At 45.1% G+C, this 142,576-nt stretch overlaps 1 long non-coding RNA gene across 1 annotated transcript; it reads left to right on the top strand.

Annotated features, from left to right (window-relative positions):
- The first annotated feature begins 21,169 nt into the window (after positions 1-21,169).
- LOC307197443 lies at positions 21,170-120,884 on the top strand. Its single transcript, XR_013831411.1, has 5 exons — positions 21,170-21,408; positions 43,081-43,279; positions 94,656-94,714; positions 100,723-100,886; positions 120,683-120,884. It is a non-coding gene; the product is annotated as an uncharacterized lncRNA (long non-coding RNA).
- The last annotated feature ends 21,692 nt before the right edge of the window (positions 120,885-142,576 follow it).

The following is a 142,576-nucleotide window of genomic DNA, read 5'->3' as shown; positions in this document are numbered from 1 at the left end:
CATTATATCTCATTGTCTTTCAGAGAGGAGGTGATGTGTCATCACCAACTCGATCACTGTGACAATCAGATTAGTCTAATCAGGGCCTATTCTTGTAGCCAAGGTGTGGAGAAGGCCCACCCCAGCCAAACCACATGGGTGAGAATGGGAAAGGGTTGTTTCCCAACAAAATTCAGAGTACTGCTTTTCAGAAGGGTGAGTGGGTATTGACAAACGACAGAGAAGTATTATAAAAATCCCCACTTTACAGCTGAGAAAACTACGATATAGAAGGGCTGAATTACTTGTTCAAAATGATTTTATGGACGTGTGCTTTTGCTTTATTTGATTTTATTAATTAACTAATTTTTGCCTTCATTGTATTTATTTTTTTAAAAAATTTATACAATTTTTAAAGGTTACAGTTCATTCACAGTTATTACAAAATATTGGCTATATTCCTGGTATTGTAAAATACATCCTTGCAGCCTACCTTACACCCAATAGTTCATACCTCCTACTCCCCCATCTACATTCTCTCTCCCCTCCCTCCCCACTGGAACCACGAGTTGTTCTCTATATCTGTGCGTCTGCCTCTTTTTTGTTATATTCACTAGTTTGTAGTATTTTTCAGATTCCACATGTAAGTGATACCATACAGTACTTTTCCTTCTCTGTCTGACTTATTTCCCTTAGCATAATGCCCTCCAAGTCCATCCATGTTGCTGCCAATGGTACCATTTTGTTATTTTCTTACGGCCGAGTACTATTCCACTGTATGTATATATGAGACAGGCTGGGACCTGGGCCCCTCTGCTGCAGTTTTGCACCTGGACATGCCTCTCCTTGAGCAACAAAATACAAAGAAACTGTACAGGACCAAAAATAACTGCATGCATGTGCAGTTGGGGCAAATTCTGGACAAAAGATGCACAGAGACCACAAAACCCAACTGCCACTTTTGAAGAGCCTGGAGCAAAAGCAGGGGGTCGGGAGCAAAAGCAGGGTGCTGAGCATGCCCCCTGCACACAGCACCACCTAAGGGGTGGGCAAAACACCTAAGCCAGCCCTCCGTCCCGACCCCTGGACACACCTCTACCCTCACCCCATATAAGGAACAAGCTCGGGACTTCCCTGGTGGCGCAGTGGTTAAGAATCCACCTGCCAATTCAGGGGACACGAGTTCGAGCCCTGGTCCGGGAAGATCCCGCATGCCGTGGAGCAACTAAGCCCGTGCGCCACAGCTACTGAGCCTGCGCTCTGGAAACTGAGAGCTACAACTACTGAAGCCCATGCGCCTAGAACCCGTACTCCACAACAAGTGAAGCCACTGCAATGAGAAGCCTGTGCACCGCAAAGCTGCAATGAAGGCCCAATGCAGCCAAAAATAAATAAATAAAATAAATAAATTTATTAAAAAAGAAAGAAAGAAAAAAAAAGAAACAAGCTCACCCCGCCTCAGGGAGCGGGGAAGCAAGGGAACATGTCATTGGTTCTCGCTCCCCACTGCTACAGCAGGGGCCCCAATAAAGCCTTGCCTGAATTTCTTGTCTGGCCTCTGATCAATTTCTATTGATTAAGGAGGACAAAAACCCTGGATGGTAACATATATACCACATCTTTTTTATCCATTCATCTGTTAATGGACACTTAGTTTGCTTCTATATCTTGGCAATTGTAAATAATGCTACTATGAACATTGGGGTGCATGTATCTTTTTGAATTAGTGTTTTTGTTTTTTTCGGATATATACTCAGGAGTGGAATTGCTGGGTCATATGGTAACTCTATTTTAAGGAACCTCCATACTGTTCTCCACAGTGGCTGCGCCAATTTACATTCCCACCAACGGTGCACAAGGGTGGCCTTTTCTCCACACCCTCGCCAACATTTGTTGATTTTAAGTTGGCCTTATTCCTAAGCCTGTGCCCTTGATATGACTCTTACTGCCTTCCCATCTGACCCTGCAATGCCCTTCTGTTACGCCATCTAGTTCTTATCCTTTTGTTCCGTCATGTCCTCATTTATAGACCTTGATCCTTTGCCTTATACAAAGTTTTATTGTTAAGCAGTGGAGAACACTACTAGGGAGAATTTATGTTAGGAATCATTTTCTAACCAGGTGTACCACGTAGATGGTCATTTGTAAATTTTCTGAGTGCTTACATTTATTTTTTTATATGATAAAGTATATAGTAAACACACAATGATAATGATTACAACGCTAGCTCTTAGTAGCTAAGAGTTATCTTGTGCCAGGCACTGTAGTAAGTATATCTGAGTTTAATTCTTGAAGCATCTCTGTAACACAACTACTACTATTACACCAGTTAAACTATTAGACAATTAAAGAAACATAGGTACAGAGAGGTTAAACAACTTGCCCAAAGTCACACAGCTAGAATGTGGCAGAGCAGGGTTTCAAACCCAGTCTGTCTGACTCTAGACCGCTGCCTAATTTTGCCTCTTATCACATTAAACTTGTGATTTCGTTGCTATTATTGCTCAGAATAAGGCTTAGGAATAAAAGATTTACAGAAAATAAAAATAAATCTTAGTGCTGGAGCTTGTGCCATGAGAAATACTAGGGAGAGGCATCAAAGAAAGGCACGTAGGTTCAGATTCTCAAATATTTGGAGTGAGAATGATCATTCAGAGCCCTCCATACGGGCGCATGAGTCCCTTTTATAGAGTAGCTGAATCCTTGTGGAATGTGTTCCCAGCTTCCCATGATTCCCACACTCCTAGCTAAGGGCCCTGGTGGGTTTTCTTATGCCTGTAGGGTATTTATGGTAAGTCTGTACTCATTGGTCATCCTGTTTAGACCAAGGCGGTTACCTGACCCAAGATGTGCCAATCAGAGCTCCTTCCCTGATAATTTGGAGTTGAGAGAGAGGAAGTAAAAGGCGCGTGCGCACACACACACGCACACGCACACACACACACTCACATTCACATGCATATTGCCTCATTCTCTTCTAGTAGTTGAACCAGTGACATGCTCCCCTGAGTGCTGTGGTGTGGCCCAAGATGCAGTAGAAGCATCTGGAGTCTGTTTCCAGTTAAAGGGAGAGGCATGAAGCCAGCCTGTAGAGAGAGAGGGAGACGAGGAGTAAAGAAAAGGGACCCCTGGGTCCCTGAGGGCCTCTTTTCCTGTTCTACCCCTTCCACAAGTTCAGCTGCATTCCAATCTTAAGGTTCCTTAAGACTTCCTTAGTCCTTTATAATATACGCTGTCTAAAAAAAACCTCCATCCGATTTCTGTCACTTACAACCCCCTGGCTTGGCGTCAAATGCCCAACTTCTCTGCCCAAAGCTGAGTCAGGTCTATGGGGCAAAGGAATGTTCGGGAGGAATCCCTTCCGAGCAGGCCTTCTCTGTAACCCTCAGACTCAGCTTGAGCTGTGGTTTCAGACGGCAGCCCACAGGAGCCCTTACTACTGGGGCCAGGTGAACCAACGTGGATTTCTTCCCCCAAGGTCAGCAAAACCTAGCACACTGATTTCCCTCTTGTCAGCAGCCAAATTGATCATTTTCTCAGGCTGCCTGAGAAACGCTGATTCCCGAGCCTCAGATGTTCGCAGTGGAAAACTGTCTCTTCTCCTCGATGCCCTGGGGCCTTGTTAAACCTCTCTCTTCAGCTCCAGGAGTCAATGTCCAGTCTCAGGAAGGCCGCATCTCACGATCCATCCAGGGGAGGGAGCAATAATAAAATCCCTGGTGTCACAGTTGGAGTCTCACTGTCTCTCTTTAGGGTGGATGGTTAAAAATTCATGGTTATTTTCAAAGGAGAAAAAAATGCTTAAACTGCTTTCCGACTTGCAAACGTTCCCTTTTTTGATTCAAAATCAAACTTTTGTCTAGACAGGCGAGGGCTTTTTGCTGACATATCTTGCCAGCTCAGAAACCTTGAGGTTTTCCAAATGCAACACCCCCGCCCCTTCCCGGCGGCCAGTCTCCAGCCATGTTCCTTCCAAACACATCCTCTGAGCAGCTCAGAGCAGAGCTAACTGCATGGAAAAGCCCAGGATGGACACTGGCGGTTCTTCCTTTGGCTCAGCCATCTTCCTTAACGAGTTATCTACACTGGCAGCTGCTATGCTAAGTCTCTGGCACAGTCTAGACTTATTGCAGTGTTTGAAGCAGCTATAACAGTCCCCCCATCACCCAACAGCTGCAGCTGTTTCTCCTTCTCCCCTTCTTCTTCCTTCTTGTCTTCTCTTCTATTCCAAGTAATGTGTTCACCGTAGAAAAATGAGAAACTGGATAAGCACGCAGGAGAAAATAAATACCCCATCCTATAATCTTATCCTTCTAAAAATTTTCTCTAAATAGATATACACATGTGTTCCCATATATGACTAAATAAGAATCCCCCAAATTATCCAAAATCCTTGCAGCTTAAGCAACACAAATCTATTGTCTCACAGTTTCTGTGGGTCAAGAATTTGAGAACACCTTGTGTGGGAAGTTGTGGGTCAGCTTCTCTCGTGAAGTTGCAGCTGCAAGTCTCATCTGAAGGCTTGACTGGGGCTGGATGATCTGCTACCAAGATGGCGCACTCACATGGGTGGCAACCTGATGCCAGCTGTTGGCGGGAGACCAGGTGAAATTTGTTTTCATAGGCTGCTTGAATGTCCTCACAATATGGCAGCTGGCTTCTCCCCAAAGTGAGTGATCCAAGGAGGAGCCAAGCAGGAGGGGGAATGACATTTTTGACGTAGTCCCAAAGTCATACTTTATCACTTCCGCCATGTTCTATGGGTCATACAGACCAACCCTGATGCAACGTGAGAGAAAACTACTCAAGGGTGATGAGGCAAGGATATTAGGGGCCATGTTGGTGGTTGGCTACCATTATAAAAATATATAACATCATAGAATATCCATACCTTTTTTCTTTTTACCAAAAAATGGCATTGTAGTCTATATACCAACTTATCAGCCATGTGACTGAGTCACCTTGGAGCAGATGCTCCAGTCCCAGTGAAGGCTTCCAATGCCACTGGAATCCCCAAAATATCTGACTGTGACTTCATGACACATTCTGAACTAGAACTGACCAGCTGAGCCACTCTGATTCCTGACTCCCAGAAACTGTGAGATAATAAACTGTCACTGTGTTAAGCGGCTAAGGTATCTATGACTTGCTGTTTTCTGAATGGGTGTATTATGGTCATCTTTGACGGTAAACAAATATTATTTTATAGCATCTTGTTAGTAGGTCCCTAGGGGGGCAGTTGGAAATGTGTGTTTGTGTGTGAGTGTGTGGAGGGTGATTTTGGTTGTTACCTGAACTGGCAGAAACTCCAAAATTGAGTGGGGGCCAGGTAAGAGAGCAGTGGTAGACATTATTGCTGCCCACCTATATTTCCAGTCTCTTCTTTAGAGTATACGAGGGGGTTACACTTTGCCACCCACCTGAAATTAATTATGAGCCTATGACTTGCTTCTTCTTTTTTTTTTTTTTTTTGCCTCAAAAAGTGACATTTATTCAAAGAAAAAAATGACAAGATGTCCGTCCCTTGACTCCCTTCCCTCCCCCTCCAGTGAAATGTGAGAAAGTGACAGATGTGACTTCCAAGTGGAAGCATTTAATTACCGGTGCTCAGCTTTTTGTTGTTTTAGGCCACTGAGATGAGAGGCATTTTTGTTGCTGTGGCATAACCTAGCTCACCCTGACTAATACAGAGTCCAAGACAGAAGGTGATTCAGGTCTCCTTCAAGGCTGGACCAGGACCCATCTGCTGTCAGAGCCATTCCTTCCTCTTCCCTTGCTCTGCTCTGTGTCTCAGGGGCTTGGCCCTGCAAGCTGTAGTTTGCAGTTTTCCTATCATTTTTGTTTCCACTGGTGGGACTCATGACATATCAGAGGGTGGGAGAAAGGGAGAGGCCAAGATATTTCTTTCCCTTCATTTTTCAGTCAGGCGGCAACTCCAGCAGAAACTACATCTTCTCTTTGTCGTTAACTCCCTCTACGAGGCTCGCCATGCTTCCACCTTCCACCAGGAGACCCCAAGCCTGGGTTGCAGTCATATCACCTCTTCTTTCTGTCCTCTAGCCTAGGGGTGTCGGTCACCCCCTGCCGTTAGTAATCTCTGCTTTCCTCACCATCCCGTTTGGTTTCTCAGATTTTCCATTCTTTGGGTAACCGACTCTCTGCGTTAAAATCTCTTGATTTCAAACACCCAGAGTACCTTCTGTTCCCACAATTGGGCCCTGACTGATACCTGGACTCTGAGCCGGGGCCTATAGAAAGACAGGGGATGCGGCAAAGAGTGATGCAGATATGGGTCTGCCCCATGAGGACCCACACTCTGATGGGGCAGACAGACTCACAGGGCGACTCCTCCAAGAAGGGGCATTACAGAGCCCTGGGGATTCTAATACAGTCTTGGAGGTCTGGAAAGGCTGAGATCTGGAGGGTAAACAGGAGTTAGGCATCTGGGAAGTTTCTGGTATTCCCAAGCCGGGAGGCAGGGGCCAGCCCCTTTGCTGATTACCATTAGTAGCATCAGTTGGCAGGGCATGGTTGGGCCGCCCCCTGCCCTCCCTGTTTCCTGGCACTGGTGCTCATTTGGCTTCCAGCGATTGATTGCCATTTGCACTCAATCTGGGAGATTTGGATCCAACCGCAAACATGTCTGAGCACCTGTTGGCTCTACAGATAAAGTGGCTGTGACTCCAAGAGGGATATCATCATCAGGTTGATTTGGGGCTCTTTTAAGAAAATGCCTGGAGAATCTGGGGAGATTGACCCATCTATCCATCTTCTCTTTCCTTACACGTGTCCTGAACACCTGTTCAGGGCCCAGAACTCTGCCTGGCACTGGCATGGGAGGCAGCCACATAATCAAGTAAAACATTCTTCCTTTTTTGGAAGAACACATAGTCTGATGGGGGAGGAAGCAGCCACAGAGAAAATAATTACGATTTATTTCTCAAAGCACATAAGGAATGAAGAGGAGGGAGTGAATGACTACCTAAGTCATCAGAAAAGGTTTCTCAGAGGAAGTGACATGGAACAGGGTACTGAGGGATGAGTAGGAGTTTGCCAGCTGGAAGAAGATAAAATATTCCAAGCAATGGAAATAGCACATGCAAAAGTATAAAGCTGAGAATAAAATAAATAAGTAAATAAGACATGGTAAACGTGTTATAGTCAGAGACTTGTGAGCTGAAGTGTAGGGTGCTCAAAGTGTAGGGTACATGGTTGGGAGTGTATGAGAAGAGGGAGAGAGGGTATGATAGGGCCAGATGGTAAATGGCCTTAAACAGTGAGCTAAAGAGTTTGGATCTAATTATATTAGGAGATTAGAATAGGGAAGGGCTATATCCAGATCTGTATTTACAAAGACCAATATGGCTGTTAAAGCTTCATTTATTTATTCAAAAAGTATACATTGAGTGCTACCATATGTCAGGCATTCTTGCTAGGTATTAGGAATAGCAGTGAACAAGACAAGCAAGCACCCTATCCTTCTGCAGTTCAATCTAGTGTAGGAGACAATATTATATACAACCTAATTATATATAATATATATATTTATTTCTATAAATAAATACATATAATATTTATTATATTATTATTATATGATGTTATATATAATATATGTAATAATATATTATTATATAATAAATAATATTATTTATCTATCTATCTATCTATCTATCTATATATATATATAGTGGTGCTAAGTGCTATGAAGGAAAAGAAAAAGGCAATGTGATAGTGAGTGCTGAGGGCTATTTAGAGAGTCCATAGCTGGTCTAGGGTGATCTGGGGCCTGGGAGGGTATTCCAGGAAGAAGTTCCTTTGAGACAAAGTTACTGTGTGTGGAAGAACATGGGACTGAATGGGGGACAGACTGGAAGTAATGGGAACTGAGGTGAATATGTAGAGAGGGATGGGGAGGTTTAGGAGACAGGGAAGGTGATACACTCAGGGTCGGACATACCTAGTTTATGCCACCTATCCCAGAGACACACTATGTGTTCATCTAGCCCTAGTGTGTTTTTCTCCTGGACGTACAGCTAGACTACAGTCCCCAATCTCCCTTGTAGTTAAGTGGGATCGGGTGACGAGTTTTGTCCAGTGGGATACGGGCAAGAATGACCTGGGTCCCTTCCAGGCCAGGCCTCTAAAACCTCCCACATAATCTTCCATGCCTTCCCTTTGCTCACCTTTGCTTCCCTTGAGCATCCAGGAGCCAGGTGCTCAAGGTCCAGCAGAGGACTCTGATGCCCGAGAACATGTCTTCTGAACGATGATATCGAGGACCAGATAATACTTTGATGCGGAGGACTGTCCCACATACTGTAGGGTACGTACGAGCATCCCTGGCTTCTACCAATGAGATGCCAGATTTCCCTGCCTCTAGTTTCAGCAACCAGAACCATATCTAGATGCTGCCAGATGTCCCTGTGTGAGAACCACTGTCCTAGAAGATAAGGCACAAGCTGCCGGGGTCCCTGAATGACTGTGTGGGGGCAGAGCTCACCCTGCTGATCCTCACTGGACTGTGACGTGAATGAGAAATAAACCTTCGCTGCGTTAAGCCACAGAGATCTGGGGGTTATTTGTTACAACAGCTTCACCTACCCTGATACGCCATTCCCACCTGGAGTTCAGATAGGTCTGGGCTAGAGTTACAGACTTAGGAGTTATCATCAATCAAAGCTGTGAGAGCACCTGAGATCACCAAGATAGTGAGATGAGAAAGGGCCCTGAATGCTCAGGATTAGGCAATTTTAGGATATGACCAAAGGAGGAGGAGAGATTCTCCAAAGGAGGCTGACGGCAGGAGGTCAGAGGACATCCAGGAGAGAGTGATGCCGTGGATGCTGATGGGAGAAAGATTGGGAGCCCAGCAGGAAGGTGGGTAACAGAAATGGGCTTGGGTTGATGGCTATTAGGTGAATGTTAAATGTAGAGATTTAAGAATCAGGACAAATGAGTACCAATCAACGTGGAAGAAAGCCATCGAAAGGTCAGGTAGCTGGTCCCAGCCTTGACACACTCCTTCGTTCTGGAGGCAAACCACCCCACTCTCTAAGCTTTGTATCTTTTTCCATTAAAGACTATTCTTTCCAACCCTGCAGGATAAACAAAGCAACATCTACATAAGGCTTTAATCTGGCTCCCACCCAACTTCAGCCCAACCCTGGCCCCCAATGAAAGGTGTTGTATAAACAAAAAATACTGTCATTCCAATGTGCTGGATGAGTGTTTGATAGAGATCAGAGGAAGGCCGGGACCCCTAATGGCCACTGCAGTCGGGGTGGGGGGGGGGGGAGGCCTCATTCCATCTTTGTGTTTCAAGAAAAGTTTGTGAAGGGAGCCATGTAACAGAGACTCGCTGGAATGGTTTAAAAAAATGAAGGAAATTCCCCATTTCCTGGTTGTAAGAAAATATGGGTGGGACGAGCCTTAAGCGAGCTGATCATGGTTCGGACTTTGAAGTCAGATGAATGACAATGATCTCCAAGCCAGGAACACAATGTAATGAACTCACCCTGCTTTTCCATGAGAAACAAAACCACTGAAGGCGCCTGGAGTTGGAAAACAAAGGCTCTTAAAGTTGGAAGGCCTTGGGGAGGAAGACTTAGGGGTGCTCTTGAGCTGTGACTAATGGGGAATGAAGATATAGGGCTACTGGACCAAAGTAGGGGACTCATGCTAGATTTTGCAGTGATGTCTCCATAGCTGCTGTTTAATTTAGCCTCGATGGATGGCCTAGTGTGTTTCTGGGCCTGGATCTGGGTCTGTCAATATAGAGATCAAGGAGAAAGTTCACCATCTAATGGGATAGTCAGGACACTTGATTCCTTTATTCTTTCTTTCCTTTCTTCCTTTTCTACAACAATATTTATTGACGTGCCAGGCTCTGGGCAATGGGCTGTGATGGTGAACATGGCAGGCTGGTTCTGCCTTCGCGGAGGCTGAGGCTTACCTGGGAAGACAGAACAGTAAAAGAGCCACATGGTGATGTGTGTTAAGGGCTATGACGGGGAAAGCACAGAGGACATGGGTGCTCACAGTAGAAGCATGGGGGGGGGGGGTGGGGGCAGTGAAAGTTGGGCAATAATAAAGTAGGCAGAAGTCAGGATTGACCCCAGAGAGGAAGTCAGGTTTCAAAGACAGAGGAGGGAATGGTGCTTAAGCTGGGTTTTGAAGGGTGAAGAGGAGCTGCCAGGTAGACAGGATGAGAGAAGGGCATTCCAGGAAGAGGGAACAGCAATGCAAAGGCATGGGGGCTTGAGAGAGTGCCGTTTGTGGCAACTACCGATAACTCAGGACTGCTGGGGAAGGAAGTTCAGGAAACGATGGGAGAGGAGTCCAGTACAACAAACAGGGTCAGATCAAGAAGGGCCTTTTAGACCAAATTGTGAAGTTTGTTCTGAAGGTGATAGGGAGCCATTGAAGGATTGTGAGCAGGGAAGTGATGTGATCAGATATGGGTTTTGGCAAATTGCGCTCTAGCCCCCGAGTAGAGGACAGCCTGGAAGGGTTAGACTAGAGAGATGAGTCTGGAGACAGCATCCCAGACAACTCCGGGGAAAGGCTGTATGGCTGAGGCTTGGGTTAACTGAGTTTCAGTTCTTGCCATTGCACATAAAAATATGCAACCACGAGTCAGGTGGTCAAAGTCACTGCTGGGTGGTTTACTGGTCATCTGGGATTAGAGGGGGGTTGAGAATAAATCTGCTACTCAGTCTCTCTGGTGAGTGATACGGTTTTGTGCACACATGTGCGTGTGAGCCTGGGCGTTTCCGCCTAGAGGCACACGGAGGAGAGACCAACTTCAAAGGTGAAAGTAACCTTGAGGAAGGTCTTACAAACTGCAGCTTCCAAAGGAGGTGGAAGCAAAGCTTATTGGTGAAGAGCATAAGTCTTGATGACAAATAGACCTAACCCTTGTTTATTAATAGTTGTACAACTTTGGGGGAACCCTCTTCCTCTTTCTGAGCCTCAATTTCCCTCATCTGTATAATGGGCATAAAAGTGGCACAAAGTAAGGGCTCATTTGGTATTTCCTGCAAGGGTTAGATATGTGCAGTCTTGGGAAACAAGACTTTGGCTTTTCTTTGAGTTTCTCTTCATTGCCCTTCTCAGTTTTCTTATGTCACCATCATTTTTTTCCCTGTCAGATCTCACTCAAGTTGTCAACCATGCTGGGGCATGTTCTGTTAGAGTGAGGTGTTGAATTCAGTCGGCGCCTTTTCAGTCTGTATCAGCCAAGTTTCTCTAGTGAAATAAACCAATAGGGGGTGTATATGTTTGTGTGTGTGTGTGTGTGTGTGTGTGTGTGTGTGTGTGTATTGAAAGATTTATTTTAAGGCAGTGGCTCACACAGTTGTGGGCACTAGCAAGCCCAGACTTACAGGCTGGAAACTTTTAGGCAGGACTTAATGCTACAGTTTTGATTCAGAATTTACCACAATGTGGTAGAAAGGATATGGAATTTTAAAAAGGAACTGTAAGTCCATGACGAGCTCACAACCCAGCCCAACAGAAATGGGGTCATACGTGTACCAAAGGACACACCCTAGGATGCTTTTAGCTGCAAATGACTTGAAACAACTTAAATACCCACCAACAGCACAATGGATAGATTAATAGTGGTATCACGTCCCAGGGGAATATTAGATAGCAGTGAAAATGAAATGCAGCTCCGTCAACTTGGATAAATCACACACACATAATATAGAGAAAAACTATCCAGACACAGAAGAATAAAGCTCTATGATTCCGTTTATTTAAAGTTCAAACGTACAAGTTAAAACTATGGGGAAGTAGTCAGAATAGGGGCCACCTTTGGGAAGGGATAATGACCAGGAGGGTGGGACTGAGTGAGGCTGTGGGGACACTTGCAGTGTTCTATGCTTCCATCTTGATGGTGGTGACAGGGGTATGTTGATTTTTGTCAAAACTGAGCTGTTTCAATGCTTAAATGCATTCACTTTACTGTTTGCATGTTTCCTTTCGTTTAAAAGTTTAAACGAAGAATAACATTATGTTGGCAAGCAACACACGTCTGGGGAACAGATCTGGCTTCTTCCTGCTCCACTTGTACAGGGGAGGGCATGTCCACTTTACAGACGGGGAAACTGAGGCTTGGGGTGTGGCTGACTTTCTTAGGGGTCACCTCAAAAGCCATCATCAACTGGAGGGCTAAGCGTGCCATTCTAACAGTTTCTGTGTCACCTCACCTGGTGTTTGTTTCAATTCCCGTTTGAATATTTTGTCTATTACAATCTATTTAGAAATACCTGGATGAACCCAAGAAGTTTGATCACCAAATGGATTTTGTATTTTTCCTTCACCTGAGTCAGGGTTTCTTCACCTCATCCCTCTCCACATTTGGCGCTTGGTAATTCTTTGTGGTGGGGACTGGAGGTGTTCAGCAGCATTCCTGGCCTCTTATCACTAGGTGCCTGTCACACCCCCACCCGCAGTAGTGACAAAACTGTCTCCAGATATTGCCAAATGTCCCTGGGGAGGGGGGCAAAATCACCCCCAGGTGAGAGGTACTGACTGAGAGAGTGGGGCTCCTTGAGGGCTTGAACGAGGTTAGATTCATCTCTGTATCTGGCATGCAATAGGTACTCGATAATTGTTAGCTGAATATAAACCAAAAAAGCATGTCTGTGCAAGGTCTGGGCACAGTCTCCAGAAAGTGGGGTGCAGTTGCCTCACAGACCGCCACACACGTGCGTGTGGCCCTTGTCTTGGGTAAGTGATTAAACGTCTCCTTACTTAGGTTCCTCATTTGTAAAGTTGGCATTAGAATGGTGTCTGTTGCTTATCGTTTTTGTGTGTGGGTTGAGGGGATAACTAAGCCCATGCCTCACTGTGTGCGGATTAATCAGGGAAAGCTGTTTTAATTGGGTACCATGTGAGTGAGAGCTGAGTGATCAGGTGAGTTACAAATAAAACTGAAGTTGAGGGGCTTCCCTGGTGGCGCAGTGGTTGAGAGTCCGCCTGCCGATGCAGGGGACGCGGGTTCGTGCCCCGGTCCGGGAAGATCCCACATGCCGCGGAGCGGCTGCGCCCGTGAGCCATGGCCGCTGAGCCTGCGCGTCCGGAGCCTGTGCTCCGCAACGGGAGAGGCCACAGCAGTGAGAGGCCCGCGTACCGCAAAAAAAAAAAAACCCACAAAAAACTGAAGTTGAGATTCTTGCCTCCAAAGAAAAAGATATCAGTCCAATCCAGTGAGACCTTGCCCTTAAAAAGTCGTTGCAAAGGGCTTTTGTGTCATTTTGCTCACTGATGTCCTGAGGGCAGACATTTTTGTCTCACATGGCAGAGGAAGGAATGGAGGTCCAGGAATTTCAGGGAGTCAGTCAGGTCAATTAACTCAGCCTGTCAGTATGTGGTCTCCTTCCTTCTTCTGAACCTTACTGAACACATATAGGAAGACATCAGAGGGGTACCCTGAGCCGTGGCCAGGGAGGAGCCTGTCCCGGGTAGCAGCCAGTGCAACGGTGTGTGGTGGTGGGGTGACATCTGTTCTTCATGCACGCCCAGCACCCACGCTGCCTTCTTCTGGTAATAGCACCCCGATTTTCCCTCCAGATACTATCCCTCCCCACAATTTCATCATCCAAGAAGAATGTTCCAGATTTGGCCAGTCAGCACATTCCATTCCCTGGACCCCAGTGATAGGTTCAGGGATGGTTATGTGACTCAAGACAGTCCAATGGGAACCAACACTCCTTGGATTCTGGTGTGAGTACTGGGGAAGAAGAGCTCTCTTTTTCATTGGAGTTGCTGAACTGGTAAGACATCTGTTGGGAGCTTCTGGTGGGCACCTTGCCACCCTGAGAGATGGGCCTGCCTACAAATGAAGCCAATACACGCAGACCTGAGAGGTGGAGAGGGACTGGCTTAAGCCAATCTGAGTTGGTTTCTGTCTGGACTAGGCAGTATCTGTCTGTTCCCACACCCCCATCAGCACCTCATGGGGTGAGGACAGGAGAGTGAGGATGCTGGGAAAGCGAGTGACAAGGGTTCATTCTAGGTTTTTTTTTTTTTTTTTTTTTTGTGGTACACGGGCTTCTCACTGTTGTGGCCTCTCCCGTTGCGGAGCACAGGCACCGGACGCGCAGGCCCAGCGGCCACGGCTCATGGGCCCAGCCGCTCCACGGCATGTGGGATCTTCCCAGACTTGGGCACGAACCCGTGCTCCCTGCATCGATAGGCGGACTCTCAACCACTATGCCACCAGGGAAGCCCTAGGTTTTTTGACACTGCCTGGTTAGGACACTGGTAAAAATGACCTGAACTCACCAGATACCACTAAACATTAGAAGGTGTATCTCCTACCCCACACCCACATTGTCCTCCAGACCTCAGTTTTTCTTTCCACAAAATGGGTATGCCTGTGCAGTGCAGCCATCCTGGTTGAGCAGCATGTTAATTTCTACTAATTATTTGTCTATATCTGCTCCTGACCTTCAGTCTCCTAACAGTAAGAAGATAGCTAAGGTGTTAGGCACTCGGTATACATTAGGAAACGTGGTAAGCACTTTGCCAACATCAAATACTTCCCTGAATTCTCAGGGCACTTACTCTATGAAGAAGATGCTATGGCTATCCTCATTTTATATATATATGCAGAAACTAGCCTGGGAAGGAAGGGCATGGCCAATTTCACATGGGCTGCTCTGTGGAGGTGAGCCGGGACTAGTCTTAATGAGATCTTGCTTCCAAATTGGCACCGCGTTGCAGATTCCAAAAGGCTTTCCTCTTCTCCTTTGGTCCTCGCCTGATATTTTTGAACTGGTTGTTTATTCTCGTTGGACAGATGTGGAAACTAAAGTCCATCAAGGGGCAGGGAACTTGACCAAGTCTACAGAGAGGAGGAGGACTGTGATGATACATGAAATCCCGTAGGGAGCCCTCCTGTAGGTCACAATTACATACATTTTAGGAGAGGGTGGCGCGATTCTTATCCCCATTTTACAGGTGAGGAAACTGAGGCTTACAGAATGAAGTCACTTTACCCAAGTTACATAGCTAATTATGATGGAGTCGGGGTTTGCATCCAGGCAGTTGGATGTCACAGCCTGTTCTTTTAAGCACTGTCCTATGCCGTCTCTTCAGAAATAGAATCTGAAGCCGGTCTGAGACTGCTAGACCACTCTCTCCCATTATTTTGAGAGAAACGCAGTAAGGGGAGAGCAGAGGGAGAATGTCCTAACTTCTTTGTTCCCCACTTGGCAGCCCCCTCCGGCTCAGGTAAATAGAAGCGATTCCATCATTGTTTGTCCCTAGTCCTAATGACTTTCGTCTTTGTGTCTTCGGAGCCAGACCTCACCCCTGGGAAGCTGGCCTGGGGCCTGAGAGGCACCAGCCGCCTCTGTGAACAATGGCCTTTGTTCTTCACACTTTCCCTATCAAAGCCTCGCAGCAGGGATGGCCTTCAGAGGCGATGAACGCTGTGATAATTCCTGTGCCAGAGCTGGGGAGGGGAGAGCAGGAAAGGAGGGGTCAGGTGTAACTTTGACCCAGTTAAGTCACTCTGGGGTCCGCTGTCATCCTGTGTTGGTGGGAATAAACTCTCTGAATAGCTTTGGGGTGATTAGCTCATCAAGCCTTGTGTGAATTGTTCTCGTGTTATCTTCTGGGGAGTGGCGAGTCTGGAAATGATATTGGTGGACAGGGAATTTCAGTGACAACAACAATAGTAACAGTGATGGTGGTGGTGAGGATGCTCGCTGTGTTTATCGTTCACTTACTGTGTTCCAGGCACTCTAAGTATTGCATATACAGTAGCATTTAATTCTAACAACAACCCTGTAAGGTAAAGCAATTATTATTATGCATATTTTTAGAGGAGGACAAAGGAGAATCTGGGGAGTAAGTAACTTGCCCAAGGTCACTGAGCTGGGCCTGGAACCGAGGTCTAAGTGACTCCAGAGCCCGTGCGCTTAACCACTAGGTTCAAGTGGGCCTTTGTAAGAAAGAACGGAGCAGGGACACGGAGAGCAGGCACACTTGGCTTCTGCTTTTAGCCATCCCTGCAGCCTTGGGCTGGTGGCCTCTAATTGCTGAGCCTCCTTCCTCACCTGTAAAATGGGGAGTCCTGATGCTTGCATACTAGTCAGAGTCTCTGCAAGAAATAGAATCTACCCTGGATCGTTCAAACTGTGAGAGTTTCATCAAGGGGTGACTTAGAGAGGGGTGGCCAGAAGTGAACAAACGAGGGACGCTAAGACTCCCGGAGTCTGGCAACAGTGGGGCGCTGTCACCCTCTGTAGGTTGAAGGAGCAAGGCGTAAGGAAATGAGGTTTCAGGAGCCCAGAGAGGGCTGGGGTGGCGGTGGGTGAGCCAGCTGGTAGGAGCTGCAGTGGGGAGGGGCATAACCCCTGCCAGTGATGTGATCCCGAATTAGAGAGAAAACAGGGAAGAGCCTCTTTCCAGCCTCTTTCCTTTTACCCCTTGACCTTTGGGCACTGCCTCCCATTGGATGATCCCAACCGGAAACCAGAGCACATGGGATACTGGGAAATGTAGTCCATAGGGATAGAGGTCAGGTTCTGGGGCACAGAGCAGGACAGAGAAGGGTGAAGGATAGGGGGAGAGGACAAATGGAGAGTAAGCAAGTCCCACCTTCCAAGGTCCTCATGAAAAGGCAATAAGGTGACTCGTGTCAACACCTGTTCTGTAGGAGAACAAATCCGCAACGAATCCGTTCAGTTTTGTTACAGGATGAGGCATGGTGGTCCTTGTTAGCACTCAAAAGTATTCTCTCTTCACGGGAAGCAAAGCTGTGTCCTGGAAGAGGGTGTGGATTCTGGAGCCAGACGGCTTTTATCCAAATCCTGCTCTCCTGTCTACTAGTTGTATGATCCCAGGGAATTCATTTAAATGCCTTGTGCCTCAGTTTCCTCGTCTGTAACATGAGCAGTACCTACATCTCACAGGGGCTTGGGAAGGATTGAATGAGTTAAACATGGGAAGCTCTTAGAAGAATGTCTGGCCACTGCTCAGTCCTCAATAAATGCTGGCTCTTAGGATATTTCTAGATGCTTACTTTCAAGAAGGGCTGTCAGACAAATCATCTAAGAACAGAGTGATGTGTTTTCTCAGTCTAAGAAGTAGATATTGATTAGGGAGCAGAGACAGGAAGCCTGTTTCAATCAAGTGGGTCCAGGAAGGCCTCTCTGAGGAGGTGACACTTGAGCTGAGACCTGGAAGATGAGTGGGAAGCCTCCGGGCCTGAGGAATAGAGGTCCAGGCAGCAGGAATAGCAGGTGCAAAGGCCCTGAAGCAAAAACAACTTTGGATGTTCAAGGAACGCCAAGAAGACTATTGAGACAGGGGGTGAGATTAGAAGTCAAGATCAGAGAGGTGGCAGGGGCCATGGAGGCCAGAGTAAGGAATTTGGATTTTCTTCCAGTGAGACAATAAGCTCCTGGAAGCATGTTATGCTGGGAAGGGATATGATTCTATGTATTCGTCTGGACCTTTGCAAGAAGCACGTACCGAGATGGGATTAAACGTGCAGGGATTTAACTAGGGGAAGTGCCTGTTTGAGAGCAAGTAGAGATAGCCAGAACAGGCAGGGAGAGCTGCTGAACTTCAGTGCAGGTCTGATTCTGAGTGAGGAGACAGGGAGAAGAGGCCGGCTGGCAGCACCCCTGGCTGCCACGCAGACTGAGGAAGATTCAGGAAAGCCGTAGGGAGGCCTAGAGCTGTCAGAGGAACTCCATGTCTCCCTGGAACAGACCTGCCTTAGCATCCTTGTCAATTTTAGACATTGGCTTAAACGTGGCCCCCAGGAGCCACGGCCCGTGGGAACTGTGGTCTCCCAGCAAATGCAGGGTGGCTTTCAGAGCCCAGCAGCTGGGGCCCTCAGCTCACCGTGCTCCTGCAGTTGTTGGTCTAGAGATGCATTCTCATGTTACCCTCTCCAACTTGCATTTTCGACTTGCACTTGGGCTATGCCAAGAAGACCGGCTGGGAAGGTGGGCGAGAGACACGCTGATGACCACTGAGAGCTCTGGCTCCAAAGGCCCAAGCAGGAGGGACTGAGCGGGCGACCCAGATGGAACTTGGTGGGAGGCCAGACAGAGGTGTGCGCCTCCCAGTGAGTCAGGCCCTGCCTGGCTCCATCCCTGCCCGCCCAGCCTACGACACCCCCTAGGTCCCCTGTCTCCCCGGAGGAAGCTAGGCCTGTAGCCTGGCTTCCTGCTATTATGCCGTTTTTTGCAACCTGGACTTGATTTAGGTGTTACGTTATGGCTAAGAATATGCCCTGACACTTGAAAGGAACTTTTATTATTGTCCTAATTTGTGAAGAATTAGTTGTTACTATTTTTTTTCTCCTTCCCTTCTCCCCTTTCTTCTCTGCAGGGTCAGGCCGGAGCCCTGTTATTGTTGTTAAATTTAGATCTGGAACTATATTGGGCCCGGCCTGGTGTCCCTGTGCTTTCACTTCTTAAAACAGGAAGGAAGGCCCCAGCTGGGGACTTTTGGAGAGCCAAGGAGCTGCTCTGAAGGCCTCAGGGAAATGCTTTCAGTGGAAACCACTAGATGTGCGTAGGAGGGACCGGATTCGGAGAGTGTCTTTGCGTGGTTGAGTTGAAAGATTTTTCCCCCTGACCTGTGGATACCCCAGTGAGCCAGACCTCTTATCATGGTAGGTGGGAGCCTTACAGAGCCCCAGCTCTGGGGCTTCCCTGGTGGTACAGTGGTTAAGAATCTGCCTGCCAATGCAGGGGACATGGGTTTGAGCCCCGGGCCAGGAAGATCCCACATGCCGTGGAGCAACTAAGCCCAGGTGCCACAACTACTGAGCCTGCGTGCCACAACTACTGAAGGCCACGCGCCTAGAGCCCATGCTCCGCAACAAGAGAAGCCACCACAACGAGAAGCCCACACACCGCAACGAAGACCCAACGCAGCCAAAAATAAATAAATAAATTTATTAAAAAAAAAATCTCAGCTCTGCCACTTTCTAGCTGTATGATTTGGGACAGGTAACATCTGCTCAGCTTCCTCCTTGCCTCAGTTTCTCCATCTGTAAAATGGGTATAATGATGTTACCAACTGGTTTGCTTGAACAACAGAAATGTATTCTCTCACAGTTCAGGGGGTTAGAAGCTGAAGATCAAGGCATGTGCAGGGCTGTGCTCCTTCTGAAAGCACTAGGGAAGGATGTGTTTCTGGCCTCTCTCTTAGCATCTAGTAGTTTCTTAGCTTGTGACAGCACAACTCTGATCTTCACATCTTGTCGTCCCTATGTGCATGCCTGTGTCCAGACTTCTTCTGGTAAGGATGCCGGTCATGTTGGATTAGAGGCCCAGCTACTACTCCAGCATGACCTCATCTTCACTGATTATATCAGCAATGCCCCTATTTCCAAATAAGGTCACAGGCTGAGGTACTGAGGGGTCAGGACTTCAACCTATGAAATTTGGGGTGGGGGGGACATCATTCAACTCATAACAAGAGGAAATAGGCACCTTGTCATAAGGTATTTTGTCCAAAATGAACACAGCTAGTAAGTGGTAGAGCCAGGATTTGAACCCCGGACAGTCGTATTTCATAGCTCACACACAGAACCATGACACTGAAGGCATCGGTGAACCTGAGTGCTCAGAACCAGGTCCGAGTAGTGTGTGCTTGCTTTGAGTTGACTAGAAGAGGATGATTCAGGGTATTGAAGGAGGAGACGGAGAGGCAGATGACGGACATCTGAAGGGTTGGCTCTTCTTTGACACACAAATGAAAGGAGGAAAGTGCTTGCTCTGAGGAGGCAGCGAGAGGAGGGTGCAGAGTTGATGGAGACCGGCAGGTGGCACCTCCCCTCCCCCACTCTCTCCCCCCTCCCCCTTCCCTTCCCGCCCCCTTCCACCTGGACAGACAGCGTGAGGCAGCTGTCCTCTGAGGGGGAACAGAGCTAACGGAGGATGCTGAGAACGGCAGATAAATCGCTCTTTCTAGGACTTTATAGATTCCCCCTGCACGGAAAGACCTTCCCACTCCTCGGGCGGGTGAGTGTGAGGCTCAAGGGGAGATATAATTATCTCTCACCCTTTTTTATAATTCAGGGGCCTGTCAGTCACTGGAGGGGACCAAGGCAAGAGGTCTGGTGATGGATGGGGGTGATGCAGAAGGTGTCTGAAAACATACAAAAAGGGCGCCCTGTAGTCCTGACTCCCTGGACCACCCGAGTAACAGTGCTGATGCCACAGGGAGCTTGGGACACGCGGCACTGCCACCCCAACCTTCCTGGCTGAGGGCTGTGCGAAGACAGGCTGGGTATCCGACATCATTCTAGATTTGGTAGGGGTTTCATATTCATCTAGATCTTACCGAGCATTTACTTTAATCAGGCACTACCCCCTCGAATGATCAAATTTAATTCTCACAATCTCCAAGAAATGGGTATTATTATATCCTTTCCACAAATGAGGAAACTGAGGCTCAGGGAGAAGAGGCAAGAGTTAGGATTTCAACCCAGGTTGTTTGGCCTCAAAGCCCGTGTGATTCACCACTGTGAAAGGCCACTCTCTGAAGGTAGAAAACTTCTGGTTCATCTCAGCAATCTCCTTGCCCTTCTCTAAAAAGCTTTTCTGTGAGTAGGAGTCCCACACCTCCTAGGAAAGCCGTGATTTGCATTCCAGGCATGTTCACCTTCTCTGTCAGCAGCCCCCATCTAGACGGAACCCCCATCTTTTTCTCCCCTAATAGACAACCATAGTAGCTTCTTTGTTTGTTTGTTTGTTTGCGGTACGCGGGCCTCTCACCGCTGCGGCCTCTCCCGTTGCGGAGCACAGGCTCCGGACGCGCAGGCTCAGCGGCCATGGCTCACGGGCCCAGCCGCTCCGCGGCATGTGGGATCTTCCCAGACCGGGGCACGAACCCGCGTCCCCTGCATCGGCAGGCGGACTCTCAACCACTGCGCCACCAGGGAAGCCCAAATCTTTATCTTTATCTTGCCAAGGCCTACGAGATCCAGGTGACCTCTGCCCACCTCTCTAAGCTCATCTCTTAGAGTAAGGGAGTGAGATTTTATACTGTCCCAGTGTCTGAAACAAAGATGAAAATCTGGTTATGATAATTATGGACGACAGACTCCAAGGTGGTCCCCATGGTCCCCATCTCTCATTGTTCACACCCTCGTATAAACCTCTCTTCATGAGGATAAGCAGAACCTGTGACTTCCTTCTAAACAAGTAGAATAAAGCAGCGGGATAGGATGTCACTTCCATGATGACTTTGCCGGCGATTGGATTGTAACTTCATTCAGTGACTAGACGCTCTCCCTTGTTTGCTTTGAGGAAGCCAGAAGCCATGCTGGGAAAGCTGCGTTTGATTGACACCCAGCAGAAAACCGAAGCTCTTGCTCCAACAGGACACAAGAAACTGAATTCTTCCAGCGACCGCATCAGCCAGGAGTCTGTCTTTCCCCAGGTGAGTTTCAGATGAGACCTCAGCTCTGCCTGGCATTTTGATTGCAGCCTGAAACAGATGACTCAGCGAAACCGGGACTGGATTCCTGGTCCACAGACCTTGTGACAATCTGGTGCACAGCAACAGCTAACCAATACAAGGCTACTGCTGTTGGTCATTCATTTATTTTATTTTATTTTTTTGGTTGTGTTAAAATACACAAAACAGGGCTTCCCTGGTGACGCAGTGGTTGAGAGTCCGCCTGCCGATGCAGGGGACCCGGGTTCGTGCCCCGGTCCGGGAAGATCCCACATGCCGCGGAGCGGCTGGGCCCGTGAGCCATGGCCGCTGAGCCTGCGCGTCCGGAGCCTGTGCTCCGCAACGGGAGAGGCCACAACAGTGAGAGGCCCGCGTATCACAAAAAAAAAAAAATACACAAAACATAAAATTTACTATCTTAACCGCGTTTAAGTGCATCGTTCAACGGTATTAAATAAATTCACATTGTTGTGCACCTGTCACCACCCTCCAGACTCATTGTGCCTTCCATCTTGTCAATCTGAAAGTCTTACCTGTTAAATAATAACTCGCCATCCTCCCCTCCCCCAAGCCCCTGGCAACCATCATTCTACTTTTTGTCTTTATAATTGTGACTTCTCTAAGTACCTCATATAGTATTTGTCTTTTGGTGACTGGCTTCTTTCACTTAGTATAATGTCCTTAAGGTTTATGCATGTTGTAGCCTGTGTCCGAATTCCCTTCCTTTTTAAGGCTGAATTGTATTCCATTGTATGGATAACCCACAGCTGGCTTATCCGTTCACTTGCTTCCATGTTTTAGCTATTGCGAATAATGCTGCTGTGAACATGGGTGCGCTGATCATGCAGTTTTGAGAGCTAGCCTTGCGCGGTTTCTAGGTCTGAAGTCATGCATTCATCTATCCACCTACTTGTTCGTTCAGTCCTCACTAGATCAAACGGGAGCCCAACTCTGTTTCTTATTCCCGGTGTGCCCTCAGTCAGGTGCTCGAACCTCTCCAGGCCTCAGTTTGCTTTTGTACGATGGGAGGTAGCAAGGACCCATCTCTGTGGCAACAGAACAGGTGCTCAGTGCCTGGGCCTTGCACGCCGGCTTCCTTCCCCTCCATGCTGCCTGGGGCGGTACAGGGAGGACCCGGACCCATCTCTACTTCTAGCTCACTCTTCTGTCACTTCTAGATCTGACAGGCCTCCTGGCTCTGGGGGCATGGTCTGAGCAGGTAGACAAACAAGCCCTGGGGTGCCTGGTCAGCCCACGTGCCACCTGTCCTGCCTCGGAAGGGTCTGAGGCCAGATGCCTTCTGATGGGAAGCTTTGAACCACCTTGACCCCCAACCCCCCCCCTGTTCTGCATCCCCAGTGTGCAGCCCAGCTCACCAAGGAAATGAAGCCAAGTCAGAGATCCTGGGCATTGATGAAGCAGAGATGAGAGGCCGAGATGTCTGAGGCCAGGGGTACTTATATTGCTACAGACGGAGGAATAGCTTCCCTTCTCAGCCCTCCCTGGCTCCTTGAGGGGCCGCCCACCCGCCTGGGAGGTTTCCTTCCAACATTCCTCTGTGTTTTGGGCTCCCACTGGGCAGGAAGCAACTGCTACCTCGAACCCCCAGGACATCTCAGCTGGCACTGTCATTCAGCCAGATTCCCAGAGATCCCCAGGGACAGGGGAAGTGGGCAGGCAGAGGGGTCTCCTCTGTTGCTTGTGGATGGGGGCGGCTGAGTGCTGACTCTTAGGAATACCATCCTGTTGGCTTTCTCTCCTTCTCCCCAGGGAGAGAATTTCTGTAAAAGAGAAACAAACCAACAAAGACAAACAAAACCTCCCTTCTGACTCTAGACGTCTCAAACCAAATACAGGCATCCCTCCTTTCGTTGCACTTACTGTGCTTCGCAGATATTTTGTGTTTTACAAATTGAAGGTTGGTGGCAACCCTGAGTCAAGCAAAATCTATCAGCGCCATGTTTCTAGCAGCATTTGCTCACTTCCTGTCTCTGTGTTACATTTGGGTAATTCTTGCAATATTTTAAACTTTTTCGTTACTATTATATTTGCGATGGGTCTGTGATCATTGATCTTTGACGTGACGATTGCAAAAAGATTATGATTCGCATCACCGTTGGGTACCCATCCTTCATCCCCGCTCAAGCGCGAGCTCCTTGTGAGCAGGGACCCCGTTCCATTCACCTCTGTCTCCTCAGCACCTGGACCCCAGTAGGTGCTCCATAAATGCCTCCAGAAAGGAATTATTTTTAAAAAAATAAATATATTTATTTTTATTTATTTATTATTTTTGGCTGTGTTGGGTCTTCGTTGCTGCATGCGGGCTTTTTCTAGCTGCGGCGAGCAGGGGCTACTCTTCATTGCAGTGCATGGGCTTCTCGTTGAGGTGGCTTCTCTTGTTGCAGAGCACGGGCTCTAGAGCATGTGGGCTTCAGTAGATGCAGCACATGGGCTCAGTAGTTGTGGCTCATGGGCTCTAGAGCACAGGCTCAGTAGTTGTGGTGCACGGGCTTAGTTTCTCCGCAGCATGTGGGATCTTCCCGGACCAGGGCTCAAACCTGTGTCCCCTGCATTGGCAGGCGGATTCTTATCCACTGTGCCACCAGGGAAGCCCCAGAAAGGAATTCTTAAGAGTGGCAAGAAGAAGGATGGAGTCACGAGGTGTAAGTTGCCCTTAGAAGGAAGGGACAGGTTAGCATCTTCGGACGTGATTGTCCTTGTGCCCGGGTTCTAGGGATTGAGTCCTCTCTTTCAGTGGAATCCTCGTCTCCTTTCATAATTTAGAAATGTTATTCTGGGAGTGGGGTCCGAGGCATCACCAGACTGCCAGCGGGGTCCCCGGCACCGACAAGTAAAGGGAAGGGGCTGTTCTGGCCATAGGCACACAGCTTTCCTCCTCCTGTGTCAACTGCTAATGAGGGAAGAAATCTCTATCCTCCTAGATTAGTGACCTTCCCGGAGGGGCTGAGCACGTGGTGGGAGGGACGGAACCTGGGGTCTCCTGCTCCCCTTTCCTCTCTTCTCTTCTCCCCACCCCCTCTTCCTTCTCCCTCCCCCTCCCTCTTTCTCAATATCTCTCCCTGTCTCTGTCTCTCATTACCCTTCTCTCCGCCCTTCCTTCTCTCTCTCTCTGAATGTTTGTGTAACTGTGTACAATAAGACAGTTTTTCTTTACCTGAGAGTGTATGATACCCGGACAGTAAGGGGTTCCCTTTGTGTGTGTATCTGCCTGCCTGGCGCTGGATACATCTTCTTGTTTATGTAGCATGGTATATATTTGTACACCTGGTAGCTGGCGTGTTCTCTTTGGGTCCCTGGGAGTCTGTGTGTGTCTGCACGTGTGGAGGTCTGGCTTTCCTGTGTGTGTTTCCCTATGTGCTTTAGTGTCTGTGTACACCTGGATGGTTTGAAGATTCTGCGTGTGTACACTTGGATATTTCCCTGTGTCTCTGTGTTTCTGCCTGTTCCCTTGGATGTTTGCATTTCTCTGTGGATTTATACCTGGTTGTCTGGGTTCTCCTCCATGACCCTAAAAGATGTGATCCTTTGTGTGTAAACCCCCAGTGGTGTGTGTATTTCTCCCTGCACTCCTCTCCCAAGAAACTAGGGTTTTTCTACCATCGCACATTCTTGAACCAGTCAAGATGATGCCCACAGATGAAACCTTTATGATCTAGGTCAGAGGTTGGCAAACTTTTCCTGAAAGTGTCAGACAGTAAGTATTTTAGGCTTTGCAAGCTGTGTGGTCGCTGTCACAACTCCTCACCTCTGCCTTTGTAAAGTTTCAGCAACCTCACGTAATACATAAACGAATGAGTATCATTGTGCTTTAGTGAAACTGAATTTGTGGATGCTAGAATATGAATTTCATGTAATTTTCAGATGTGAGAGAATAGTCTTCTTTGCATTGTTTCCAACCATTTAAAAAGGTGAAAACCATTCTTAGCTCATGGGCCATACAAAAACAGGTGGTGGGCTAGACTTGGGCCATGGGTCATAGTGTCCAGACCCTCAGTCTATACAGGTCAAACTGGCCTCCCTCCTATGGCCTCCACGTGGCTTGAGAAAGTCATTTGTCAGGGGCGACTGGGCTAGCACAAAGACCTCTGGGCATTCCCAGGGGGTCAGGAGACTAGCCCTGGATCCCTGCAGGCTGAGATCACCGATCTCTGAGGGTTTGTTAAGGGTCCCCTTGGCTGGGCTTTGAGGCAGAGATCTCGATACCTGAAGACCTTGAGTTGTGAGCAGAATGGGGCAAACCACCTGTACTTAAGTCCCAGCACCACTACTTACAAGCCTAACGACTTTGGACAAGTGACATCCCCTTTCTGAGCCTCAGTTTCCTCATCTGTAAAATGGGGCTTTTAATTGTGCCTTCACCCTAGGGCTGTTGTGCAACCTCAAAGACACAACAAGTGTACACTGAGCATAATTCCTGGTGAGCATGAAATGCACAGGAACTTGGGCCACATCTGTGATCATTCCCGAGTACAGTGAACCCCTAAGAGGGGAGCAAAGATTTCTGCCAAACTGGTCTGGGTCCTCGTGATTCTGCTTTGCTGTGATTCTCAGGCTCTTAGGTTACGCAGAAATGTAACCCCTGCTATTTCTCTTAGATTCCTCAGATAAAAATCTGGGTAATTACTGCCTTTGTCACTTTAATGAGCTACTTCAGTAACTATTGTTTAAATGCTAGAGCAATTATCTGTTAGAAATACTGGCCTCTGGGTTTCCATAGCCCCACTTTTCCAGGGTGGCAGTTGGGGTTATCTCTCTGCTCCCCTCATTCCGCAGGGATGAGAGGTATGGAAGTTCAGGGATCACTGAGGGGTACTTCTTGGGGCCAATGCAGGCCGGTTGGGGAAAGCTGCTCTCAGAACTTAACCTGCAAAACTGCTCCTGGGACCATGGCTTCCTCCTGATGGTCCTTCAGCCTGACATTGTAACCTGCAGAGTTTCCCACGCCAAGGATTTAATGAAATTTCCACTTAACTCATGACTGTTTACCTTGGAAATACCATTGCCCACCGTGTAGCAGGGCAACCATATGGCCTGAGTTCAGGGACCAATAATAACTTGGAGGCTCTATTTTGATCAGACAAAGCTTTCCCTAAATCTTCCTCCATTGTGTCACTATTCTGCTCAATAACCTTCAATGGCTCCTTGCTACCTTGGGAGTAAAGTCTAAGTATCTTACCCAGAATTCAAGGCTCTCCATGATGTGGTTTGGACCTACTTTGTCCTATCCTCTGTCCATCTGTGAACCACCTGCTCCATCCAGTCTTGTTTCCTCACAGCCCCACCATGCCATGCCCTTCCAGCCCCCCAGCCTTTGCTCATCAGGTCCCTGGTGCGTGGAGTGCCTTCCCCACTTCTGCTCCATCTGTTGTAACTTTGTCCTACCTGTTCTTGCTAGTGGCACAAGGTTGAGCAAGGTACCTTGCCTCTTGTATCAAACTTTACATCTGTAAAAAAGGGATCATAAGATGAAATACTTAGAGGGCTATATCCAGGAGTCAATAAAACATTACGTGTTAAGGGCAGAGCAAAGTGCCTGGTACACTGTAGGCTCACAGTTAGCTGTCACTGCTCTTGCTATAGTCAAAAGTACCACTTCCCCAGCTACCCAGGCTTATTTTGATTTCTTACAGCTCCAGGGGCAACCATCTCCCTGAACTTCCATCTAGCAACCAAGCACCATGAACATTTTCCTAGCCTGCAAAGCAGACCAGCCAGCCCCCTCTTACTTTAAAGAGGTTTCCTTCTGACAGCAATTTGGGGTGTTGATTACAGCCTCTGAAAGCCCTCATTAGCGTGCCTTGTTCCTTGTTCCTGTAAGGTGTCTTTGCATGACCCCTGTGCCCCTGTCATGATTCAGAACCTGTGTTGAAAGTTCCTGTATTCCATCTCTGAGATCAGCCCCTTAAGCAGGAAGGTCATTGTCAAGGTCTTCGGAAGAGAAATTTGGAAACAGTTGCCCCAAGGAAGTATTCCAGCTTTGCCAGATCTTGAGGAATAAAAAGGAGGAAGGGAAAATGTTTTATGAAGTATAATTGGTCTTTCCAGGCATACTCAGCTTTTGATTCTGCAAAGCAATTGCATTCAAGTTACATTCTTCAGTTAAGACTCTAGCACCACTGTGAAATAAGTGCTGTTGGTGCGAACTGCAGCTCAGAGTGGTTAAGTGAATTGTCCTAGCTCACACAGCAGGTAAGTGACGAAAATGAGGCTTGAACAGAAGAATACTTCTTCATCTTAATACAAACACTTTCTAATAGTCTGGACTTCATGTCGCAGGAACCCCACTTTTTTTTTTTTTTTTTTTTTTTGCTGTACGCGGGCCTCTCACTGCTGTGGCCTCTCCCGTTGTGGAGCACAGGCTCCAGACATGCAGGCTCAGCGGCCATGGCTCACGGGCCCAGCTGCTCCGTGGCATGTGGGATCCTCCCGGACCGGGGCACGAACCCGCGTCCCCTGCATCGGCAGGCGGACTCTCAACAACTGCGCCACCAGGGAAGCCCAGGAACCCCACTTTTTAACTGAGCACGTGGCTGCCTATCATAGACAACTATTGTACATTGTCCAGCATCACTTGCAACCAGTGATCTAAAATGCTCTGGCCAATGAAATAAAAACAGAACTGATGTGTGGGACTTATAGGAAGACTGCTTAAAGGGAGGTGACCCAAGTGGGAGAAGCCTATTTAGCTCTCTGCCTTCTTTCCTCCTTCTTTGTGGCTACAACTTGACTGTGATGGCTGGAGCTTCAGCAGCCATTTTGAACCATGAAGCAATTATGAGACTCGATCACATACTAGAAAGTAGTACAAAAAGTTGATGTCACCACCTCCCTGCCATATCAGCCTTGAACTGCTCTCTCTCAACTTGTGTTAGATGCTAGAGGTACAAACTTCTACCTTGTTTAAGCCACTTCATGTTGGTTTTTCTGTCAATTGCAGCCTTCTTTCTCCTTTATGTGCTCTGATTCAGACTCTTTTATATGTTCTTATGACATCCTCTATGTCCCTTTCATAACACTCATCACAGTCTGATTGCATTATTTATTTTACAATTGTTATTATTTAACCTATGCTTCCAAAAGGATGCAACTCCATGAAAGCAGGGACTGTGTCTTTCCTATTTGTTGCTACTCCCTAGCATGTGGCAGATGGCTAGGCTAGAGGAGGCACTGATGACTATAGAATGAGCAAGTATTTCTTCTCTGAGTCCCTGCAGCAGGTCCCAGTCCGTTAATGCAGGGAAAGAGTCAGCCTCCCACACTCATATTTTCTCTCTCTGGTGGGTTCCTTTTGCCTGCAAATACTGGGGCTATCAGGATGAACCAACCCCACTGGGGAAAGCCAAATTCAATACACACAAAACACATTTTCCTTTGTCTCCAAATCTATGTCATGGGTCTTGTAAGTCACCTCTATGTTTGGCTATGAGAAAATATCCAAGAAAGATGAGAAAAGACAGAAGGGTCTATAGGGAGGGGTTTCTTTTTCTGATGCAGTTTTACTTCACTACAAAGAAGCAAGGTGAACTTTGAGTGGAAAGAGTGTAGACAGAGGAGTGTAGGACTTATTGAGCTCATAACACTTGCATCACGACCGAGATGCAGTATCTTAAGTCAATGCCATCTACCTCCACCACTTTCTACCTGTGTGACCACAGGAATTCCATTGATCTCTGAGCCCTGGTTTTCTCATCTGCAAAATGGGAATGATTATAGTTCCCCCCTCATAAGTTTGTTGAGAGGATTCAATGAGGGAACTCGAGTGTGAGGCACAGCACAGGGTAAATTCCTCTAAACAGGGAACTCTTTTTATGTTTGTATTTATTATAACCCATTTAGAAAGGCTTGTTGCTGTGACTGTTTTGTGACTCTGATCCCATTCTTGGGTTTTTGAAACCTTCCAGATGGGCTGCAAATTGACTGTGATGGATGATGGCGCCGAACTGGGAAGAAATAATTCATTCTCTACCATCCGTACAGATGATGTACAGTGCAAAGTGCTTGTATCTAGCGTCGCTCCCCCTCCCCCCAGCAAAGTTCCCTTATTCTCTTAGCAGGTGTCCGTTATTCCCCTGCCGCACATCCGTATAAGCAGATCTGGCTTTATCAAAGGACAGGGAGGGCTCGATGCTTGAGCTGGGGTGTGCCTACAAGAGTCTTTCAACAGACAGACTGGCTTTCATGCAGCCTTGCAGATGGCAAAGGGCTAATCCTTTTAGCAGCTTCTAAGTTGAAAGGACTCGGGTGTAGGTTTAGTGTGAGACCCAAACATCTACCATTTGCTTTGCATATCCTTCTGTTTCTAAGTGACTCCTGCCTGCATTTTGCTCAAAATCAAATCCAAGTGAAGTGTGTAGAATGAAGGGATTGGACACTTCGGTCTTTCTAGAACTCCAGGTCTTCAGCTGTGCAGGTTACCCGACAGGAGATAGTGGCATCCGCCTGACGCTGGCAAAAGCAAGTTGTAGCTAACAAACGTGGTGAAACCCAATGGTTACCTGGCGGTGGCCAATGGGTGTCCCCAGCACCGTGAGAACATCGTAGCAGCCAATAAGCTGACCATTTGTTTTCAATTGAGGTGAAATTCACATACCACAGAATTAATCATTTAAAAGTATACAATCAGAAACATTTGGTACATTCACGATGTTGTGCTACCACAACCTCTGTCTAGTTCAAAGGTATGTCATCATCCCAAAAGAAAAGCCTGTATCCGTCAAGCAGTCACTCCCCATTTCCACTTCCTGTCTCTAAGGATTTATCTATTCTGGAAATTTCCTATAAGTGGAATTATACTATATGTGACCTTTTGTATCTGACATGTATCACTTACCATCCTATTTTCCAGATTCATCCATGTTGTACCATGTATCAGAATTTCATTCATTTTTATGAATAATATCCCATTGTATGAAAATACCACATTTTGTTTATCCACTCATCGATTAATGGACGTGTGAGTTTCCTTCACCTTTTGGCGATTGTGAATAATGCTGCTATGAACATTCATGTACAAGCATTTATCTGAGTATCTGTTTTCAGTTTCTTTGAGGGGGTGTATATCCTTACAGGTGGAAATGCCGGTCCTATGATAAATCTATGTTTAACTTTTGGAGCAATCAGTTGACCTGTTTTTATCCATGGGTGAGTTACTCCTGTGGACTCTTCAAGAAACCTGGGGGCAAGGATAGCTCAGTATACACACAGCTAAGCTCTCACTTGAGCAAGTGGGGAGAGTAGCCCCAAAAGTTGGGGTTATTATTGTTAATGCAACCTTCTTTGACGCCATAGGTCCTAGGAAAAGCTTGACACTAGATTTACAGAATTTTCCATTTTGTACAAACCACTTTCTTTACCTCGTTCTCCTGCGATTTCTCTAGCAGTTGATAGCGGGTAGAGAGCTGGGAAGTTTGTGCTAATTCTCCTGGGAATCTGTAGTTCTGGTGGAATGTCCTAAACATGATGCTCTCTGTCACTATACAAGCAGGTGCTTGAGCAAATCTTGGGTGCAGATAACTTATGTGCCCCCTGGCACTTTCTGGGCCATCGCTGGCTGGAAACGGTATCGTGCATGGCTCCTTACAAGGTGCGAAGGCCACCTGCCGGGAACGTGAAAGTCTCTGATGGTTGAGTCATGACCTGGGAGAGCTTTCTCAGCCAAAGCTTGGTACCCTGTCGTATTAGCTGAGGTTAGAAGAACTCGAATCAAGTTCATGTGTGAGGGTCCTAGGAAGGGGCAAGATGAACATCTAGTCTCGCCTCCATCTTCCCCAATTTCCTCCCCTCGATTCCTATAAACACTTTAAAGGCATGGTCCGTGTTTTCATTGTTTTTATCACCAGTGATAATCACGCAGCAGGTGTTTAATGAATGTCTAGTGAATAAATGAATGCACGGATTAATGGCTTTTTTTATCTCCTTTGAAGACCTTGGAATAATGAGGAAGAGTATAAAATACAGAGAACAGCTTTATTTATCAGGAGGATATCCTGGGAAGCTCTGTGCTTCCAAGGTTTCTTCCTACCATTGATTGTGCAAAATTGCAAAAACACAGGGTCTTCCCACCTGCTGTTTCCACTACCTGGATGCTATTCCCACAGATACGGCACAAGTTCTCATTTCCTTTACATCTCTGCTCAGATGCCAACTCAACCTGGAGGCTCTCCTGACCACCAATGTAAAATAGCGTCCCCTAAACCTCTAAAATGTTTGTCAGTTAATATTTGACACGCCCAAAACGATATACGTAGCATTTATATAATTATGAAAGCCTGATTATAAAATAAACCCCCGTGAGCCCACCACTGAAGAGCTAAAACACAGCTACTTCTCGTGGAGCTGCCTCTGCTCTCTGCCCCAATCCCATATTCCTCCCTGACCCCCATTCTACCACAGCGTAATCACTACGGTGGACTTTAACCCTTTGCCCAGATTTATGTATCGTGTAGCATTTATCACTGCCCGACCTATTATACTTCTATTTGTTTGTGCATTTGCTATCTTTTCCCCCCAAAATCTAAGCTCCAAAAAGCTCAAGGATGTTGCCTGTTTGGTTCTTTCTTTCTTTCTTTCTTTTTTTTTTTTTGCGGTACGCGGGCCTCTCACTGTTGTGGCCTCTCCCGTTGCGGAGCACAGGCTCCGGACGCACAGGCCCAGCGGCCATGGCTCACGGGCCCAGCCGCTCCGCGACATGTGGGATCCTCCCGGACCGGGGCACGAACCCGTGTCCTCTGCATCGGCAGGCGGACTCTCAACCACTGCGCCACCAGGGAAGCCCTGGTTCTTTATTTTATCTAGAGTGCCCGGTACGTAGTAAGCCCTGAATAAATATTTACTGAATAAATGAATGGATGAATGAATGAATGTTCATTGTAGAAATTCTCTCTTATCCATGGTGGTCATTTCAAGGTTAGGGGGTGAGGAGGAACTCTACCTTGACTTTTCTTTAAACCCTAATCTCCTGATATCTGATGGGTCTTCCTACTTAGGAAGGGGACAGACCCAGTTCAACTTCTCCTGGCCCCTTTGTTGCTGTGTGATGCTGAGAAAGTCCATTTGGACTCCTTTCTCTGTCAAATGAGAGAAATGATGGTATCTACTGAATGAAGGCCACGTAGTTTCTGCTCAATAAGCAATAGTCAGTCTTTATACTCAAGTTCTTCCCTAGAATGTTCTAGTGGAAGATGCTATGAGGGAGTGTTTTAAGCAGCACCTGTGGCTCACTAATGCTGTGATTCTCTTCTGTAGGGAAGCGTATTAGAAGTAGGAGCTCTTGGGCTTCCCTGGTGGCGCAGTGGTTGAGAGTCAGCCTGCCGATGCAGGGGACGCGGGTTCGTGCCCCGGTCCGGGAAGATCCCACATGCCGCGGAGCGGCTGGGCCCGTGAGCCATGGCCGCTGAGCCTGCACGTCCGGAGCCTGTGCTCCGCAATGGGAGAGGCCACAGCAGTGAGAGGCCCGCGTACCGCAAAAAAAAAAAAGAAGTAGGAGCTCTTTAGACAGCATCTGACCCTTCCCTACCTCCCAGGCCTGCGCCCTCCACCCTCTGCCCCTTCCCTGGAATCTTGGTGGGGGTCATCTACGTAATTCAGCACAGTTGCTGGGCACCCCTCGTTCCCATGTATCTTTATTTATTCCATTTTTTTCCTACAATGTCTTCAACCTCCCCCATACCTCCTCCCCTCCACACACACATACACCCATTCTCTGCTTGGTTACCTTGGTTAGCCCTCTCCAGCCTTCAAGACTCAACCTGGATACCACTGGAAGCAGTTTCTCCTCACTGTACCCAGGCTGGGGTAGGTGTCTCTTCTGGGCTTCTCTCATCCTCCCCAATTCGATCATCCCCATTTAACTGCATCATATTTATTATTTCGCTTTTCCCCTCAGGCTCTAGGCACTTTGTCCCCGGGACTACCTTTCATCTCTGTGTCTCATCTTCCAGACCATAGCGACGTCCCAGGCGTCGGTGGGGAGGGAATGTGTGGTCAGGTAACTTCTGTTCCATTTCATCACACAATGAAGATGTTGATGGGGACCCCAAGAAAAGGTGGTTTCCTGGTCTTAATATGAAGAATAGCTGTTCTTCTGAGCAATTGGCTTGGTTTTGAGCAGGCTTGAGAATCACACAACGTTCTGATTTGTCGTTTTCATGTTGGCTGCCAGGAAACTGAGAGCCGGACAAGTACCTAGCAGATGGATGGGTCACCGCGGAGATACTTCTCTCTCTGATGTTTTGTCCCTCAAACTCGATGGTCTTGTCTGTTTTTGAGGAAAAAATCTCCTAAACCAACTATACCTTTGGTTATTTTTGTTGCATTTTATGTGTCACCGGAAGTGAGCTCAAGTCATTCCTAAAGGAAAAAAATGAGGTCAACGTCTGTGTTAGTTTCTTTCTGCTGCTGTAACAAATCACTACAAACTTAGTAGCTCAAAATAGTACAAATCTACTATCTTACACTTCTGGAAGTCAGAAGTCCAAACTGGGTCCTACGAGGTTCAAATCAAGGTGTCAGCAGAGTTGTACATGTTCTGGAGGCTCAAGGGAGAATCTGTTTCTTGCCTTTTTCAGCTCCCAGGGGATGCCTGAATACCCCAGCGTGTAGCCCCATGTCACTCCGACCTCTGCTTCCATCATCATATCTCCTCTCTCTGACTCTCCTGCCTCCTTTTTAGAAGGACCTTTATGATTACATTTAGGGCTCATCTGGATAATCAAGAATAATCTCATCTCAAAATCTCTAATTTATCACTCTTGCAAAATCTTCTACCACATAAACTAACATATTCACAGGTCCCTGGGATTCCGGGGATTAGGAAGTAGATCTCTCGGGGGAGGGGGATAATTCTACTTCCCTCACCATCCAACCAACCACCTAGCTAATTAAGTTATTTCTGAGGGCAAAGCAATACATGGTGATCTGGGATTTTCAGGTAGTAATTGTCTTTAAAGAACTTTTAATAGGAACAATAACCAAAAGTGAGACGGCACTTTCGCTTTGGAAGCTCAATCTTTCCAGAGAAATTGGGGTGTGATTCTAAGTGACTTGAAGGAATAAATCGATCCTGAGTCCCTGTCTCAGTGGCCTCCTCCCTTTCCATTCTCCTCCCTCCCTCCCACCCCTCTTCCCCAGCTTGTTTTACCAAGAGGTACCCAGAGCCCTTAAGCAACTCCTTCCTGAGATCAAAACCTGTGAGGTTTCCCAAGCATGCCCTGAAACTGACACCTCTCCTCGTGATTTTGAAGCACTGCTGACACCCAGTTTTAATTAACCAGCTGAAGACATGTTGTCTTGGCAGAAAGTCTAAGATATTTTGAAATAAGTTCTTGGCAATTCAACTCCCAAGGGAAAGCCCAGCTTGCCTTTCTGGTTTGCTGTGTTTAAACCTCCTTTTGATGACTCTGTGAAAGTCTGACCTTCTCGGGCACCGTCAGCCAGGGTGCTTGGAACAATTGGCCCTTCTCCCTCATGTGATTTTCTTCATATTAATGCTCCCTGGTTGCCCTCAGCAACCTTCCTTCCCTCCCCAGCCTAGGCTTTCTGCTGTGATGCAGAAATTCAGTGGTTCATTCCAAAAACAAAAAGCTTAAAAACTATGTTTCTCTTAAAAGATCACACTTTTCCAGACTCTATCTTGCCCTAAAGAGGAAAGTTTGGGGGCAGAGGTTGGTTTGAATCTCTTGCTTCACTTGTTGGGTGTATAACCTTAGCAAATTTCCTGAACTGATAAATTCCAGTTCCTTTTATCTGGGGGTGAAATCGGGGCAAACACACACACACATACACACACAAACGTGGGCATGCTACACACCAGGACAGGCTTCTGTGAGAGCAAAAATATATTCCTGAAACTTGACACCTGCTACAAAACTTTCAGTAAGTACATACAGAGAAGCATGGACAAGTGGGAGTGGGGGTGGGGGGATTATATTCAGAATAACTGGGTTTATTTACCAGGTATATATTAGGACTTACCTTTCCTATATACCTGTGTTTCCTCATCAGTAAATTGGCCATACTAATGTTACCTTCAGAGCTAGTTGAGAGTTTGAATTAATTCATACTTGAATTAATTCATACCTGGCACATAAACAATAACTATTATTATCTTATTATTATTCTATAAGATGGATATAATCACCAGAGATCTATGCAAAGGGCTGGGTGGCCAAAGTTCAATAAATGTGAACTGTCATTGTCATAGACAATTTTTCTGTGCATTTGAGGCTGGATTTAAGAAAATGATATCATGGTTAGTATGGAAGATTGGTACAGAAGACTTAAATTTGCTAGTGTAAAGTGGTGGAAATGTTCAGAGGAGTTTTCATATAGATGGAAACCCACTGGCACAAAGAGCATTAGAATCATGATTAAGGAGGCTGAATTAGATACTGAGGCAGAGATGAAGAATTACATCCATGCATCTGAACCTTTGCACTGCAGAAGATAAATGATACAAAGAATTCAAGAAAAATTGAGCTGATATGAACGTTTTGCCTTTGAGCTCGTCGAAAGCTAGTAGCGCTTTTTTTGGTCAATATTTACCTCCTGAATTGACAAATGGGAGTCAATACTCACTTCCTATTGTTAGTACATCTATTTTCCGTACACTACATGTAAGCGGCCTATAAACACAGGCACCAATACATTAACAGCTATATCAATGGAAAATCAACAATAATCATTTATTTTTAGTGGCCATCACCACTGAAATACCAACAGTACAATACGCTCAAGACAAAGAGGAATGCTTAGTGTGATAGATGTCTGTGGATAACTGATTTAGGTTAACAACTTCCTTTCCTAACGATGCTAATTGCATTAATCAACAGGCTGATTTCATCAGAGGCTTTCAAAGGCCCATCCTGGATGTTGCCAATTCTTTCTCCGGTTGATGAGTTCGTTCCCCACCTGAAGTCACCCAGGCTCGATTTATAATCGTCAGCAGAACTGTTTTAGTGACGACTTGCAGTCCAACCAAAGAACCCATTCAGCAGTGCATGGCCCTGTTGGAATTCTTGGGCCAGGTTAATTGGGTAGATCAAATCTGTTGCAGTGGATAGCTGGTGGTGGTGCTGGCGATGTGGTTTTGGGCTTCCCAGAATTTCCCCCCCTTAATATAGCCCCTTCGTTACCTTTGCGAGCACTTCACTCATCTTTGCTCTTGTTGTTTCAGTGGACAGTTACAGTTCATGGAGACAGTTTATTGAGCTACGCCAATAAACCAGTAGGCATTCTGGGAATTGATATCTTGATCAGAAGGACTCAAGGACAGGGAAAAAGATATGCTTATAACACATTAATTTTAGTGGAGGTGTCCAGACAGACCTGTCATATGCATACCTGTTCTCAAGCCTCCAGGAAGTTCCTGGTTCCTGAACACACCCGTCAATCATCTTGAGTTCCCCCATATCCTTTTAAGCTTATGATACCCAGAGTCGGCTTCTGTTGCTTGCAATCAAATAGTCCTAAATGGTTCAGTCAAACTGGCTTTATCACCCACGCCAATGCCAATTGATTGGTGGTGACTATATGGAGTGGTGTGTTAAGAAAGATTCAGAGGATTCGTGCAAGAACTGTGGAAAGAGTGTAGCACTCAATTAGCAATATCTACTTAGGGTAAGTGTGGGAGGGATGGAGTCGGGGTAGAATATTACTGATGCCAAATATATGCCAGGGACCTAAAGACAGAGAACCACAGTGTTTAAGGGATAGGGGTCTAGAGCCGACATTCCCCCTCTTCCCAGCTGTGTGATCCTGGACAAGTCACTTAATTCCCTGTACCTCAGTTTCCTCTGGTGCACAGTGAGGATATTAGTACCCCCTGTAGGGTTGCTATGAGAATGAAATAGGTTAATGACAAGTAAAGGACTTAAAACCATATTTGCAGCATGGTGAGGGATAAATAAGATGTTATCTGCTGCTACTGGTATTTGTGTCATTGCTGTACTTGGGGTGTAGATAATGGACATCTGAGCAGTGAATGAATGTATGGATAAACAGAAGAATGGATAAGTTACAGTTTTGAAGTAAAAGAGTCAATTCCAGAATATTCCGCACATTAGAGTCTGTGACCATTGCCATCATTTCCTTGACTGGGTTCTCAGAGGTTTTCATTGTTCTTCCAGGCACCTGTGTGCAATTTGGTCCCAGATTCCCTTGACTAGGTTTTCTATAGGAGTTAAAACCACATGATCAAATTCTCTCTCTCTCTTTCCACCCTCATCAATGTATTTAAGCCAACATTCCTATTTAACATCTGTTACATATTTTTCTTTAAATAGATGATTTTGAAAAGATTTATTTCTAGCTGTTTCCTTTGGCTCATTACTAATATGTTTTGTTGTTGTCTTGATAACCCATTTCAGTCTTTTTTCTGAAGCGAAGGCATTAAAGGATCCTGTTCTTCCTACCCACTTTCTACCCTCCACCTCGCTCAGGTCACATCTGTGGTCCCCATCAGCTTCAGCAGTCGAGACCCAGCTTCCTGGAAATAGATCCTAGGATAGATGGCTGCATTACCATGTTTTTCTTTTACCAATCTGGGGAGACCTGTCTGAGACATTGGCTCCTATTGACTTCTGATTCAAAAATGATTTCAACTCATTTGAAGTCTGCGCATGTTTATGTGAACTGATTTTGAAAATCAGGTTGTGGTTTTGAGTCCCTTTCTTTCTTTCTTCCTCTCTCCCTCCCTTCCCTTCCTTCTTTTCCTTTCTTCCGTTCCTTTCTTCTTTCTTTCTCTCTCCCTCTTTCTTTCTGTCTCTCACTCTTTCTTTTTTTCTTGTCTTAGGGAGGTAAACATAGTTTCCAGGTCCAGATGAGTCTTTGAATTTAACCATATCTCGATCCTGAAACAATTCCTCAAAGCTGGACTCTTAAAGGCTCGTCTTCTTTTCCATGGCTAAATAGATTTTCATTTTATTTTCTACAACTCAAATGATACTTTTAAAGCCTTTGGAGTGTGGGCAATCTCATACCATCTATATTGGAAGAGAGCTGATGAGCAGACCATCCTAAGAAGCAGAAAGTCTAAATATATTTGATGATTGGCTGTGGAATGTGTTATTAGAACAGCAATTTTACCTTGTAAATTGGTTTTAGCTAATAATGAAATGATTTTGCGTTTTCCACGTGTATGCTGACTCCAAATGGATGAAGGATCAGAGAGAGATTTGCTGGGTAGCAAAAACAAGCCCATATGGGGGTTTGTTCAAAACCCCACCAGGACTTGGCTCCCATAACATAATTTGTCACAGTATATTATAGTTTCCTGTAGACTTGTCTTTATCCTCCACTAGATCAGGAATTTCAGGAAGCCATGGATTTACATCTGGGATACTGTCGTATCCCCAGGGCCTTACAATAATTGGCATTTGGTGGGCATTCCGAAAATTTGTTAAAAGGAAGCAAACAAGTGAGAAAAGTAGCTATAGACAATTTTGCAAATAAGTACTTGGGAAATGACTGTGTTCATTAGGGACCATTGTAGACTGGAAGGTTTTTGAACCATTTGTCAAGCTTCATATGGGTGGACCTTTTAGAATCTTAAGGGCTCTCCCTGAGGTGGCTCCTGAGATCAGGATGACAACCTTTTGACCGATGAGGCTGGCATGAGTTCAAGCATCCTTTTAGGTCACCATCCGCTCATTCTAGGCTCACTCGGAGAGGGGGGATTTCGGCCTGATTTGGGGGGAATCTCCGCCTTGTTGAAAAACTGAAAGCCACATACTTCTTTCTCATTGGCCGTAAGATGAACAGTGGGATGCCATAGAGAACAGGTGGGTCAAGCCCTCTCGTGCCCCTTCTCAGAGTATTTTCTTTTTTCTTCTCCGTGAAGCCTGCCGTGAATTCACAGAATGTCACAGACCATGCGGGGTGGTCCAGACCAAACCCTTCACCTGCTAGGAGGGGACAGTCGGAGGGACTTCCTGCTACTCTGATAGCATTGCTCTGGTCTACCTGTGCAGTTGCTGGCCTCTCTCTATTTCTCCATTTGCTCTTCACCCTCTGCACTCCTTGCGGGCTCTGGAGGACAGGAATTAATTTATGGTGCTGTGAAATGTGCTGGTCTTATCAAGGGATTACATGTTAATACCCTGATGCCTCACCTCCCATACCTTTGGTCTTGGAGGCCGTGTTTACAGTGCTGGTTTGAACTTGAGGGAGGGGGCGAGGTGAGGAAGAAGGCAATTACAAGGCTCCCAGTTGCCTGCTGACCTGTTTGAAGCAGGTAAGACTCACCCAGGTGTGGACAGGGGGACCCTTCACCCAGAGCCCTATCTCTGCAGGGAGATAAATTCACAGTTAATAAAGATAAGGGCCCCAGAGAAACGCCCTGAACTAGGACTGCATTGGCCGCCCAGCTCATCAAAGCCAGTTGTGACTAATTCTCTCAATGGGAAATTCTGCGGGTCAGAGAAGGTTTGGGGTCATGGGGCTGGTGAGGGAAAGCCGCCCTGGCTAGAAACGGCTTCGACCCCTGCCTCTGTCACTTAATGGCCACGGGATCTTGGGCGGGTGTCTTTACCTCTTTAAGCCTCAACCTGCCGATTTTCCATGTCCTACATCTTAGGTTCTCTTGGGAGAATGAACCATAATAATGTATGTAAAGCAACTGGCACCCTGCCCAACACAGAGTTGGTGTCCACCAAATGTGAATTCCCCTTTTCCTTATTCTTTCCTTTGACTGTGTCTCGGAAGGTAGATAGATTTGGTGTGCTTATACTCATTCATTCATTCATTCATTCATTCCTCAGACATGTTGAGTACTTACTAGATGCCAGAATCCAGGCTTGGCAAAAGGGTGTGGAAGACAAATATTAGATGCTTTGTGAGGCTATGTCTGAAGAGGGAGGGAAATGTTAAGACCGATAGCTCTCACATACTGCGTTCACACTTACGACATGCCATGCTTTGCTTTTCTTTGCTCGTTGAATCCTCATAACAGCTCTCTGAGATAGATGCCATTATTATCCCATTTTTTGATGGAGAAACTGGGGGCGTGGTCATTAAGTAACTTACCCCCAAAGCCACAACTCATGTCAGAATGGAAATTTACACTCGAGCTCTTGTGTGGGAAACCACTCAGGTGTACAAGAGGGTAATTATCACCCATCCACCCTTGGAGATTTACCCATTTGAGGGCTGTTGGGAGGTTTGGATGTCTCTACCTTCGCTAGTCCAAAGCAGGTGGTCCGCGGACCAACAGCACTGACATTGCCTGGTAACTGCTTAGAAATTCAGATTCTCAGGCCCTGCCCCAGACCTGCTGAATCAGTCTCATTATGACAAAGTCCCAGGGGATCTGTGTGCCCACTGGGATTTGAGAAATGTTTGTCTGTATGTGCAAATTATCCTTTCAATGGCATAATTAAAATAACAACTAGGTAGAGCCCATGTAAACCTAACCCAGTTTGGTCCTTGTATAGCCTTGAGGTGACTGGCTTGGGAGGAAGCTGTGAGACACCTATAGGAAGTAACCCTGACACAGTTTCGGCCCCTCGTTTCTTTGACCCCTCAGGATTCTGCCTCTACCTGCAATGTCTTCCCTAAGGTGGGCAGTGGGGATCAAACCCTCCTTGGCCTAGAATCTCACGAAATGCTTCTCAAGTAGGAAGATTCAGGACCCAACTCACAGATGTTCATTTCACTGGTCTGGGGAAGCCTTAGGACTCTGCATATTGAATAACCACCCGTGGATTCTGATGCCAAGGGTCCATGGATTACACAGTTTGAGAATCACTGAGCCAGGGCCCTGTTTCTTTCTTTGGCGTGCCTGACCAGAGATGCTGACCTGCAGAACACACTCTGTTGTGGGCGTCGGTAGGGTTAGGATCAGTTCCTGGTCTAATTCTGCTTTGTTTCTCTTACCCTCAAGGAAGCATCCTGCAATGCAATTGAGGGTGACGTGAGATGAGTGATGAGATGATAACCATAGGTCCTTTTAGAACATTATATAACGGATCACTCTGTAGAAAGCCCTCCAATGGCTTCCCATTCACTTACACTAAAATCCTATTCTTCACTGTGGTCAGTAAGACCTTTTATGGTATGTCTCTAGTCCCTCATTGACCTCATTTTCCACCAGGCTCTCTGGGCTCTCTCAATTTTAGTCTTACTGTTTGCCTTGCTATTCCTCAGACCTACCAAGCCAGTTCCTACCTTAGGGCTTTCCATGGGGTCACCCCCAGGGCTTCACGGGCTCATCTTAGTTCGAATGTCACCTCCTCAGAAGCCTTCACGGACCTACTCTTCATTGTTTTCATGGCCCTCATCGCCATCTGCAATGATGGAAGTCATTTAGTTGTTTACCTCGTCACTATGTGTCTCTCCACGAGGCTGTCATTTCCACGTCTGGACCATTCCTATCTGCATCCCCAAGATTGAGAAGAGAGCCTGGCACACAGAGGCTGTTCAGTAAATGTTTGTTGGATGAATGAATAAGTGTACAAGGCTCTTTTAATTTTTTAAGTAAATGGTCCCCAAACTTCAGCAACTGAATGATTATTAGAAATTAATCATGTATGATACTCCACATTGACCACCTTTCTTTAACATGTTTCTGTGAAGTGAGCACGCATTCCTTATAGGGCTGAGACTGGAGAATGGCCCAACCTTACTGAGAGTATGAGTCTGCGATTGCTGCTGTAACAAATGACCACAGATACAGTGGCTTCAAACAATGCAAGTCTACGATCTTACAGTTTTGAAGATCAGAGCTTCGAAAATCGAGGTATCCCTAGGGCTGCATTCCTTCTGCAGGCTCTACTGAGAATCTTGCCTTTTCCACCTTCTAGAAGCTGCTCACATCTTGGCTCGTGGCTCCCTTCCATTCGTCAAAGCCAGCAATTGCATCACTCTGACCCTGCTTGTCATCATATCTCCTTCTTTGACTCTGACCCTCCTGCCTCCCTCTTATAAGGATCTTGTGATTCCATTGGTCCCACCCAGATAATCCAAGATAATCTCCCCATCTCAGGATCCTAAAGTTAACCACATCTGCAAAGTCCCTTTTGCCATGCACGGTGACATATTCGTAGGTTCTGGGGATTAGGATGTGGACATCTTTGCAGGGGACCATTGTTCTGCCTACCATGCCACCTTTACTGGCTGAAAAATAAAAGGATGATTTGAGGTGTTCTTGGAGCTGTTGCCTGCCGTCTGGATCCACCATCACTCAGCCATCCTCAGGCCTCCCTCTCTGAGTCTCCTCCATTTCATTTCCTCCAAGATTCCATCATCCTTCCTATACCACCTTTTTTCGGTACCCTAGATTCTCAGGCAGTTCACGCTGCACAGATATTCATTTTTATTGTCACATTTTTTTCTTGGGGCAGGGATAGCCATCCTTTAGGATGTTAGTATTAACCACTGTCCATTTTTGACATGCCATCTTGTCACCAGTAGATTCTAAAAGTGCCGTGGGATGGATACATAATATTTATTTCTGAAAGAACCCATCTGAATTTTTCTCAGGGAAATTTAGTTTGTGTGACTCCTACACCACCCACAGAGACATCTGAATACTCTCAGGAGGGTCACCAAACTAGACCAAGGTCTTAGAACGTCAGAGAATAAATACGGAATCAATTCATCTCGTCCATTACCTGAACAAATTGTTCCTTTTGTCCCCAGCCCACAAGGTGGATCCCAGGAGGGAACAGGAAGTGGCTTGAGAAAATAAACCCAGCTCACTGGTCCTGTGGATGGCGCTGTCCCCACGCCCAGCAGTGGCAAGCTGGCTTGTGAGGAGTACGTCTTGGTGGGCACCGTTTTCTCCAGAGTCCAGCGGGGCAAACGGCCGTCCTGACGGAATTCGACGAAGAGCTTAGAAGTAAGTGGTGGCCCTAAAACGTTGCTCTCAAGGAGCTACAGTTCCAAAGTTCTGGAACCTTCTCTACCTCAGGCAGTGCTGTCAGGCAGAGGCTTTTGAAAGACCAGGCGGGATTTGCAGAGAAGGGGTTAATTCTTACTGCTCTCGGGTCATCTCTCCTCAGAGCTCTTCATAATTCGTGAGATCCCTGGCCCCTGGTACGGTGTCAAAGGGGGTACTGTCTCCAGGCCTCCCGTCTCCGGCTCAGGGTGCTATTATGCTCTGATTAGTATTAATAATTGATTTATACAGCACCTTTTACAAGCCTCTCTACAGTCGGCCCCTGTGAGGACACACGCAGCACTTCCCTTCACCCCCAGATGATAAGCTGATACCCAAAGGGGTGGGAGGCAGCGGCAGGCGCCAGTCACCTCAGTGGCGCCGTGACGGGGAGACAGTCTGATGCAGGAAGTAAGGTGATGCCTTATCTCCTCCGGCTGGGGTGTGGGAGTGGGCGGAGGTGATTCTCGGCCTGTTATTAATTCATGGAAGGATCAACTCCGGGAGAAACCCAGGTGAGGGAAGTATCTTTTAGTCATGGGGCGAGGAGGGGCAATTTCCCTTAGTGTTGAGTTACCCCACTGTATAGATGAGAAAAAAGAAAAAAATGGCCAATGCAGAGATGGAGTAAAGCCACAGAATCTGTGAATCACATTAGCATGTTTCACAGGGCTGCGTGCCACAGTGACGTTGAAGATGAGGTCGTTATCCAAGGCTCAGGTCATTGGCCGCCATATTTTGTGGGGCTTGGGTTGCTTGTGTTATGTTTTGAGGCATTTTAGGTTGGTTTTTGGAGCTGAGGGTTTTTCAGGGCCCCTGTGTGTGATCATTTGGATGTAGTTCGGCCAGTGTGAGTTCACTTAAGGTCTCCAGTTCCTTGTATTTTTGAGTGAATCCACATCACGTACTTTAGGAACATGGGTTCTGGATTAAGTCGACTTCATGGTGGTCCATACAAATACGGATCCTCAGCCTTGCTTGCTGGGTGATGGTGGGAAAGTCATAGAACCTCCTTGAACTTCAGTTTCCTCATCTGGAAAATGGGATACTAATAGTATTCACTTCCCGGGGGGAGGCACGGCACTGTACATGGTAAGTGCTCTGTAAAGATACGCTATTAATTATTTTATCAGCACGATGGTCAGCAATGTGTTCATCATTCTCATCAGATGGCGAGCCTCTCCTAGGAGAAATGAAGCATCTTGGTGGCTCAGAAAGGAACTCAGTGTCCCAGAAAGGAGCCGTGAGACATACAGAGAGAGTTCTATGGTTGTTCAGACTCTGCTGCCACACTCCCTGGGAGGTCAGTGGGGAGGACCCAGACTCACCCCAGGGTAAAGGCCAAGTGCAGGAATGAGAACTCTTGTGTGGCCAAATGGAAGAACTCAGAGACCAGGAATCAAGCACCGATTTCCAAGGAAGCCAGGCCTTGTGGTGTGGGCTGAGATGCAGTGGGAACTAGGACCTGCACAGAAATATCTAGATCAGGAGTTTCCCGTTCTGTTCTACACAACAACAGTCCACTGATTCACACTCCATCAACAAAGGGTACCGTGGCCAAGTAAGAGGAGAGACTGCAGCACACTCTGCCTCCCTCTTGGAGAGACACAAAGTTTGTAGAAGTCCTTCATTAAAAAATGGATTGAATTTGGTTTAACTCAATACTTTCCAAACCTATTTAACACTTTATTTATTTTTATTTTTTATAAATTTGTTTTATTTATTTATTTTTGGCTGCATTGGGTCTGTGTTGCTGCACGCGGGCTTTCTCTAGTTGCGGCAAGCGGGGGCTACTCTTCGTTGCGGTGCGCGGGCTTCTCATTGCGGTGGCTTCTCTTGTTGCGGAGCACGGGCTCTAGGCGCGTGGGCTTCAGTAGTTGTGGCTCACGGGCTCTAGAGTGCAGGCTCAGTAGTTGTGGCACACGGGCTTTGTTACTCCACAGCATGTGGGATCTTCCCGGACCAGGGCTCGAACCTGTGTCCCCTGTACTGGCAGGTGGCTTCTTAACTGCTGCTGCACCAGAGAAGTCCCCAGCACTTTATTTTTATTTTTTTTTAACTGAAGTATAGTTGATTTACAACGTTGCATAGTTTCTGGTGTACAGCAAAGTGATTCAGTTATACATGTATATAATTATATAAACTTTTTCATATTCTTTTCCATTATGGTTTATTACAGGATATTGAATATAGTTCCTCGTGCTGTACAGTAGGACCTTGTCGTTTATCTATTTTATGTATAGTAGTTTGTATTTGCTAATCCCTAAGTCCTAATTTACCCCTCCCACACCCCCTTTCCCCTTTGGTAACCATAAGTATGTTTTCAATGTCTGTGAGTCTGTTTCTGTTTTGTAGATAAGTTCATTTGTGTCATAGTTTAGATTTCACATATAAGTGATAACATATGGCATTTGTCTTTATCTGACTTACTTCACTGAGTATGATAATCTCTAGGTCCCTCCATGTTGCTGCACATGACATCATTCCCTTCTTTTCTACGGCTGAGTAATATTCCATTGTATACATGTGCCACATCTTCTTTATCCATTCGTCTGTCCAAACCTGTTTAACACTTGAATCCCTCCTCTTTTGGTGTGATTTCATAAAATAACACATACTTGCCCTGGGAGAGACTGATTTAGACCAAGAGAATTTGAAAAAATTGTCTTCTCCAAGGCTGGAAAAAAAAGAAAAGATTTAAATCTTTTTAAAATCCGTGTTTTAAATGTATCCTACCTGAATATCATTTTTTAAAACTTGTAAGTAGGCTCACCACCACTTCTAAATTATCGCTATTGTTCCTGGAAGTGTTCATCTGAGATTCTGCAGCTATTTTAAGTGGCTTACTTGAAGGATGAAGAATAGGAAATAGCTATGTTCACAATATCTGATAATACCAATACTATTCATAATAATGTTGATCCAACAGTAAGGATAATCTGTCATGGCTACTGTTTATGAAGTCCTGTCTATGTGCCCTTCCTACACTAAGTGAGAAGTATATATTATTTCATCGAGTCCTCCAGAGAGGAGACTGATGCTCATAGGGGGTGTGTAGTTTGCCCAAAGTCATCACTAGAAGGTAGCAGGGCCAACATTTGAATCCAGGATCAACCCTCAGAAAAAAGCAAAGGCAATCACTCTGCCACCCCGCATGGACCCTCTAACCCTTCATTTCTATCGACATCCCGAAGGCTTCCAGAGTGACTCAGAAGGGGTCACACCTACTGTCAGGGGCCAGGGCTGCCCTGAGTAATTGGAAGCTGAGGCCCAGATCACTTAGAAATCTTCCCAGCTTCCTGCTTGGAAGCCTCATGAGTCACTGAAAGGCTGCATGTGGTTTAGGAACCGCCAAGGTGGATGGCAGCAGGTCTCATGACCCTGCTGTGTCACACAGACCTTGTCCTCTGTGTGCCAGACCCGGCTGGGTGTTGTCCAGGTGTCGCTTTCGTGTTCTGAGGCTCGCACGGCAGCACACACCGCGTCTTTACACGTGCAAGCGTGTGATCTACTGTACGTGAAGGCCCAGCACACAGACCAGCTCTTCCGGTTTGTGGGAGGCTGTCCTGGTTTTGGCACCGAGAGTCCCACAGTCTGGGAAATCCTCCAGGCTCTGGCAACCCAGGGCAGCTGGTCACCCTAAATAGAGATTGACAGGTAAGCCTTATCTAAAGGCAAGAGGCCCTCAAAAACAACCCGCGTAACAGAAAATTGCAGTCGAAGGTAACAAGGTCTGTTCTGACTTTTGAAAACAGCAGGAAAAAAAATCCAACAGTCTTCTTTATTAAATCCAGCACTTTCTTAATTCAAAAAAGGGCTTTTAAAGTGATATCCTTCTACTCCACCACGATGCACTAAAATGATCGCAATACTAATAGCTATCTTTTGAGAGTGTTTACCATGCTCCTTGCTGGCCCTTGACGTAGCACTCCATTGAATTTGCACAGCAAACTCACGAGGTAGGAGCTACTTTGATGCACAACTGAGACTCAGGCAAGGTCACTTGTCCAAGGTCATAGGTAGGCAGTGCCCGCTGCAGGTAGCTAGGACTCAGGGGACCTGAGATCAGGTCCCAGGCCCCACTCCCTCAGCCATCCCACTCCCTGTAATAGAGATGAGCACTTTGAGAATGAACGTTTTGGGGTCTTAATCATGCCAGAGTGCAAGCTTCCTGAGGGCAGCATCTCTTTTGTCAGTGTATCCTCAGAGTACCTAGCACAGGGCCTTAAACGTAATAGATGCTCAATAAATGTTTGCTAAACTTGATTGAAGTGAAAAAAATCTGATTCTCTACACAGAGCAAAAAATATTTTGCAGAAGGCCTGGTCTGTTTCAAATGGGCTGTTTCCTTTATTTCTCCACTAGAATAAAAGCTGTTTTAATAATGTCTGTCTCCCTACTGGATTATAAGCTCATATATATATATATATGTAATATAATATATATGAGTAATATGTTAAAAATATATTAAACAGAGGATTATAAGCTCTCTTATTTATACATTATATATAATATGTGCATGTATTATCATTATATATAAAACTATAAGGACAAGCCCATACTGCGTTATTTGTGGCAAGATCCTAGCTACTAGCAGGGTGCCTGGCACAGAGTAGACGCTCAATAAATATTTGGTGAATGAAAGAACGAATAAGTATAGGCTGCCCAACAAGAAAACAGTGGATAGAGAGAGCTTTGTTGCTCCGAAGGAAAATTCTCCAGCCACTTTTAAAATAACAAATGGGTCTTATCTGAGTCCAGTAATTTTGGTACCAAGGGTGGGACTGCCTCAACTATGAGATTATTATCTGTGGGTTCTTGTTTCACAGCAGACAAAAATGTGAACACACTCTGCACGTTTTCTTTACGCCAGAATCACTGGTAGCCTCTTCAGTTGGACCTACCGGAAAATGGCAGCTCGTGGGGATTCAGGTTTGGGTCATAGGGAATATCTGTAGATGAAGAAACCATCAAATAATAATAATAATACACAAGCACATAGCACTTTCCTTTGTGCCTGACACGCGTTATATATAATTAACCTAATTATACTTCACAACCACTGTGAGGCTGATACCCCTGCATCACTTACAGATGAGAATACGAAGGTACAAAAGGTTATATAACTTGGCCAAGGTCGCAGATCTTTTAAGTCTGGCTTGAATCCATGGTCTTGACCCTCGTAAGGCATGTGCACAGCCTGCAGAGCAAAGAATGAAGAGTTGCTCAGGGGGTCGTTTCCATAAAAACTACTATCTAGTATATATTGTGCAAGGGGGCTGGCATTCCCCAAGAATAAGGATCCGCCAAAATATTAAAGAATAAAAATTGTATATTAAACATTTATAGCAACAATAGGATAGTCAATTATATTAATTTATATATCACATTTATAACAATAATTATGATAATGATATAAGAGTAATAATTATATTGTAAAATAATATCAATATTAATTAAACTATTAAATATTTTAATAAATATTAATGATCACTACTAATAGCTACCACAACTGAGCATTCACTGTAAGTCAGACACCTAATGGATATTTACTTGTTTTTACAACGAGGAGGTAGGGGCCTTTACATTAAACTTCTTTTAAATTTTTTAAACATTTCAACATTTTTGAGTTATAGCTGACAAATAAAATTGTAAGGTATTAAAGTTTTCTTCATGGTAATTTGACAATACATGTGTACATTGTGAAACCGTTCCCCTCACCTAGCTAATTAACACATCCATCACCTCTCATATTTATCTTTTTGTGTGTGTGTGGTGAGAACGTTTAAGATCTACTCTCTTAGAAAATCTCTATTATACAATACAGTGTTAATAACTATAGTCGTCATGTTTTTCCATGACGTCATGTTTTCCCTATTCATATTATAACTGAGAGTTTGTACCCTTTAACCAACCTCACCCTATTTCCCTCCCCCCCCAACCCCGCCCCAGCCCCTGGCAATACCTTTTCTACTCTTTTTCTACGAGTTTGACTTTCTTTTTAGATTCCACGTATAAGTGATACCATGCTGTATTTGTCTTTCTCTGTCTGGCTTATCTCACTTAGCATAATGTCCTCAAGCTCCATCCATATTGTCCCAAGTGGCAGAGTTTCCTCCTTTCTCATGGTTGAATAATATTCCAATATAGAGAGATGAGTATTTTGAATCTGACCTTGGAACTTCTCTTCCTCCACCGAATCCCAACAGCGTCTTACTTGGGGAGGACATTGTGGTGGTTATTTGTTCATGAACCTGTCTCCTGCAACTGATTGTGAGTTCTCCGCCCGCACGCTGATTCTTTATAATCCCCAGATCGCCACCATCTGGGTCAGTGCCCTTTGTGGAGTGGAATGAAAGAGGTTTCACGGGCAAATCTAAGCAGGGCCAAAGCTACACACTCCTGTGTGCAGACACCACGTAGAAGGAACGTTTATCCCTTTCCCCACCCTCACTGCCCCGCTGGGCGTTTGGCAACCGTCACGTGATCAAATAATAATCCTCCTTGCCATCATTCTCCGTGGATGTGCGTGCCCCTGGGATGTGACAGCTCACGAGGATCACTGTCAAACCCATTGTAGCTTTTCTTTCTAAGTTCCCAGACTTTGTCTTTTTCAGCCATCTCCAGCGCCTTCCCAAGGGGGATTTTCCTTGCTCTTGTAAACCAGAGATTTATGTTCCTTATGTGGACTTTTCCCAGCTTAGCTGAATTCTCGGTTGTGGGTGTTTTTTTTTTCCTTCAGGCGGAAGTGTGTGAAACAGAGGACGTTGGAGAAACTGCTTTGTGGTGAGATTCTTAGACTAGTTCTTACCTGAGAGGGGTAACTGTGAGGAAATTCCTGGCGTAGGGGAAAAATGTTGGTTCTGGAATCAGAAAAACACGTGGGTTTGCCTCTTGGAGCCCCGTGACTTTGGCAAGTTATCTGCTCTTTCTAAACCTCCCCACGTCCTTATCTATAGAAGAGGAATGATGATCTCTATCCTGGGGGGATGCAGAGAGGATAGTCATGACTATGCATCGCCTTCTCGTCCAATCCTGATACTTATTTTTGTTGCAGTCTGTCTTCCCTCTCACCGCCTTTTCGCCACCACCATTATTTCCATTCATTTTTGGTGCTTGTTTTGGACCCTATCCCTCCTTCCAGCTGTTCCAACTTTTAAAGTTGTTTCTTTCATCCCCTTGCTTTATATCCTATGTAACTTGGGTCTCCTTATGAATCTTTTTTTTTTTTAATCTCAAGTTCTTTGTATTTTTGAAAGAAAATCCCATTTTATAATTGTGGACATTAGTAGGCTTAGTTAAAACACAGTGAGTTGAATCGATCCAGCTGTTGGAGCCAGGATTTCTGCTGGAAAACAGATTGTGATGTGTGCTTCGACCACTCGCCCCCTGCCTTTGGGGCGACTTTGATGGTTAAAATGATGTCAAGCCACAGTGTGTGTCACTGAATGTCAGCTGGGAATGGGTCTTGTTGATTCACACCTAATAGCTTTCGATGAAAGGAGTTAGCAAAAGAGGATCAAAACACACCAAGCAAATGCAGAAGAAAAGAAGTGGTTAATATAAACCCAGAAAGTAAGGATTGAGAAATGACCAACATTTGATTAGTACGTTTAAGAGATTGTTTTCTGAGAAACAAACACATTTTTAAGAGGACGAGTTTTTAAAAACTTGTTTTTAAAAACTTGAAAAAACACAACTTGTTTTTTCAAAACAAGTTTTTAGAAACTTAAAAAACACATTTTTAAGAGGACCAAACAGCAAAGAAGAAAAGGAAATGAGGAAACCTAAATATCCCAAGTTAACAATGAGAAACAAGGTATGAAGTTATAATAGGGATATTTAAATCAGAAGAGGGTGCTACCTGCAGCTGTGTGTGAAGATTTCTCAACTTCCTCCCTATTGGCCTGGATGAGTCTTTGCTGTGAGGGGCTGTCCTGGGTATTGCAGGCTGTTTAGCAGCAGCCCTGGCGTCTACCCACTAGATGCCAGTAGCACCCCCTGTCTCCAAGTTATAACACCCCCAAATGTCTCTAGATGTTGCCAAATATCTAGAGAGGGCAAATTCACCCCTGGTTGAGAACCCCTTTTCTACGTTAATCACTTTGGAAAATGTTAGTGACATGGAAAATATTCCAGGGAAATATTAATGATTTTACTAAAAATCTGATGTATACATACGCCATGTATGTGTCTCTATAGATGTATAAAAACCAGGAAAAACCTTTGCAAAGTTGTCAACATGTCACCTTTAAAAAACAAAATTCTGGGTCAAAAGGCATTTATCAGTGAGTTGTACTCCATGCTCAAGACACAATAAATTTTCATTCTCCATAAACTGCCAAGGTGACCAACTGTCTAGGTTTGCCTCAGACTGAGTGGTTTCCTGGGATGCAGGACTTCTACTGATAAAACCTAGAAAGCCTTGGGGAAACCCGGACAGATTGGTCATCCTAAACCTTTCCCATAGATAATGGGAGAGAGTACGCCAATTCAGCACTAAAGACGGGAAACCACAGGCCATATCCACTTATGAATATAAATGAGAACATAGTAGACAAAGAAACATAGATAGTAAATCGCGTGGTATGTAAAAGTAGTAATTTATTTGCTTGTTTGCTTAAGAAGTTTTGTTCCAATAAAATACTTTGTGAGGTCTGAATTTGTTGCAGCAAGGGTGGTGTGGACAGCCCTGTCTGGGTCTGTTTCTCCCTAAACCCCAACTTCTCCTTTCTTCCCTACTCATTCCTAAACCCACTCCCACATATTCCCTGAGGGGCTCCACAGAACCCTAGTGCTCTCCAAAGACAGCTGGAAATCCGACATTAGAAGAATAATCATCACGATGAAGCAGGGTCTAAACCAGAAATATAAGATGGTCCAACAGAGTTATTTTGATGTAGATCAAAAGGTATTTGATATACAAAATCTATGTGATTTCAAACAAAAAAATGACAACCAACCTTCATTAAACTAGAAGTAGGCTCCCCTAACCTAATGTTGATTATCTTTTTTCAAATCACTAGCAACATCATTCATAATGGAGGCCTTCCCATTAAAGTCAGGAACAAGGAGTCCTGTGATCACCCTTAATTTAATAATTTTTAAGAAGTTTTAGCCAATGCAGTAAAGCAGAAAGAACAGATAAGATGAAGATAAACTAGAAAGAGAGAGATAAACATGTAATTATTTGCAGATGACCTGATTGAATCAATGGAAAATTTTAAGAAGTAATCACAGCCTTAAAAAAAAGAACCAAAACTTTCTCTAGTTTAAAAAATTAACCTAATAAAATTCCAAAAAAAAAGATTTTTAAAAAGAACTCATCAAAATTAAGTGAAAACAATCTTAAAGTTAAAATTAGGTGAGAGTAGCCATAAATTTTTATGTGAAAAATAAAAGAGGTCTTACACTACCAAATTTAAAACATAATAAAGCTACAATAACTCAAACAGTATGGGCCTAATGCAAAATAGACACCTAGATACATGGAATTAAATATAAAATCCCATAAATACTCCCAATCATAGATAAGAATCAAATCCATGATAAAGGGAGAAGTTCGAATCAATGGAGAAATGACCATTAAGTGAAAAATGATGCTGTGATGTATGATAAACTATTTGACAAAATAAAGTCAAACACTTACCTATGTCATGTAGCAAAATTAATTAATATGAGTAGATTGAGTCACCTGTAAACAGTAAGACCATAAAGGAATTAGAAATATAGATAAACCTTTATTTGAACACTGGGTGGAGGAGCCTTTTATTTTAGTCATTAAAAGGAAGGCAAAACTATAAGTTATATATTAAACCAAATAAAAAACGAAAACCAAAAAACACCATAAATATCAAAAGGAAGGTGACTAGGAGAAAATATATACATTATGGGAGTAAAATGATTACTGGTTTTATTATGTAAAGAAGAGTTATTATAAATTAGTAAGAAGATAAATGTATAAATAGAAAAAAGGGTGGGGTTATGGGTGATCAATTTCCAAAGAAGAAATATAAATGGTGAATTAAGGCTATAAAAAGCTATTCAATAGCATTACAATAAAATCAATGCAAATTAAAACAAGAAGATACTGTGTTTTGCCTATCAAATGGGGGAAAAAATAGTGACAATTATTGAGGTGGTGGGGACAGCCAGATGATATACAGATAGGCAGAGGTGTCACCAAGATATGTATACAAAGATGGTCATAACGACATGATAGGGAAAAGGGAAATTAGCTACTCAGCAGTAGATTCTTACAGAAAATATATACAAAGGACAACTATATATAGTGAGTCAAACCATGGTCTTAAAGAATAGGAAGAAATATTAATGATAGATAAAATAAAAAAATATTAAAAGAATCTGCAGTATGTGATACCACTTCGGCCAAAAACCAAAAACATATCTGTATCCACACATCAAGAAAAATTGTGTAAGGGTGGATACAGTGCCAGTAATTCTCTGACTGGTGACTTGTATTTTCTTCTTTGTGCATTTCTATATTACCCAAATTCTTCTGTGTTATTTCTTTAATCATAAGAAAAAATCATATTAAATATTTGTTTTAAAAATTTCAATATGGCTGATCAAGAAGCTGACTGTCCTTTGAGTTTATTTTTAACCTACTTTCTTTCATGACTTATCAAACTCGTAGGTCAGGGATAAACAGAACATTCATTCAGTGGGATGATGAGGACTCAGAGAGGTTCCCAAATCACAAATATTTCCCTTTGTGGGGAAACATTCCCTTAGGGGCTTGGCGGCGCATTTGAAATCGATCAGTTTAGACTAAGTCTTGCCCTTCCCTTTCCTCTTTAAGTTCAGGTACCTCTGGATTGGGTAACAGTGCCTGAGCCCTTGTAGGTGCTCAATAAATGTTGATTGACTTAAATTGAAGACGAGGCACTGTAAGATGACTTTGTTAGTTACATCAGATTTTTTTCCTCAAAGAACCATATCGACACAGGGATTTCTGCAAGATTTGTCATATAGGTGGGGCTGATTTTATTCCTGAGGTTACTATCTAACTGGGACATGGAGAACAAGAGGACACAGAATGGCCAGCATAGAAGCGCAGCTACTGAAATGTAGGAATGAAGTGGAATAGCGCATTTCTCAAAACATATTTCTTTTCAGATCCACCCTTAGAGGAGCCGTATTCTTTTTACCGTTGTGGCCTCTCCCGCTGCGGAGCACAGGCTCCGGACGCGCAGGCTCAGCGGCCATGGCCCACGGGCCCAGCCGCTCCGCGGCATGTGGGATCCTCCCGGACCGGGGCACGAACCCGCGTCCCCTGCATCGGCAGGCGGACTCTCAACCACTGTGCCACCAGGGAAGCCCGAGGAGCCTTATTCTGGGTAGATAGATTCTTGCCTGGTTGTTGGTCCAAGTAAGGCATTCATTCATTCATTTATTCATTCATTCACTCACTTATTACTGTAAGGCATCTGTGAGCTGTGTGATTCAGGCTTAGGCCCCCCATCGCTGTTAATAAAACACAGACAACCAAAAAGTAATTTCCTAATACCTCAAGTTCTTTATTTGTATCTCTTGGACACTGGGAAATGGGCACAAAACCTATGGACGCTTTTTCCTTATTCCTATTCTCTGTTCTTGTGACTCTGTATAATGGAACCTGAAGATTCAGCATGGCAACAGTTGAAGGTGAGTTAGGGAAATAAACTGATTATGTAGACCAGAATTCTCCTTAGTATGTAGGAAAAAGGAAAGCTACCTGCTATGTTTTAAAGGCCGTTGGAAGTACTTCACATCCCTTCTTATTTAATTCTCACACCAATGATTCAAATTAGATAACATCATCCCCGTTTGGCAGACGAGGAAATGAAAGTTTATGTCCAACAGGTATATAAACTTGAATGAAGTTGGATGTATCTAATTTAGCTTTAAGATGAACATGCCACTTTGCTTGTTTTAGTCCCAGTTCACGTTCGTTGTCTTGGTGTAATTATGAATAGTGGTTCCTTGCACACCTCAAAAGTGTTTGAATGATAAATTACATTGTCACCTATTAGAATTGCTATTGACTTCAAGTAGCAAGAAGCCAAGATTCAGGAGGTTTAGACATGAGGGACTTTATAATCTCACAGATCAAGCAGTGCAGTGAGGATAGCACCAGGTTTGAGTAATTTATAGGCTCAACAACACTGAAGACTGAGGTTCCTTCTGTCTTTTCCTTGGCCAGCCTTTCTAGGTTGGTTCTGCCCCATTGGCCCTGCTGTTTCAGGCAACTTTCTCACACACCAATGGCTAAAGGCAGACAAAGGTCCATTTCTTCCTTGTATCTCTTTATAAGAACAAAGAAGCTTTGCAAACGGCTCCTAGCACATAGCCCTCATGGGTCACATGTTCTCTCTTCAACCAATCACTAGCAAGGGAAGGGGGGGTCACATGATTAGCTTTGACTAATCAGGATTTTTCTCAATCAACACAGGGGTCCGCTAGACAAGGAAAGAGAAAACTGGACTCTTTCAGAAGGGAAGACGTGGAAAGTGGATGTTTTGGGGTCAGCAAAGAATAGCGACCACTGTAACTCGTAGGTGGAGAGAGGCCAGCCAGTTTGAAGGATCACAGATCGCTATTTTCATGACCCCAGCCTCCTTCTTTCAAAGACTGTGACTTCTAAGAGGTTATGTCTGTCAGTCAGAGGTGGGAGTAGGGGGGTCACTGTTGGAAGAAAATGCAAACCCATAGCTACAAGCAATGTCATACATCTTCTAGGATCCTACGATGGCATTCGAGAAAGCTTTCAACAAATAGTGGCTTTTTTTTTTTTTTCGGTACGTGGGCCTCTCACTGCCGTGGCCCCTCCCACTGCGGAGCACAGGCTCCGGACGCGCAGGCTCAGCGGCCATAGCTCACAGGCCCAGCCGCTCCGCGGCATGTGGGATCCTCCCGGACCGGGGCACGAACCCGTGTCCCCTGCATCGGCAGGCGGACTCTCAACCACTGCGCCACCAGGGTAGCCCCAAATAGTGGCTTTTGAACTGAGAAGGACGAGGAGGGGTTTGCTCTGAGCTATTGGCAGGGACAGTGAAGGGCATTCCAGGCAGAGGGAACTGCATGTGCAAATGCCTGGGGATGAGAAAGAGCCTGGTGTGTTCAGGAAAGTGCAATAGCTCCGTGGCAGTGGTGGACTCTGAGGTTAAGAAGGTGAGGAGGGCCATGTCCCAAAGGGTGGGTATAACATGCCAAGAAGAGGAGATTTTTTTTCCTAGGGAGTCATTGATAGATTTTAAACTTGGAAGTGGTCAGACTTCCTACTGTTGCCCTGAGGAAATTCTGTTAGCAGAGAGTCAAGACTTCTAGGTCAGATATTCTTATTTTTCTTCAAGGGGCTGGGAATCCCAGCTGGCGTATTGTAGAGAGGTTACTTAGGGCCGAGGTGAGGTGCACAGCTCTGAAAATGCTCAACCTTGGAATTGTTCCAGAAGAAGAACGTTTCTTTGCTTCATATATGTATTGCTGATAGTTTGTGACAGAGAATTCACCAAACTCTTTCTTTTTTTTCCCTCTTGGGCACAAGCTACACTACTTTTCCCAGTGTCTCCAGGGGTTGGGTAAGACCTTGTGGTTGTTATGTCCAGTAGATGGTGGGCATTAGTGATATTCCCATTGTCTAGGCCATCCTCTAGGCTCTCTTTTCCCATCCACTTGCCAAATGAAGAAGACCCCAAGGACGTAGAGAAGGGCAGAGCTACCAAACGGAAGGAGCCTGGATCTCTGAATGACTGTATGGAACAGAGCCCTCTGCTGACTTTTGTTGTACTTAGTATTATAGAGAATCAAACTTTTGTTGAGATTGTTGTTCGTTACAGCATCTAATCTAACCTAATACACGCCTCACAGGCACCTACACACCCTTGAAATACCAGGGAAACTGACAAAACAGCTTCTTGACAAAGTCAAAGAAAATGTACTGAAATATGGGGAGGGTAGCAGCACTAAGAAGACTGAAAGGGAGACCGTCTGTGGAGTGAGGACAGGATGTCCTATCCTGCCTGGTCATGGTGAGGACTCCAGGACACCGTTTATGAAAATCACCCAGCAGGAGTTGTATCTTAATGGAATAAGTTAGGAAAAGTTTTTTTGGAGTTGAATGAAAATCACCCAGCAGGAGTTGTATCTTAATGGAATAAGTTAGGAAAAGTTTTTTTGGAGTTGGTAGCTATTAGTCTTAGGAACACGCGTAAAAGGGAGATAGTAAGAGTGAAGATGAAATGAAACGATGATTTTCAAGCACTTAGCACAGGGCCAACCAAATAACATGGAGATAGCTGTAATAGTAATTACTGGTTCTTACGGGCATTTTTACTGTAAGAAGTGACTGGGCTGAGAGAGCAGTAGTTTTAGGAGAAGAAGGCATTTCAGGCTGTGGGGGATGATGTAAGCAAGGTTGGAATGATGAGAGGAGCTTCCAGAGAGAGTATGGTGATAGATACTGTTGGGAGTGGTGTTGGTGGTGTTTTTGGTATTGGTGAAGGGTTGGTGTTGGTGGTGGGACTGGTGTTGGTGGTGGGTTGCAGGGAAGAAGGGTGGGGAAGGAGAGGAAAGACACCAGGTGGAGGAATTGAAAAGCTCTGTTTATAGCTCGATGACCACGTCTGCCCAGAGTGAACTCGGATCATTCCCATTGCCACCAGGCACGCTTCTTTGCAGCATGCTGGCGCCTAATCATATCTTGAGTGCTATTTCCAAGAAGCTCAAAGGGCTTTCTGAAAGTTATCTGCTGGCTTGTCCCAACAGTCCTGCATTATCACCCCCATCTCACAGATGGAAAAACAGGTAACCTGCTTACCCAACGTCAGAGTGTGACTCAGTGGCCCATGTGTAAACAGATTCCAGATTTCTCTGCCTTCAGGTCTTTTCTGTGGATCCTCCAGGCTAGCTTTGGGCTGCCAAACAGGCAGCATTTCTTTTTCCTCAAAAAGAGCCGTTAAACATCCAGCTCACTCAAGTAATTCAGTTATTAGCTAGACTCTGACCTTTAAAGACAGGAAGTTTGATTTTCAAACTAAATATGCTCTATTTGCAAACGAAGCAAACGAAACTAAAAATAGAACCATATGACCCAGCAATCCCACTACTGGGCAGGAGTTTCTCAGGGCATATACCCTGAGAAAACCATCATTCAAAAAGAGTCATGTGCCAAAATGTTCACTGCAGCTCTATTTACAATAGCCAGGACATGGAAGCAACCTAAGTGTCCATCGACAGATGAATGGATAAAGAAGATGTGGCACATATATACAATGGAATATTACTCAGCCGTAAAAAGATACGAAATTGAGTTATTTGTAGTGAGGTGGATGGACCTAAAGTCTGTCATACAGAGTGAAGTAAGTCAGAAAGAGAAAAACAAATACCGTATGCTAACACATAAATATGGAATCTAAAAAAAAAAAAGGTTCTAAAGAACCTAGGGGCAGGACAGGAATAAAGATGCAGACGTAGAGAATGGACTTGAGGACATGGGAAGGGGGAAGGGTAAGCTGGGACGAAATGAGAGAGTGGCACGGACATATATACACTACCAAATGTAAAATAGATAGCTAGTGGGAAGCAGCCGCATAGCACAGGGAGATCAGCTCGGTGCTTTGTGACGACCTAGAGGGGTGGGATAGGGAGGGTGGGAGGGAAACGCAAGAGGAAGGGGATATGGGGATATATGTATACATATAGCTGGTTCACTCTGTTGTACAGCAGAGGCTAACACAACATTGTAAGGCGATTATACTCCAATAAAGATGTTAAAAAAAAAAAGACTTATGTAACAAGAAGAGATCAAAATGGTTTCTAATTAAATGCTGGACTCTGCAGTAAAAATCTGCTTTTGTTGTAAATCAAAATCAAGGGCACTTTCCAGAATGGAATAAAAGTGTGAAAATTGAAAGTTAATTTTCAAAATTCTAATTGAGTTTTAAGAAGAACACATCCATTCTGGTATTTAAGGTATTACTAATTTGTCTGGTAACTTCAAGTAGCTACCTAATGTAACATGAAGGTACATATAATGAAAAAAAAATTTTTTTTTAAAGACTACTGCCCAAATCTAAAATACAGTTTTTCCCTTTTCTGGTCTTTGGTCAGTTAAGGACTCATTTAGTTATGAGTAAGACTCATGGAAAACATTTAGTTTCCTATATTTCTATACTTTTATTAATAGCCCTCCATACTTTGCATTTGACTTTTCATTTGGCTGTGGTCTAAAGAATTCATGGACATTTAAAAACAAATTTTAACAGTTTTTCTGAATTGATACATTGCTAGTGCCAGATTGCCTTCACGATCTCAGATACTAAGCTTCCAACTACTTACAGTTGCTGATAATTTGCTCTTATGTAGACCTAATTCCATTGTCTTTAAACTTGAGTTTTCTTCAAGCTTTTTTATTGAATTCTTGGGAGTCAATAAAAACTTCTAAGTGAGAAAAAAAAAACTAAATATTCTCTTAGAAGAACAAGAGAGGTGCTGGTTGACATTCTATGCTTTTGTTCCTAGAATTTATTATAAAAATGCTTAAGCAGACAGAAAAGTGAAAGAATTTTACAGTCAAATACCTGTGTACCCAGTGGCTGGATTCTACAGTTAATGTTTTGTTAATTTTACTTTATTAGCTGAACTACTGCTAAAGCAGTGAAGGCGAAATTCTTTTCAATGACAGTCAAAATAAGTGATGCTATTAAAAATCTTTTAAAATATCTGCAAATGATAAGAAAAAGTCTTTAAAAAAATTCTTTACAACTTTCAGGTCTTTACCAATAGACTAGAGTATTTGCTACCAAAGGGAAATTACAGCAGATTTCAAGAATGTTCGTTTTCACATTGAGAATATATCCTAGCATGAGTCTTTAAAAAAAACTGTCACGATATTCTACTAGATTTGTCTACTTAAAAAAAACAAAAATCCCCTCCCACAGCTAAAAAATAAAACAAAACAGGGATTTAGAACAGGGAGTTTGGCAACCCTGGAATAGGTGCTTTAGGTCTTTCCTATGGGGAATGTGTGTGAGGTGAGGAGATAGAAAAGGCCTGGCCAGAGACTTGAAGGAGCCAAAGAAATCTTTACGTCCTATTTTATGGAGGAGGCCCAGAGAGGCCAAGTGTCTTGCCTGAGGTCACACAGTGAGGGCCTTGTGACAGAGTTATACCAGTAACTTCTGATACTGGGAGCAGAGCTGGTGGAAAGTACTCGAAAGCCCATAGCATTTTGTCAGTATCACCTTCCCCCCATTTTGACCATCCTGGAGGCTTCAATGAACACTTTATTTACAGGGAGCTATGTGCTTAAACAATAAACAATAGTTGTGACTGCCACCACCAGCGTAGGTGCCAGAAATCTTCCTTTTGGGGAGTCTGGGGGGAAAAGATGTTGGTTGGGAACATTGGCTTGAACGTGGACTTAAATTGCCTTCAAATGGCAGAGCTTTTGCTGCCCCTTAGTGTGCTTTTGGCATGGCCTTCTCTGCCCAGAGGCTTTGCCCTGGATCCAGTTCCTGAGTTGCCCATGCTTACGGCTTCTGAGGCCTCTAGCTGTTTATCTACGGGTGATATCTGGATGTACCGCCTGGTCAAGGGAAAGGAATACTGAAATAAAGCCTGGATGTTGGTCTCCCTGCCACTCCTCCTGATTTAGCCAAGAGCAAAGAGGCTGCGGTTTCACTGGGATCCCTGCTAGCCTCTTCCTTGGAGGCAGGGCTACCTGCCTGGTAGACCACAGGGCTGGGACCCATTCTTCTGAGAAATCCAGCCTCCTCTCTTGACCTGGGGAGTGCTCTCAGAACGGGTAGCCCCTAAGCTCCCAGCGGGAAGGAAGCAACAGCATCTCATGTCCCTGCTCTATCAGTTTGTCATCTTTGTCCTGTGCAACCCAGAGAGACCTTAATCTCTTGGGCGTCAGCCGAGATTCTGTCCCCAGCACTAAACTCATTTAAGGGAGAGGGGGTGTTTATTAATAATGAAGATAACCAAACAGTCCAGGCTGTGATATTCCCTGACCCGCCCCCAGGCGGGCCTTAATGACTGTTTGTGAAGTGTGTGGAGAGCCTCAGATGAAAGGCGCCCAGGTGAGCACAGCCCTGCCTACTGATGTCAGGACACCTGCCGAGCCCCACCGGCCTGGGGTCCAGCTGTTCCTGCCCCAGCTGGCCCTGAAGGCCTAGCTCCTGCGGGCAGGCAGGTGGTGGTGCAACGGAGAGACAGAGCCCAGGACTCTGAGAGTGGGGTGGGGGAGAGGCCAGAGTATGGGCGGGAGAGGGCAGAGGGAGAAAGGAGGGAGATGCAGGTCAAGGAATAGAAAGGGAGATGGGGTGAGGGGGCGGGAGAGAGAGAGGGAGGGCAAGGAATGACTCAGAAAGAGGAAAAGGAAAGAGAGGGAGAGAGAAGGGGGAGAGAGGGAGGGGGGAGTCACAGTGAGAGACACTGAGAGAAGACAGAGAGGGGGGGAGCGGAGGGGACCGATTTGGAGAGCAAGGGAAGGAAGAGAGAGAAAGGGAACAGGCAACAGGGAGAGAGGGAAAGAGGGGAACAAGAGAGAAAACAGGGGTGGAGTGATTCAATGCTAAGAAAGACTCGAGACTTAGAAAACAAACTTATGGATATGGGGGGAAGGGGGGGAGGGATAGTTAAGGAGTTTGGGATTGACCTGTACACGCTACTGTATTTAAAATGGATAACCAACAAGGACCTACCGTAGAGCACAGGGAACTCTGTTCAATATTATGTAACCTAAATGGGAAAAGAATTTGAAAAGGAATAGATAAATGTATATGTATAAAATAAGAAAAATAAATAAAAGCAAAAAACCCCAAAAAACAGAAAGAAAAAGAAAGAGAGACCAAAAAAGAGAGAGAGGAGGGAATAAAGAGAGATGGAGAGAATCAGACAGTAAGAGACAGAGACAAACAGAGAGGGTAGTGTGAGACAGAAAGGGCTGGGAGTGACCACAGACAGGTATATAGGTGAGAAAATGGCACACGCAGGCACATGGTGGGGAGGGGCAGAGGAAAGTGACACGGAGCCGAGGGGCACAGACAGGAGAAAGAGATCGGCAAGGCAGAGCCTTTGGGGAGAGACACGGCCAACGAAGAGCGCGACCCGGAAAAAGGCCGGGAACTCCCCCTGCGCCCCGCGCCCCCCTCCCCGCGTCTTATCAGCGGCGCGCGGCCCGGCGGCCTTGGGCGCAAGACGGCGGCGGCGGGGCCTTATTGCAGGTGCGCTGGCGCCGCCGAGTCTGCGGCGGCCACTCCGTGGCCGGCCGGGCGGCCGGGCGGGTGGTGGCGGCGGCAGGCACGGCGCGAGCAGGGGCGTGCGGGCGCGGCCTCGGCTTCGCACGCAGGCCGGTGACCGCCGCTCGGCCGAGCGTCCTGGACCCGCGCCCCACCAGCCCGGCGCCCGCCCGACCCCGCCCCGATCCTGCCCCAGCCACCTGACCTGAGCGGAGGCCGGGTGGCACCAGCCCCTGCCGCCCCCCGGGGCTTGCAGTTGGGGGTGGGGGTGTGGGGGTGTGGATGGAGGGGGGCCGGGAGGCTGTGCTGAAGACGGCGTCTTTAGGAAGCTTCTGCATTTGAACAACATCTGTATTTCACAGCTCAATAAAACCCACCATTTTCCAAAGATGCTGTTGTTCACACCACACGTATGTCAAATACATTCTTTGTACTTGCTTTGCTGAAGGTAGCGGAGCCCTTAAGAGTAGGGCCTAATGGGCTTGCATCTCAGCTTCGCCATTTACAAAGCTGTGGCCTTGGGTAAGCATCTTCCCCTCTCTGTGCCTCAATTTTCTCTGTGAAATGGGAGAATAGAAAAGTGCCTTCACCATAGGGCTGCCAGGAGGGTTAACGGAGTGCAAAGATGTGATGCTTCAACAGTCCCGGCACATAAAAGTTGTTATTTAGGCGTTGGCTGGTGTTATCGTTATTGGGGTGTGGGGAGAGAGGGGTTGACAAGGAGCTGGTGGAAATCCACCTTCTGTTAAGCCCCAGCATTGATGCCTCTGAGTCTCCTTCCTCTGGGCTACAGAGAGAAGCCAGGAGTCCTGGGCCTGCCTGCTGGCCTCACTCCGGGATGGACGAGTCAGCTCCCGGCCCACAGTCTCATACTCCTTCTCCGTCGGTAAAATGTACCTCGAGCCGTCAGCCCGCACCCTAAACCATCACTGTCTTTCTCCAAGGGTTGCTGAGATCCCTGAGCCCCAGGGCAGAGTGGCTACAGACACACGCAAGTGGGAGCCGGCTGGTCTGGTATTGATATCTGCTTCCATCTTTGAGAGCTGTGTGTGCGTGTGTGCGTGTGTGCGTGTGTGCGTGTGTGTGTGGCCTTAGGGCACATCACCCACCTTGCCAAGGCCAGGTTTCATCCTCTGGTAAAGGGCCATAAGAACAATGGCTCCTCAGGTGTTCTCAGGAGGACGAAGCAGGTGCTGCAGCAGTGGGGCTGGACCTCCCAGCTGTTAGGGAGGGGCTGGCTGACAGCCCTCAGCTGACCCGTCTTCAGTTCCACCGCAGTGTTCACACCGAAGGCACGCTGTCCACGGGGCTGCCCCCAGCCAATGACTGTGCCTGCCTGAGCTGCTACAGCCAGGCCCCTCCTGCCCAGCTCGGGACTCCTCTGCCAGGGGTCCCTGTTGGGCACTCCCTGTCACCCTGGCTGAGACTTTCTCAGAGCTGCAGTCTTAGGCAATTCCTGCCCAGTCCCTCTACTTCCTCCCCCTCTCCCGTCCCAGGGGTCAGACCCCACTGTAGTCTGCATGCTGCCCCTGCCTCCTTCTGTGCCCTGACCCTCCATCCTTCACAGACATCCCGGCAAATCCCTTGACTGTGATCCCACCTAGGCATCTGCTTCCCAGAAGACCTAAGCTAACACAATGAGTTAATTTGTGAAAGACTCACATGGAAAGCCCCCGCCCCCGTAGGTGTTAGGCGCTATCATTTTCATTACTACTACTACTACTATTATTATTATTATGCATTTTTGCTGTCGGCATTCTGACTGTCCTGAGCAAAGACCCCTTTCTTCCTCTCTGTCCCACTTTCTCTCTCTTCAAACACTTTCAGAGACCCTCCCAGGTGCCAGGTTCCGAGCTTCATGCTGAGTTTATAGAATTCCTACGCAGCCCCCATTGCTCAGCAGGGGAGACAGAGAAGAAACAGACATTTTGATGCAGGGTGCTAAGAGCCTGGATGGGGGGAAACAGACTGCTAATGGCTGCACAAAGGAAGGGTGTTTAACTTATCTTGGAGGGGCAGGAAGGAACAATCCGGGAAGGCTTCGTGGAGGAGGTGACACCTGTGAATCAGCATGAGGGATGAATGGAGTTATTTCAGATAACTCGGATGGAGGGGAGGATCTATACCCAAATGAGTTAGGCAAATGAAACACAAACCTATAACAGGACTAGGAGGGAATCTTTCTGTCTGGTGGGATGGAGAGTCTTTGTGGAAAGGGTGACATTTGCTTTGTTACTGTAGAATATATGAGAGGGCAGTGTTGCCTAGGGGTTAAATGTTTGGGGGTGGGGTGTCCCAAACTATCTGTTCACCAGAGCCAGGCCTGTGAGAGGAGTGAGTGAGGTGGGTAAGGGTGGGTATTCTCCACCTAACTGGGGACAGGAGATACCGGCTTATCGGACTAGATTTTCTGATTTTTCAAGAGGAACTGGAAATTTTAGTGTGGAATTTCTCATTTTAAAAATCTTGACCAGTTCGTAAAATTGCATTAAAAAATATAAAACCAACACGCACTGGGCGGATTAAACCAAACATGTGTGAGGGCCAGAGCTGGTCCAGGGACCGCCAATTTGAGACCCGGGATGGAGGCTGGAAGAGACGTGCAGACATCATGTAAACAGGACCTCAAATGGCCAGCTAGCCTGCAAGCCCTTTATTCCTCAAGTCTTGACCAGGCCTCCAGTCACTTGGCCTCCCTTAAGTTTGAGCTCTCAGCATTTCAGAATTTAGCACTGAACTTTAACACTTCTCTTAAAGTCAGAGCCTCCTGGGACAGCCCTGTGCAATGACCATTATAACTCACAGTTCTAACCAGGAGGCCCGGAGGGTCCAGAGGCTGCAAACATCCAGGTCTAACCTCTTCCCTTCAGCTCTGTTTCCCAGAGGGCAGGAAGACACGGGACCTTCTAGAACCTGAGGCTTCGCTCCCATGTCTCCCTCACTAAAATGATGGCTCTCTTTCCTTAATCCTTTCTTGGGGCTGCCGCATCTTTTCCAGTTTTCATCATCGTTAGGATGGGGCATGGTGACCCACACGCCAAAATGAAGCAAGTTAAATAGAATAGAAAGAGACCTGTCGAAGTCTTTCCAAGACGGCCAAGGGGAAGTTCCCCCAAATTAAGGCGGTGCCTGTGAGCACAGCAGTCAGAAAGAAAACCTTTCAGCTGAAACCCAGAACATTCCTGGCTGAGGTATTTCATTATAATAATGGTCTATCTTGGATGCGCAATTTAGGAGAGAGGTTAGCGGCTGGATACAGCTCAGGCTACGAGAATGCTGGGAGCCTATGCCTTCTTCCATTTGAGGCAAGGAGTTTGATTCAGCCCATGGAGTCTTTAGTTTCCCTGGCTTTGAGGCCTGTGCGTCGTAAATAATCTCTGTTTTAAGACTTCCAAAGAGGTCTTGGCTGTTCAACTCTGGTAGGCATCTAATGACTTCTAACCACCCATTAGTTAATTACTCAGAGGGTGAGGTGCTTATCGGGCGGGGCCGAGATGATCCTCAGGGTATCCTTGAGCAGGGGGATTAAGACGGTTAGATGGGGCAGACACAAGTCTCCAGGCCCTTCTGAATTCACGGTGTGTCCCAGTGAGAGAAGGATCCAGCCAAATGGGCACCATCCATGGCTATGTGGTTCTGGGGTGACATAAACAGGAACGGGTCTGGATAATGTTCAACCAACGTGGAGCGGAGGAACGTCCACCCGTACATGCAGGTAAGGACTATTTATTGAGGTCCTACTATGTGCTTTCCGAGGGTATGACAGCAGGCAAGGCAGGACTGTGCTCTCATAGGGTTGACACTTACCTGGAAGATGGTCATCCAAGAAATCCTGTAGGATAGGGTGTGTATTCATTTCCTAGCTGTGGTAACAAGGAACCGCAGACTGGGTGGCTTAAAACACAAAGATTTATTCTCTCACAGTTCTGGAGGCCAGAAGTCCATATCCAAGGTGTCAGTAGGGCCCTCCTTTCTCTGAAGCCTGGACAGTAGAATCCTTCCTTGCCTCTTGCAGCTTCCGGCGGCGACAGATAATCCTTGGCTGTGTCACTTTAAGCTCTGCCTCTGTTGTCACATGGCATTTTCCCCGTATGCCACTTCTCATCTTCTTACAAGGACATCAGTCATACAGGATTAGGGCCCACCTTATGACCGCATCTTAACTTGATTCCATCAGCAAAGACCCTGTTTCCAAATAAAGTCAAATTCACAGGTTCCTGGGGTTAGGGCTTCAACATACCTTTATAGGAGACATAATTCGCCTTGTAGCAGGGCGTAATGGGGGAACTGATCTAGGCTCGAAGGGAAGGGTGGTGGTGGATCGGGGGGGTTTGTAAGACTTCTCTGAAAAGCTGAAGCTTGAAGAATGTGTAAGAAAGTGGTGTTCGTCTTTGAGAAGTGGGGAAATGTAGCTGGGAAGGGTTTGGACCAGGCAATATAGGCAACTCAGGACCCAGGAGAAGACCCAAGAATTAATTCCAAAATCTTTGCAACAGTACTTTTTGGAACTCAAGTCATCTTTCTGTGTCAAACCCACACTATTAACTGGGTACACTTTAATTTATTCCTAAGAAACTCCTTTATATTTAACTCCTTTAAACTCCTTAAATTTATTCCTAAGAAATTCCTAAGAAACTCCTCTGACACTATTCCCAAGCCCCAGGTAAAGAAACTAAAATCAAATCAAGGTAGACACCTTAAAATCAAATTGACAATGCTTTTTGAGTGGCCGGAGTGAGATGACAGAAGACATACAGATAAAAAGTAAGAGATGGGTCAACCAAGGGGATAAGAGTTTAGGCTTTGGAATACGGAGAAATGGGCTTGAGTTCTAGCTTTGCGGCTTCCGAGCCTATGTGAACTTGGCCATGTGAGGTAACCTGTCAGTGCCTTAGTTTCTCATCAGTAAAACAAGTTACTAATCCCTGTGTTTCCAGCCTGTTGTCCAGAAAAGTTTAGCGACTGTTGGCAGTGGACCAATTATCGATACTATGCCAGACCGATAGCAAGTGCCCTGTAGATGGTGATTATGATGAAGACTTGGCCAGCCAGCTAAGGACGTGAAGTATCCACATCAGAAATTAAATCCTAAAAGATTTAAACCAAACATCGAGATGGGAATAGATGTCACAAAGCACAGAACGACTGATTGCCAACAAAATTTTACAATGAATAATTGGCATAAGAAAGAGACTGAGGGCTTCCCTGGTGGCGCAGTGGTTGAGAGTCCGCCTGCCGATGCAGGGGACATGGGTTCGTGCCCCGGTCCGGGAAGATTCCACATGCCGCGGAGCGGCTGGGCCCGTGAGCCATGGCCGCTGAGCCTGCGCGTCCGGAGCCTGCGCTCCGCAACGGGAGAGGCCACAACGGTGAGAGGCCCGCATGCCGCAAAAAAAAAAAAAAGAAAGAAAAAAGAAAGAGACTGAGCTATACTGTGCGGCATGCGGGATCTTCGTTCCCTGACCGGCCTTCGAACCCATGCCCCCTGCAGTGGAAGCACGGAGTCTTAACCACTGGATGGTCAGGGAAGTCCCAAGAGACTGAACTTATAAGGGGGAGACCTGTGGGTGAGATGGGCTTTGCGGGATCAAGGGGGCAAAATGGGAGCATTCCTTGCAGAGATAATAGGGTGAATGGAGGACTCGAGAGGGCAAGTTTTGAGTGTGGTTTTAAAATAACGAGTAGGGCAGTTTGACTGGAGGCAGATAGCCCTCCTGAAAAGTGAAATCCTGCCCCATACAGCTGAAAAGGAGTTTGGGGCTTGCAGTGGTTTTAAAACACACTCACAAATTCTTTGACACTCTTCCTATCAAAAGGTGGATATTCATTTCCTTGCCTCGAATATAGGCGATCCTTGCGTCTTGCGATGGAAATGATGTTGCGTGACTTCGGAGGCTAGGCCATAAAGGGAGATGCAGCTTTTGCCTGGCCCTCCCTCTTGGGCCATTCACCTTTGGCGCTCTGAGCCATCTTATACAATATCTGGGTATCCTGAAGCTGCCATGCTGGAGGGAACACGTGGAGGGATCACAAAGAACAGAGAGAGCTGTCCAAGGAGCTGAGCTGCTCCAGCCCCCGCTGTTTAAGTCTTCCCAGCCCAGGTACCACATGTGCAGGTGGAGAAGACTTCACTGTGGCCCCGGCGCCAGCCACTGATCCTCCAAGGCCATGAGAGACTCTATGTACACATTGCCCTGCTGAGCTCAGTTGCTTCCCAGAGACACAGGAATAATACATGATAGTAGATTTGTTATGCAGAGATAGATAACAGAGCAGGGCTGGGCTGTGAAAGTCAGCTTAAAAGGTGTGGATTTAAAGCTGTGGCCAGTGGGAGCCACGAAGGTGTTTGAGCTGTGACACGCGTGATCAAAGTAGTGATTTGGGAGATGAATCTGGAGGCTTCTGCCAGGAGGCTCCTCCATGGATGTGGGGACAGCTGTTGAGATGTGAAGATTGAGTCCTTTGTCTCTATTCCCTGGGAGTTGACTTGGCCAGGGCATTTTTCTGCAAGTAGGGCTCTGCCTGTCACATTTTTCTGCAAGTAGGACTTGGCCAGGGCATTTTTCTGCAAGTAGGGAGAGTTCGGATTGCCCAAGGACAGATGACAAGGAGGAAATCAAGGTGCGGACAGGAATTGGAGGAGGCATTGTGTGAGGTCCCTAGGCCTCCCTGTAATTCACTTCCAGCTGCTCCAGGGCTGGGGGTGTGGGCATTAGTGTCTTGAGTGAGTTTAGGATTAAAAGGTAAATCTTGGTGAAATCTTCAGTGTGTAAGTTACCACATGAATCACCTGGTAGAGCATTAACATGAAATCTACAGCCTGGGGTGGCAATTACAGTAATTAAGCAGCCTAAGATACTTTGACTTGGAGGCAGCTCTGTTCACTTTGGAAACAGAGCAAATAGGCGACCTAGCAGATAAGAGAGAAAACTGGGAGGGTCAAAGGCCTTCACAGGTAATTCTAATTCACAGACTGGATTCCTCCGTAACAGCCACAGGACAGCCACAGGACGTCCATTTTCTCCTTTTCAAAATATGGACTCTTTCTGGGGGCAGGGTGGGCTCTGATGCCTTGCACTGTCCTTTTAAAAGCTGCAGCAACTGGTAGGAGCTGATTAAAGGGAACATGTCTTCTAAATGCAGATTCCCAGGACCATCACAGAGGAGCTGCTACGGGGTGGACCTGGGGATTGGTACTTTTTAACAAGTACGCAGGTGGTGCCGAGGCACTCCGAAGTTTGAGAAACCTGACCAAATGTTCCAGAGGAAAATTCTTCCTGCTTTTCTATCCTTGTTTGCACATGAAAAGGTTGGCTTTTTTTTTTTTAATTACAAATGTAACACATGTTCACTGTAACCAATTAGGAAAATCTGGTCTGCTTTTCATAAGTAATTAAAGATGGAACATTCACAGAATGATTCATGTGGAAATGTTCACTGGGGTGTTGTCTACTTATCAATTTATATCTCTGGGTAGTGATTAACAACCGCCTTAGCCAACGGAGGAAAGAGGGAAGAGCATTTCTAGCTTGCCTAGGTGGCCTCATCCAGGGCGGCGGCCACTCATGAGAACTCCAGTTGGAACCCTTTTCAAAGCTCCTGGGACACACCAGGCTGGACCAGCAAGGTTACCACTGAGTGGGTGGAAAAAAGCCTGCCCAGAATGTTTTGAGTTATAGCCAGAAGCTCAGCAGACTTATCCACTCAACAATTATTTCATCGAGCACCTCCTACGTGCCAGGCATTTCCTACACATCGGGGATGCAGCCGAGAAGAGACCTGCAATTCCGGATTCTAGCGAGGCAAGGTGTCCACGTGGTTTCAACCTGGCCCAGGAAAAGTAGGTCATCGGAAGGATGCCAATTCATGTTCATCCACCTTTTCAGGAAAATCTTCCCCCGAAGAAGGACCTTCTTTCTACCTTGGACAAAAGATGATTTCATGAAACGCTGATACACTTATGTGAGGATCTCACATGCTTTGTAAAGCAGGGGTTGACAAACTGTGGCCCATGGGCTAAATGGGGATCACTGCCTACGTTACAGGCACACAGCCCCACTCATTATTCATTCATTCATTCATTTACATATTGCCTACGGCTGATTTGTGCCACCGCAGCAAAGTCAAGGAGTTGCAACAAAGTAGGAAATCTTTACTCTCTGGCCCTTTCCAGAAAAAGTTTGCCAACCCTGCTGTGGAGAGCTTCGTGTGGCCCAGGCATGCAGGTGTCCTAAGCAGTCCGTACGATCGGATGAGAGAGTAAGACATCAGCTTATGCTGGAGCGCTGGAGTTCCGGAAGAGGAGGGACCGCTCCCTGCCTCTGCGCTTTGGCGAGCATCTGGCCTGCCGAGTGGTGTTTTCTGGACTTGTCGGGGTCATCTGACAGCTCCATCGAAGGTCACACACCTTCTCCGCTCTAGGCCCCCATGTGATGTCTGGGAGTCTTACCACCAACAAGCCCTGGGTGGGAATTTAAGCCTTGTTTGGTTCTTCAGCTGATCTGCAGATAACATGGAAGGACAGCTGCCCCTGGAGCCAGGGGTGATAGAGATCAGACAGAAAGTTGTTTGGGGAGGGCTGAGGTAGGGCCATAAACCATGCTGAAAAGACTCCCATGTCACTTACTGGTCGTATTCTTTCTTCTCCCCCATCACCAGCGTTCCCGGTCGTTGGGGGCTCTAATTACAGGTAGCAGGGATGCTAAGAGGCTCTTAATCCCCAGATATACTGGATGGATTTATGCTCCCAGGTGCCTTTGCTCTTTTATTCTCCAGTCAATGGGCTGGCTGAGTAAGAAGTCCCAATCCGTGGTGCCTTCTGCCTCCTGGGAGGTCAATGACGCTTTGTGAAGGCTGCCAGCTCCCACTGGGACAACGAATTGCCCCAGAGCTGAGCTTCCCAGAGTTTCCCAAGCTCGTGACTCAAAGGGCTCTGACCGTGGATGTAAAGAGGGGAAGGGAACTAGGCAGACTGCAGAGTGGGTTTAAATTTCACCTCTGCCCTTGGAAACTGGCTGGCTCTGGGCAGGACAATCCCTCTTCAAACCACCATTTTCTCATCTATAACACGGCCTAAGAGGATGGTGGAAGAATTCGATTAAATGCCACACACCGCCAGCCCCGTTGTAGGTGGTCAGTAAGGCGAGTTTCTTTCTCTTTCTACTCCTCTGCTCTAGAACCTTGTATGGCTCCCTGCTACCAGCCCGATCAAAGCTGGGGAGGAGATGGAACCAGTGATGAATGGAGAGAACAGTGTCTCAGGCAGAGAGAACAGGAAGTGCAGAGGACCATGGATATTCATGGGTGTGGGTGTTTGTGGCCAGAAAGGGGAAGAAGCGTAGAAGTTTTGGCCAGGCCAAGTCAGAGGGGCTACATAAGGAATTTGCATCTGATACCAAAAAAAAAAAAAAAAAAAGTGGAGTCTTTTCAGCTGGGGAATGATTTGATCTTGTAGCGGTCTAAGGTGATGGCTTTGGCTGACGCAGGGAGAATCCTGGCACATCCTTCTTGAAAACACACAGTGGGTGCCTTTGTCCTAGTGACCTTCCTTGATGCCTGAGTTTTCAGAAGAGTTTGCAGGTTTGAAAATGTAGGGGAGTGAGAGAAAAGCCGGTTCCTATTGAGGGTTCCCAAGGCCACATCAAGAGCCCCGGATACTTGCCTGGTGCTGCATAAAAGCCCTGCTGTTTTCCAGGGAAGAAAAGCAGTGGGTTCAGGTGCTGCTGTCTTGCCCATGACCTTCCTGCTGGTTGCGGCCGTCAAGGCCGCCTCAGCCCAAGGAGAAAGCAGCCCACAGTGTGGGCAGGGACTAAAATCACGCTGTGTTCTCTGAGTGCCTTGGAGCCAGACATACTCCACTCTGAACTGTACTTCTGCCATTTCCTAAGTAGAAGGCCTCTCTGAGTCTTGATTTTCTCATCTGTAAAATGGGAATAGGGACTTCCCTGGCAGTCCAGTGGTTAAGACTTCACCTTCCAATGTAGTGGGTGAGGATTCAGTCCCTGGTCTGGGAGGTAAGATCCCACGTGGCTCACCGACAAAAAAAACCAAAACATAAAACAGAAGCCATATTGTAACAAATTCAAAGAAGACGTTAAAAAAAATTAAAAAAAAATAAGATGGGAATAATAACAGTACGGACTTTGTAGCACAGGTCTGAACTTTGAGAGAGGTATGGCATGTACTGTGGAAACACATCACAGTCTATAAATGGTATGCATTGCTATTATCTTTATTAGCTGCAAGATGGCTGGCTGGTTTGTTTTTTTTTTTTTTTTGAGAAATTGGAAAAATCAAGTAGAAAGAGAATTAGAGTTCCTCATAATTCCAACACCCAGAATTTGAAGAAGTGTTAATATCTAGAGTCTTAAATGTTTATGTGTGAAGTGTCCAGAGCTTTGAAAGAGTGAGAAGTGACAGAAACTCAGATTTTATTCTTAGATAGATTGAATTTGAATCCCTGAATCCCCAGTTTCCTGAACTGTGTGACTTTGGGCAATTTACTCCCCTCCTCAGGGCCTGTTTCCTCATCTGTGAGATGGCAATACTTCCTTCAGAATAGTGATCACTGTTATTAATAAGGAACCTAATTGAAATTAAGTTTAAAATTGTTTTAGTGCGAAGTGCGCTTTATTCTAATTCCTTGAAAAATGGTCGTTCGTGTATGATAGATGAGGTGACAAGAAAGTATGCTGTACGTTTTAACACAGGGTCCCACAGGCTGAGCATTGGGCCTGGCACATCGTAGATTTCAGGCCTGTGGTCCCTTCCTTCCCTTTGGCGCTGTGGATTCAGCCAGGAGAACTCCCACAGTGCCTTGGCTCCGATGTAAAGGCTCGATGTTCTCCGGTTGACACGTTATCCTCGTTGAAAACTGAGCAATCTTTCCAGAAAGGGAAAGGCCCTTTGCTCTGAGTCACGGGGTGGCCGGGATGTCGGTATTGTCTCCTGGAACCAGCGGACCTGGAAGAGGAACTCCTCCCTGGCTCAGCGCCTGGACTGCTGCCCGAGAGGATGTGTCAGCCCAGGGGCCAAGCCTGGCCCGGGAGGGGCTCCCCTCTCCAGTCTTGGCGCCAAGCAAGGTCCACTGGGGTCACTTGCAGGCCCCAGACTGATTCATTGGGGAAGACCTTCCTTCTGGTTACGCATGCCACCTTCACAGTGCCCCCACCCCCCCTCCATTCAGTCACTGAGGGAGTTTTGAAAACCAAGACCAGATCGTGACACTTACCAGCAGCTTCAGTGGATTCTGGAATAACATTGGCTCACACAGCACAAGGCCACAGAGTACAGTGGTCCGGAGTCTCCTACTACCCTGCCTTCCCCATATTCTCTGCACCTCTCTCTAGACCAGTGGTTCTTACTGGGGGTGCAGGGGCAGAGGAGAGGGAGGGGAGGAGGGTGATTCTGTCGTTCAGGGCACAATTTGGCAATGTCCAGTTGTCACGGCTTTGGGGGGAGGGTGCTACTTACTGATTGGCGTCTAGTGAGTGGAGGCCAGGGATGCTGTTAAACATTCTGAAATGCACAGGACGGTTCACATGACACCAAGTCAGCCAGTCCAAAATGTCAATAGCATCAAGGTTGAGAAACTGGTATAGATCTCACCTCCTCCAGGAAGCCTTCCCTGAATCCCTGGATGGAGGAGATACGTCCCTTGGTTCCCACGCACTTCTGATCTTATCTGTCACAACCTCCATCAACTCTGTGTGGTCCTTGGACTCCAGGGGAAGAGTCCATATTATTGTACCTACAGCTTTGCCTTCCTTTCTCTCTAGCTTGTGAGTCTCTGTAGGTCAGGGACCGTGTCTTGTCCACAGTTGTGTCTCTAAGATCTAGCATAGAGCCTGACACATTGCAGGCACCCGGTAAATATTCGTTGAATAAATGAATGAATCTATAGGCTGAGACTCAAGAAAACTAAGTTATCTTCTTTACTGCCCCCATAATGCTCCCACTGGGCAAGCTCTTGAACCTGCTCTCAATTCCAGTCCCTCCTTCCAAGTTGGCTTAATACGGGGTCTCCCCGTAGGCTGGTCCTTGTGAAAGGCGAGCTTGGACGGAAGTGTGCTGAACTCTTTACAAAGAGAAGACCCACCCTTTGGAACTAAGATACCATTATTTTCATGTGTTACCCTGATAGTATCTGTTATCCCTCTATGCTTAGGAAAGCCCTGGATAAAGGCTTTGTACTATGAACAGTACAGCAACAGTCTCAGGGATCGTAATCTCTTATCTATGACTTTATTTTGGAAAATTGTGCTCGCTCCTATCTCCACCCTTTCCCCCCAGTCCACGCTAATGCTTTCAACAAAGATCCCCCCGAAGGGGAAATACATTGAGTTCATCCCAGCCAGGAGTCACCCCCCAGCCCAACCCCGGAGTGGGTGGGGGGACTAGTGGGTCCCACCCCCCATTCAATCTTGTACTATCAGCTCCCCACACACCCTTGAGAATCACCAAATGGAGTTTGAAACAATGGGAGTTCGAAGAGGGAGAAAACAGTAGATTTGGGGCTCTTCCCCTAAGCCGACATTTCTCAACTTCAGTACTGTGGATATCTGGGACTGGATCATTCTTTGTGATGGGGTGCTGTCCTGTGCACCCAGGATGCCTTCTTTTCACAATGTCAACTGTTGGCATTGGGGAGGGCAATGATCAAGATTTTTATCTGTGTCGATAATTTAGGGAAGAGTAAATGTTGGGTAGTGAGGAAGGGTCCTCAAGTCTAGCCACACGTTCTTCATGTGCCGGCTGAGTGGACTTAGGGAAGTCAATAGACCTCTCTGAGTCCTAGTGTCTGGATGGATAAATGAGATGTCCATTCAGTCTCCACTCACTCATTCATTGTCATGGGTTCACCATCTACAATCTGGTCATTGTATATCTGTTACATATGTGACTCACGCAATGATTTAATCCTCAAGGACACTTCATAATGTTAGCTCTCTGACCTTTTCTTCTCCTCCTCAGCCTTTCACCCCCCCACAGTCCCCACCCCTGGCTTCCCTGCTGCTCCTTCAATACACCAGGCACACTCCTACCTCAGGGCCTTTGCACATGCTGTTCCCTCTGCATGAAACATTCTTGCCCAGGTGTCTGCATGGTTTGCTCTCTTACCTCCTTTAGATCTTGTCTCAAATGTTACCTTCTCAGTGAGGCCTTTCTGGATCACTGTATCTAACCACTCCCCCCCTTCAACCCACTCCAACACACAGACACACAGACACACACAGACACACACACACACACACACAGACACACACACACACACAGACACACACACACACACAGAGTCTTACTTACCCAATCCCCCTTCCCTGCTCTGGTTTTTCTTCATTTAACCTCCTATGCAGTTTTCTTTATTTGTTTTGTTCATGATCTCTCCTCCTGCGCAAGAATGAGGGTGGAATCTGTGTCTGTTTTGTTCACTGCTCTATATCCAGTGCCTAGAATGCTACCCGGCCCCAAATTAGTGCTCAAAAAAATATTTGAATAGGTGAATGGATGAATAAATGAAAACAAATCTTATTATCTTTTGTTTTACAGAAACTGAGGCTCAGAAGGGTTAAATTGTTTGTCATAGTTAGTAAAAGACAGAGCTGAAATTTGATTCCTGTTCTACCTACCCCATGAGCTAGACGGCCCTACACAATTATACGTCAAGTGAACTAATTGTGATTTTGCAAGACCTTCTGAGGGCAAGTGTGGATGTTCATAGAGGTTTCATCAGAGAGCTGATTCAAATATTGAAGGTCTCTCTTTTGAATCTTTTTAATAAATAAAGGTGTTGTGGGGGGAACCTGTCTCTACAATGGGATATCTACGTTCATGGTTGTTTCAGATTTGGGTTTCAACAAAAGTCCAAACGAATGAAGAGAAAAATATCACCGACAGCATATGTTTATCCTCATTGTTTCAAAGCCAACCCGTTATGGCGTTCTGTTTTTTAAATAGACTTTCTGGAAAACGGCAGTATCCGTCTGCTACCCGCGCCCTCGCCAACTACTGCAAAACAAAACGGCCATAAATAGGGCCTGGGAAGCAATCGCTTGTCATGCTGCTCAAACAGGAACAGTAGAAGGTTCAGCTGCATCACACAATGGCTGGTTCCTGGTGGAGTGTGTGTGTGTGTGTGTGTGTGTCTGTGTGTGTGTGTATTGGGGCTGGGGCAGTTGCTGGAGTCTTTTCAGCCACAGAATGAGGCCCGCCCCCTTCTTCCTTGAATGCTCATATGCTCATGGGAGTGAAATGGATTCTGATGTATAAGGCAGGAGGCTCCAAGGCCATGACACCAGCAGCTATTGACGGCAGCGTAATAGCTGATACACTCAGCTTTCCCGCTGTGGGAGCTGGATGCAGCGTGCCTGGTCGTCCTCAGAAAACACTTGCGTGGCTTGTTCTGAGGTTTTGGGGTGCCCTTGGCCTGGCCCCTCGCATTAATGAGAATAAACCCTCACAATGTGCCTCCCTTTCCCCAGCCTTGTTCTAGGCACTTAGTACAGTACATGAAGTCATTTAATCTTCATTGCAACCCTTGGAAACAGACCCTATTTCCATCCCTTTTTAACATGTGGAAAAGTGTGGGTCAAAGACACAAAGTGACTTATCTCTAGGCACAAAGCCAGGAGGTTGCCAAGCTGATATTTGAATCCAGAGAGTGGGTCCCAAGGTGGCATTCTAAACCTCCGGGATACACCTGCTCTCATCCTCGGGCCTCCTTGGACCTTCATCTTGTGTTTCTAAGGCCCTCACCCTAAAAGACAATAATGTCAGCACACTCCACTAACTTAAATATTTATTGAGCCCCTACTTGGATGACTGATTTCTGGAAATCCTCACATCAACGTTCTAGGAACTTTAACCATTTCCCTATTTTTCAGGCATAGACTCCAGGCTCAGCAAAGTTAAGGGACTTTGCTAGGATTTCATAGCCAGAAAGTGGATAGAATCATGCATTGAACCCCAAAATGTCTAGATTCAACTTAGGAATGTCTAAGTGTATATAACCTTTGCTCTTACACTATTCAGCAGTTTTATGTTCTCCTGCCTTCTACTGCTTGTTACAACACCACTGGCTGATTTTGGTTTTCTCCCAGTTCTAACTTGTGATCTGGGTCAAATTATTTAATCTCTGTGTGCCTCAGTTTTCTCATCTGTAAAATGGGGATGATAATACTACCTGCTTCAAAGGATCATTATAAAGACTTAAGTAAGCTCATATAAACTTTAGAACAATACCTGGCATGTGAACAATTATTATTGTTATAGTTACTGTCATTATCATTATTTCTTATTAGAAGTTGTTTCTCCTTTTGTCTAATGCAGAAAAGTCATTTCTGTCTCTGTCATTTCTACCTAACCATCTTTACTACTTCCTGCTTCGAACACCTAAATCCTACTATTGTTTAAGAGCCACCACCTCCATGAAGCCTTCCCTGGTTCCTCCAGGTCTCACGGACTTCTCTTCCCTCTCCAAGTCACTCCAGCCTATATCAGACAGCCGATATCAGAACCCTGTGCTTCTATGAATATGCCCTGCTTCCAGAGTGTCATCATTCCCTCCTCAATCAGGTACCATCCTGCACTGCTATGAGTGACCCCTAGTTCTTGAGAAATGGTCCTCTCCTGAATCAGGCACTAATGTGTAGACTTTGTCTTTTGTTGGCCCAGAGGGCTTAGAAGAGTGCTGAGGCCACTGTTCAATACTGGGAAGAGTGCCAGGCTTGGGGTCTGGCAAGGAGCTGGGTGAGAATCCTGGCTTAACCACCTAAACCATCATTTAACTTCTCAGGTCATGGGTATCTTGTTAGTAAATGGGGGATAATAATCTCTACCTTTCGAGGGTGGTTAGAAGCAATCAGTGGGAGAATGTCTATGCAGGTACCTGTGTCAAATACTGGATTAGCGCCTCCTTACGTTATTAATAATAGCAGCTCAATATTGATCAGTCACTTACAATATGCTAGACCGTGCCTGTGCTAAATATTTCACATATATCATTCTCCTATTTAGATAATTATCTAATAGACATCAAAAGCACAAGCAACAAAAAAAATAGATAAAAGCACAGGCAACAAAATTAAACATTTTCACTTTGCAGGACAAGTCATAGAACAGGAGAAAATATTTAATTAATACGTAAGAAATATCAATATGTAATTAATACTTGATAAATAGGAAAATATTTACAAATCACATGTCTGAGAAGAGACTGGTATCCAGAGTATATAAAGAACTCTTATAACTCAATAAAAGACAAATAACCCAATTAAAAAGCGGGCAAGGAATCTAAATAGACATTTCTCCAAGGAGGTGATACGTAAATGGCAAAAAGACACATGAGAAGATGCTTGACATCATTAGTCATCAGGGAATCCAAATCAAAGTGAGATACCATTTCACAGCTCCTGGAAGGACTAGAATCAAAAAAGACAGATAACACGTGCTGGGGAAGTTGTAGAGAAACTGGAACCGTCCTACACTGCTGGTGGGAATGTGAAATGCCACAGTCCTCTGACAGTTCGGTTGGTCCTCAAATGATTAAACACGGAGTTACCATATGATCCAGCAACTCCATCTCTAGGTATTAGAGGAGAATGGGATGAAATGAGACAACCCAAGAGAAATGAAAAGAGAAATGAAGACATATGTTCACACAAAAACTTGTCCAAATGTCTGTAGTGGTATTATTTATAATAGCCCAAAGGGTCAAACAGCCCAAATGTTCTTCAGTAGATGAATGGATAAGTTAAATGTGGTCTATCCATATAATGGAATATTGTTCCGCTATAAAAAGGAATAAAGTACTGGCGCATGCTACAACATGGATGAACCCTGTGAATATTATGCTCAGTGAAAGAAGCCAGTCAAAAAAGACCACATATTATATGATTCCATTCATATATAATGTCCAGATCAGGGAAATCTATACAGACAGAAAGTAGCTTAGTGGTTGTTTAGGGCTGGGGGAGAGATGGGGGTTGGAGAAGTGATAGCTAGAGAGTACAGAGTTTCTTTTTGAGGTGACAACAATGTTCTAAAATTGTGGTGACGGTTGCACATTTCTATGAATATACTATTAAAAACCATGGAATTGTATACTTGAAATAGATACATTTTGCGGTATGTGAACTGTATCTCAATAATGCTGTTATAAAAATAGTTATTCAATGTTTATTCTCTAAGAAACAAAATCAGAAGGGATACTGCTGTCAAATACAAAAATGTCTTTCTTGACTCTTGGGGAAGAAGATGCTGATAATGGTAGTATACACCAAAATGGTGTGTATTAGTTTCTTATTGCTGCTGTAACAAATTACCACAAACTTAGGGGCTCAGTGCCATACAAACTTATTATTATTTAATAGTTCTTCAGGTCAGAGGTCTGAAATCAGTTTCACTGGGCCAAAATCAAGGTATCAGCAGGCTTCTTTTTATTTTGCAGGCTGCAGGGAAAAGTCCATTTACTTGCTGTTTTTCCAGCTTCTGTGTTCCACCTGCATTCCTTGGCTCGTCGCACTCAAATCTCTGACCTCTACTTCCATCTTCAAATCTCCTTCCCTGACTCTGACCCTCTCTTCAGCCTCTTACAAGGCCCTGGTGATTACAGTCAGCCCCCCGGGATAATCCAGGCTAATCTTCTTCCCCCTCAAATCCTTAACGTAATCACATCTGCAAAGCCCCTTTTGCCACATGTCAAGTAACATGTTTACAGGTTCTGGGCATTACGACATGGACATCTTTGGAGGGGGGTCATTATTCTACCTCCTACAGGGTGTTAGAATCTCCATTCCTTTAAAAAGGAAATGGTCCTTCACCTGTCCCCTGTGTTATAGTTCACCTGCCAAGACAGGAGGTTTTTGAGGTCCCTTCTGGCTTGAGGCTTCTCATGTGTTCTTTAAGTTTCTGACTTTCTTTGCTTATTCTTCCTGTAGAATGAGTGAATATGGGAAAAGGGGTCTTGGCGCTCAGACAGGGCTGTCTGAGTCTCAGCTGTATTACTTACCTGCTATGTGACTGTGGGAGAATTAATTAACCTCTTTAAGTCTTAGTTTCCTCATCATCAAAATGAAGATTACAATATGCAGCTCCTGAAACAATGAGCAATGACCTAGGCATAAAGAAATGGTTTTATAGTTGGTAGCTATTGTTATCAACATATTTTCCCCCATTCTCACCTCTGTCTCTTTACTTCCTATCATAGGAGTTTGCACAGTCTCTTGAAAATATCTGTACTCTTGTCTATCTATCACTAAATAGTGAGCTCCTTAAAGGAATGGACGAAGGTCTTCTCTATCTGAAGGCATCGCAAAGAGCAGATAGATGGATGGATGGTTGGATGAATTGATGATGGTTCATCACTGAATGGATAAATGAATGAATGGGTGCATAGATGGATAAGTGATGGATAGGAGGCTGTGTGGTATGTATGTAGGTAGGTAGGTATGTAGCTATATATGCATGTATGGGTTCATGAGTGAATGGATAAGTACATGGATGGATGGATAGATGGATGGATGGATGGCTAGATGGTTGGAAGGGTATGTGTATGAATAGATGAATGGGTATTTGGATGGATTTATGGAGGCATAAATGAGAGGGTGGACGCGTGTATGGATGGGTGTATATATGTATGTATGTGTGTGTGACTTGATCAATGGATGAATGGAAGTTTGGATGATTGAATAAATGAATAGATAGATGAACACGTGTATGTATATGTATGAATGGGGGAACGTGTGGATGCGTGGATACAGGAATAAACTGATGAATGGATTCATTAATGAATGGATGATGGAAGCATTCATGCATATACAGATGGATGGATGATTGAGTGGTTTTATGGATGAATGGGTAAATGGGTGATCATTTAAACAATTGCATTCTGGTGCTCAGCAATATTTTCATGCTAAGTCTTTATCACCGAGGGTTCTGATCCCTTCTCTGAACCCACGCATGGGAAAAGCATACACTAGAATAATCTATTACGTGTCCCATAAAAGGACGCCTGGTGAAACATGGCACCCTAGTAAATGGGGATTAACATCACTGAGAAGTGTTCACTATAATTGTCTCTAAATGCCTTCTCAATATGATATCCCAGAGACTGATTCAAAGCTTGGTCCAACTTCCTCAGCACAAAAAGATAAGACTAGAGGGGATCCCAGATGCCATGTGTTTTGACTCTTTGATTCTTCAGACAAGGAAATCAAAGCCCAGAGAAGGGAAGGGACCTGCCCGAGGTCACACAGCAGATGAGCATCAGACCTGAAACAAGAACTCAGGGTTCAAGACCAGAGCTTCTGCTATAAAGTGCTACCTGGCTTTCTTGTTTTGTCAAACCTCCCTGTCCCCAGATGCCTCTCCCCGGCAACCTCTTGGAACATCCCCAAATGAAGACCTTCTCTCTCTTTGACTCTGACAGTCACGGTCCCGAGAGCCAACTTGAACTTGTTCATCTCCTGTGTGACAGTCGTTAACTTAGCCGCCAACACCTGGCCCGTGGAGCAGTTGGAAGGATTTAGAGAGTCAAGGAATTTGCCTTGTGTGGGTAGATTCCAAAGATGCCCTCTGGGGTTTCAGCATTTAAGGCTTCCCCCTGTCTCCTGATTTTCTAAAGGGAAATCTTTCTTCTCTTTCTCTTTCATTAGTAGAATAAAAGGAAGGAAGACAGACACACACACGGAGTTTGCCCTAGTTACTTAACAAAGGCACACCACAAAGATTGTGTTTGTTCATCTCTGGGGCCGTGGGGGCCCTATTAGTCTTCCTGGAATCTTCAGCGTGGCAGTAATGAACTCCCAGCCCTTCCTGCTCTAGGGCTCTATCCTCCCTCCCTCCCACCCGGCTCCCACCTTGCCTCAGGAGCTGCCCAGGAAAGCCAGGATGTTGAGCAGGGCCCTGTTGCAATGGTTTTGTATTTATCTCTGGGTTTCTGAAATTTCCAGTCTTGAAAGGATCTAAACCTCTGTAGGAGGAACCCTCTCACCTGAGGGGAATCACCTCTTCTGGTCTCAGGGCCAGAGGCATGGAAATAACAACAGCCACCACAGCAGCATCAGTAATAATAACAACTGCATCCAAAGGACTGACCATGTGCCACTCACTGCTCTCACTCAGTCCTCACAACAGCTCTGTGAGGGGTATGCCGTATGCAGCCCCATATGATGGGTAGAGACACTGAAGCGCGGAAAAGTCCACCTAGCTTGGATTCCAGCTCTGTGTTTAATTACTGCATTATACCAGGTGCCATACCTAGTGTTTTACCTGGATTAACTCGATTAATATTCTTTATGACCTAACCAGGTAATCACTATCCTTATGCCTATTTACAGAGATGAAGATACTGGGAACAGAGAGGTCGAGTCACTTGCCCAAAGACACACAGCTAGTAGATGACAGAGCTGTATGCCGTCTTCCCAGTGGCAGTGACTTTGTAAATACTTTATAGAATTATAAAGTCATAAATATTTGGGGCTGGATGGGCTGTAAGGAGCATCTAGGTGAAATATTATAGTTGAAGAAATAAGAGCCAGAGAGGCAAAGTGACTCACCAACGATCATAAGGCTGGTTAGCTACAGACTTCCTGGCAGAGTTGTAGAATAATAATAATTATAATTACTGTTATTTCACATAATTAAAATATTTTAAATTATTATTATTATTTTAAGAATTGCAGTAAGCCTTGGGGATCTTTTGTAAATGCACACTCTATTTTGTGCAAATCAAATTGCAAAGTCAGGGCTTCCCTGGTGGCGCAGTGGTTAAGAATCCGCCTGCCAATGCAGGGAACACGGGTTCAAGCCCTAGTCCGGGAAGATCCCACATGCCGCGGAGCAACCCTTGCGCCACAACTGCTGAGTCCACGTGCCACAGCTACTGAAGCCCGTGTGCCTAGAGCCCGTGCTCCGCAGCAAGAGAAGCAACCACAATGAGAAGCCCGTGCACCGCAACAAAGAGTAGCCCCTGCTCGCCGCAACTAGAGAAAGCCCACGTGCAGCAGTGAAGACCCAATGCAGCCAAAAATAAATAAATAAATAAATTTATTAAAAAAAAATTGCAAAGTCATTAAAATAATAACTTGTTAAGCAGCCTGGTGGAGCATTTAAGAACACCACCCCACTGAAACACACACATATACACACACACACAACACAACACACACACAACACAACACACACACCAATCTTCCTTGGGTAGTGCTTTGGGTTTTGATGTGTGAGGTGTGTGTATTTGTTTCTTTTTCCCCTTAGACAGCGCTCAAGGACGAAGTGGTCATGAGGGATCCGTGTGTGTCCTGGAGGACGTCATCTTTGCCACCACCTGAGTTCGGTTTCCTGGGAATAAAGGTGTGGCTTGGACCCAGGAGGGGGACATTGTTGAGAAAGAGAAATTGGAGCTGATTAATGGTTGGGGGGCGGGGAGGCAGCACAGAGACAGGAGCTGGGATGATTCTGCCTGGGAAAAACTGGAGGGAACTGCATCTCGGTTTTGCAGCCAAGATGGGGCAGGTCCGCAGGCTCTGAAAGCTTACGTGACAGGGCTGGTAGAGACGGGGCAGGATAGGCTGAAAGTAAAAGATAAAATGCCAAAGACCCTCCAGATGTCATTGATCCTAACCACATATTTAGGACCCAGAAACTGATCACATTTCATCTTATGTGACCCTTCAGAACAAAGTTTCTCAGTTTGGGAGGGACTTTCAAGAAGATACAGGACCAGGACATTATATAACATTAAACCACTCAGTGGAAAACGTATTCTCTGTTCTTTTTTTTTTTTTTTCTAACATCTTTACTGGAGTATAATTGCTTTACAATGGTGTGTTAGTTTCTGCTTTATAACAAAGTGAATCAGTTATACATAATGTTCCCATATCTCTTCCCTCTTGTGTCTCCCTCCCTCCCACCCTCCCTATCCCACCCCCCCATCCCACCCCTCTAGGTGGTCACAAACCACCTAGCTGATCTCCCTGTGCTATGCGGCTGCTTCCCACTAGCTATCTACTTTACGCTTGGTAGTGTATATATGTCCATGCCAGTCTCTCACTTTGTCCCAGCTTACCCTTCCCCCTCCCCATATCCTCAAGTCCATGCTCTAGGAGGTCTGTGTCTTTATTCCCATCTTAACCCTAGGTTCTTCATGACATTTTTTTTCTTAGATTCCATATATATGTGTTAGCATACGGTATTTGTGTTTCTCTTTCTGACTTACTTCACTCTGTATGACAGACTCTAGGTCCATCCACCTCACCACAAATAACTCAATATTGTTTCTTTTTATGGCTGAGTAATATTCCATTGTGTATTCCTTCGCAATCCTTTGGATTTCTTCAGGTAGCAAATCCTCATTGGTGCTTTGACTGCTTTACCTCTTCCAACACTTGCTAACCTCTCTTAAACAGAAGGACAGCTCCCCTCAGGCCCAGAGCCCTTCCAGAGTTATCTGACTAGAAGTTAGCATCAATAGTTTGTGTTCCGTATGTTTATTTTCAAGGTGACTTTCTATTTGGAGTAAAGGACCCTGGGATGCCAATGACTGGAGTAATATAAAGTTGCTTTTTGAAATAAATGTATTAGACAGCAAAACGAGTTGGCATGAAAAACATCATTGAGTATAATAGTACAGGCAGTATATGGAGGTTGCAAAATTCATGATGATAATACAGGATGACTGATGTTGGGGGAGATATCAGTCTAGATGAGAAATGGAGAGAGAGCAGACAGGGTGAGCACAGGGAAAGGGTGCCTTTTTTGGATCACAGCAAGGTGTCGTAGGTGTTAGCTGTAGGTCTGAAAGTTGGCGACGGAGAGGGAATGGCTGAGTGGTGTAAGGGAGGATAAACTTGCTGCTGTCACAAATACCCCCAAACTTCAGTGGCTTCACCCAGTGGAAGGCCAGTCAGGTGCTCCTCATTGGTGAGATGTCTTCCACCAATGACCACCAAACGATGCTCATTTAGGGACCCAAGTTCCTTCCAGAGCCTTAGCCTCTCCATTTAGCTGGCAAATGATCATCATGGGCAGTTTTTATGGGCCACGTCAGGATGTGCACTTAACACTTCTGTCACATCCCACTGGCCACAACTCTGTCACGTGACTACACTAACAGCAAAGGATTCTGGGAAAGACAGTCTAGCCATCTTCCGGAGAGGAAAAGGTGGGGTTTGGGAGGGCAGCTAGTCAGTCTCTGCCCGTGATGGTTAGTTCATTCAATTTATTTCTTCAGTATTCATTCAATATTCATTTACTCATTCAATATTTCAATATTTATTCATTCAATATTTATTGAACATCTATCTTATGCCAAGCATTTTTGCATCTCAACTTAATTAAAGCGATGGCTTTGCCCTTTTCATGTATGTTTGGAGATCATTTATGAGATAGATATGAAAAATCAATTGTACATACTGTATTTTCAGCTAAATAGAGTGGTGATGCTACTCTTTTCATGTGTTTAGAGATAACTTGTGAGATAAAAATTAAATTAAAATTAATCCCACATACTATAGTGTATTTAAATGACCTTTTCAGAAATAATTACTTATCTTCAGTGGAGGTGCTTGGGGGTAAAGGCCATATCTTAAGTATTATTCCCAAGTACCTAGCACTGAACTAGGCACATGAACGTTTTCTGGAAAAGAAGGTAGAGAAGAAGTTTCTAGAGACAATGACTATATCAGACTGGTACTGGACTAGCGAGTTGGGTTGCCCACTAACAGCCAAGATCTTCACCCACATCACCATCTCATTAGCCCAGGACAGAATCCCAAGACTGAAAGGAAGGATGCTCTTGGCATCCTTTCCCCATCTCCCCTGTTGCCATGGGAACATGTTGTCTGGCAGCCACAGGTCAGGAGAGGCTGGGGACCCTAGACATTCTTCAGGGCCTCCTATCAATGAGCCCTGATAACCCTTCTCTTACCCGAGGCACAGGGGGTATTTTCTGCTTAATAAGATCTACATGAACTTGCCCTTTGAACTCATCCATGGGCAAATTCCTCCAAAGAGTGGGGTTCAGAGAGTGTCCCAGGAAGGTCCATTCATCTAGTGTGCACTGAATATCAATTCAACACTTCCAAATTCTGCACAGTCTTTGTGTAAGTTGTTTCTTTGGACATCTACCCTGGGAATGGTTTGCAGATCTTGGCATATCTGCTCCATGAACCCCAATGACACCACACTGCTCATAATGTTCTAGGATAGTTCTAGGATATTTGTCTACTCCTATTCATGTTATCCACATAATTAAGACCAGTTAAGACCCTGCTATTAAAAAAAGGTGCCCTTACACATATATCTTGGAACATTTTCCCATGTCATTAATGTTATTTGTATGGTTTTAATATTTCCAAATAATTTGGTTCTTTATCAAAGATGTTTAAGCAGGGGAGGATATAATCAGATTCGAAAATTTTTAACTTTAGAATGCTAATTCTGGAGCAGTATGGAGCACAGGGTGATGGGGATAGAGAAGCAGATGAGAGTGGAAAAAAAAAAAAAGGCAAGAGGCTGCTGGAATAGTCAGGAAAAGAGCACTGGCACTCAGAGAAGCAGCCTGACGTGCTGGCTGTAGGTGTAAGCCCTGGAATGAGACTGCTTGCATGTCTCTGAAGGTTCATGCACTTACTAGCTGTGTGCCTTTAGCCAAGCAACGTCGTCTCCCCCAGCCTCAGTTTCCTCATCTCTAAAATAGGTTCACTGATGGTACTTGCATCACAGAGTTGTTTGAGGGCTCAATGAGATAATTCACGTAAAACACTCTGTGTAATGCTTTATAAATTATAAGTTGTATAAGTTTAGAATATTTATAATCTATAATTCATATAAAACTACTCTTAAGTCGTGCCTGGCGTATATAAGTGCTCTGTGAGAGCTGGTATTCTTGTGGCTCTGATAGCAGGACATGAAGATTGTTTGGGAGGAATTAAAATGATTTTGTGTGCCTGGGTGAGTGATGGTGCCTTTGGCCCAGATATGAAAGGTTGGGGCACATTGAGGGAAGCATGGGGAGCTGGGTTTGGGCCTTGCTTATGATCTCCTAGCCCCATGTCCCACACAGTGGGTGAGGGACTTACCTGGTCTCCACAAGTCCAGGAACTGGCTTAGCTGGGCTTGTGGACATAGGCAGCCTGAAGACTTAGTCAGGACCGAAGGACACACACCTCTCTGCTATCTCTCTCTGCTTCATTTTCCCAGTTAAGGAAGATTCCAGGGTCTAGGGTGTCTGATCGTGGGCGACCTGGTACAGAATAAGGAAAGGATTCACTGCTACTACCTCTCCCATCCATTTCCACATTGGAAATGCAAATGGTGTCACATCACCCTCTCCTTAAAAGCCTCTTTTGGTGTCTCACGGCTCTCACGATCTGAGAGGAGCCCTTCCCACAGCCATTGCATGTTGGTTTCCCCTGGAAGCAGCCTCTGAGACGGAGTCTAGGGCACAGGATGATTTTTCAGGTGTGCTCTTGGGATCAACACCTGCAGAGAGGAGGGGAAGGAAGCAGAAGCAGGCAGAAGGGGAAGGTGGGCCAGGAGGCAGGCCTGACAACAGACTTGGCCAAACCCCTGGAGAAGTCTGGAGCTAGAGAGGCCCTTCGGTGTCGTCTCACACTGCGCTGGCACGGCTAGATCTTCACGTTCTTTATATTGACATGGACGGCCAGTAGCGTGGGTTCCCCTGAGAAGGCATGTGACCTTGGGCTAGGCTGCTCTCTGCTCCTGGGGGGATCCTTGAAGGGGCTGATGGCTGAAGGTCAACTCAAATCCTAACAGTACTCTTGGCAGCTGGGGCAACATGTTTTTCCTTAGAGGGATATAGAGAGTGTGCCTGTGTCCCCTTCAGTGGTCTGCAAGGCCCGGCATGTTACGGGCTAAAGACAACTCCGGTCTTTTCTCACTTAACTGCTCTTTCAGTCTCTGTGCGCTAGCCACACTGACCTCTTCTCTTTGCTCCGAGTGCCACATACTGTTTTGTGCCTCGGGCCTTCACACGTTCTCTACCTGAAATGCTCTTTTGACCTGTTTTTATCTGACCAACATCTAACTTGTGCTATCAATCTCAATTCAAATGACTCTTTCTCCGGGAAGCCCTCCTTGAAACCCTGATACATTCAGGACCTCCTGTTTTGTACCAGCAGTACCCTATGGGCTGGCCCTTCACCAGTCACAATTTCAGATTTATTTGTGTAAGTCTTTGTTTGCTCTCCTTATCAACTGAAAGCTCCCTGCGAAGCAGGATCTGGGTGAGCTCGGGTTCCCCATGGTGTCCACCTGGCCCATAGGGACACTCAAGAATGGTCAGTTTCCTCTTTTCTGTTCCCCCTGGGCTATAGAAGACCTCCTTTTATGACACCTTTTAAATTTTGACCAAAAACAAAATGCATTCACAAGTTCTGATACTTACGATTTCCCAGTATGAGGACACCAAACTGGGGGACAGGTTCCATTACTTACCCTTTCAGCCACAAATTGAAATATATTTTAAAAAATGGCTTTGGAAAAAGGCATACTTGACCTCAAACCTTCATTGTGTCACTTGCTAGCTGTGTGACCTTGGGCAAGCCACTTCATCTCTCTGAGCCTCTCAGCTTTCTCTTTTGAAAACTGCTCCCTATTCCTTAGGATAAAATGGGATGTTGTACAGAGCCCAGCATAATACCTGGCCCACAGTAATGGGCCAGGTGAATACCGCTTGCTCCTCTCTTCTCAGATGCAGATTAGATTCTTGCCACATTGCTGTCTGTCAAGAGCAGCAGTGAGAGACAAACCTCAGACAAAGACAGTGACTTAATCGGCTCACCCTCCTGGTTGCTGACGTCACTGGGGCCAAGGCTTGTTTGCCTTGGAAGATGCGCTGATGGCTCCCAAGGTGGTCTGTTTACCTGGTGGCCTTTGAGGGCTGGGGCAAGGGATCGGGAGACCCAGAGGCTCCTGGTCAGGTCAAAGGGGCTTGCTAGACAAGCAGGGACAGAAGCCTGGTGCTGCATTGATCCAAAGTGGAGTACTGGTTAATCCCTGTTGCTTACGGAGAGATGTCTCCATGCGCCACTTACGGAGACCGGGGGAACCTTTTAATTCCTTGATGATGGCTTGGGCATTGAACCACTCTGGACAGGAGGAACTATATTCATGAAGGTGGTGGTTTTAGGCGGTTTTGTTCCAGGCCCAAAGGGTTCCTGGAATGGCATCCCTCTTCTCCAGATGTTGGTAGTTGGACTTCACGTGACACATTTGGCCCTGATAGGTATGTAACCTCTTCCTTCCTAAGGAGCTTATTAAAAGGAGTCTTATGGGGGCAATTCTTTAATAATCTATTGAGTATTTTGCTAAGTAGTCATCTTTATAATTTGTTAATCATGTAAATTCGGCTGTTGTCAGTCATCCATCCCTCCACCCTTTCACTTACTTACTTACTAATGCATGCACTCCTTATTTACCTATCGTCCATTGATTTATTCATTTACTTTCCCATTCATCCATCCAGTCATTCATCCATTCCTCCAAGTTTTTGTGTATCTATCCACCTACCCATCTATCCATCTACCTCTCTATCCATGCATCCAGCCAGCTATGCATTTATCCATCCATCCATCCATCCATCCATTCATCCACCCATCCATCCATCCCCTCACCTACCCATCTGTGTCTCCAACCACCCAACATCTATTCAGCCATTCGCTCATCTTTTCCTCTGTTCTTTAACTAATTATTCCTCCATGGACTTTTACTGAGTACTCACTCTGTCTCTAGTCCTATTCTAGGCACTGGAAAGATAGGACCTTGGCTTCTCAGAAGCACATGGTCTCCTGGCAAAACCCAGCATATACTAGATAATTACCACCCAGGAAGACAAGTGGAAATTAGGTTTCTTAAAGTTGGGCGTAGCTTTATGCCAAATAAATATCAGTGAAGTCCCAACTCCTTGAGTGTCCTAGGACAAGTTCCTTTACTTTTAAGGCGAGATGGACGGAGTATGTGTTAACTGAGGGAAAAGGCCAAGTTCACTTTTCAAAATCTTTAGCCCCTTTTGCAATATCTGTCAAGTTTTCAACTAGTTTCCTTTTCTAGCAATCTCACTTCTAGAAATCAGCTTGGAAACAGCCCAAACACCCAGCTACAGGGAACTGTTTAAATACATTTTGGTACATCTGAACAATAAGGAAGTGTGCAGTGTTTGAAATGCAAAAGGTAGAAGTTTATGGGCTGATAGGAAAAAGAGTTCAAGATGTATTTTTAAATATAGAAAATTAAACTGCAGAACAGTGTGTCTAGAAGAATCACTCTGTGAGGGGGATGTGAGATCACACAGATGTGACCACCTCTCTCTCCTATTTACCACAGATCCTTCTTTCGTTTTGGGCTGCAAAGAGAAACTTTCTAGAAGAACGAGAATCTGTTTTTCCACGTCACTTCATCCCCCAAACCTAGAAGAGTGTCTGAAACATAGTAGACATTCAATAAATATTTATTGAATGAGTACATGGACGCATAATAAAACAACCAACGGTCACTATTGACTTTGGGGGGTGAAACTAAAGGTTTTGTTCGGCACTTTTGTCTTTTCTTTTATTACATAAAATACATGAATGTTTTACTGCGAAACTTTTAAAATGTAAAAGCAAAGTAAAAAAAAAAAAAAAAAATCCCTCAACGTGGTCAGCCTTCCTGGTCTTCGGGAAGGGATCAGACAGTTGGTGTGACAAGTCTCCGTTTATCCAAACTGTTTTTCATGTCCAATTAGGGAAGGGAGCCTTCTGCGTTTCAAACCTCCACTCGCCCATGAGGGAAAAGCCAGACCTATGGGAGAAAGCAATCAGCCGTGTGTGTGTGTGTGTGTGTGTGTGTGTGTGTGTGTGTGTGTGTGTGGCCCAGGCGCTGAGGCCCATAAACCCTGGACACCCTTTCTGGGGTAGGAGCTGACATAGGGAGCTGTTGACAGTCCCTCCATGTGACCTCTTGCACAATGCCAGGGACAGCTCAGCAGCTTAGAAAAAGGGAGAAAACAAACAAAAAAGTCGGCCGAGTCTGTTTGTTCTGAAGAAACTCAAAGAGGTGTTTGACAGTCAGTAAATGCCAGCTTGGCTGTTGTTTTTAATCTCTAACATGGGAGGTGGGAGGCCAGGGCAGAGTGGGGAGGGGAGGTGGGAGGCCGGGGCAGAGGGGGGAGGGGGGGGAGGGGGGAGGGCAATAAAGGGAGAAATGCGGAGAATGAAGGACACTGACGGGGTGGGTGTGGGGAGCTCCTTCCAAGACTGCAGGCGAACCAGGTTGAGTGGACTGAATAGGGGACCTTGGAGGCGACTGATTTGGGACCTGCCCTTGACCTCTTAGGTGTCACCAAATGCGTTTCAATCCTTTACTCATTCACTTAGGTATTGATTCGTTTATGTTCTCCTTTTTCCCTTTCTCCCTCCCCATCCTTCCTTCCTTTTCCCTCTTTACAGCCATTTACTGAGTTCCTCCCGTGGGCCAAGCACTGTTCTGCGTGCTGAGAACTAGGGTAGTAAATAGTTCAAGGAAAGACCTTGCTCTCATGATGCTTCCTTTCAAGTTGTGGAGACGTGAAACAAACAGGCGTGTCAAGTAGCTGTCAAGACTAAGATGGGCAGTAGAGTTGGGTAGGGACAGGGGGAGTGAGGGGGCTGTTTCTGACAAGGTGGTCAGGGAAGGCCTTTTCTGTGGACATTGGAAGAGAGCCCTGGATGAAGTGAAGGAGAGAAACATGCAGTTAACTGGGGCAAGAACGCTCTAGACAGACTGGAGAGAAGGGTCCCAGAGGAGAAAACTGTCTGGAGTATTTGAGGAATAGCAAGTTGGTGGCACAGTGGGGGCAGAGAGAGGGAGATGGAGGTGGGAGCTGATGAGGTCAAGGGGCGGCTGAAGACAGATCATGCAGAGACTGGCCAGTCATGGTATGAGTTTCATTGTAATACAACGGCAGGTTGGTTGAGGGTTTAAACAGGACAAGGGTATGATATGGTTAACGTCTTGGCAGGATAGATGTGCTTCTCAGAGAGGCTTCATCAGGGCTGGAAGCAGGGCACAGACGATGTTGTGGGGTGAAGGTGGGGTCCGGGGTGCAGTGTTCCAAGTGCATGGCCTGAGATAATCATGGTGGGTCTTAGGCTGCATCAGAATGAGAATGGGGTTGGTGGTCCATGAGCATTGGGACCACCATGGCTGTTCAGGTGGAGACCTGAATTAGGGTCCTCTTTTCACCTCCAGGGTCCAAGTTCCTCCAAAGCCTTGTAGGCAACTAGACTGGGGATGTTAGAATCATACTTGCCTTTAAGCCCTGCCCGTCTCTTAGTCAATCTGATCTACAGCCTACTCATTTGTAAAGTGTGTCAAATAGGACCTAAGTCTCAGGGTGATTGTAAATGTTAGAGGAGAAGCTATGCCTAATGTGCTTAGTGCAGTTCATTCCCATAAGTTCTCAATACACAACATGTTTCCCTTGGTAGCAAAACAGGACGATCAGTTACTCACGATCTAATGTACTTTGTAAAAAATTACCTTCAAGTATAACGGTGCACCTGGGTTTGTCATGGCTACCTTCTACACCTCTTTCTTTTGAGTTGTGTGAATTGCTTGAAAATTGGGCTACCTGTGAGAGGTATTGGGATGCTCTCTATGCATGGATTCAAGGGTTGGAGGGAATCATTTGAGAGTCATGTGGCCAGTTCTTTGAATGCAACATGACAATACATCCCAATCAATTTGTTGGAAATTGGAGGAGAAAAGCCACCACTATCAAAACACTACCACCACCACCACCACCACCAAGAAAAGCAACACCATGGACACCAGCAGCAGTGGCCACACCACCATCACTAAACCATCACCACCATCACTAACATCACCATTAGCAGGACCACCACAACTGCACCATCACTACCACCACCATCACCACCACCAGTGCCATCAGCACTTTGGCCAACACACTCAACATCACCATCACCCCCATGACAAAACAATACCAACCAAGTTCACAGCAAAGAAAAGCAGAAAACTTCGCTTTTCTGTCTCTGAAGATAAATCTAAATCAGACACAAGGCACTGGGTAGAGAAACGTGGAGAGGCAATAAGTGGCCACTGTCATCAAGGGTCTCCTGCCAGGGCTTAGAGGCAAGTAAGTTTGCTTCCAACATCCCCAGTCTCGTTTCCTACAAGTCTTCGGAGGAACGTGGACCCTGGAGGTGAAAAGAGGACCCTAATTCAGGTCTGCACCTGAACATCCATGGTGGTCCCAAGTGCATAAAGCTAAAACAGATGCCTGATGGGGCAAAGTACTAGTAGTGTCCAAAGGGAGAGACAACACACATCCGATTGGGGATGGGGATCGATGAAAGTGGTCCATTTAGATAAGAGGAAGTAGACTTTGAGAAGGACACTATGTGTGTGTCAAATTTCCCCTTGGAACGAATAGCAAATAGGATGTTCCAAATCCATCTCGTCTGCCAATGGTGGACATCCATAAGCTACCACAGAAGATTTTAGCTGAGCCTGAAGGTGGCCCTAGGTCCCTAGAACCCACTTCAGTACAGGAGTACTAGCAACCCAACCAGCTACAACCAACTGGAATTGGTTCTCAAGATACACCCTCTTTGCCTGCCCCAAATGAGAAGGCAAGTACCTTAGGACAGGCACCTGTCTTGTTTAGTGTTATATCTCCGTGGCTGGGCCGTGGGCCTGCCGCAGGGATGGCTTTGAGTATCACTGAATGCATGGATGAGTGAACGCAAAGGACAGCATAGACAGAAGAATCCCGGAATCGGGAAATTGCAGTGTGTGTGCTGGGAACGGCATGTAGGTTGTGAAAATGAGTGAAGAGGGAGAAAAGATCCTATTCTGGACGCACTTGAACGCAATCACTGAAGACTTCTGAGAAGGAAAATGGCGTGATGTGAGTTGTTCATATAACCTGGATGGAGGGAACATGACAGACCAGTGACAGGTGGTAAAAGTAGTCTAGACGTGGTAATAATAATTGCTAATTTTGGAGGTGTCTTACTGTGTTCGATGCTGATTATTTTGATTATCCTCTGAGCAATCATCTAGGTGCTATTATTGTTGCTGTTTTACAGATAAGAAAACTGAGGCATGAAGAAAAGTAACTCACCCAGAGTCAAGCATACAGGAACTGGTAATGAACAGCTGAACGGGTTAAATCTATTTCTGAGTGAAACTGGGAAACTATTCCTGTCCCACAATGGTTTAGCTGAATTTTCTGTATTTCCAGTTAGAACCAAATATTCATTGCCTTCCTTCTGTAGCAGTGGGGGGCAAGAAACTCATCTTTTATGAGGCTGATGGCAGCTGTTCTTCCCCCCACTCAGCTGTCTTTTCCTGAAATAGGATAGGGCAAGAATTCAAGGTTTTCACAGATAACAGGGAAATAGCCCTGGGGTTGGAGATCTGAGTTTGAATCCCAGCCCGCACTCTCTGTCTTGGTAACCATAGCAACCAACATCAACACTCAATTTCAGTTCCTCATCTGTAAATGAAAACACACCCTCTCCACTCTTGGTTCATATGATCGTTATGAAAATTGGCGTGTTGTCTGCATGCATGAAAACCCTGTCTGATGTGCACAGTATAGAGGGCCAGCAGTATACCTGTCCTTTGTGACAGGTGCCGTATTCATAATAACGCAGTTATTTCTCTAATTATTATCATCATTTAATACTTGGCTTGTGAACTCACTTGATAAATAGTTGATGTGGAGACTGCCGATGCACACTTCCAATCCCCTTGCCTCACCTGTCTTTGATTTCAGCCATGACCTGGTGTCCCGTTCTATACAAGGTCTGACCATATTTCATGCAGGTGCAATGCACAGGGCTTCACCTCAGGCCTGCTCTGTGTACCTCTCGTTTCTGGCCCCAGGTCTTTTCTTCAGGTGTCAAAATACAGGACACAGCAAAGAACTAACTCATCTTCCTGGAAGTGGCAGAAGTTGAAGGCCTGTTTGGGCAGTCCTTGATCATTGGAGGATGCAAGCTTGAGAGAACACCTCCTCCTTCCTCCCAGGAGACAGACCAGCCCGAGGCCCGTATCACGCGGCTTCTCAGAAAGTCCTGCAGCCTCACGGTGGTCCACTGAATGGCGACACAGTCTTGTATTGGCTCTCTTTCCTTCCCCGTTTCATTCCTCCATCCTTTACTTGCTCCCTGGGACCACAGTTGGCCATCAAAGTACCAATGCATACATCTTTGTCTCAGCCTGTTTTCTGGGGGAACTCAGGCTTAAACAGTGTTGAATCTAGAATTTGAAACTCTTGATTATTCCCCTGGCCACTCATGCTTGTATGTCCCCACTAAAAGACCTAGCACAATGTCTGAGACATAATAATAGGTGCGCAATACCTTCTTGGTGAATGCATGAATCGATTAGTGAGTTGCTTGTATCACAAGAACATCGTACAAGACAAACTGGGTCTATGGACCTTAGGTAGCAAAGTACAGTGTTTACAGGTGAATATCTTGGAACTGATCAGCAAGATTCAGACATCAGCTCTGCCACGTAGAGCTGTGGTACCTCACCTGAGTTACGCGGCCTCTCTGTTCCTTGGTTTCCTCGTTTGCAAAATGGATAAAATAGTATGTCACACACAGAAGGATGCAATGACCTCCTCTATGTGAAGTACTTGGCACATAGTCATAAATTGATCAATGAAGTTATTATTCTTAGCAATTGTAGGAGTGCAAATATTACATGAGAAAGAATATATTAAAAAGATGGAGGGGCTTCCCTGGTGGCGCAGTGGTTGAGAGTCCGCCTGCCGATGCAGGGGACACGGGTTCATGCCCTGGTCCGGGAAAATCCCACATGCCGCGGAGCGGCTGGGCCCATGAGCCATGGCCGCTGAGCCTGCGCGTCCGGAGCCTGTGCTCCGCAACGGGAGAGGCCACAACAGTGAGGGGCCCGCATACCGCCAAAAAAAAAAAAAAAAAGATGTAGGCTTGGATTCAAAAGTCACACAGATGTACATCATTGAATGTTGCACCCCTCCCCCCACCTAGGCCTTTTAACTTTCTTGCTACAGGGATAATGACACCTGATCCATCTATATCTTATGTGATGATTTTGAGAGCACTTTACAAAGTATAAACAGTTCTAGAAATGGAAGGGACTTTTTTTCCCTCTGTGATATTGGTGGTGAATGGGACCATCCAGAAAGCATGTTGGATGGCTGAAGAAAGTCCTCCACTTTGGGAAGATGGAAATTCATCCATCATTTCCGAAAGGTGATCTCCCTAGCTGACCACAGTGGGATCGCCCATTGAGATGTAAATCCCCCAGACATGTGAAGGGAAACCAGGTTCCTGAAGTCCTGAAAGGTGAAACTGGGGCCATATTTCACATGTGGCTTAAACCCATTATTGCTGATGAAAACAGGATTTTTAAAGGACAGGCTTCTTTCGCCCTTCAACCTTGTTCAGTGGACCTTTAGCCAAGAGCTGGAGTGTTGTCAGCAGCCAAAGAATTCCTGGTATTTCCCATGATGTTACTGGGCTGAAACATAGGAGGGCTTTCTTTTTACCTCATCTGAAGAATAGAGGTGATTATGCTCCTTTTTTTTTTTTTTTTTTTTTTTTTTGCGGTACGCGGGCCTCTCACTGTTGTGGCCTCTCCCGTTGCGGAGCACAGGCTCCTGACGCGCAGGCTCAGCGGCCATGGCTCACGGGCGCAGCCGCTCTGCAGCATGTGGGATCTTCCCAGACCGGGGCACGAACCAGCGTCCCCTGCATCGGCAGGCGGACTCTCAACCACTGCGCCACCAGGGAAGCCCTATGCTCCTTTTCTGATAGCATATTATCAACTTAGTATATGCAGAACATCCCCTCACTTCATGGTATTGTATTGTATGCACTGCATTTTCCGTCTTCATTCCAATCCCCATTTTTTGTCTCCCTCTCCCGCTAAAGGCATCTAAAGGCATTCACTTTCATATGTCTAAAATACATCCTTAAATATTTTTCCTTTAAAAACATATAGTGAGTTTTTGCGTCTACTTACTTTACATAAAATCGGTAAGGTACCAATTCATTTTGTTACTTAATTTGTTTACTCAACATTATGTTTTAACAACTCTCCTTGTTGCTATATGAATATATTAAAATGTATACATACATTTTATATTTTTATTTGTTTCTAATTAATGCATAGTGTGCACTCCCCACATTTTCTCTATCATTCCCCTAGAGCTGGGCACCTAGGTTATTTCCAATTCCTCTCCACTGCAACGTACACTATAAAGGTATGTGTAAGATTTTTCCTGGAGGTAGATTCTTGGATCCTAAGATATATCTTACTTAAATCAGGATAGATTTTATTCAAGTCATGTTGAAATGAAGATGCCAAAGCCACTTGGTTGTCAACTTTGTCCAATCCCCTTGCTTTCTATGGGTATATATGTCCCTTCATTTGTATAAAGGGGGGATTTGGATGAGAAAATCTCTAAGGGGCTCTCCTTGGCATTTAGATTCCACTACTAACTTCCAAGCCAGCTGTGTTTACCAAACAAATGGAAGAAAAGTTGGCCAAAATATGGTAGTCCATCATCCAAATATTTGGAAGTAGCCAGATGTTCCGCATCTTGTAGATTCCACCTAGGAGGCTTTTGTCGGTGTTCTTAAGTGGCTATCAGAGGGGTATTTGTATTCTTTTAGGTTCCTAAGAATTCTCTTTCTCTCAGAGAGCTAATGTAGAGTCAGGCTCGCAAGAGTCCTGTAGTCCCTTAGGAATCTGAGCTTCAACTCTGTTCAACTTAGGGTTCGCATCTATCCCTATCTATCATCTATCTATCTACCTATCTATCTATCTACCTATCTATCTATCATCTTATCTATCTGTTATTTATGGGGGAGATTCAATATTTATGAGCTTAATGAGAACAGTGATTCTAAAATCAAATAACGTGGTTCAGACAGATGTGGGTTCAAAGGACTAGCTGTTTGCCCTTGGACCAGAAACCACTTCTTGTCACCTCAGTCTCCTTATCTACATATATTACAAAAATAAAGATGATAATGCTAACCTCATTGGCTTATTGTGAAGATCAAATGACACCATGGGTAGTGAGAACTTAGCTAGAGACCTGGCACAGAGTAAACTCTGTGGTAGTTTCCCAAGAAAAGGGAGGGGGAGCCACAAATATTTTGACACTCTTCCCATAGGGAAATGAAGTCTAAGACCCTTCCAGTTGAATCTGGGTGGGCTTGTGACTGCTTTGACCAATGGAGTATGGCAGAAGTGACGGCATGTGACTTCTGGGACTACATCATAAAAGGCAAGGCAACCTGTGCTTTCTTCACTGGAACACTAGCCACTGTGGAAGAAGTCTAACTGCACTGAGGCCACCATATTGGGTCAGGCGCTGGTGGGCACTTCCTGTAACAGTTGTGTCTTAACCCAGCCTTCCAGCCATCGCTGCCAAGGCACTAGACACTTACAAGCAGTTTTCTAGTCCCAGCTGTTCAAGTCTTCCCAGCTGACTCTAGACAGTGAAGCAGAGACCATCCACCTGCTCTGTGCCCTGTCCAGATTCTCGACTCACAGAATATATGAGCAGAATAAGGTGAATATTGTTTTGTGCCGTTATGTTTGAGGTAGATTGTTAAGCAGTAAAAATAACTAGAATGCCCTGAACTATTTGTATTATTATACTCCTTCAAGGCAACACTCAAATATTATGTCTTCTAAGAAGACATTATTTTTTAAGCTTTGTTGAAGTATAACTGACTAATAAAATTGTAAGATATTTAAACCGTAGAATGTGATGGTTTGATATACGTATACGTTGTGAAAGGATTTCCCCCATTGGGTTAATTAACACATCTATCACCTCACATATTTATCTTTCCTGTTTTGTGTGTGTTTGTGAGAACATTTAATTTCTGCTCTCTTGGCAAATTCAATTATTTGATATAGTGTTATCAACTCTAGTCACCATTTTATACATTAGATCCTCAGACCTTATTCATCTTATAACTGAAAGTTTGTACCTTTTTACCAGCATCTCCCTATTTCCCCCAGCCCCCAGTCCCTGGCAACCACTCTTCTACTCTCTGTTTCTAGTTTGACTTTTTTTTTTTTTTAAGATTCCATATATAAGTGATACCATGCAGTATTTGTCTTTCTCTTTCTTGCTTATTTCGCTTAGCATAATGCCCTCCAGGTTCATCCATGTTGTTACAAATGACAAGACTTCCTTCTTTTTTTAAGGCTGAATAATATTACATTACACGTATATGTATTATATATATATTACATTATATTTAATATTACATTATATATATATCACATTTTCTTGATCTACTCATCTGGCGATGGTCACTTAGGTTGTTTCCATACCTTAGATATTACGAATAATGCTGCAATGAACATGGGAATGTTGCTATTTAAGATAATGGTTTTGTTGGGAAAACATATTCTAACACTGACAATATCTAACAGTTAACCTGTGCTGTGAAGTAGGTATTATTTTATTTATCGTTTAGAGAGGAAGAGACAGAAGCTTAAATAATTTCCCCAGGGTCATGTAGCTAACAAGTCGTTAAACTTGAATATGAACTCTGGTCTTTCTGACTCACATAATGAGTGATCATGAAATAATCACTCTGGATATTTTAATTACAGAGACGGCACTCATTTCTGGTTCCTGTGAGGACATTGACCATGACACTTGATCAGAGTGGCTATACTGGCCTTTCCTATTTCCCATTTGAAAACTAACCATGTTTTGCCAGAGAAACAATCTGATATCAACTCTTCCGGAGGAGTGAAGCTTCTTAGAGAAATTCAAGAGAAAGGGAGCTTTAAGCTTCCATCTCTGGGAGGGAAACTTCTTTGTAAAGGGATAATGCGAAGGCTTACATTTTCTAAAATGACGAGAGCCCCCCAAAACTGATGGAGCTCCCCTCAGATCTGAGGACATCAGATGCTTTGGTCCCAGCAGGTCCGGAAATGGATGGAAGACCCTTAGTCCTCCTTGCCTGTCCCACTTCCCACGTGAAATCCATAACTTAAGTGACTATAACCGTAAAGCCACTAATAAAAACATCTCCACTGGCTCTATTTACCCAGCTGTGTATCTCAGGATCTGCCGCTGACATTTTAAATACTCTCTCATTTCTCTGTCTTCCACAGGATTCATTTGAAGCAGCCCACAGGGAAGGGTGTCGCTGAGGAAACAAAACCCAGACCCCCCAGGCCTCTGGCTGAGGGATGGGGAGCGTGCTGGGAAAACACTTCCACCTGAGAAGCACAAAGGACCCCGGGAGTAGAGGAAGCTGGCCTGAGGCCAACCGGAGGTATCAGAGTGGCTGGGCCCAAAGAGGGAGGTCTGATGGTGGGACTTCAGAGCACTTACCCTCCCCATGCGAAGGCAAACAGTGCCCCCAGCTGTGGCTGCAAGAGGGCGTTGCCCGTTAAGTCAGATGGCAGCAAAGATGGGGGGCCTTCTGATTTTTTAAAACCTTTTTCTGAATTATAGGATATCTATAGAAAAAAAAATATCCACAAAACTTAAACAAACAGCTCAATGAAATCACAGGGTAAACACCCATCTGACCACACCCAGGCCAAGAAATAGAACATTGCCAGGCCCCCAAGCCCTCTCCCTTCGGTGCCTTTCCAGTCACCATACTTTATCCCTTCTCCCAAGGTGATCCCTATCTTGACTTTTAACACCAAAGATGAGTTTGACTGTTTCTGGACTTTATATAAATGAAACTACTCTCTTGTAGCCGGTTTCTTTTACTTGAAACTGTGTGTGAGCTTCGTTTCTGCTGTCTGTGAAGCTGTTTGTTTATTGTTGAGTATTGTTCCACTGTAGGATTATATCATGATTTATTGATTGATTCTACTGTTGATGGGCATTTGGGTTTGGAGTTATTGTGACTAGTGTCACCATGAATATTCTTCTCCCTGTCTCTTGGTGCATTCATTTCTGTTAGCTACATACCTAAGACTGGAATTGCTAGAAACTATAAAATTCCTAGGAGAAAACATAGGCGAGAAGCTTCTTAATATTGGTCTTGGCAATGCTTTCTTGGATATCATGCCAAAAGCACAGGCCAACAAAAGGAAAAATAGACACGTGGGATTAGATGAAATAAAAAGCTTCTCACACAGCAAAGGAAACTGTCAAAAAAAATTAAACGTAGCCTACATAATGGAAGAAAATATTTGCAAACCATATATCTGATAAAGGGTTAATAGACACAATATATAAACTCCTACGACTCAACAGCAATAGAACAGATAATTATTGAAGTGGGCCAAGGAACTGAAAAGATATTTCTCCAAAGAAGACATGTAAATGGCCAACAGGTATGTGAAAATGTGCTCAACATCACTAATCATCAGGGAAAATCACGAAGAGATATCATCTCACACCTGTCAGGATGGCTATTATCAAAAAAAGAAGAAGAAAATAACAAGTGTTAGTGAGGATGTGGAGAAAAGGGAACCCTTGTACATCGTTAGCGGGAATGTAAACTGGCGCAGCCACTGTGGAAAACAGTACAGAGGTTCCTCAAACAATTAATCATAGAGCTACAGTATGATCCAGCAATCTCACTTCTGGGAATATAACCAAAGAAACTGAAATCGGCATCTCCCAGGGCTATCTGCATTTCAGTGTTCCTGACAGCATCATTCACAATAGCCAAGATGGGGAAGCAACTTAAATGTCCATTGATGGATGACTAGATAAAGGAATTGCAGTATTTACACACAATGGAATATTATTCAGCCTTTAAAAAGAAGGAGATACTATCATTTGTGACAACATGGATGAACCTTGAGGATATTATGCTAAATGAAATAAGCCAGACACAGAAGAACAAATACTACATTACTTACATCAGCAATCTAAAATAGTCAAATGTGTAGAAGCAGAGAGTTAGAAATGTGGTTACCAAATGGCTGGGTGGAGGGGAACACAGGGAAGTGTTGGTCAAAGGGTACGGAGTTTCAGTTTTGCAAGTTGAGTAAGTCCTAGAGATCTACATACTACAGTACCTGTAGTTAAAAATACTGTATTGTTTACTGTGTTTTCGAGTGTGCAATCTCTTATTTAGGTCTTCATGTTCTCCATAAATTACATTGTTTAAAGAATATTTACTTGATGATAAAAAAAGAAAAAAAAAAAAGACTCTTCACTGAATAACAGGGGAGCCTGGTTTACATGAAAGAGTCTGGAGAGTTCCTTCTGCTGAAAACCCGAGTAGGAGTTCACCAGGGGAAGAATCGGGAAAAGAATATTCTAGGCCGAGGGAACAGCATGTTCACAGACTTTGAGGCAGGAAAGGACTCTCTCTCTCTCTCTCTCTCTCTCTCTCTCTCTCTCTCTCTCTCTCTGTATATATATATATATATATATATATATATATATATATAGATAGATAGATAGATAGATAGATAGATAGATATAGATATAGATATAGATTGATTGATTGAAGTATAATTGATTTACAATGTTGTGTTAGTTTCAGGTATACAGCACAGTGATTCAGTGTCTATATATATATATATATGAGTCTGGAAATTCTTCTCCAGATTATTTTCCCTTATAAGTTATTACAAAATATTGAGTATAGTTCCCTGTGTTATACAGTAGACCCTTGTTGGCTATCTATTTTATATATAGTAGTGTATATATGTTAATCCCAACCTCCTAATTTATCTTTCCCCCACCCCTTTCCCCTCTGGTAACCGTAAGTTCATTCTCCATGTCTGTGGGTCTATTTCTGTTTTATAAATAAGTTCATTAGTATCATTTTTTTTAGATTCTGCATATAAGCAATATCATACCATATTTGTCTTTCTCTGTCCGACTTACTTCACTCAGTATAACAATCTCTAGGTCCATCCATGTTGCTGCAAATGGCATTGTTTCATTCTTTTCAATGGCTGAATAATATTCCATTGTATATATGTACCACATCTTCATCCACTCATCTGTTGATGGACATTTAGGTTTCTTCCATGTCTTGGCTGTTGTAAACAGTGCTGCTGTGAAAATTGGGACATAAATCAACCATTTTACTATGTAACAGATTCTGTGGGTCAGGATTTGAACAGGGGACAGTGCAGACAGCTTGTCTCTGCTCCATGTCTGAGACCTTAGCTGGAAGAGTTTAAGGGCTGGCAGTGACTCTGTAGCTGGGGCCTGGGCGCATTTCGACGTGCCTTCACGCAGTACCTATATGTGGACACTCCATGTGGCCCGGGTTTCCTCACGGTATGGCGGCCTCAGCGTTCTTGAATGACGTCTCAAGGTTCTAGCATTTGTGCCCCAATGGACAAGATGGAAGCTGTATTGCTTCTTAGGAACCTCTGAAGTCACACAGTTTCACTTCTGCCATGCTTTACTGGGTGCTATTTGTCAAAGACAGTCATAGCCCACCAAGATTCAGGGAGGGGGGAAGCATAGACCCCCAATTCTGGATGGGAGGCTGGCAAGGTCACACTGTATAAGAGCATATGGGATGGGAGATGTTGTCATGGCCATCTTTGGAAACTATAGTCTACCACACGACTTACACCAAAGAACATGGTCTATGAAGGAGTTTCTAGCTTTGGAGAAAGATGTTTCTCAGCATCTCTGAAATCAACATCTTAAAACTACCTCCTGGAGAACCTGTCTGCACCTCAGTCCTATTCAGGGTGAGATTATTCCACCTAGATTCATGAATAGATATAAGATGTAGTAAGTAGAATAATGGCTCCCCAAATAGGTCCACATCCTAAGCCCAGAAACATGTGACCACATTACCTTACATGGCAAAAGGGCCTCCACAGATGTGATTATTTTGAGATGGAGAGATAAGAGGGAAACAAGAGTGTCAGAGTCGGAGAAGGAGAAGGGATGACAACAGCAGACTTGATCTCTCTCTTTAACTACTATGCAGCTGGCTTTGAAGACGGAGGAAGGGGCCATAAGCTAAGGAATGCTGGTGGCCACGAGAAGCTGGAAAAGGCAAAACAATGGATTCCCCCCTAGGTCAGAAGGAACGTAGCTCTTCTGATGTCTTGACTTTTAGCCCAGTGAAACCTATTTTCAGACTTGTGACTTCCAGAACTATAAGACAACGACATTGTGTTGTTTTAAGCTAATAAGTTTGTGATAGTTGGTTATGGCAGCCATAGGAGAACAAATACATAAAAGAATTGTCTTTGGTTTTCTGTCTGGCTTTGCCTTTCTCCAGCAGTGGTGCCTTCAGAACTCAGAAGACTATAGACTGAGTGTGACCGAGTTGCTCACTCTGAGGCAGTCGGAGCCTAAAACTTGGCTACAATGGATTCTAAAGCTTTACCCCAAACACTCTTGACATTCGGGAGATAAGGTTTCTAATGAGAAAATGCCTGTGAGGGACCTCAGAGTTTTCTCCCAATGTTTCATCATTGAACTGCCCTAGAATCTTGTACTCAGTGTGGTCCCCAGACCAAGAGCTGCAGTGTCATATTGATAAGCCGGCCCATAAAATGCAGAATCGCAGAGCCTGCCTACAGACCTACAGAGTTAGAATCTGCATTTGAACAAGATCCCCAGAAGGTCTACGTGTGCATGAAATTTTGAGATGCGCTATTTTAGAGATCTTACTGCACTGACCCATCTCTCCAGAAGTCCTCAGAGAGAGCGTCAGAATGGTTGTTTCCTTTTTAACTATAAAGTAGAGGTGGCCCTGAATGTGAACAAATGTGCAAAAGTAGGACGAGTGTCCCCAGCTACTGAGGCTGGGGGGGTGGAGTCAGGAGGCACATGGGGTTTCTCACTGTCACTGGATGCTGTTTCGAGGCTGAGGGAAAACAGACACCTGTGTGTTTTCTCCAGGAAATACGTACAAAGGAAAGTTTGCGATGTTCTCGGAAAGGGGCCAGAGGTTTCACCCAGCTGAGGGGCAAGGCTCCCTCAAAGGGTAGATGAACAAAAGAATGCTCATGTTTCCTTCAAAATGGTCATAATTTAATTTCTGTCCAATGTCGCCTGGGTACATTGCAGACTCTCAGAAGCTTTTTTTTTTTTTTTAAAGTCATGCAATGGGGCTGTTTCAGTTTATATCCTCCCTAAGTAAAGCCATACAAGTGCCATGTTTCTAAGTCTGCACACTGCCAGGAACACACACATGACTGTAGCAGGGACGTGGTCGTGTAAGAGAAAGAGGCAGCAGACCGTGGGCGAGAAAAAGGAGGCAGCCCTGAGACCTCGAGACTTTGCAGACCGAGACACATTGTGATCTCAGTGAGATTCTGCTTTGATTGCAGATCCAGTGATTCTCCGTTTCAGAAATGCATTCAGGCTGAAAACTGTCCGAGAAGAGAAGGGAAATGTCAGGGAGCTGAAAAGGAATTCTAGAGCACGAGGAGATGCCAACATCAAGACAAAGAATCATAATTCTTTTGTCTTAGGAGGGAAATTGCTTTTGTTTTCCGTCTTCATATTTCCTGAGGTCACATTGCAGGGAAGTAAGAGATTGGGCTACTCAGAACCCAGATCCTTATAGAGCGTCTTCACTAAAGATGTGTGAAAATTGGATGGTTGAATTTTTCACGTTGGGTTTTCTCTAGTCAGGTTATAACCCTTTGGGGGACTGTTACTTTTCGTGGTCTCTAATTATTCAGAGTAATGAGAGAAGGATGGTTTGAATTATTTTAAAAATGGATTCTTTAGGGGGAGGTGGGATGAATTGGGAGATTGGGATTGACATATATACACCACTTTGTATAAAATAGATAACTAATGAGAACCTGCTGTAGGGCACAGGGAACTCTACTTGGTGCTCTGTGGTGACCTAAATGGGAAGGAAATCTAAAAAAGAGGGGATACGTGTATACTTACAGCTGATTCACTTTGCTGTACAGGAGAAACTAACACGACATTGTAAAGCAAGTATACTCCAATAAAAATTTTTAAAAAGGCTAAAAAAAAAAAAAAATCTGAAAAAACGAAAAGGATTCTTTTAGACGATACCCTGCTAAGAGTCAATATAAGGTTTTACCTAACCTATTACACAACCAACCAAAACCAATTTACCACAAAGCCTGGTATGTAAATATACAAACTCTTCAAGATGCCAGAATTATAAATAAGTTGAAAGATACAGATGAACAGCAGGCAGAGAATCTTAGAGGTTCTCTCTGGCAGGCGATGGGCTGAGGGTCTTACCCACATCGTCCCCCATAATCATCAACACCTTCTTACAACGTGTGGTGCTGTTTTATTCCAATTTTACTGACGAACTGAACTGAACTGAACGGAAGGTCATTCCCCCATGTCTGCAAAGGTGGGGAAGCAGGAAATTGGGATTTGAAGTCAAATCTGTGAGTTGGGCTTCCTGATTTCTATCGAATTCTCTCATTGAATTCCCACTGCAAACCCTAGGTTTTGTATTGTTGACTCATTTTACAGATAAAGAAATTGAGGATCAGTGATGAGTCACTTTTAAATAGGAGAGTTGGGCTTCATACTGAGAAGTATCAAACTGATCTCAACGTTAGACCTTGCAGTGGATTAAAGTTGTCCAAATGAGGGAAGCTCTTTGTAGAGATGGAACAGTTCCATGTTTTGACTAAGATGATCGTTACTCAACGTCATACATGTGATGGTAATTCATGGGATTCTGCACACAATACACACGCACACACACACACACACACACACACACACATAGACACCCACACACAGGAGCACATGTGAAAACTGGTGAAATCTGAATAAGGTCTGTACCTGAATCAATCAGCACTGCAGTCAATTTCCTGGTCTTGACAATATACTCTGGCCATGTAAGATATTATCACTGGGGGAAGCTGGGTGAAGAGTACAAGGAACTCTCTGTACTATTTTGCAACTTCTTTTGAGTCTTATTATTTTAAAACATTGTCTTCAAATTCTTTAATGTTTCTCCCGTGGAGAGATAGAATCTCTGTTTCCTCCCATGGATTCTGGGAAGGCTCTGTAACTGTTTACGGATAGAATACAGTGGGGGAGATGCTGTGCCAGATGTCAGGCTCAAGTCTCAAGAATTTGGAAGCCTCACTCCCTGGATCTCGTTAGACTCTCTCTGGGAGCTCTGAGCCACTATACATGACATCCGACACCCCTGAGACTGCCGTGTGGAGAGGCCATGTCCAGGCCTTCAATCAACCATCCCAGATGAACTTGGCCTTCCATTCATCCCTGCTAAATCACCAGTCACAGATAAAAGACTTGGACTCTCCAGACCGGCCCATTCTCCTGCTGCTTAACAGAGTGCCGTCCATCAATACCACACAGGGCCAAAAAACCACCTAGCTGAGCCCCACTCAAATTCTTGACCTGTGAAATCATGAGACCTAACAAGAGTGTTGTTGCTTGATGCCTCTAAGTAGTGGGTAGTTTGGTGTACAGCAACGGCTAAGAAAATAGACTTTTCATTATCTGATAAAGAAAGGCAAGGCTGATAACATGGGGTTAGGTACACAGAATCAGACACAGTAGGCATGTCCCTTCCCCTCTTTTGGCCTCAGAAAGACTGGCTTTACCTTGAATGTCACTTCCTCCAGGAAGCTATATATAGAGATTGGATTAGATGTCTCCTCCCTTTCTCCCCCCTTGGTTAGCAGGAATCAGAAGTATCTTGATGTTATGCTTTATTTCTCTCTTTCTCTCCCACCAGACAGTAAACTCCATGAGGTCAAGAACTAATTTTGTCTAGCTGATCACTATTTCACTCTGCCTACAGCAGAACCTTTAATAGGTGATTATTGAATGAACGAGCAAAGACACGGGCGCTCTCCAAAATCCTGCTCAGTGCTGGTGTCAGGTAGCTCTTTCTCTCTGGAGCTTTGGGGCGGGTGAGAAGAATCCAGGTGTGCTTCCAGCACCTGTCAGACACCAGCTTTCTGTCTGGTACTCCCAAGATCCCAAGTCACAAATCCATCTGCTGAGCAACAGCTCCGAAGCAGCAGGAGCCGGGAGGGCAGAAAGGCGAGAGGGATGCCCCCCAGCCCCCCAACCAGCTGGCGTCACCCTGGTTTGCTTACTTTCCTGCTCAGCTGCTTTAGTCAGAGGAGGGCCATTTCCACGGGCTTCTGCCTCCTAGGCTATCACCAGGGGAGCTCTCCAGTCCCTCCTGTATTTCCTCTGCAGCATCCTCATTTATCCTCTGTCCGGGGGGTGATCTGGCTCCTCTTGGGCTGCCCTTGAAAATTCCAATCACAATGACACAACCGCTATTTACCGAGCATTTCCCTCCAGCAAGGCTCTGGGCTGGACAAAGCCTCAACTTCCAGGAGCTTAATATTGGGTTGGCCAAAAAGTTTATTCGTTTTTTTTCCCTTAAAATGCTACAGAAAACCCCAAACAAACTTTGTGGCCAACCCAATATTTCAGTGGCGTTTTTATCTGGTGGAAGGTGAGAGATGACAGAAAGAAAACAGAACCTCTGGCCTGTTCCTGAGGAGGTGCAGTGGTGACCTGGAGCCAGCACTCATGGGCTTGCAAAGGCCAATTGACAAGCATTCAGGAATTTTGTGAGCTAGTTGTTAAACTGTGGGTGGCTTGAGATTGTCCAGGTGAGAATACGCTCATCAAGAAAATCAGCACATTGGGACTTCCCTGGTGGCGCAGTGGTTAAGAATCCACCTGCCAATGCAGGGGACACAGGTTCGAGCCCTGGTCTGGGAAGATCCCACATACTGTGGAGCAACTAAGCCCATGCGCCACAACTACTGAGCCCACGTGCCGCAACTACTGAAGCCCGCGTACCTAGAGCCCATGCTCTGCAACAAAGAGAAGCCACTGCAATGAGAAGACCACGCACCACAGCAAAGAGTAGCCCCCGCTCACGGCAACTAGAGAAAGCCTGAGCGCAACAACGAAGACCCAACACAGCCGAAAATAAATAAATAAATAAATTTATTAAAAAAAAAGAAAAGAAAAGAAAATCAGCACACACTAGAATCCAGCTCCCTCACACCAGTTTGCCAGCACATCGCTGGGAAATTCACTTCCTCTTTGTGAGCCTGTTTCCCTATCTGAAAAATGGGGACATAAATCCTGACCTTGAAAGATTTCACAAGTATTGACACAATATGGTCCTTGGCACACCAGCTCCCTCTCCAGCCTGCTCTCTTCTTCCTGAACTAATATGGTAAGTTCACCATGGGTTCAGTCTTCCTTTGGATTTATGGGATGAGTAAACATCACTGGGTAGGAAAGAATAGGCATCTTAGGACGGAGCATGGGTGATTACCCAGGGTAAGCAGTGTTACTTTGGAAAGTCCCTAAAGTTTTTCAGGATCTCCTTTCACCCCAGTATTGATAAGGGAGCAGGGAGAATAAGATCAGGCAGAGATATTGAGGAGGCAGGTCAACATGTGAGGGTCTGGGTAGTTTTGTAAGTTGCCCAGTTTGGGACAAAGGTGCACTCACAATACTTCTCTTTGGTCATTCATTCATTCAAAAATACATTTACTGGGCTTCCCTGGTGGCGCAGTGGTTGAGAGTCCGCCTGCCGATGCAGGGGACGCGGGTTCGTGCCCCGGTCCGGGAAGATCCCACATGCCGCGGAGCGGCTGGGCCCGTGAGCCATGGCTGCTGAGCCTGCGCGTCCAGAGCCTGTGCTCCGCAATGGGAGAGGCCACAACAGTGAGAGGCCCGCGTACCGCATTTACTGAGCATCACAACAAACCAGCTAGACTCTGGGTATGCAGCTATGAGCAGATATTTGCCCTGCCCGTATGGAACTGAACAGGTTAATGGTGAAGATGAGCACGAAGCAAGCCATTAAAAGTGCATGGGTGTAATTTAATTAAAATGCAGACCACTGCATGGGTGTAATTTAATTAAAATGCAGACCACTGCATGGGCATGTATGGAGGGAAGCAGTTTTTGTTGGAAGCTAAGGAAGTGACACATAAGCAAAGCTTGGAGGGAAAATAACATTTTGTCCTGCTAAATGAGGGATGTGCAGACAGATGCCTGGAGTGTCCCACATGGTCCTTGCCTCCTAATGTTCACGCCCTGAGTGATCCTCTCCCCTTGAGTGTGGGCAGGACCTGTGACTTGCTACGACTAATAGAATAAGGCAATGGAGATGCAATGTCACTTCCATGATTACTTAACAGAGGACTGCAACTTCTGTCTTGCAAGCAGATTGTCTCTTTTGCCTTCTTGGCTTGCATGTAGATGAAATGACCATGTTGAAGAGGTCCACGTGACAGGGAATTGGGAGCACCTCCTCCCAACGGCCAGCAAGGAACTGAGTCCCAACAACACCCCAGTGGGTTTGGAAGTGGATCCTTCCCTAGTCGAGCTTTCGGATGAGAATTCAGCCCCACGTGACAACTGGATTGTAACCTGATGAGAGACCCAAAGCAGAGGACTCAGCTAAGCCAGGTCCAGATACTTGATCCACAGTGATCATGAGATATTAAATGTATTTTTGTTTTAAGCCACTAAGTTTTTGATAATTTGTTATGCAGCACAGCTAACTGATACAAAGAGGGTCAAGAATTTATTCCAGGTACAGAGAGCCATGTGTGTAAAGGGGATGAAATAAAGAGAGTCTGAACACTGGAGGGAGGACAAGCAGGCCAGTGGCTGGATTGAACATGAGAGCAATAAGCCTCTGAGAAGTGAGGCAAAGGTTAGCCTAGGCCATGTTCTACAGGCCCACAGGGGCCATGGAACAGTTTCTGGCACTTATACTGAGGCCTCTGGGACATCAGTGAAAAATTGGAAACGGTAAGCTTGATGAAATTTGCTTTTCAAAACACATAGTAGGGAGTCCCCTTGGGTGGCTAGGTAAGGAGCCATGGTGGCTCAGACCAGGAGTTGATGGTTGACTTACAGAGAAGTGGACGCTTTCAAGAAATATTTTGGAGGAAGGATGGGCAGGATTTGATGACAAAGTGAATACAGGGTGAGAGAGAAGTAGAGCCATCTGTTGAAATGGAAAAAGAGGTTTTTGGTTTGAGGGTTTTGAGAGAGTTAGAACATTCTGGTTCAGCCTGGGAAGCTTAAAGGCTGAGGTGGAAATCAGTCTTTTGATCCCAGCTTCTGTCTGGGTCATTTTGACCTCCCTCAGGCAGGACAGTTTAGGATTTGCCTAGCTAATGAGCACAGTTAACACACTGTGTAAAGATTTCATTAGCATGTGGAGAAGGCCTGGCTGAAGAATAATTCTCCATGTCATTTTGTTGATGCTAATTATTTCATAGGAAAACACTCAAAAATATGATTGACTCTACATTGATCAGAGGAAATGTGTTGATCTCTGGGGAGCCAAGCCACAGCTCACAATGGTACGGATTTATTTTGAATGTATGAAGTCCCCTACCGTCCCAGTGTAGGTTTAACAGGGATGGATTATTGCACGAAGTGTCTGGGAGCCATAAAGCGATCTTGTTCTATTTAATGAGAGAGGGGACATCCATTCATTCTCCCTTCATTTATGCATCCACGCTATTTTTTTCTTCTTATGTATAATTCATCTGTAAAGGTTTTGATAATTGCCCCCGCAAGTTGCTTAACTTTTCTGAGCTTTGGTTTTCTCCTGTTTGAAGCGTGGCATTCCACACTTAAAATGTAGCTGTCTGGGCTCAAATCTTGGTGGAGTTCAGTCGGCTTTTCCCACTAGAATGTAAGCCCTGTGAAGGTAAGATTATGTTTATAGTTTTCACTGCTATGTCCCCAGCGCCTTAGGAGACTGCCTGGCTCAATAAGTGTTTGCTGAATGAATAAATGACGCAACATGCATACAGCACATGACATCTAGAAAGCCCTCAGAAAGTGGCAGCTGTCTTCTCTCTTTTCTTCTTCACTCTTCCTCCCTTGCTATGTTCCTCTCTCTCTCTCTTTCAGCCTCCTCCTCTATTTTCTTCCTTTTGGGTTTGGGAAAAAGTGAGAAAACAGAAAGCATCTGTTACTACTGGGTATCTGCTTTTCTTTTGGCTTTCCCAGCATAAGTATGATCATATCTGCTTCTTTTTATAGTATGAAATCAGAGGATTATCTTTCCTGGAGAGAACTAGTTAAACCTCAGCAGTAGAAAACAGTGCTGTGGGACCCACAGGCCAGTTCTTCCTTGGAAAGGATATTCTATTTTGGGAGGTGGTTGGGGAATATCTTAGTTGTTCCTTGATTTAAATGCTCTTTGCCTCAACTCAGGGAAAATGAAAAGTTACCCTGAGAATTGAGAGGGTGACCAGGCTAGACTTTAATTTACTGCTTCTCTAAATGGAATACTCATCATCTGTCCATCCATGTATCCATGCATCCCTGTATCTATCCATTAATCCACCCATCCACCCATCTATTCATCCATCCAATCACTCATTCACTCACTAACTCATTCATTTTTTTAACATCTTTATTGGAGTATAATTGCCTTACAATGGTGTGTTAGTTTCTGCTTTATTCACTAGCTCATTCATTTTTGTCTTCAAAAAAATATTTGTTGCCCAGCAACTATGTGCCCCACCTCATGCTAGGAGTTGGGGATACCATGGTGACCAAAATGGATATAGGTTCTGCCCCCAAAGGAGCTTGTAGTCTAGTGTAGACAATTCATCAGCTCTCAGGGAGTGGGAAATTCTACAGGATGATTCTGATTGGAGAGGACGCTCTGCCTCCATCCTGCGGATGGTAAGTGAAGAAACTTTGGGGTAACGAACAATAAGCTAATTACCTTCTAGAGATAGCACAGTAACACGATACATAACCTCTTCCTACTACCTAGTTAACAACTCCTTCTATTAAATTCTTTCTATTAGAATAAGTAATGGGCTTTCTGTCTCCAGCCTGGATCATGACTGACAGACACAGCTATGCAAAGGATAAATAACATGTGGCCATGTTTACTTTCTAATATGAAATGGGTAAAAAAAACCAGAAAGCAAAACTATCAGAACAATATGATTGGGACCTGATTATTTTTTTCTTAGCTACCTATCTTTTTTAAGTCATCTTTTTCATTAAAAATTTAAAAAATACTGTATATAATTGAAATATAACCTTATATTAGCTTCAGGTGTACAGCATAATGATTCAATGTACGTATATATTACAAAATGTAGGCTAGTTAAGTCTACAATTTCAACAAGTAGGCAGTAAGTCTAGTTAACCATCACCACACATGGTTACACTTTTTTTTCTTGTGATGAGAACTTTTAATATCTACTCTCTTAGCAACTTTCCGATATACAATATACAGTATTATTTTTTAAATTTTAATCTTTTAATTGAAGTATAATTGACTTCATACAATACTATATTAATTTCAGGTGTACAACATGGTAATTCGATATTTTTACAGATTACACTCCATACAAAGTTATTATAAACGATTGATTCCCTGTGCTGTACATGACTACCTTGTAACTTACTTATTTTATACCTAGTAGTTTGTGCCTCTTAATCCCCTTCACCTATTTTGTGCCTCTCCCAATAGACAGCATTATCAACATCACTATGCTATCCATTTATTTATTTTATAACTGGAAGTTTGCGCCTTTTAATCACCTTCACCCATTTTCCCCACCCTACGCCTCTGGTACCACCAATTTCTCTGTATCTCTGAGTATTTTATTTTTTTAGTGTGTAGAGAAAAAAGAATGAAAATGAATGAAAAGAATCAAAGTCATCAGTGGCAGCCTCTGATGGCCAGCACATGCATCCCTATAATAGAAAGTCCCTAAGTCCTACTTGGCTGAATCCTTCCCCTGCTGTGTCTCGTGAGAAGCTGACATGTCTGGCATGAGACCGTTTGGAATTTTTCCTACTGGGTCTGTTTCCCTCCCTTGCCTGCACTCTTTGGATTCGCGGTGGGGTCCTGGGTACCGTCCATCCCACCAAGGAGCATGGAAGGGCTTCTTCTGATGTGGGCATGGTCAGGGAAGGAATCGTTTTAGGAGGACAGCCTGGCGGATCTTGGATCCCATCTCTATGGCAACAATGCTGCAAGGACTGAAAATCTGATTTTGTTTTGGGCTGTGGTAGCCGCTAATTACAGGCAGCTCCAAGTCCCTTTGCTCTTCCCTAGAAAGGTCTCTGTTTATTTGTTGGCAACGGTTATCTACTTTTTTTTTTCGCTTTTGAACTCTGTTCCCAGTCCTCTTTTTCCATTTCACCCATCAGAAAAAAGAATTTTTTTTGTCGCCTCTGGAGGATACTTGCTTTCCCGGTTGTTACGGAGATGAAGAGCCAGGTGACAGAGCAAGTTTGGGAAGGGAAGAATGGGCAGAAGGACCCAGCGTAGCCCTTGGCCCAGCTGGAGACGGCTGTGAAGGATGGATGTGAAACAGAAGGGGCAGACTGGGGCCCTGAGAATAACGAGAGAGATAAAGAGAGAAGCACAGAGAAGTGGGAGGGGGACGAGGTGGTGGACGGGAGGTGACTCAGACCCAAGACCCCAGGAGCTGATTCAACAGAAGCTCACAGGAACACCAGGCGGCCAGCGGGGGGGCGGGGGGGGCAGCTTTTTTGTTTGCCATCCTCACGTCTTCAGCGAACGTTTTGATTCGCTGTGCTGTCTACTTCCCTCTTTCCTCAAGACTGATCTGCAAACTTTGTTGCTCGGAGGCCTGAAGCAGCCTTTGGGGCTTTGGCGAATCCTTCCAGAGAAAACCCTTTGCAGGCCTTCCCGGGGCTGCCCACCAGATCCCCTTGTGGGACTGACTATACATGGGGCGGTGAGGGCAGGACAGGGCTTTACTTCCCCGGCTCCGTCTAAGTCTGCCCTGCTCATGACAGTAGCCACGAACCACGTATGGCTATTTAAATGAACCAGAACAAAATAAAATTGAACATGCAGTCCCTTCTTGGTAGGTTCTGGTTGGTTTTTCTGTTAACCTAAAACCACTCTAAAAATGCAAGTCTATGAATTAAAAGCAAATACAGTTTCCCAGTTGCAGTAGCCGCGTTTCAAGTGCTCTATAACTACACGTGGCTGGTGGCCGCTGTATCGGAAAGCACAGATGTAGACTGTTTCCATGATCACAGAAAGTTCAATTGGACAACTTTGGTCTGGGAAATAGTACCTTTCTGGACTCTTCCCTACACGTTCCAAAGAGTGAAAGGAAACCATAGTCTGACAGCCTTTCATTCATTCATTCATTGAACAAATATTTACCGCCTGCCAGACGTTGTTCTAGATGCTGAGAATTCAGCTGAGACAGACAGTTCCTTTTCTTGGGAGGCTTAAATGCTAGTATATGATAACAGACATTCTAGAGCTACAAATAGAGTATGGCTATGGTGGAAAATAAAGCAAGTTAAGGAAGAATTCTGGGTGCTAGGAAGTGGAGAGGGTTCTGCTCTATAAAAGATAGAGAAGGCTCATCAAAAAGGGGATGAGGGGGCTTCCCTAATGGCGCAGTGGTTGAGAGTCCGCCTGCCGATGCCAAGGGACGCGGGTTCGTGCTCCGGTCCGGGAAGATCCCACATGCCGCGGAGCGGCTGGGCCCGTGAGCCATGGCCGCTGAGCCAGCGCGTCCGGAGCCTGTACTCCGCAACGGGAGAGGCCACAGCAGTGAGAGGCCTGTGTACCAAAAAAAAAAAAAAAAAAAAAAAAAAAAAGGGGGATGAGGGAGCAAGCTTTGCAGGTTTCTGGAGGCAGAGAATTACAAGCAGAGGGAACTGCTGGGCAAATGTCCTGAGGTGGACGCGTGCCACTCAGTTTTGAGAAGATGAGTAACACGATCTGGCTTGGGTTTTAGAGGGATCTCCTCTGGCTGCCAAGTGGAGAATAAACCAGAGGAGAGAGGAAGGAGGGCTCCCAGAGAGAGCAGTGGGGAGGCTACTGGCATATCCCAGGTGAGAGGTGATGGTGGCTTGGACCAAAGCAGCAGCAGCAGGAGAGCTGAAAAGTCAGATTTCAGGAGATATTTTGAAAGTAGAGCGGAGAGGATTTTCTGATGGATTAATGCAGGGGTGTGAGAGAAGGAGAGGCGTCAAGCAGGACACAAAGGCTGGAGAGTCTAGAAAGATAGATCTCCGTTTATGAACGTGGGGAGATGGCTGGCAAGCAGTTCTGAGGTGGCGACAACCAAAAGTTTAGCTGTGGACCTAAGAAGTCTGAGATGCCTATTCAATCTCTGAGTGGTGATATCAAGGACACAGTTGAATCCATGCATCTATTCACTCAACAGGTATCTGCTGGGCTCAAATATATACCTGGGACTTAGTCATCCTGGCTATGAGAGATTGACACTCAATTTTATTTCCAGTTTTCTTCAGTTGCTCCATTAAACAAAAAGAAATACGCATAACTCGTTTCCATCGTTTTTGTACCAGTTTGCAAATCTAAAGGCTGTTCTGAGCAGAACAGCCAGCTGACTGGCTTGGCCCCTCGATTCTTCCTTTTTTTTTTTCAGTTCCTTCAGTTCACGGCCTGCCACTCAGGGACACTAAGAACATCAGATGTCAGCCCAGCCCTTGAGAAGCTGGCAACTAGTAGGAGCGGTTAAGACACAGAACAAAGAGCACGGGCTTTGGACCCATCAAACCTGATTCCCGAAACTGGCTCCACCACGCACCAGTTCCTCGGCCTGGGGCCATTGACTCAGCCTCTCTGAACTTGTTTGCTCCTCTGTATAATGGAGTGCCTGACACCTAGCTCTCAGAGCTGTCAGCAGGATTAGAGAAAAGGCGTAGAGATCTACCAGCACAGCGCCTGACACATATAAGGGCTTATTTAATAAGTGGTTGTTAGGATTAACTTCATGTTAATGAATGAAACAGATATGTAATAGGAAAAAATTGATAATATATGTGGTTAGGTGCTTTTAGAAACAGAACTGAAGGAAGTGATGAGAGACTGAAAAGCATGGAGGCTAGCATCACGGGCTTTAGAGATAGATATTGGTTCCAAACCCAGCGCCTCTGCTTATGCACTGGGTTGACACTTGGTTCCCAGGGCCTTGGTTTTTGGATCTGTAAAATGGGGACAATGACCCATTAGTACCAACTCACAGGCTTGCTGAGGATGTGTGTAAAGGCTCAGTCCAGTTCTGGGCTCGCAAGAATTGCTCAATAAACAGCAGTTGCTATTATTTCCAAGGGAACACAGGGAACCAGAGGAAGCTTTCAAAAGGAAAAAGTGAATCAGAGGGCACATGCATGTATTAGAAATTAGGGAAAGAAAAAGCAAAGCAAAGCAAAGCAAAGCCCTTTTCTGCGTCTATAGAAAGGCAGCCCAAGCTGCTGTACTGTTGCCCTGTCCGGTGTTCACAAATGTCTTTGATGTTCCTGTTCAGGATCTTGAGGCTCTTTTAAGATTTTTGTTTGTTTGTTTGTTTGTTTTTTGGCTGCGTTGGGTCTTTGTTGCTGCACTCAGGCTTTCTCTAGTTGGGCAAGCGGGGGCTGCTCTTCGTTGTATTGTGGTGGCTTCTCTTGTTGTGGAGCATGGGCTCTAGGAGCACGGACTTCAGTAGCTGTGGCATGCGGGCCTGGGCTTCAGTAGTTGTGGCACATGGGCTCAGTAGTTGTGGCTCGCAGGCTCTAGAGCACAGGCTCAGTAGTTGTGGCACACGGGCTTAGTTGCTCTGCGGCATGTGGGATCCTCCTGGACCAGGGATCGAACCTGTGTCCCATGTCTTGGCAGGCAGATTCTTCACCACTGCGCCACCAGGGAAGCCCTCTTTTAAGATTTTCACTTCTCAAAGAAATCTTCAAAGTGTCTGGTTTGACCGAAGCAGGAACACGATGGATATGTTCGGAAGGATTTTGAAATGCAAGGGGTGAATGTGTTTTTCAGGCTGGATTTTTAATCAAGGAACATCTCAAGGAACCAGGGCTCCCTCTTCCTAAGTCTGCAGGAGCTGACACCCTCCTCGAGGGCAACTCAAGAACATTCATGGGTGGGGTAGGTAGTGGGCCTTTGTTAATGTCCTAACCAAGGTGGCATAACCAGTTTGTAGGCAAAGTTTTTCTGAGCTGACAAGTTATCCCAAACTCTAACTGTGCAGCCAGTCACTCCTGGTGCTATCTGCAGGCTTGGCTTGTGGCCTGGACTATGTCGTGTTTACACAGGTCCAGAGCTTACCTTGCAGGTACCATCAGGCAGCCAGAGGTGAACAGAGTTTTTTGTCTCCCTTTTCCATGGTGCACTTAGAGTAGATAATTTGCGTGGTTGGGGTAACTCCCTTAGAAGTTACGCAATCAAGGTGGGCCCTGCTCTAGGTGCCTTGGTAAATATATGGCATCCTGCCAGGCCGGCTCATCGGCACAGCTGGTCCCGCTTAACTAGGAGGGGCAGAGGGCAGAGGGCACGGGTCTTGCAAACAGCAATCAGGTAAACCGGGTTCTGAACCCTGGTAATGCTGCTCACTAACGGTAGCCAGGCTGTTCCCGTCGTTATGCTTCTCTGTTTCCTCTCTTGCAAAATGAGTTATACATGGAGATAACATCTATGAGTAGCAGCGTCTATGTCAAAGACTGTTGCAAGGATTGAATGCGATACTATATGTCTGGGACTTCCCTGGTGGCGCAGTGGTTAAGAATCCGCCTGCCAATGCAGGGGACATGGGTTTGAGCCCTGGTCCGGGAAGATCCCACATGCCGCGGGGCAACTAAGCCCGTGCGCCACAACTACTGAGCCCGCGTGCCACAACTACTGAAGCCCGTGTGCCTAGAGCCCGTGCTCCACGGCAAGAGAAGCCCGCGCTCCACAATGAAGAGTAGCCCCCTCTCGCCACAACTAGAGAAAGCCCACTCGCAGCAACGAACACCCAACACAGCCAAAGAGAAAAAAAAAAAAAAGGTTAAAAAATACTATATGTCTAATGCTTGTTCAACAAATATTAATACACTAATACTTGCCGAACATACGCTAGGTACTATTCTTTTCTGTTGTTTTATTTTTTTAATTGAGTATAGTTGAGGACTTCCCTGGTGGCGCAGTGGTTAAGAATCCGCCTGCCAATGCAGGGGACATGGGTTCGAGCCCTGGCCCGGGAAGATCCCACATGCCGCAGAGCAACTAAGCCCTTGCAGCACAATTCCTGAGCCTGAGCTCTAGAGCCCGTGAGCCACAACTACTGAGCCCATGTGCCAGACTACTGAAGCCCGTGCACCTAGAGCCCGTGCTCTGCAACAAGAGAAGCCACCGCAATGAGAAGCCTGCACACCGCAACGAAGAGGAGCCCCCGCTCATTGCAACTAGAGAAAGCCCGCGTGCAGCAACAAAGACCCAACACAGCCAGAAATTAATTAATTAATTAATTAATTTTAAAAAATTGAGTATAGTTGATGCATAGTAGTATATAAGTTATAAATGTACAATTCGGTGATTCATAATTTTTAAAGGTCATACTCCATTTATAGTTATTATAAAATATTGGCTATATTCCCTGTGTTGTATGATATATCCTTGTAGCTTTTTTTATACATCGTGGTTTGTAACTCTTACTCCCCTACCCCTATCCTGCCCCTTCTCCCTCTCTCTCCCCACTGGTAACCACTAGTTTATTCTCTGTATCTGTGAGTCTGCTTTGTTTCTGTTGTATTCACTAGTTTGTTGCACTTTTTAGATTCCACATATTAGTGAGATCATACAGTATCTGTCTTTCTCTGTCTGACTTATTTCCCTCAACATAATGCCCTCCAGGTTCATCCATGTTGTTACAAATGACAGATTTCATTCTTTTTTATGGCTGAGTATCTAGGTACTATCCTTAGCACTTTACGTTCATCAACTTATTTAATCTTCCCAACAACTCTGTGAGCTATGAACTATTTTTGTCTCCATTTTACAGATGTGGAAACAGACAGACAGATGAGGTCACTTTCCCAAGGTTACAAATTAAGTTGTAAAAGGAACTTTCAAAGGATGCCTGACTCCAGATCTTGTGCCCTTGACCACTGGGTACTACTTCCTCCCAATAAATGATAAATGATCAGTATTTTATTTTTCCAGTCTTTACTGGGTGCCTGTGAGTTGTGTGAATCTCACTCGGCATCCAGAAATAACCACGAGCCTGTCTTTTTCCCACCATGGAGAACAGTGGCTGATCTCAGGCCTTTGAGATCTGTACAATTCCATATACTTATTTATAGCAAGACATAACTAAACTCTGCCCATCCAGGCTCTCATTCCCTCTCTCTCTCTTTTATTCCCAGGGGAACTTTTAGTAGCTTATTTGGAGCGAACACCATCCGGAAAAAAAAATTCAGTAAGGAAAACAGGAATCAAGACGTCAGGACGGGTTGCCGACAGGACCTTTGATCTGGCCAGAAATAAATATAAGGGAAGCTGTCGAGAGCTCTCTTGCCCGATTTCCATCTAAAGCAATGGAAATAGGCCTCAATCACGGAGCCCCTATGCTGCCCCCAGGACTGGTGAGGATGGGAATGTGGTCTCCACGTTGCAGTGGGAATCCAGTGGCTCTCAAGCACTTTGCTGGTACTCTGCATCCCGAGGGTGGGCTGGGGAGAAAACGTCTACTGCCCGTTGCCGCATTACTCACGGTAGCTAAGATAACTAAGTGTCTGTCCAGGGATGAATGGATAAAGAAATGGTCATATATATGAGATATAAATTATAGTTCATATGATATATTATTACCTATTATTATTATTCAGCCTGAAACAAAAGGAGATCCCGCCATTTGCAACACATGGATGACCCTGGAGGATATAATGCTAAGTGAGATAATCCAGACACAGAAAGGAAAATACCGTATGACCTCATGAACATGTGGAATCTAAAAAAAGTTGAACACATGGAAGCAGAGAGTAGGACAGTAGTTATCCGGGGTGGGGAGGTGGGGGAACTGGGGAGATGCTAGTCAAGGGATACAAAGTTGGAGTGATGCAGAATGAATAAGGATCTTATGAACAGCACGATGACTACAGTTAGTAGTGCTGTACTGAAAACTAGAAATTTGCTAAGAGAGTAGATTCCAGGAGCTTTCGCCACTTCAGCAAAAAGAAAAGTAATGATATAAAGAGATGGATCTGTTAATACATACATGTGTGTATGGACATCATAATATCACGTGGTACGCCTTAAATAGATACAATTAAGAAAAATAAATCAGGATAGGAGAAGAGTTCCAGAGATGATTCAGAGCTTGTGGGGCACCTAGTGTTGGCTGGGAGATAAAGTTACACAGCAACTAACTCGGACATTTGGGAAATGACAGCAATTACGGCAGGCATTTCTTCAGTTCTTAGGTACCAGACACTGTGCTAAGCCCTTAAATGTATTACCACGTTTAACGTTCACAAGAATTCTATGAGGTACTATCATGTCCATATCACAGATGAGAAAACTGAGGCTAAGAGTGTGTTAGCAGGTTGCCCAGGGCCACGATAGCTAGTGGAGTGGGAATTTGAATCCAGGCTCTATGACGCCAACACTTGGTCATTTAACCACTAATCTCTTCTTAAGTAACGACTGGGGCTCAGAGAGTTGAGTTTCTCAGTGGGAATTTCCTAGTTCACTGAGTTGTTCCTAGAGCTGCGGGATTTTAGAGCAGAGACAACAAAGTGAACCCGGGCATTTACTGAGTACCTGCTGTATGCTCAGCATCGCGTGAGGGGTTTCAGAAGCTCAGAGAAGGGTGTACAGGACAGGAACAGGGGAAGGAGTGAGGGAGGGAGGGCGAGGGCCTGGGGGTGGCTTGATTACTAGATGATGTAGGCCGACGTATCTGCCTTGGGTGACCAGGTAGATGGTAGAGCCATTCATCAGATTCGGGTACCAAAGGAAGAGATCTGGGGGAGATGGTGAGACAGACACTATGGTTACCAGCCCACCAGGCATCCCCCTTATTCCCTGCAAACTGCTTTTGTTCACCTTTCGGCCTGTGGTCTGCAAGTGGGCATGGGACCCAATTCTAACCAGTGAGAGTAGGATGGAGGCTATGACGACTCTGGAAACGTGGCTTCTTTATTGCTCGAAAGAGAAAGTGATGCCAGAAAAAGGCCTCCCCTCTCGCCTACACTTTCTGCCTTGGGCACAGGTCGTGACCTGGAGCTGTGGCCAACCATCTTGTGAGCATGAGTTGAGAAGCATGAAGAAAAGTCAATATGTTGAGCCCAGTAGACTGGCTGGATGGGCAGAGCTTGCCTTGACGCGCGGCTGAGTGGATTCCCCAAACATGGAAAACAACTGCCTGTCTACAGATGTTCAAATAGATCTACGTTAAATATCTTGAAGGTTTAATCCACTGTGAGCTGGCTTTTCTGTTGCTTGCAGCTGAAGGAATCCTAACGGATGTCAAAGTAAGTTTAGTTTTGGGGCTCTTAAGTATCTGAGAGGTCCCTTTGAAAACTTCCTGAGAAAGATGAAAGAAGAAAAGAGAGATTTGTCAACCAAGTTGACGGTGGGGTTGCAACTTTATTCCCCTGTACTGGGAAAACAGAGTGAGAGGGGACGGACGCACTTGCTGGAATGGATGCATGGAAGGTCTCTGAACACATGCAAATCCTCCACATAAAAGCAGTTTAGATGTTGGCCATCTGAGTGGATGTCTGGCTCTCTTACAGGTCAGAGCAGGTCGGAGCCTCTTTCCTGTTATCTCAGGGAGGAACAGATCCAAGTTGTTCATACAGCTAAACATCGCTCCCTGGGTATCTTCTCCCAAGACCTAATTTTAGGGAGCCAGGCTTACTGCCACCAAGGAGGAAGGGCTCATGAAATCGTGGCCAGCCAGGGTCATTGGAGCTCAGGCTAGGAACTTAGGTAGTGGGAGATCTTCTGCTTTCAGGGCTCCTTATCACCAGCCCGCTAGTGCTGGGATGCTCTCGGTCAAGGGGACTTTGCTGTTCCTACTTGTGCAAAAGGTTCTCCCAGTATTAATAAATCCAGTAGTCTCTGTGCTGTGCTCCCCGACAGCCAGATGCAATTTGCACTCCACCATCCTCTGCATCCCATCTGCAAGCATTTGAGTGTCCCCTCGCTCTGGGGACTGGAGACCTGACCTCTCCCTTCCTCTTCCCACCCCTGCCCCCCCCTCCTCCCGTGATATCTGAGAGGGACAGGCGGCCTTGTTTGTCCCAGTCACCATCTTTGAAAGCCTCCTCCACTGCACCCTCGTCTCCATTTCGCTCCCCCATTCCAAGCCCAAGTGCTTTGCCCGGCACGCTCTTATTTGTCACCAGATGTTCGAGGTTGCAAACCGACCCCCTAGCTTTTCCATCTTCCTTTATTGTATTCGCCTCCCCTCTTCCGGTGATTCTGCAGGCAACCCCCCATCCTGGCGTGTGTGTGCTGACCTCCACGTGCTCCCGAGTCAACTGATTGCGCCTGAATCCACTTAAAGGTGAAAGGATAAAGCAATTTTCTTCAAGATGTGGCCTAAACTGTTTAGTCTTGGAGGTCTCCAAAGGGCAGGAATGAAAGGATGTCCCCCGCAACCGCCACTTCAGTCTCAGAGCACCCAATCTGGGCTCGCCTTGATCTGAGCAATTTGGAAGAGCTTAATCTCCTGCCCCTGGGCGGGTTTGTCAGACCTCTGCAGAATCAGGCCCAGAATGTATGGACAGTGTCAGCGATGGCCTGGTTAGCAGACTTGAAAATAAAAACAGAAGAAAAATTAAAAAGGGTCATCATCAACTGGTCCCGCCTCAAAAAGTCAGGAGGCATCAGTGCAAATGGAGAAAGTTGGCATCCATCAATCTGACATGGGGACAATGGGCTGTGAGTTGATGTATATTTTTTAATTTTATTTTTTTCTTTCCGTTTATTTTTTATTGGAGTAGAGTTGCTTTACAATGTTGTGTTAGTTTCTGCTGTACAGCAAAGTGAGTCAGTTATGTGTATACATATATCCCCTCATTTTTGGATTTCCTTCCCATTTAGGTCACCACAGAGCATCGAGTAGAGTTCCCTGTGTGAGACAGCAGGTTCTCATTAGTTATCTATTTTATAAACAGTAGTGTATATGTGTCAATCCCAATCTCCCCCACTCCCTTGGTAACCGTAAGTTTGTTCTCTACATCTGTGCCTCTATTTCTGCTTTGCCAATAGGTTCATCTGTACCATTTTTCTAGGTTCCACATAGAAGCGATATTACGCGACGTATGTGAGTTGATATTTTTAATTGTTAAGTGAGGAGTCTGGAAGCTGGGGCTGGAATCTAAACAGCTCTCAGCCCTTTCCACCACTAAAGCACATCCGGCCCAATTTGGCCCTGGAATATTTTTGATTAGGGAATGTTAGACTGTGATTGTCTGAAGGGCAGGAAGGCCGGGGTGGGGTAGGGGTAGGGCCGGGGGGTGGGCCGTGCGCTGCATACTCGGAGGCTCCAGGCTGCACAAAGAGACCCCATTCAACTCCTGGCTCTGGTCCATATTCACTTTGACTCCTGAGAAAGTCACTTCTCTCTGAGCCTCAGTTTCCCCCTTGATCTGTTTTGAGGATTGATGTGGGGGAGCCATTTGCTTGCCATCGATTCCTAACTCGTGCTCTTAGTATGAACTAGTTAGTGAGTCACCTTTTCCTGGCTAGGGTGCCAGCACTGGATACCGCAGCCTGGAAGGACCAGAGAGACAGACAGATTTTATCTTCCTGGGACGGATTGTAGGTCCCCCTTCTCTCCAAGTTGCCTTTCCTTTGCAGCCTTTGGAAGTAGTCTGTGAGGCGCACCACCTGGATTCCAGCACGCGGCTCGTTCTAACTGTATTGTGAATGCCTGGTGGCGTATTCTGCTTCCACCAGTAGACAGTGAGGTTTCTGTAGGCAAAAGCCACGTCAAGCTCGCTGCGTGATATAAGCTCCCAGTAATTCACATAAGTGTGACTCTGGGCAAGTGACTTCATCTGAGCCTCAGTTTGTCCAGCTGGAAAATGAGACTCAAAACCAGTACTTTCCCCCATAGGATTGCGATAGGAATTAAATGAGGCACTCCACGCACAGCGCTTGACACAGAGTAAGTACTCAACAAATGTTTGCAGTGCTGTTATGCTGATTACTCTAGTTGTCCTTGAAGGACTGTCCCTGGAGTTTCAGATATCCCATTTCCAACCAGCCATCCCATGGGCAGACAATAGATTCTTTCCTTCATGAAATCTCTGGAAAGTGTCACGTCCCCAGGGACCAAGGTGCTGGGAAACTGTCTCTAAGTGGGATCGAAGTGAAATGGAAAATCCAAGTGGGTTTGGATCTTTCTGCCAAATGCCTTCGCATACGTTGCGAGTGCTACCCAGAATTCATGGTGGTTTGAACAATCCTTCTGACCTCATAAAAACCACTTAGAGGCAAATGCGTACACCCAGCAATTCCACCTATTTATCTGCTAGAGAAACACTTGCAAATGCTCATAAAGAAGCACGTCAAAAGACGGTCATTGCCGCCCTCTTTGCAAAAACAGAAAACTGGAGACAGCCTAAACGCACATCGGCAGGGGACTGGTTAAATCAATCGTGTCAAGTCCATGCAAGAGAAGAATGTCCAGCGGTTTAAAGGGTGAGGTTGAGCTATGGGACGATCCCCAAGACACTTTGATAAGTGAAAAGAATGGCACAGCAACTGCGTCCATGTAAAAACAAAATTAAAAAGCCTATATTCATGCATTGCATACATCTGTGTATAGATGCATAGAGAAATATCTGCAACGGTGCTCGGCAAACCAGGAACAATGGAGCTACGTTAAAATGGGAGGGAGAAGCAAGGAAAGCAAGAGGAATGTTCCCTGCTTTCTTTCCCTGAAATGTTGGATTTTTAACAAAAAGAATTTATTATGCATTTCTAACATAAATTAGCTAGTGAAACGTGCTCAAAGATAGGGCAAGTTAAAATGACAACTCTAAAGGACAGAATTTCAGTAAAATTCTGTGACAGAGAATACATCCCAAATGCCTCTTGACACTAGGATAGAGATGAATTATGGTGCGTTCGCACGATGGAAAACCGTGTGTGCTGATGAGAATCAGCAAACTGCAACTACACAAAATGCTGTAAATAAACCTCACAAATGTAATATTAAGTGAAAGAAGCTAAACACAGAGCCACGCTATATGAACCCACCGATGCAAAGAACAGAACCAGGCAAAACGCATCTCTTTGAAGTCAGGCTAGTGGCTCATCTTGGTGGAGGGTAGTTACTGGCGGGAAGCGTAAGGAAGCTTCCAGATGCACTAATGCTCTCTTTCGAGACTGGGGCACAGGTTACACTGGTTTGTTCAGTTTGTGAAAATACCTTAAGCCGAACACTTAACGAGTTGTGCACTCTTCTGTATGTATATGTCAGTAAAAGTTCAAAAAAAAATCAATACATTCAAAAAAAGGTGGGTTTTTTTTTGTTTTGTTAAAATGTGACAGCGGAAAAAGTCCTTCATTTTCCTAGAAAACCCACCATAAACCAGTCTTAACCATTTTCAGAGGTTTTAGCACAAGTAAACAATCATTTATGTAATGAAGGGAGGAGTCCATCGCTTTCATCAGATTTTCAAAGGGAACCTTCACCCCCGAAAAGATTAAGAACAAATGCTATGCAGTTTTGCAGGGGATGGAAAGGTGGAGGGGGGAGGCGAGGGCAAAAAAAAAAAAAATCCCTTGGGAGAAACTTGCTTCCTGCTCAAGAGGTATCAGCCCTGAAATGCCAAGCTACAGGCTGCTGGAAGTGGGGGAGGTCAGGGTGAGTTCCTCAAACGGCCACCCCGTCCAAGGTCTTGGTCAATCTTGCTCTCTCTCTCGCCAGCAGAAGTTCACCTTGCCGTTCCCCACACATCTGTGGTTTACAGTGGGGTGTGATGCTTGCAGGGTGATTTACAACTAGGCTTAAGCTGGGGAGAAAGTTTCTAGAGGAAGCTTCCCCACCCCCACTCCTTTGTAATTTAGGGGCATTTCTTGAATTTCCCAAGGCATTGGCTGCTGGCAAAAAATGCACGTGGGCCGTTTCTGGGATCAATGCTCCCCAACATATGTGTCCCTGTGAAGAGAGACGATTGGTCGGGGAAGTGGCTTTGCCCCATAAATCATTGGCCATTTGGGAATATATTGTCTCTGCTTATGAGATATGAGAGAGAGAAAGAGAGAGAGAGAGAGATGGAGAGAGTCAGGGTGGACTCACGTGCAGGGCACGCTCACAGGAAGGGATGCATTAGGAAAAGGAGGTGAGAGCTTGGGAGCTGCCTGCGACGCGGCAGTTTAAAGCGATTTTGTCCGGGAGATGGCATGACACCCCCAGGCCACGTGCTGGACCTGTCCCTGCATTTTTGGCATCGTTATTACTACCTGGCATTGTGACGCTCTGTCTCTCTCCTTGATTCGTCCTGTCTTCTGTTTGCCTCTCTGAACAGTGTTGGGGAGAGGAATATGCAGACCTGAGTTCAAATCCCAGCTCTGTCTCTTACCAGCTGTATGAACTTGGGCATGTTACTTAAACCCTCAAAGACCTCAGTGCCTCCTCCACAAAACAGAAGAAATAACGCCTCTGCACTGGGATCTGGTGGGGATTAAATGAGATATTAAATGAGGTTAAAGGGGATGAAATGTCTTCCATGGTGCGTTTAGACTCTCAACTCATAGTAATTTCTATTTTTTATACCTGCTTCTACATCACTGGTTCTCAGCGGAAGGCGACTTTGCTCCCAGGAGATAATCTGGCAATGTCTGCAGGCCTTTTCGGTTGGTTGCCAGGACTGGGGAAGGGAGGTGTTACTGGCATTGAGTTGGGAGAGGCCAAGCATGCTGATCAACGCCCTGCAATGCGCAGGGCAGCCCCTGCAACAAAAAATTATCCAGCCGAAGGCTCAGTAGTGCTGGGGTTGTGAAACCTTGCTTTAGGCCATACATTCTGTACTTTTCCCTCCTTGGTATCCCTGTACTATACTTGGTACTCCCCTACCCTTTTGCCTTTATAGCATGCTAGGTAGCAAAGTTGGTTTTCACATTTCCAACATTATTAGAAATTACTGACTGGGTCCAGATCCTGGCTTTGCCGCTGACAGGCTGTGTGTCCTTGGACGAGTTACTTAACCATTCTGAGCATCAGTATCCTCATCTCTAAAATCAGAGGTTGGTTATGAGGATTAAATATGATACTGCACAGGAATAATGGCACAGAGTACTGCTCAAAAAAAAAAAAAATCTGTGTTTCTTCACAATCGCCTACAACCTCAAGAAGATGATGAACCTTAAAGATGGGTGGTCCATGGCTGGCTCCCTTCTGTCTAGTGTGTATGTGCAGGAAAATGGTTTTCTTTCCTCTCTTGTCTCTCTCCTGATCATCTCTCCTAGTCCCTTCCTTTTCCTTTCATTTCTCCCCTTTCTTCTTCCCTTTCATTTCTTCTCTTTCTTCCAGCTCACGCCCAGGAGAGAGCAGAGGAGACCCTACCCTTCTCTGCTGTGGTTACACATGCACAATTTCAAAGCTTCCTTCTGAGCACAACGTGACCTGTTTCAAGGGGGTTGGCCTGCTCGTCTGGTTTCTTTCTCTTTCACTCCCTGGCTCTGGTTATTAAAGTTAGGTTCCTGTAAGAGGAAGGGGTGAACTTTGAAAGCTCGGGAATAAAACGCTCCTCGGGGCCTTTTTATCACGTCACCCTCACCCCCTGCCTTTCCTCCCTTGGTGGCGAGAGTTGGCGATCAGAACCTCCTGGGCGGGCTGCCTTCCTCACGCATCATCTGAGCCCCATTCGCCCTGGTGTCCCTGACGACAGGCAGCTGAGAGCCACGTGCAGCCCCGCCTGCCTGGTGCATCTGAGCACCACCTGGCCCGCATTCCCAGCAGGACCTGAGTGGAGAGTGAGTGCCGTGGCCTCGGCATGTGCTCCTGTCTCACTTTCCTCCACGGGGAACCTCAGCCTGGTCAGGGGCTCTGTTTTAAACCAGCCTCAATGAAAGGAAGAGAGCCCCTATCAACATTGCCTGAGCGTACTCTACACATCAGGCACATTGCTAAGTGTTTTCCGTGCACCATCTCAGTCAATCCTCACGCCAACCCAAGGAGGCGGCTGTTTCATTGTCTCCATACCAAAGGTGATGAAACCTCAGCTCACAGAGATTAAGTGACTTGCCCAAAGTTACAAATTCGCTAAGCATCAGAGCTAGGATTCGAACCCACGTTTCTTGGATGCCAGAGCTCCCGTGAAAACTTGTCCCAGTTTGCCTGGGACATTCCCAGTTTTAGTGCTAGAAGCCCCGAGTCCCATAAAACCCCCTCAGGCCTGGAAAACCCAGGATGGCCTGTAATCAGGGGAGGAAGCAATGAGAGCGACCCTGATGCTAGCAATCGTGAGTGTCTTTTAAGAACTGTATTTCCTCCTTTCTTCTTTTTCCTTTCCTGTATCGCCTACTGCAGGAGAAGGGGTTTTTTTTTTGTTTGTTTTTTGGCTGGGGCTCAAGAATTACTGAAACCTGATAATGCCTGGGTTTGGAGAAAGCTCCTTTCTGGTGCTGAGGTTCTGCACAAGAGACGACTTACTCCTCCTTGGGCTTAGGGTCACCCCAGAACCTTCTCGAGCCCTTCCCCGGCAGTCTTTCAACTGTGATCATGTTTCCATAGATCACCTTCTATTTTCTGAAAGGAGAATTGTTTCTGGCCACGTAATACACAGAAGTAAGTCTGATACTCAGGGCTCTCCGGGATCTTCCAATCTTAGCAATGTGTGCCTGGCAAATCCATTTACTCTCCCTCCCGGTCACCCACCTAGACTACATTTCCCAGCCTGCCTGCAGCTAGGTGGGATCAAGTGACTGAATTCTGACCAATGGGCTATATATAAGTGGAGGTGATGTTTACCACGTGGTCCATAAATGTCCGCATGCAATGTGCTGCTGTGCAGAATCACTTCTTGAAGCTGAGCGTCCTGCCAATTAGTAATACCTATTTTGGACTTTATGTAAATATACGTCATTGGTTTAAGCCCCCGAGATCTGAGGGCTTATTTGTTATAGCAACTAGCATTGTCCTAACTAATACGGTATCCAGTCACATTTCTCTCCACTATAATATACAAAATCTCCCCTCTGGTCAAAAGAGTTTATATCCTTCTTTCCCCCATCCCTACTTGGATGTCCTCTGCCTGGAATAGTCTCAACTATTTTCTTCCTATTGCAAACTCTATTCATCTTTAAGGTCCAGATTAAGTCCCGTCTCTTTGGTGAAGCCTTCCTATGTTATTCATCCTTCAAGAGACACACAGTATTCATTCACTCACTTGCCCTCATTCATTCATTCACTCATTGACTTAATGTGCTTTATGAGTACTTTCACGAGTCTCAGGAAGTATGTAACGTATTCAGAAGAGGACAAATTCTAGGCCATGTTACCTTCAAGTGTAGTGAGGAAAACAGATGAAACAAAAACTAGACATCACAACCATTGTAATAAGTAAGGTGATTTACTGAGGGCTGTGGGAGCACAGAGAAAGAATGCCTAACCCAGTTTTGGAAGGACAGTGTTCAATAAATACTCAATGAATATTCAATAAAATATGCATAGATATTATTACTTTGCCGGGTCCTGTGTTCATTCTGATAAAATTAGCAAAGGTGACAGGGCAACTGATGGGCCCTTGGGTGGCCCTTCTTTCTGCTGAGTCTTTCTTTTTCACTTCCTTTTCCAACGCATGGTACTCGATAATGTCAATGGGTCATAATCATGTCATTCACCGAAGAAAGAACTTGTTCAGAGAAGAAAATCCTTACCATTAATGGGCACCAGGCCTAACGAGAAGTTGGTATTGGGTATGGGAGTCAATGGGAGGAAGCAGATATTCACTGGGTGATTACTATGTACCATACAGACTATCACATTCTAGGTGGACTTAACCATCCTAAGGGCCCTATGAGCTGGGTATTCTTTGCGTGCTTACTTATAGATGAGATGATTCAGTTTCAAGGACATGAAATCACGTGCTAAGTTCATGTACCAAGGGACGGATGGAGCCTCTGAGTTTGGAGGTTTTCTGATTCCAGAAGTCCAGCTGTGAAGCGTGATGGTGGGATCGGTCAGGGTCCCTACAGGAGAGAAGGCTCACTCAACAGGAGAAATGGAAGTCAATGTAATTAAGGGACCATTGGCAAAAGTGTGGGCAGGGATTTAGGAGACTGCTAAGGCTAGTGAAATACCCTGGGGTTGGCAAGAGCCTGAACTATTACCTAATCTAGGCCCAAAGAGGTAAGCGTGGAGAGGGAGAAATTGCTAGAACACGGAGAGAGCTATAGCTGCAGAAAAGGACCTCCAGGCAGGAGATGTGGATTTGGTAGAAGAACTCAGTTATCCAAGCCCGAACCCAGCAAGAGAGAACCGAGGGGGGATAAATACTCTGGCCCCTCTCTTTTCCCTCTTTCACATCTCTTGTGAATTTATTGATCAGACTGAACTGGAATCCTCAGGCCAAGGGGCCTGTTGATGCTAACGTACAGGTCACCCTTCCAGGGAAGAAGTCAGTGTGGAGAGGTGGGCTGGAAGGGCAAACCAGGACAGCCATCAGAATGATCTACTGCCTCTCGCGTGCACCGCGTTTAAATGACAGTGGATTAAACTTGCACTTTCCAATAACCTTTGCTGCTGTTGTTTCGTACTGCATCCTGTACATTGCAACTGTATTTTAGTGGAAACAAAAGGATGAGTAAAGTTAACAATGTTGCGACCTTAAATCATAAATTCTCGCAGTTGAAGGATTCTGGGAGCAGATCTCTCTGGAAAATATGACCTGGGGCCAATGCGGTTATGGTGGACCGAAGAACAAACTTCCTAGGCTGAAGGAGTTTCATTACAATCTTTGTAAATCTAAGCTCTATCACTTCTTGGATGGATTTAAAAATCCACATGCATGGGCTTCCCTGGTGGCGCAGTGGTTGAGAGTCCGCCTGCCGATGCAGAGGACGCGGGTTCGTGCCCCGGTCCGGGAAGATCCCACATGCCGCGGAGCGGCTGGGCCCGTGAGCCAAGGCCGCTGAGCCTGCGTGTCCGGAGCCTGTGCTCCGCAACGGGAGAGGCCACAACAGGAGAGGCCACAACAGTGAGAGGCCCACGTACTGGAAAAAAAAAATAAAAAAAATCCACATGCGTCATTGCTGGGACTGATGGTACCAAGCACAAGTAAAGCTGATTAGACAGAAGCAAACCTTCTCGGCTTAAATGAGAATAAGGCATCCCAAAGACGGCTTCTCCAGGGAGCAGAGAGGAATGAAACAGGCAGCCTGCTGGGATCTGAAGACAAGAGCCTTAGAGAGAGCCTAGAGCCTTCAGCAGAAAAGGGAAACAGGAAACAAAATCAGAAAAAAACAACACAAAACAAAACCACCCATTTCTGATTTCCTGAGCTTTCAATATGGGGGTCATTAAGAGGAGCATTCTGGCTGATCTTAATTGCTAGGGCTGAGGAAGGGAATTGCCAGGGTAATCAGATCCCAAAGCATACAGGGCTTTATAGATTAAAGCAAAGTTATCTCCTAATCCCATCAAAACGTCATAATCTTGTGTCACAGCAGCATCTAAACACAGCTGATTGAGATGCCACGAGTGCTGGATCTGGGATCCATCACAGCCCTGCCATCCGGAAAGCAAATAACCCCAAATAAGAAGATTGGATTTAGTGTGGTCTGGAGATATTTACTACAAAGGCCTGAGCACTGGCTCCGTCCCTCCCTTGGGCTTCGCATGGGGGAAAACGCTGGTGTCCCCAGACGCATTCCTTTTAAAGAAAATTTTCCCCAAATGGAAATAGATTCATCATTTTTTTGCTGATTGTAAAATTAATATGTGCCGGCTGTAAAAAGGCAGGCAAAACAGAGAAATCTGAAGACTAGAAAGCACGCACTTTCCCCAGCCAGAGCGATTTTTGTTATTTTGTTGTGTTATCTTTCCAGACATTGCTTCTAGGCACGCACACGCATATATACACATTCTCTTTCTCTGCCTCCCCCACCGATCCCCTCCACCCGCCCCACATGCTCTCTCTGATCATCTCCTCACATCTCCTTTCGTCCTCCCTTCGACTCCTAAGAGCCCACGCCTTTGCGTCTGTGGTCCCGTGGCTAACGTGGTGAACGCAGAGCTCTCGGGTCTCCATCTGCTTGGTTTAACCGACCAGCTCTGTGTTCCGTTCCAAGTCCCAAAGAGAGAGCATCTGAAGTACCCTACCCTAGTCAGCCACAGCGTGGCTGTGGGGTTTCGCATACAGTGTATGCGAAAAGGGACCTTATACTGTAAAGGGACCTTATCGGAGGTGGGGAGCAGATGGTGCAGGGCTGGTGGCCGTTCTCAGGGCCTTCCCTGGCCCTCCAAACAGAATCGAATACATTTTAACTGGTCCTAGCTCCTATCCTGCTCCCACACAGAGGAAGTGGCTTACAGAGGTCCTTCCGCGAGTGAGTGATCAAAATCTGAGATCAAGGGCTCTTCTTCCAGACCCTGGGGCTGCTTTGTACTATCAGCAGTACCTCCATCATGACAGTATTCGAAAGTCATATTACAAATAAGAAGGTGGAGATATGAAAAAAAGAAGAGAATTAATTGAACATTCACGCAATATTTTACGTTTGATTTCAAGATGTTCAAAGACCCGTTTCACCTTGAAGTTCAGTCCAGGGATCCAATATTAAGAGCCCCTATTCTAGAGGAAAATAATACCCAGGTAACTTAAAATATTCAGCAGTTTCAAACTTAAGTACCTTCTGCTTGCCTTCAGCAGAAGATTGGAGATCTACTTGTAAATGGATGCTATTCAGGGATCACAAGCTGAAAGCATTATCTCTTCCGTTGGTCATGACGCAGAAGCACCACTTCCTGCATCCTCCAGATGTCTGCCATGGGTATCTCCAGCAGTCAATGGCCTGCCCGTGACCGGACAGGCAGGCTTCCAACAGCATCCGAGTTGGTAGCTGTCTTTAGATCATTGGCATCGTATCCAGCCATAACCTTCTCTTCCCCCTCTCCCTTCTTCTCTTCTCTTCCCCCTCATTTACTACCACCTAGTTTGTCTCTCTTTCTCTGCCCCTCTCCTTTCTTTCTCCTTCCTTTGGTCTTCTTTTATTTCTTTTCTCATTGGAACACTCCTCCTATACATTTAGTATCCCTTTATGGACTGTTGTTTCTGACATTGGAAAAAGTGAATCAAGTAGACAAAGCTCAATTACAATAATGGATGGAGAATCCACTGAACCTGCCTTTGGCTGTGAGACCCCAAGTTCAATATCCTGGGTTCAAGCCCAGCCTCTGACCCTCACTAGCTCTATACCTTCACTCATATTCTTCACCTTAGTCAGACTATTTCCCCATCTATAAAATGGGGGTGAAAAATACCTCTGCCTCACATGGATGTCAAGAAGTTTCTGAATGAGATAATGCATGACTTGGCCGCCACCAAACATCAGGAAGACGTAATGCCAAAGAGGTATCTGACTTATTTCAGATAGATCCAGAAGGAAGAATTAGCAACTGTGGGTGAAAGTTACAGGAAGGTGAGGTCTGGCTCAAAGTAAAGGAAAAAAAAAATTCCCAGAGCAGGCCAACCATGGGCTGGGTTGTCTCAGAAGACACTAAGTTCTCCCTTACTGAAAGTATCCGAGACAGGGCACAAAAACCAATGTTCTTGGATATTATAAGGGAATTCTAGACAGTGTACAAGTGTTGGCTTCTGACTCTCCTTTTCCATCTTGTGTTCTTGATGAATCAATGCTTTTGGATCTTCCTATCACAACCTTTATTTTCTGGGATCATAACAGGACTACAGGGGGAGGAAGGCTGATCTGGAGGTTAAAGAAAAAGAATCTAGGAATCCCACGGGTGATGAAAATGAAGAAGACCTTCCATGGACGGCAGGGCAGGGAGGGGCCAACGTCAGAGAGTGGACTTGGCTGATGGGAAGTCTTAGGTAGTTTTTCATGAGTGCATGATGTAAACACCCTCCTCCTTTTGGCCTGCAGAATCTTCAGTAAAACGTATGCAGCTCACTAATGCTTCTGTTGTGAGTGGCTATGTTCTGAAGCTCTATTGGCATCAGTTAAAACAGAGAAACCGTATGGGGCAATCTGACTTCTGGGTTGCATCTGTCAAATGAGGAAAATAGATGGTGCCTCCCTGGGTGATTGTGAAGAGTCAAGACAGACAACATCTAACACGTAACAGGCGCTCAGTAAATGATCCTTGAATGTGTAAGTTCCCCCTGGAATATGACTGCTATCTTTTCCCAGATCAGTTGCATTTTTCTCTCTGAGAAATGACCAGGCATTTAGGGTTCTCTGAGCATTGGGTTTCACGTTTACTTTGGCCTGGGCAGTGAGTCAGAAATGGCCTCTGCATCCTGGAGAGCTTTTTGTTACTTCACTTGATCTATTTTTTCCCACCCCTCCGCACTAAGACCTCAAGCTAATTTTGGGAACTTGGGTTTTTCGCTGCCTGAAATCCAGCCCTCTGGAGCATTTCTTAAAGGAGAGAAGCACTAATAAAGTGATTGAATGGAAATGTCCAGCTCGGAGAGGCATTTTTTTGGAAGGCAAGAAAACCATGAAATCCTTCACTGGAGTGGTTTTTCCTTTCTTCTTTCCAGAAATTCTTTGGTATCCCTGGATGGGTCTCTCTCTCTCTCTGTTTTTCTGAGGCAAAAAAAAAAAAAAAAAAAGTATATAGACTAATCGGTGGCCAAAACATTGTTCCCTGTTCTAAGGTATTCTGCTCTGTGAATGGCTTCAGCAGACCATATGGAAGCTCCCTTCATAGCATTAGGGACACAAAGTTTTCCTTCTAAAGGATTTTTTTGGGAGAGTCCCTTGCATAAAGCAATGCCACAAGTTCAGCTAGGCTATCTTTTATTTCCTCCATTCATGACTAAAAGATATTGACTCCTTGGGTCAGGAGAAAATACAAGTAACCAAGAGCTAGGGTGAGGAGACATCACCTTCTTTCTTCTCCCAGCGCTAGTGATGTGGAAAACACTGGCATCAAATTAATTTGAAAAGCATCTCTCTGGCATCTTGAATAAAAATAGAGCTACCATATGACCCAGCAATCCCACTCCAGGGCATATACCCGGAGAAAACCATAATTTGAAAAGATACATGTATCCCAATGTTCATTGCAGCACTGTTTACAATAGCCAGGACATGGAAGCAACCTAGATATCCATCGACAGAGGAATGGATAAAGAAGATGTGGTACATATATACAATGGAATATCACTCAGCCATAAAAAAGAATGAAAGAATGCCATTTGCAACAACATGGATGGACCTCAAGATTGTCATACTGAGTGAAGTAAGTCAAACAGAGAAGGGCAATTATCATATGATAGCACTTATATGTGGAATCTAAAAAAATGGTACAAATGAACTTATTTACAAAACAGAAATAAAATTACAGATGTAGAAAACAATCTTATAGTTACCAGGGGGGAAAAGGCGAGAGGGATAAATTGGGAGATTGGGATTCACATATACATGCTACTGCATATAAAATAGACCGCAAATAAGGACCTACTGTGTAGCACAGGGAACTCTACTCAGTACTCTGTAATGACCTATATGGGAGAAGAATCAAAAAAGAGTGGATATATGTATATGTATAACAGATTCACTTTGCTGTACAGCAGAAAGTAACACAACATTGTAAGTCAACTATACTCCAATAAAAATTTTAAAAAAGAAAAAGAAAAGCAGCTCATGGCTTGAGCTGGGATGAGGGTAGGAGAGGATGGAGGGGAAAGTGACGCCTGACTCCCCGTGAGTCATCTTTGTCTCACTCCTTATTTCCAAATGGAGCACAGCTCATCAAAGGGGGTCTCCAGTCTCAAATGCTGTCATGTCATCGAAGGGTGTCTTTGCTCCAGTATATGGGCTCATTCTTTTCTTTTTAGTACATTTGTAAATTTAGTGCATTCATATACCTTAATATAGTGTTTAAATTCTCAGTTTAACATAGTCATAATTTATTGAAGGTATATTCGTTCCTAGCCATATTTTTTCAATATTTATTTTTGTTTATATATTTATTGATTTTGGCTGTGCTGGGTCTTAGTTGCGGCACACTGGATCTTTGTCGCGGCATGCGGGATCTTTAGTAGCAGCACGCAGACTTCTTAGTTGTGGCATGCAGGCTCCTTAGTTGCAACATGCATGCGGGATCTAGTTCCCTGACCAGGGATCAAACCCGGGCCCCCTGCATTGAGAAGTCTTACCCACTGGACCACCAGGGAAGTCCCCTGGGCTCATTCTTGACTGAACCCTCTGGAAGAACCAGGCTGATAAGTACTTGAAAACTTCTTTACATGGCATTTGGGAATCTAGTTTTTTGGAACTCGGAAGACAACTGGAGAGAGAGAGGCAACTCCATGAAGCTTTTGTCTGTACTGGCTGCTACCAGGCATCTGAAGTGTTGTCTACAGGACAAGAGAGAAATCAGCTCAGCAAGAAAATCTGTTTGTTAGGTGAAAAAAAAAAAAAAAAAAATCAGGTAGAAATAATAAATGTTAAAATATTAAATGAAAATATAATAAAAGTATATCATTAATGGTAATAACAATATTAATAATAATGATAACCACTGTCAATAGAATACTTAACACATATCTGGATTTGTCCATAATACAATAACTGATAGCATCCAGTGAACACTTAACTCTTCTAAGACTTTCATGTGCATTAAGTCAGTTAATTCTCACAGCAATCCCATGAGCCAGGTACAAGTAATGTCTCCATTTTATAGATGGGGAAACTGAGGCACAAAGAGGCTAAAAAGGAGATATGGTCCATATCTCATTCAATCATGATTATGATCCCTTGTGAGACAGGTAGCAGAACTCCTGTTTTTACACATAGGGAAATGGAGGCTGGGTCATTTGCTCAAAGTCACACAGCTGTAAAGTGACAGGTGGGGTTTGAATTCAGGACCCTCTTAACGCGGAACCATCTTGCCTCCTAGGCTAGCCTGGCATCTGCAGACACGCAGTGGGCGGGCCAGACATGTTATTCGTTCTTTATGTTTCTTCCCATTAAAGCAAGCTGATCCCGAGAAAACATTTCTGGTGTGGTTGGAAGGATTTTTAGCACCCTGAGCATCTGCTGTCTCAAGTGACCTGGAATTGGGCCTGGCAAAGAAAATGCGGTCCGGTTTTACCCTCATAGGATTCCCCTCTCCGTCCTCCTTGCTCTCTTTCTCATCTTCCTTCTGGTACCTCTGAAAAACCTAGAAGAAGGCAGTTTGGAGAGATTTTCGAAAAGATAGGGAAGGGGTCCATGGGAATATAATTAAGCTCGAAGGTGGTCTTTAGTGCTGATGAGGATACAAACGATAACCCATTGTCCCAGCCTCTGTTTCTTTCCCCTGATCTGTGCTCCCACCTTTATCATAAAATGAATCATTGAATAAAGTTTATTTTCGTGCTTAACTCCCCTATCCCTTCAAGCACATTCTGTTGACTCTTTCCGCCAATGCACACAATCTGATTATCGTAGCTACGTGATATTATGATCTGGTAAGGCAAAATACGTTCACCTTTGCAAAGAAATTCCTAGCAAATGCCGTGCATTTAGTCACCCAAATGAACTTGGAAATAAACTGCTTTGGCACACTCCCTTCCCTAACTTGCACCTCACAAAAATAATCACTGGTATTTTGTTTTCGAATTGCGTTGCAGCTTAAACAGTTGGGAGGAAATGACATCTTTACAGTGCTGAATCTCTTCATTTAATCAAATCGTTTTAAATGCCCTTTAGGAACGTTTAGTACTTTTCTGCATGTGGGTGTTATACATTTTATATAAGTTTTTTTCCCTAGGCATTTTACGAAAATTGTTGCTATTTGGGCTGAATCCCTTTTATTTTTCTAACCGCTATTTGTTGCTGTTTAAGAAGCTATTGATTTGTGAATGTTTTAGCTGGTATCCGGCAACATAACTGAACTCTTCATTGGGTTTTGACGTTTTTCAATGGTTTCCTTTGTGTTTTCAATGTAGAATACGATATCATCCGCAAATGCCATATTTCTCCTTTCTGAGTCTATTTATCTACTTATTTATTTCTGTTTTATGAGTTCTTAACATTGCCTAGACCTTTCAGGAAAAATGTTAAATGTCAATGGTGATAGTAAACATCATTGTCTTATTTTGATTCCAACAAAAATACTTGTAGTAAGTCACTCTTAAACTTCACTCTGGATGTGGTTTTGAGATAGGTAATCATTAGAATGTTTAAAAAAAAAAAACCCAGCTATCCTTCTGTTTCAAGTTTTCTGAAAGATTTTTTGGTGAATGAATGCTAATTATTTTTTCAAATGCCTTTCCTGACTCTATTGAGATTGTTATATATTCCTACCTTGACTGTTAGATAAGCTGTTTTATATTTATTCCTAGCATAAGCCCTCCTTGGACATGACAGTTGATTCTTTTATTATACTATTTAAATTAATTAGTGAGGATTTTGGCATTAATGATTCTAGATGAGGTTAGTCTGTAGCTTTGTTTTTTGTGCCATTTTTGTCATGCGTTGCTGTTACCAGGGTTATGATGGCTTCAAAGAATGAAGTAAGAAGTGATTCACTTTTGCCTATGTTCAGGAACAAATTACATGGCATGGGACTGATCATTTTCTTCCTTGTTAAAAGTTGATTATTAGGGCTTCCCTGGTGGCACAGTGGTTGAGGATCCGCCTGCGGATGCAGGGGACACGGGTTCGTGCCCCGGTCCGGGAAGATCCCACATGCCGCGGAGAGGCTGGGCCCGTGAGCCATGGCCGTTGAGCCTGTGCGTCCGGAGCCTTAAAAAGTTGATTATTAAACTTGGCTCCTGAATCTTTAACATCAATATTCAACATTTTTGAATATTGTTCTCCATGTCCCTTGTTTTATTCTAGTCTTCAGTTAATTCAGTCAATATTATACTCCCCAGAATATTAACCATTTTGTTGAGATATAAATTATATATACATTACATATATCTTTATATGTATATGTGTGTATGTTTATCTAGTATAGTCTTTAGTTTTAAAATAGTCCTCACGTAAACCATATATCTGATAGAATGTATGTCCAGAATATATAAGCAGCTCTTATAACTCAATAGCAAAAACACAACCAGATTTTAAAATGGGCAGAGGGACTGAATGGACATTTCTCCAAAGCAAAAACATATAAATGGCCAATAGGTACAGGAAATGGTATTCAACATCACTAATCATCAGAGAAATGCAAATCGAAAACTCGCTATCATCTCACACCTGTTAAGATGACCATTATTTTTTTAAAAAGGTAACAATTGCGGGTAAGGATGTGGAGAAAAGGAAACCCTTGTGCACTGTTGGTGGGAATGTAAATTGACACAGCCATTATGGAAAACAGTATGGAGGTTCCTCAAAAAATTAGAAGTAGAACTACCATAGAATCCAGCAATCTCACTTCTGGGTGTATAACCAAAGAAATTGAAATCAGGACCTTGAAGACATATCTGCATTGCCATGCTTATTATAGCGTTATTCACAATAGCTAAGACATGGAAGCAACACAAATGTCCATTGGTGGATGAATGGATGAAGAATATGCAGTATTCACAAATATTATAGATATTATTCAATCTTAAAAAAGAAGGAAATACTGCCATCTGGACAACATGGATGAATCTCAAGGGCATTAAGCTAAGGGAACTAAGTCAGACACAGACGGAAAAAGTACGACATGGTACCACTTACATCAGGAATCAAAAATAGTCAAACTCATAGAAGCAGAAAGAGTGGAATGGTGCTTGCTAGGGGCTGGGGGGAGGGGATAAAGGGGAGATGTTGGTCAAAGGATACAAAGTTTCAGTTTTGCAAGTTGAATAAATTCTATACATACAGTGCCTATACTTGAAAATACTGTATTGGATGCTTAAAAATTTGCTAAGAGGGTAGATCTTATGTTGTGTTCTTATCACACACACAAAAAATAATAAATAGAGAGGAAGGAAAGTTTTGGAGATGAGGGATATGTTTATGGCATAGACTGTTGTGATGGTTTCATGGGTATGTACTTATCTCCAAAGCCATTAAGTTGTACACAATATGTATTTACAGCTTTTTGAATATTAATCATACCTCAATAAAGTGATTTTAATTTAATTTAATTTATTTATTTTTTGGCCATGCCAGGCGGCAAGCAGGATCCTAGTTCCCCAGCCAGGTATCGAACCCATGCCCCCTGCAGTGGAAGTGTGGAGTCCTAACCACTGGACCTCCAGGGAGGTCCCATCAATAAAGTGATTTTTTTTAAAAGCCCTCATTTCTCCCTTTCTCCCTTTCTCTTTTCTAATATTATTATTGTTTCCTATTCTCTCAACTAGGTTTATTTTTAAAATATCAACATTATTCAATACTCATGAATAATGAGCTATGATTTTGCTAGGTACTACTTTCATTTCTTGATATATATGAATTCATTTGAACCTCATAATAACCTTATTAGTTAGGTGCTGTTATTTTCTCCATTTTACAAATGAGCAAATGGAGACCCCAAGAAATTAAATGTCCTGCACAAGGTTACTGAACCAGCAACTGATGGAGCTGGAATCCAAGCTCAGATTCCCTGTCTACAGAGCCTGAGTACATAATACTTGATGTGCAATGGATCAATGAATATTTTTAAAGTAGTAGAATTTGATCTTATTGAAAAGGAAAGGGGAAAATGAAATGATAAGCAGAACTATTAAATAGTTCAATGGTCTGCCTTCCACATTTTTCAGGAAGGTTGATCCACAAGCCATTCACCATTTACTCATTCACTCATTCATTCAATTCAGTATTTGATAAAAATTTATCTAATCTTTATTATGCTCCTAACATTGATTCAGGCACTAATCCAGGTGTTTGAGATTATATCAGGTGAACAAAGGCAACAGTCCCTGCCCTTGTGAATCTTACATTTAAGCTAGTGGGATGGGAACAAGGGGAGAGCAGGGATTATACAATTTTTGCCACGAAATATAGAGTATAGCATGGCATTCGGATAAATGGCTCGTTTCATGCAATTCTGTTGTGTGTATGTCTAGTTAGCAATCTTTATTCTACAGATGCTCTCATTCTATAAATAGTTGTTAAATAACTATTACGTGCTGGGCCCTGGAGTAAGGGACCAGACAAGCACCAGATGAGGG

Source organism: Stenella coeruleoalba (assembly GCF_951394435.1).
Source record: "Stenella coeruleoalba genome assembly, chromosome: 14".
NCBI classification, from domain to species: Eukaryota; Metazoa; Chordata; class Mammalia; order Artiodactyla; family Delphinidae; genus Stenella; species Stenella coeruleoalba.
The sequence above is the reverse complement of the archived record's forward strand: the minus strand, read 5'-3'. Positions and strand labels throughout refer to the sequence as shown.